Source organism: Archocentrus centrarchus, chromosome 4, assembly GCF_007364275.1.
Source record: "Archocentrus centrarchus isolate MPI-CPG fArcCen1 chromosome 4, fArcCen1, whole genome shotgun sequence".
In the NCBI taxonomy this organism is placed as follows: domain Eukaryota; kingdom Metazoa; phylum Chordata; class Actinopteri; order Cichliformes; family Cichlidae; genus Archocentrus; species Archocentrus centrarchus.
The window spans coordinates 19,994,962-20,101,329 of record NC_044349.1 but is presented as its reverse complement, the minus strand read 5'-3'; the positions used below and the strand labels follow the sequence as shown (position 1 = coordinate 20,101,329).

Below are 106,368 nucleotides of genomic sequence, written 5' to 3'. Positions count from 1 at the left end.
AATTAAATGCTGCTTAGGACACCAGAGGGGGTTTAAAGGAAAAGAGGAGGATAGCAGCAGAAAGGGATGAAGCAGGAATAGTAGGGGGGCACATAATTACGACCTTCAAGATCTGAGATCAGCAGCAGTTTGACAGAAACTATAAGCTGCCTAGCTACAAACAACAGCCTGCCTGTGGCTCGGCTCTCCCCAGCTTATTGTAACTGTCAGCAAATAGTGTCACGTTACATCCCAGTTGTTTTCTTGTTTTTATTTTCTACCACACATCCAACTTCCATTTGTTCCAATTACACGGAGACAGCTGCTATTTTCGGGTTTCTCATTTACATTCCAATTCTTGGCTGTCTGGATTAGATTTCTTGTGTCTGACAAGCTCAAAAAGGGAAAAAAAGCCTCCTAGGTGCCTTTTCACTCAACTGTGGCTGCATAGATGGGGTCCCTCCCTCACTGGCAGCATCCAAAATGAAAAGATGGCAGCAGAGCCACACAAAAGCCCTGACAAGTTTTCTGTCACTCAACAGTGAAACACTCAAAGCATCTGTCATTCTGTTAGTCGGCACAGCAATATACTCCTTCGGTAGTGCCCTGTTAAAATATGACTTCATTCGCTGACATATTTTACTATACAGGTACATGATGGGACCGAAAATAGAGTCAGAGGCTTGGTGTAATCTGCAGGCTAAGAAGATTCCTCTCTACATGTCAACAGACAGCTGTCAGCCTATAATGACCATTAGTCGGGATATAAAAAAAAAAAAAAAACAATAAAAAGTGGAAGTAATAGAGTGGCCACTATTGAGCCTTTAGAGCTTCTTACTGCACGCAGCCAAGTCTTGTTCTATTTAACAGCAGGAGATTGCATTTTTATTGCACCGAATTTCACTCTGACACAAATGGTTAATCATTCAACTTTATTTGCAGTGCATCGAACAAAAAGTAAATTAAAGTGCTGTAAAGATTGATTAAAAGTAAATATGACAGAAGCACAGAGACAAACACATACACTCACGAGTCAGTTTATTAGGTACACCTTGCTAGTACTGGGACCCTCTTTTGCTTTTAGAGCTGCTTTAATTCTTCACGGCACAGATTCAACAAGGTGCTGGAAACATTCCTCAGAGATTTTGGTCCATGTTGACATAATAGCATCACACAGTTGCTGCAGATTTGGTGGCTGCACATCCATGATGCAATGTCCAATTTCACCACATCCCAAAGGCGCTCTATTGGATTGAGATCTGATGATTGTGGAGGCCATTTGAGTACAGTGAACTCACTGTCACATTATCCTGCTGGAAGCAGCCATCAGAAGATGGGTACAGTGTGGTCATAAAGGGACCTTTGGAGCACTTCCTATTTTTTCTTATCAGCAACAATACAGCATATAACAATATGATGTTTTTTGTTAAAATTACACAACAACTTGGTATATAGTGGCCCAAAGTGTGCCAAGAAAATATGCTCTACAGTATTGCACCACCACTAGCAGCATGAACTACTGATACAAGGCAGAATGGATCCGTGCTTTCAGGTTGTTTACTCCAAAGTCTGTCCCTACCATCCAAGTGTTGCAGCAGAAATTGAGATTTATCAGACCAGGCAACAGTTGTCCAGTCTTGTATTGTCCATTGTGGTGAGCCCATGAGAATTGTAGCCTCAGTTTCCTGCTCTTATCTGGCAGGAGTATCACCCGGTGTGGTCTTCTGCAGCTGTAGCTCATCTGCTTCAAGGTTAGCTGTGTTGTGCATTCAGAGACACTTTTCTGCACACCTTGGTTGTAACAAGTGGTGGACATCAACAAGGCATTTTAACCCAGAGAACTGCTGCTCACTGGATATTTTCTCTGTTTTGAGACCTTTCTCTGTAAACCATAGAGATGACTGTGTGGTAAAATCCCAGCAGATCAGCAGTTTCTGAAATCCTCAGACCAGCCCGTCTGGCACCAACAACCATGGTGCATTTAAATTCACTTAAATCACTTCAATTCTTGACCATGTCTACATGTCTAAATGCACTGAGTTGCTGCCATGTTATTGGCTGATTAATGAGCAGTTGAACAGGTGTAACTAATGAAGTGGCGGGTGAGCGTACACATAAGAGGCTTGGTAAAAAAGTGTTGGGGATCAGTTCACAAAAGCAATTTGTCAGCGTTACTTGGGCACAGAGTTTAAATAATCCTAGATAATATTGTTGCATGGATCACAGATGTGTTGTATGATGACTTAAACGTGTTAACATGAACATGACAGAAAATGATTATGCTACAAGTTTCATGAAACAGCCTCAAATTATTATTATTTTTTTTTTATTAAAAGATACGTTTTTACTTTATGGGTTAAGAAGTTTTCGCAAGACAGTGACGAAGTGCAGAGCAGTCAGACTAAAAGAGAAGTTTACTATTGCACATTCAGTCCAATAAACTCTCCAAGTGTGCTTCTGTCTGCGCTAAAGACCTTGAATTCAGACCTCCTCAAGGTCTCAGTTTTACTCCAATCAGCCACCCACTTTGTGAGGTCCATAAATAACATGGCAGCCAAACACACAATCATTGCTCATTTTAAAGTCAATGTATAATAATAAGCAGCTGTCACAGTTCCTGTCCATTTAAGACTGTCTGGGCAGCCTCTTGAGTCTGGTTGCCTTTATTCCATCCATTATATTAATATGCTGAATATGTGTCTGAGTGATTGAAGGACAAAAACAAAAAGGGAACATTCTCCTTTTTAAACAGGCGGCCTTTTTGTGACTATCATACATCGGTTGGGAGCAGGGGGAAGAGAGACAGAGCATATGGTCTCCTTGTAACCTTGTCTTCTGCCTCCTGCAGCTCTCCCTCACTTATTTTGAGTCCTGTAACGGTCCGACTGCCCATTCAGCCGCATGCATGTGTGTTTGCTAAACTTTACTGCCACTGCACTACAGCAGTGTCCTGGTTGAATTTTTTTTTTTTTTTTTTTTTTTTGACACATGCACACACACACATAGACAGAGAGGAAAAGAGCACCGAGAAAACCTTACATAACTTGGTGGAAACGATGGATGTAAAAGCAGTTCTTTGAAAGTCAAAGGCCCCATGTCTGTCAAAATTTCCTGTGCAAAATGGCTTTTAGTCACAGTGTGAATGCCTCGAGGCACCTGGGAACTTTCTATAGCCACCTGGACAGCAGAAACGTGAAGTCTAGGGAGGATTAGACCTGTTCGCATGACTGTATTTGGCTCTGCATTCACACAAAGTGAAAATGAAAAGTTTCTCGAGAACACAATGTTCTTTTTTTTTTTTTTTTTTTTTTTTTTTTTTGCAGTATTAAATATGGAAGTGAGCAGATGCTGTCTTCCCTGAAGTGTCCAGTGTCGCACTGGTGATAATCCTGAGGGGTTCCTCGCAGAGTTATGCGTTTGTGTGCGCGCGCACGTGTGTGTGTCTTTAGCAGTGTCTTTCCCGTCCTCTCATGTATATTTTTGTGTTGTTTGCTTTTGGATTCCCCTCCACTGTGCTTTTCATCCTTGAACAACACGTCAGTCAGGTGCTCTCTGAGGACTAGAGCGAGAAAGGAAGAGATAGACGTGGGGACACCGAGAGAGGCAGAGAAAAGGGGAGGAAGGCACGGGGAACAAAAAAAAAAAAGGAGTTTTGAAAGACTTCTAACTTCCAAGCTGACTGTCATAGTTATGCTTGCCAGAGGGGAGAGCACCTTTAAGCATACTGGATGAGTAACGATGTGGAGGGACTACAAAAGCAAAGTAATACATAATAAGCAGCACTCACTCTGCTCTGCTCTGCCAGCTAACCTACATGAGATTGGTGCTGAGAAAAAATTGGAAGTGCTCAAAAGGTCAGCAAAGGCCTTGTGTAAAAGGGGGCTTCTCTTTTACCAGCGTGCACACACTGTAATAAGATTAAGAAAGTGTGAAAGCAGTTGTTACAGTCGGATGCAGGCCTTGAGATGGAAGGGAAAAAAAAAAAAAAAACTCCAACAGATAATGTAGTGCCCAAATCAAAACATGACAAAATATTTTATCTACTGTTTGTAACCTCAGTTATATTAACTCAACAATTCACTCATCACTGCTTCAGGCACCGGCTGCTGGGAGTATAAACTTGCTTCTACTTTAAGCATAAATCAGCAAATATATATTTCCTCAGCTGGTTTTCTTTAAAATCACACAATAAGGCTATCATCATAGAAATAGGCCATTGAGTCATTTTGCAGCTTTTTTCTTCATTGCCACTAATCCTTTGACTCCAGTCCAAGTCCCTTTCCTCACTCATTAGGCCTGAAAAGCATTTTTTTTTTCCTGGCATGGATGATAAAAGAAAATCTAAAAATATGGCTGTGTTGTTGTATGAGGGCAGACCATCGCCTGTTGTTTGAACACAATGCCCTTTGGTTTGTTTTGTTGCACCACCCACAACTCAAACATTAGGGTGTTTGTGCCCGTATTGACATGCAGCCAGCTTTTTGCAGTGTTGTGCCAAAACTAACTGCCTGTATCCTTGCAGGGATGGACCGTGAAAATGTTGTTCGCTTTGTCCTTCCTCACATTCGTACATGCACGCAGCCAAGCAAGGAAACCATCCCTTTTGTCATTTTTGATCCTAGAGAGAACTGTGATGCTACAGTTTCTCAGCACAGCTGTGTTTAGTTCAGGTTAGGGAGTCTATAGCACAAATCATAACTCAGTAATCTGTGCTCGAACACGAGTGGAAAGAGTAATGGTTCCTCTGTATGCCTCATCGTTTCAGCTCCCTTCTTAGGATGCAGGCCGGCTCCTTTGTAGTCACTTCATTATGTAAAAATGATAATTATGCCCCAATGGAAGCTAGCTTCACCAAAATGTATCAGAGCCCTCATTCACATCCGCTGATAATCATGTCGTGACTGTCATTTGGAAATTTTAATTTTCAGAAAGTGTTTAAGCGAGACACCCACACTGGAAATGGGAAAATAAGCAAACTTAAATTCCCGCACACCTCCTTCCCCCTGGAAATACTTTTAGCTCTCACCCAGCAACAGAGGATGGGTAGAAATTAATAATTTAAAGGGGCAGTTCACCCCAAATTCAAATTTACATATTTTTATTCTGGCCTGTAGTCCAACACATCCATCTAGACCATTTTGGTGTGAGTTGCCCAGGTTTTGAGATATCACTAGTAGAGACGCCTTTTCTTTAACATAATGTAACTGCATGGCACCTGCCTTGTCATGCTTAAAGCAACAAAATCTCATTTCGCAGAAATGTCTGATTTTGGGATGGCAAAATGTCTTAAAGTTTGTTTCTTTTTCTGACATTTAAACATAGACTTACCATAGATCTTCAGGAAATATTTAAAAGGAAGTCAAGTGATGTCATCATTGTGATGTTTTCTTTCAAAATAATAGACTTTTCTTACACTGTAACACCAGTGACAACTCCAGGGGACTGTCACTTTCTTTACACATATATTTTATCTGTCCATCCATCCATCCAATTTCTTATGCTTATCCAACTCAGGGCCACGAGGAGCTGGAGCCTATCCCAGCTGCCATGGGGCGAGAGGTGAGGTGCACCCTGAACAGGTCACCAGTCTGTCACAGGGCTAATGCAGAGAAACAGACAACCATTTACACTCACATTCACACCTGTGGGCAGTTTAGTATCACCAATTAACCTAACCCCACTTATTGCATGTCTTTAGGCTGTGGGAGGAAGCCGAAGTACCCGGAGAGAACGTGCAAACTCCACATGCTTCAACCAGATGGTTGATTTGAACCCAGGACCTTCTTCCTGTGAGGCAATAGTGCTAACCACCAGGCCACCATGCTGCCCTATATATTTTATAATATTTATTTTATATTTTGTTCTCTCATGTTTATTGTATTTTTTGAGAGTTGTATATGCACATTATTCCATTTCAAAAGCAAACATATAGACCTCAAAACACAGTGCTTTCCCACTATTCTTGACTGTGGGGACCAGCTCTTCTGTGGTGCTTAAACTTCTGTGTGACTGATTGAAAAATAAATATTGATGGCTCTAGAAGGTGTAATTCCTCAAATAACACCTTGTTTTATTTTACAAGATGTTATTTGTGTTTAGTTGTTACTTGAAATAAATTGCAAACCTACAATGTTTTTCAAGTTTAAGATTTCTGTAAAGGCTGGGGACTGAAAAACAGACATTTCCATACAGACAATATGAAAGATGGACCTAGCTCTAGATTTCAAATGATCCACAGAACTGTGTTGCAGTGATTTGAATCTTGTCTGATAGACTACAACTTGTTCATGTAAATGAATCTTCACCCACTAAGGTTAATTATGGAGTTCCTCAGGCTTCTGTGCTGGGACCATTTCTATTCTATTATATATACAGTATTATTATAATTAGACAGTATTATTAGAAAACATTGCATATATTTTCATTGCTATGCAGATGATACCCAGCTTTATTTATCCATGAAGCCAGATGGCACAAATAAATTACGTCCTCTTATTTCTTTCTTCTAAATTCAGACAAAACTGAGGTTATTGTACTCGGTCCTAGAAACCTTTCTAGGGACTAGTACATCTCAGAGTGACACTGAAAAACTAGTTCATGCATTTATTACTTGTAGGCTGGGCTATTGTAATTCATTGTTATCAGGTTCTAATTTTTTCCTCAAACAAGCCTCCAGCAAAATGCTGCAGCAAGAGCACTGACAGGGATTAGAAAGAGAGGGCATATTTCTCGCATATTAGCTTCACTTCTTTGGCTCCCTGTCAAGTCTAGAATTTAATTTAAAATCCTTCTCATATACAAGGGTTTGAAAAATTAGGCTCCATCATATCTTAAAGATATCTTAGTGACATATAGTCCCAACAGAGCACTTTGCTCTCAGACTGCTGGCTTGCTTGTGGTTCCTAGGATACTTAAGAGTAGAATGGGAGGCAGAGCCTTCAGCTTTCAGGCCCCTCTTCTGTGAAACCAGCTCCCAGTTTGGATTTGGGAGACAGACATTCTCTCTATTTTTAAGACTTTTTGATAGAGCTTATAGTTAGGGCTGGATAAGGTGACCCTAAACCCTCCATTAGTTACGCTGCAATAGTCTCAGGCTGCTGGGGTCTTCCCATGATGCACTGAGCATTTCTTTTTCCCTCACTTCTTTTAACTCTCCTTGTTTTCATACACTACTATTGCATTTAATTTTTTCTAATTACTAAACTCTGCCCCTCTCACCCCCAACCGGTCATGGCAGATGGCTATCCCCCCTGAGCCTGGTTACACTGAAGGTTAAAAGAGTTTTTTCTTCCCGCCATTGCCAAGTGTTTGTTCACAGGGGGGTCATCAAATTGCTGCTGTTTTTTTGTTTTTTTGCTTGTTTTTTGAAGCCAGAAGTTGCCTTATATGGATGAAAGGGGTGGATTTCCATACTGGCTAATTAGTGCCAAGTAATGGTCTAATAAAGTACCAAAACTGAAGCACATTGTCTGTACGATAGAGAAAGCCATAATATTAGTCAGATAATCCATTAAAAACACAGTTTAATGACTCAAAGTAGTGGATGAGGCTTAGTAGACCCTGCTGATCTTCAGTCAACTCAATCATCAATTGAGTCAATTATATATATAAAAATATAAATATATCTGAAAAAGGCAGTTAGTCCACAAACTTTGTTGTGAGTTTATGTAGGAACTCTTTTCTTTCCACTGAACTATATCCACTAACCATAGGAAGCATGCCGCTTGCTAACATTACAGCTCAGCTGAGGGGTGCATCATCAATGTTTACATCCTGTCAATCCCAAGGCTCTCAATCTCAAGCTGTCTGCTTGAGATTGACAGGTGTAGCTGAGTGGAAAGAAAACAGTTTGTACATTAAACTGCTCATGAGGGTTTTTTTGATTTATTTTTTATTTTTTGGAGTAATCAACAATGATTTCTGGAAAGAGACACTGCTACTGGGTTTTTCAAATGTATTTTTTGGCACTCTGAGCACTGCAAGGCGAGTTCCATCTAGTTTCATTATATTCAAGAGAGGCAAACATCACCAAAGCTGGGCGACTCACACCAAAAAAAAATCCAGATGAGTAAACAGCACTAGAAGCTGGAAGAAAAATATGTAAATAAGATTTTACTGTCTCTTTAACTTTAAAGATGTTTTTGCTTTACTCAATATCAAAGTTGCACCTTTTAGGAAAGGGAAGAAAATAAGATGCAACTGAGTTGGTCACATCTCTTTCTAGTCACATAGTGTTCTGAACTCGAGGGTGAATACACACACACACACACTCATGTTTAGATAATGACTGTATTAGAGGATAAATGGGCACTTGGTACCACACTAGCCTTTCAAGTGTGCTACAGGGAGGATCAGTAGATGTGCTGCTGGCCAAATTATCATTCCAAAGTCTGAGAAGCAGCAAAGTCAATGACAGATTAAACTCAAACTGAATCCAGAGTGCTACTCGTTGTACGCTTGAAATTAAGCAGCAGCTCAGTTGAATGTTTAAATTTCCTAGAACAGAAGCACAAAGTCCTTCTGGCTTACTCATTTCCTGTTCTACCTCTGACCGTGGCGTGGGCTCGTAGGAAGTGGAAAAAAATGACCCTAACTTGAATTGTTTGTCAGTCAGATGGACTTGTGTTTGCTTTCATGGTTTCCCAACAATGCTGGGAGCAGGGGGAAGGGATTTGACTGACTAAATCCAGGTCAGCAACAGTCAGATTACCCTCCTGACTTGGCCAGAAAATTCCAACATCCAACATACAGCTAGGAAGATACGTGATTAAGGCAAAAATGAATTTAAAAAAAAAAAAAAGAACAGCAAATGTTTCATTTTCAGAAAAGTTTATTTTAATTAAATTTGTTGTGTCTGGATACGATACAGATGCACAAAAACAATCCTATGTACACGCGTGAAAATAAAAACATTTCACAATTCACAAGAGTAAAAATGCAACAAGAAAAGTACATTTTATTTGAGGGATTTTAGTAAAATAAGTGCGGTCGTTCCAAGGGGTTTGTGGTGCTTTTGGTACGTCGTGTTTTTCAAACTAAGTGAGATTTAAACTCGCCCTGAGATGTGGAGGGATTGGGGAAAAAAATGGCATTTGAAGACAATTAATATCATCTGTTTCGCAGGGGGGGCAATGGATTTACTTCAAAGCGTTCCCAAAATGATGAAGTTGGAGTTAAATGAATCTAACAAATGAGAATATACTCAGGGAAGTCATCTAAGAATTAAAAGGCAATTTTTTTTAAAAGAACTAAAAATCACAACAGCCACCACCTCTGCCTTCATTATCACCATTAATGGGTTAGAATTATCAAGTGCATATTATCTTCTGAAGTGTTGTTCAGGAAAAAGACTGCATTTTAAGTAACACCAGTCCTTTTTCCCCCCTCCTTTGGCAGAGCTGCTGCAGAAGAAGTTAAAGTTTCAGCAATCCTATCTGGGAATGCACAGCGCTTATTACACGGCTCAATTTCCAATTCTCTCACAGGTATGCACACAAACACACACACGCGCGCACACACACACACACACACACACACAGAATACAAAATGAGGCCGCAGCACAAAAACAATCTCCCAGACAAGCTCAGTGATACAAAAACACATAGACAAAAAGGAAAGATGGCTATTAAGCAAGGTTGGAGAGGGGTAGTAGTAACTATTCATATACTCCTTTGTAAGGAAGAAACACAACATCATCTTTCAATCCATTAAAAGGACTTGCATCGCGCAAACAGAGATGTTATCTCCATCTCTTCACATGAGGCTGCTGTGCGGTGAAATGGAGTGGCTGCTCGACAGAGGCAAGCTCCCGGCCATTATGCCACCCCAGAGTGGGGAGCTATAATTGCAGTGGGAGAGCACAATCAGGTACTGTGTTTGTCTCTGCTCTAATCTCTGTGCTTTGCCCGGTGCTCTTCACAGACACGGAGCTGCAGTTTTCGCCCAGCCTTTCATCTGCCTGCTCATGGGGAGTCTTTTTAGTTTAGATCAGTCAGAATTTGAACTGGAGTTTTAGTGCTTTTAGGATAAACGTGAGGCTCTGCCGATAAGCCTGAAACACAGCTGACCCCAGACTCTGACATCCATTATGGCAAGCAGTTTGACCGAGTTCGTGCTTAATTCCCTTCTGACAGAATGCCGGCGCAATCTTTGCACCTGGCACCACATTGTGCCGCCACCATGCCGTGATTTTTCAGACCAGATGAGCGTCCAGGCAGCGAGACATCCGAGTCAGAGCAGAGACAATCAACAACATGCAGCGCATTCAAATTCCTTCAAGTTTATATTCCCACCATGACCCAAATACTTTGTCTTTGTTGTGGTGGCTATAAACCAGACGATTGGAAGCAAATGTGGGTATATAAGTGCCTCCAAAACAAAAAGCCAGGTTTCTCTACAGAGCGGAGCTCAGTGCATGATCGTGAGAGCCACAAAATGCAGGCTAAGCGGGATTACTCAACTGCAGTGCTTCACATGGTTTTACTACAACGGGAAAGTACAGTACAGCGCTTGTTCAGGACTGAGTGCAACACTACTTCTAGGGAAAACAAACAAACAGTAAAACTTTTTTTTGTCCTTGGAAATTCACTTTCTTCCTGGTCATGGTGCTCCTAGACCCACTTTTGTCCATTTAAGAGATACAGCTGTTGGCCCGTGCCTGGTTTCTTGCCTTTTAAACAAGCCGAGAGAGAGAAAGTAAGCCCTTGGAATGAAGATAAAATATGTTATTTAAGGCACAGTTGTCAAGGCTATAGAGATAAGAGCATGAAATTTTACATTCATTAAACAAAAAGGCTGGAAAAGAAATATACTTTGGACTAAGCAGCCAAGAGGACATCGGTGTTACAGTAAACGGAAACACAAAAAAAAACAAAAAAAACAAACAAAAAAAAAAAAAACCACAAATGTTCATGATTGTCATCTTAAAAAAAGAAATCCCACATTTGGGGGGTGGTGACTCGAGGTAAGCGTGCTTGATGCCGAGGCAGAGGTCAGAGGTTTCCGTCATCAAGCATCTTATTGATCCCATTACAGATCCTCTGCAGATGAGCGCGATAAACCTCAGAGGGCCCGTACAGAGCCGCCAGGAAGTCACAGTCGGCAAAGTGATTGAAGACGTGGTTGACTCGCGAGTGGCTCTTGGCTGTCAGGTGCCGTTTGATGGCCTGGTGCAGCAGGTCACGGCAATCGTTCAAAATAGCGCTCATGACGCGGCGGTCGAAGGTGAACTCGATCTGGTGGAAACTGATCGCCGTCATGGCCAGAGTGTGGACTTTCTTCCTGCGAGGAGACAAGAAAGAGGAGAGGCTGTCAGTTTCTAATTCTGACCAGAACAGCAGAAGTAAAAATAGAAAGTGCTGCCGCATGAATTTCTGCAGAAAAGTTTCACAACCCCCATATATTAGTTATAGTATTGTCCTTTGCACAGCTCACATCTCCATGCTAATATAATAACCATTCTCCACACTGAGTACTTAAGTCAGCTTTGCATCCATCCAAGCTCAGTTTTTATATATATATATATATATATATATATATATATATATATATATATATATATATATATATATATATATATACACACACATACACACACTGATGTAAATGTTAATTCCCTTAATTTTCTTCCATCAGCGCATGTACTTGAACTGCAGTTTTCCCCAGAATAACATCTTAAATGTTTCTCAAGGTTTCCAACCTCCTCACCGACAATATAACACTACTTAGATTTCACTCAGACACACTTAAGTCAAGTAAGTGATCATTTATTGCTATAATTTGAACTTCACCAGTGATGAAAAATCTGCTGTAAGAGCCAAATCTCTCCAATAAACGAAGAAGAAATCAAAGGAAAAATACAGCTCCCTCCTGTAAGTGTCACAATAACTAGCAGGAAGTTTTGACAGGATTGATAAACTACTCTTTTTGTAAAGATGCTATTCCAGCAAGTATGTTCCTTAAATACAGATTAACTAAGTGGCACATCCAAGGCTGATGAGCCTAGCGGCAGTGACAAAAACTGCATTCTCTCAAACGGCGTGTTAATAGCCCTAATGTTAGGCTACATCCACATGTACATTGGTATTTTTTTTTTTTTTTTTTTTAAACCAGAGCAGCATGGTGGTGCAGTGGTTAGTACTGTTGCCTCACAGTAAGAGGGTACTGGGTTCAAATGCACTGGCAACCTGTGACCTTTTTGTGGAGTCTGCATGTTCTCTCCTGCTTCCTCCCACAGTCCAAACACATGCATGTTAGGTTAACTGGTGACTAAATTGGACATGGGTGTGAATGTGTGTGAATGGTTGTCTGTCTTTTTGTTATTCCTGCAATAGACTGGCCACCTGTCCAGGGTGTACCCTGCTTTTTGCCCTGTGGCTCCAACACCATTCCCAACCACAATGAAGGTCCACACCTTTGACGCTGCAAAACATCATCTCAGTTTACATTGTCTGCATGTGAACGCAGAAACCAAGATTCTGAAAATCTTAACTCTGGAATGAGTTTTTTAAAGCTCAGGTTCAGTGACCTAAAATGCTGTGTCCTTGTGAACAAAAGGCCAAAAGGCCAAGAAAAAGCTAAGTTTATCAAATTACACGTATGTGTGTGTGGAAATGACATTAAACTACCAGCGGAATAAGAGAATTTTACTGGTAGGCGCCATTTCATCTTGTTCAGTTGTCCTCAAAAATACATTAAGTTGAGTGTGCTATCCAAAAAACTCAAGATGCCAACTGCTAAAATGGTTCACAACAGTGGTCCACAAGCAAAGTGGCAATGTAATGGTAGGTACATCCAACTTTATATATGCCTCTGTGTCCACAACAGAGTATGATCCCCATCTAAGGCCCAGTAATTGTCCTTTTAATCCCACAGACATCTGCAGACACTACAGATGAGTATTTATTCCAGTTATATGTCTTTAAAGTCCACTTGGAGGGTGCATACATAATTGATGGATCAACCAACCTCAGCCAAAGTGGACCCATGCATACGCACATACCAGGAAACTATAACATTCCTTTGAGAGATAAGCACCTAAATCCACCTCAGGCTAAGCTAAGGTAAACTACCTCATAGCTCTAGATCTGTACTTCATGCATAGACATGAGAGCAATAAATGAGCGCATTCCCCAGAATGTGCAGCAGATTCTTTAACAAATCTGTCCTGCCCACCTGAAGTTCTCCACTAGGATCAGCTCCTCACTGCTGAACTGACTGTTTCTGTAGAGCACTCCCAGTTTCACCATAATCTTGATTAAGTTCTTGATGATCTTCTGGGCCTCTTTGCGGTTGCGGGTGTACTCCTTGGTGACACGGTACAGCTCGTCCAGCACTTCACTGCTGGTGTCGTCGATGAAGAGGTTGGCCATGCTCTTTGTGGCCATCTTGCTCATCAGTTTCTTCTGCGCCTGCAGGGCTAGGCTCTTAGTGCTGAAGGAGTCCATGGTCAAGTCTAGGTGGAGAAGAGACAGAGGGAGAGAACATCCTATCAAGCGGTTATGCTTGACAGCAGATATAAGTTCTTTCAGTGGAGCCCTATCAAAATGATGTGTGAAAACATCTTTAAAGTGTCCTACATTTGACATAAATTTAGAAATGAACCAAGAACCTTTTCTTAAATATCCACTTTGACCTTCTCATATCAGAAGCAAAAACAGCCAAGAACATTACACTGGCAGCCTGCAATGCGTGAAGATACAGCATTTAACATCGACACTAATTCTGTTTAAACTGCGGGGCCAAGAGCTGTCCGCTTTATCAGATAATGAGCCATGGCAGCTGTCAAATTAGTCCCAGCAACCCTCTGGCTCAGAGCCTACAAGGTAGTTAGAGAAGAATGTGTCATTACGCGTGTAGGAGTAAAGTCAGTTACATCCCGACCACGCAAAGCAGAAAAAGTAATCTGAACGTCTCATCAGCTGAATGCATTGACGAAACAAGGTGAGTGTGTGTTAAAGTGAGCGGAGAGCAGACACAGCCCACTCACTCACTACACATGTGTGGATTTATTTATGTATGATGCTGCTTCCGAGTGTGTGTTTGTGTGCCAAGTGGAGTGACTCAGTGAAAGGCTGCGCCCATGATAGAGGCTCATAAGTAGTGAGGGGTCACCGGGTCTGCTGGCTTTCACAGCCGCGCTCTCCCTCCCTCGTGAGGGAGGGAGAGCGCGGCACGCCACATCATTTCAGCAGCCGTGTCTCAATGCCTTCTACGGGTCACTTCTTTAGGTTTGTACGTTCTCCTTTCAAAAATAAAATAAAAAATAAAGCAACATAAATCAATTTTCCCGAGCACTCCCTCTCCAACTTTCACAGATCTCCAAGGATAACCTCAGAGTGCACAATCATAAACAGGCAACACAGTTATTTTCCACGCCTGCCTTCTAATACCAGAGCAGAGGAATGAATTAAGGTGAAAGAAGGGGCAACTGTATTAGAAGTTTGATTCTGGCTGGACATGGACAACATTTTTAGAGGTTTACTTTTAGAAAAATATAGCAAAACTAAATGAAACTGAATACTGTGTTTCACATTGCTATAATACCAAATAGCTATATGTTTTGTAATCCAGGCTTCTCTTCTCTCTATATTTTCTCTATATTATCATGCCTGCATGCTGAGTGCATTTGAGCCTCTCTCTCTTTGAAACTGTTGGTCCTCATTGTGTTGATAAAGTGAGTATAAGTGATAGTGAGATGGCAAGAGTGCAGCGTAGAGTGTCCACTCAGTACCTCAAAAACCCAAAGAAGTATTTTATTCAAGATACTGACCTATTTCATGTGCACTAATTTAATTTCAGCTCAGCGTGAGAGTCTGCTGTGGTTTCTCCACTCTCCTCTGCTCGCTGTTTCACTACTCTGGGCTGCAGCATTAAACATGAGATGATGGTGGGCTCCACATCAGTTGGCCTAATGTACCATATTAACGTAATTCACAATGCAGCCATGGGCTAATGGCAGGACACCCCCCTCCCCCCTATTTTTGCTCAAAATTGAAAAGAAAAAAAAAAATTGTAACATTTATACAATAAAGAAAAAGCAGCAATTATGAGTAGCGAGGTAACGATAATGGTTTGACATTTTAAGCCCCAGCACTAGAGATGGTACGATTACTCAGTCCATCAGTTGTGGCATTTTCACACCAGATATGGCATTCGCTGTGCTCAGTGTTCGAGGGAGCACAATAATGGGCGGAGTTTTCAAAACTTCCAGCATGATGTCAGTGGGTTCTGTACTTCTTCCCTCAGAACTTAAAAGATTTAATACATCTTTAGAAGAACATAAGAAATTTAAGCTGTATTTACATACAGTGCCACCATGCAACAAGCTACCTGGCTGTTTAAATATGCGTCTGACATGTATTTGAATGGAAACCTGTTGCCAAGAAAGGGTTTTCCCCCCAAAAAAATTTCCAGATTTTTTTATCTAGCATTGTCATCAGGTCAAAGCAAATGTTGCATTATTTCCATCAACATGTAGCATTCCCATTATAAGCATGTAGCTAAACTATTAGTCTTGCTGTTTGATAATTGAGTCACACAACCATAAAAACTCTTTTTCTGCCTATTAAATATATAATGTTACTTAACTTTACAGGCACTGATTTATAGACTGACAAATTAAAGCAATAATCTGAACAGTCACCTATACAAGGACTGAAAAAGGATATGAAGTTGTTCAGAGTGACCACCTTTATCCTATGATAAAACATTTCTATCCTGACTGGAGTAGTGGTACAGCACAAGGGGTCACTGAATGGCTTGATGAGTATGAAAATGATGTTAATCATATGCTTGGCCTTTGCAGTCACTAGATGTCAACCCAATTGAACACCTTTGGACCAATGTGTGAGACGGCGGCGTGCATCACTGTCATCAAAAGACCAAATGAGGGGCGCCTGGGTGGCTTAGTGGTGAAGCCGGCGACCACATTCATATGCCACGTTGCGGTGCGGGCGGCGCGGGTTTGACGACAATTTGCCCGTGTGTCTTCCCCTGTATCTTTTCCCCATTTCCTGTCTCTTTCCACTGCCCACAAAATCCACTGTGGCCAAAAATGCAAAAAAAAAAAAAAGCAAAAAAAAAAAAAAAAAAAAAAAAAAAAAAAAAAAGACCAAATGAGGGAATAATTTTTAGGTCGGAAAGGAAAGGAAAAAGAGTTTGTCCTTCTCGTTTGAGAATAAATGCCACGGTGTAATGAAGCTGTTCAGGCAGCAGGTGGCCTGACACATTAATGACAGACTTTGTTCAGTTGTACTTAAATATCCATATAAGGAGACCGACAGGTCTTTAGGTAGGTTGTAACCACAAACCCTTACGAAACCCTAAGCTATTCTTGACATAGTTACACGCTGCATTGACACAGCCCACAATGACTGATTGGTTTCTTCCTAAATACCTCTGGCTACTACTACTACTACTACTACTACTACTGCAGCCATTTTCAAAATGCTCTGGGAGAGAATGGAGCAGCTCAAAGAGAAACCCCATCACCAGCTAGTGTAGCAACAAGTATAAACGCTGGCAATGGTGTTGGCCACTTGTGTAGGTTATGCTGTTGGTAATCCAAAGGCTCAATGCAGATATACAAGTTAAGCTCAATTTGTAGGGATGGATACTGAAACCTCATTACATTTTGCTACTGAAAAGTGTCCAAAAAAGATTGGTACTTCAATTCTCCAGTTTTAATCCCAACAGTTTGATCAGTTTAAAATTAAAATTTAGCCTTTTGAGGTTACATAAGATAAATGTGCCTCATTTTTGAACAATTGTCCTGCAGCTAAGAAATATTCTATAAAAGAAATTAAAGGGACACTTTTTAATCAGAGCATCAAGTCAGTGAAACTTCTGGGATATTGATCTGGTCAGTTAGTTTCAGCTGTTTTGGTGTTAATCAAATTACCAACCGGTGCACTAGAGGGGCAACAATGAAACAATCCCCAAAACAGGAATGGTTTTACAGGTGGAGGCCACTGACATTTTTTCTCTCCTCAGCTTTTCTGACTGTTTTTTCACTAGTTTTGTATTTGGCTAGGTCAGTGTCACTACTGGTAGTATGAGATTCCAGGAGACAGACAGCTACCGTATTTTTCGGACTATACGTCACCCCGGAGTATAGGTCGCACCAGCCAAAAAATGCATAATAAAGAAGAAAAAACATATATAGGTCGCACTGGACTATAAGTCGCACTTTTTTGGGGGGGGGGGTTGATAGAATCCGAGACCCAGAGCAGAAATTCCATCTTGAACGGCAATTTAAAATAATAATGGATTAAAGAACAGGACGAACACGGTTACACCTACGTTATGCTAACGTAGCACATTCAGCTACATGACGCACAACGAACACGTGTTCGGTATTGTAACGTTGTAAACACACTTCCAAAGTCGGCGATATTCACAACAAAGGTCGTCTTTATTAACAGAAAAACGGCTGCTGTAGGCCACAGCCACGCCAACCACAACTACAACAACGGAACAGCAACACACACACAGGCAAGCTCTCGGTCTTTTTCTCTCTCTCCATGCTGCCTTCACGAACCTCCCGAACAGTCCGAAATCCCACAACATCAACACGCTCTCTAACTAAGAGAATCGCTACAGTATGTTAACGTAACATTAAGTTATTCAGATAACCATAGCATAAAGAACATACTAACAAGTTAACCAAACCATCAATCCATTGAATTCTTCATCCTCGGTGTCACTTCTAAACAATTCCGTACACTCCGTAGACGAAGCGCCGCTTCCTCTTCTGTGTCGCGTTAGTCAGACTCGTCGTCAGCTGCAGTTCCAATTATTCCAGCCTTTCTGAATCCCAACAGGATGGTTTGTCACTGAAGCCCATGTTTTCTTGATCCATCCAATGACTTCCAGGAAAGTTGGGTGGCGCATTCTCCCAGTTGCCGTTAAGCTGTGCTCTCCATCCATCATCCACTGCGCCCACAGGTTACGCAAGACTGCCTTAAAGCTGCAGTTCACGGAGATGTCAAGTGGCTGGAGTATTTTGGTTCATGTGTTATAAATGTCACATATACGTCGCTCCGGAGTATAGGTCGCACCCCCAGCCAAACTATGAAAAAAAGTGCGACTTATACTCCGGAAAATACGGTACTCTAGAACAGGGGTCATCAACTACTTTTGTCCGAGGGCCGGAATGTAATATATTATCATTTGATATATGGCTGTTAGAAAAACACCGCCTTTGTGCGCAGTTGTTCTCATTATAGATATAATGAGCAGGGGAAACAGTAAAATATTAAATGAGAACGAGTTCATCTATGGATAATCTACTTTTCAGAAGGCATTTTGTTTTTGATTTTTTAAAATGAATATAGGAACATATGAAGAGTTCAGATGCAAAACCCTCTAAATCTGCCTGGACACTTTTCTTTTGCAAGAGCACTTATTTCAAAAATGTAAATATAGTAATTTACCTACTTTTTAATAAATAATATTTTGTTTTGTGGCAAAACCAGCAAAAATCTTAAGTCCGTCCTCTGCCCAGTGTGAATTAAGACAAAAGGCCCAACTATTAGACTATGATGAACGAAAATGGCACAAAATGGCAGCACATTTATTTTAACAATAACAGAATAGTACATACGAGGTTTGTAACAACCGAGTGATACATACTGAGCCAACTACCCACCCAGCTTGCATCGCCGTCCGGTCCCCCCGTGAGCAGACCGAGTGAGAGACCCTCACAACAAAGGAGACGGGAGACCCGCACAGGCCAGGGAGTAGGCTCAACAGACAGTAACAATCCTTCCGTAGGTTCACCGACAGAAATCTTGTTACGACTTTTACTTCCTTTAGTCAAGATTGATCGCCAAACATTTTTTCTACACAAAACCAGGCTAGACTCACCTTCAGCTGTGTTTACAACTGATCACTCCAATCTTGCATTCTGATTGGTTCTAGGTACATGGTGGGTTTTACGGGCACTGGGAAGTGGTGTTTTGAAGCTTTTGATAAGTCAGACTAGTCAGGGATGGGTATTTAACAGGTTATGAAGCGACATGATTGATTGGCGTATAGTACGTGTGGAAAGGATTCTGTAAATATCATCTCATTTTTGAAGGAGGTGGCATTTAGTGGCTTTTGCATCTGAACTCTTCATATTTTTTCCTCCTCACTTGGGTAGTCTTGATTTCAGTAATATTCCAGGGACCGGATGGAAAGCTCTAGCGGGCCGAATGCCGCGAGGCGCCAGTTGACGTTCGCTGACTCTAAGAGAACTGGACAGAGCAGAGAAGGTCCTTAACCCATCAGCAGGACCGGTATCTGCTCCTTTGTGCAAGGAGGACCAGGGTGAGCACTGCCAGAGCCCTACAAAATGACCTTCAGCAGGTCACTGGTGTGAATGTCTGTGACCAAACACTCAGAAACAGTCTTCAATAGAGTGGCTGAGGGTCCGACCTCCTCTAGTGGGCCCTGTGCTCAGAAGAAGCTGGGCCAATCAGCTAAATTTGAACAAAGTTCGTACCTGACCTCAGACAGGAACGTCTCTCTTTAATCAGAACCAGCTGATTAAAAATCTTCCATAACTTTTGACCTGCTGCTGTGTTCTTCAAGGGCCTGTAAAGTATGATGGTAAAAATTTTGCATGGCTTCATTAAATATACTGAAAATGAGCTGATTCTGAAAGACTTGTGTAGAAGGCATGGGAGACTGGCTGTTGTAAAATAAATCAAAGGTTCATTTTCTGTTGACTGCCCAATCAGCTAATAAACATATTTTCGTCTAAAGGCACAACATGATTGTCTAAGCTGATCGGACAGAGTATTGGAACTAAAGCTGAATCCAGGTCCGGTGCTGAAAATTTTTTTTTTTTTTTTTTTTTTAACTATGGCTGGTCCAAGTGTAAAGGTTAGTGAAAAAAATACACAGAAATGAGGCAAATATTTTTCTCAAGGAAAATGATAAAGTGGATTCAAGAGTCTCTTTTATAAAGAGTTCCTTTCCTTTATAAAATGTCTAAAGTGCTAAATGTTGCCTAACGGGTGGCTGCTGCACCAAAACCCAATTATTTTTAGCTCTAAGTCTCCCATTCACATCACGATAACTGATTAATCTTTATGCAATAAGTCCCCACATTACAGAGGATTAACTGTAAACATAAATACATGAATGGCAAATTGCCTATCCATAATAATCCGGATAATAAACACACAAAGCGTGAGAGGTGCAATTAGTGCAGCAGACACGGAGCAGCGACACATCCCTGCTGAGTGACTTGTGACGTTTGCTGTTGTCGGTACTCGAAGGTAGTGCATCTGCTGCCTGCTACAGTGTGTGACTTTCATTCCTCCCTTTCTTTCTCTCTCTCCCTGCAATGCCTCTCTAAGAATATCAATAAGACTCCTCGGAGAGAGTGTCAGCAGGATGCTTCCCAGAGAGGAGACACACGAGGAGAGGGTGAGCAGAGGCAGAAAGATGGAGAGAGAAGAAAGGTGGAGGTGCGTTATACATCAATCCTGAAACATGAAAGAAATGTAGGTGTTGGAATGAGAGGTCATTTATATACCGTCTCATGTTCAATCTAGTTTTCACACTGTCTTGTTGCAGGTGCTGGACATTTCATCGGGCCTCTCACTGTGCTGATCAAGGATCACTGGCAGATCCCTATCGACCATTTCACCACGGTTGTAACTCTAAACTTGCCATGCTACGCTTGTTACAGAAAATCCTGCTCTGATGCAACGCGTGTGAAATGGATAACCATGAGAAAGACACTAATGATCAGAGTGAGGAAAAAAAAAAACAGAGCTTGAAATCTTTATTTCTATGCAATTGACAACTGCAAAAAAGTCCCTTAGTCCTTGTGACATTCTTTAATCACAGAGGACAGCCTCAAAAAGGAGACGCACTTATCACAACACTTAAAGGAAGTCAGCATTAGCCTCCATCCTCGGTCTCCCTTTGCTGATAGATGTATGAGAGTTTAGAAAAGTGCAAATGGATAATAGATAGATGCTGTTTTCAGATTCAAGGGTGATTTCATAGCGCTCATTAAATTACACTTTTGCTGCAGCTCTAAGCTGTCATAGCTCTCTCTCTCTGCAGCCTGCCAATGAGCTACAGAAAAAGAGGAAGGCAAAAATGGGGAAAGGGTGGAGTGTTTGCCTGTCATACCCATGTATACAAACAGTTCAAATGGCTGGCTCTCAGCATTGTCTTCTGTTGGTTTCACTCAAGGCTTGAGAGTGACAAAACAGACCCCTGACACTCTTATCTTAAGGATGGAAGGATATCCTCACCCCGGCTCTCAGTTTCCCCCCTAAAGCTAAAGGTTTCGCGAAAACATGTTCTCAAGAGACAAAGTGATGAAAAGGCTTTCGATTCAAATCTTATTTTTCTTCTGTGACTCTGCAGCATGAAAGCGCTCAGTGCCAAATCTAAATGGCCTGTGAAGTGCGGCGTCCAGGGACAGCCCGCAAACCACGACACAGTGTCTCCGTAGTATTTAGAGGCAACATTTTAACGGATTTAAGGCAAAACAAGACATGACAGCAGCAAATCCTGCTGAGTATTGTGGCAAAGTATACAAGCCAGAGTCATCAGTGCAAGGAATACATCAGAAGAACAAACATCTGTTCGCTCACACCCGCACGCATACACATTGCTGATAGGCCTGGCTGACTGAGCAGCTGAACATGAAATGAAAACAAAGACAGACTGCAGCAGCCAAGAATTCAGCACTTATAATTGCAGCAGTTAGACAAGTTACAAACTCATATACTCACTCAAAATGAGCTGGCAAGCACACACTCATAAAGACATTGAGCGAAAAACTCAGCAAAGATGACTCATTGGAAAAGAAACCAGACCCCACACAGAGTGTCGGATTGATGTCTCAAGACAATAAGAGACTCTGGGTAATGAACCCAGGGGACTCTCTCTCCTGCCTGCAGGTGTAGACAGGCCTGTCAAGCCTGCGTGGCAGCCTGGCTGAAGGATCACGTTATAAAGAAGCTGTGATGACTAAAAAAAAAATGACCTTACCATCCCCTCCTCTAGTCCTCAGAGGATTATTAAAGCTGGATAACATGGAGCTGGATAGGCACTTTTATTATCCAGATTTAATTTGCTTCGTTTGAGTTTCAGGGCAGGTGAAGCCACTGTCTGCAATGGGGATACTTCAGCTAAAAGCTTCTTCAGTTCATATGGGAAAAGAGGAATAAGTGGGATGACAACTCCTACTGGCTGTCACTTTCATTTAGTGTTTCTGTAATGTGGCCACTGTGACCTTTTAGACTGATACAGATAAAGGGCTGCAAAGACAGCAACAAGATCTTGATGCAGTTGCCACAGCCTTGATGCACTAAGTAACCAATTAAATGCCACAATTTAAGTTATACTTTTATATTCACCATGTGGAGTTGACTGTATGATAATGAGAACTAATTAATAAAATATGACAGATTTGAAAGGTGAGAACATTAATACCACTCTGACAGAGTGCTTACGTGTCAAAAGCTTAAGAGGTCAAAAGCCACAAGGAATTTAAAAGAAAAAAGAAAAAAAAGGTGTTAATCATAATTTCAACTAGAGCCTGATTATCGGCCGATGGTGCCTTTTGACAGATGTATTGGTATCACAGACGGTATGAAAGTGGTCATAGCCAGTAATGTGCAATAATGTGCAGCACATGCAGCAGAGTAAGCTGACAAGACAGCTGTGTGGTGTTTTACCAGTATGTGGGTAACTAATCACTTAACTACCACTAACTTTGTGAAAGTGTTCATTAATAAACAATGAACCTATCATTTGTCATTAAAAAAAAAACAAAAAAAAAAAACTATAGTAGCAGATATATTGATATTGCAGAATTTATAACCATGCAATTTCCAGATATATAAATCAAAAACAATCCCAAAATCCTCACACTGGAAATAATGAACATTGCTGCTGAATGTGTTCTTCATCAATAGCAAAACCTGAGGTCAGAGTCATTATCAATGGTACCCTAACCCTAAAACTATCGCAATATGTGATTAGTTAATAAGTTCTTTCAAAAAATTTCCATACAGGGCAAAGATTATATAACCAACTGTTTCCATCCAACACAAATCAGAAACTATTTAAAATCCCCCCCACCCCAATTTTTTTTTAAGGGTTAGACCTGACCTTATTAAAATCAGTGAAATTAAATCAGTGATTTCAGCATTACTTGATATTTCTGTAAGACATGCAACGCATGTCTTACACGTGCTACTTGACACAAACATGTTTTTGCCTTCTGACTGCTCATTTTTAGGATAAAACCAACACGGTATGAGCATGGCATTGGTTTTCCAAAGGGGAGTATTGTTCACGATCCAGGTTGCAGCCTCAGCATCCGCTATACTCACCTGTCAGTCAAACTAAAGCTGAGATGTGACAGGTGAGAAAGGGTTGGAAATTGGATACACCTGTAGCTACCGCCCACTCTAACCCATGGCATCATGCCTCATGAGGAAGAGGAGGTCACAGCTACCAAAAATACCACCACTTTAATACCTACTGCCAATCTAGACAGCTTGTTGGATGCTGATAAGAGCCAGCATAAAGAGAAAACCAGTGAAGGATGTGTTTCTACACTGCTTGGCCACCAAAAGTTGCTAAAAAAAGCTTTGGCAGAGACTGTAGAACTTTCCTTGACACTTCATCCTCAGAGTGATTGGTTGATGGCAGCAGAAAATGTCACGACTTTCATGCTCTTCAGGGATCACTAGTCACATGGATTGGGGCACTGTGACCCTGAAAGAGACAACTCCATCAGCAGAGAAAAATCTTCACCACTTCTGGATGCAGGCGATTACTGAACAGACATAAATCATACTGAATTGTGCACTGCACAACAAAAAAAACAGCCCCATTATCTGCTCTCCACTGCATCACGTGTGTCGATAATTACCCCTGGCATTTCTCACCAACTATTTTCATCTGCTGCAAACACAAAATATTGTGTCCAGGTGTATTAAAACACAAGAAGACTCTTTCCTGGTTTTAGTCCTCACCTTTCCAAAAGCAAACCTTGGTAAGCCCGGCAAGTGACCTTTACCATATCCTCTACCACTCCACATTTCTCCTCTCCTGTCCTGTCATTTCCTGCTGCTGTTGTCCCGTAAAATAGCAGATACCAGAAAAAGATCAAAGATGCTAGAACTGCAAACAGGCGCAATTATTTCCATTTTTTAAATTTTTTGCTCAAATAAATGAAGATTTATTCTGATAAGCGTGTTAGAAAAACACTCTACCTGATTTTACTTGCTTTGTTTATAGCAAATATTAACATGTGAAGAGTAGAAACCCTGGCATTTTGCCTAAAATAATCAACTACCAGAATAATTGGAGATTATTTTTGTTGCTGACCAACTAACTGATTAATGAATTCAGCTCTAAATAAATTTCAGTGCACACTTTGAACACAGTAACAGCCTTTTACGTGCAAAAGCTGTGCAATCAAAAGCACCATTGTGGAGCTGACAATGTTCAATTTTCTGAGGCACTGTGACTTTTGAATTCAGGTATTCTGGTAATTTCCAGTAATCACCAGATAATTGTAATATTAGAGCAAACCTCCAAAGTTAACGGCGTCCCTGTATTTGTGGTGCTTTTGCAGTATAACTGAGCTGTAACATAAAGAGTGGAATCAAGACATTTCCAGCACAGTGGCAACAAGAAATCTGTCATGATAAGCGTCACAAAGCCGATATTTATTGCACGGCTGCCTAACTGGATTGGAGGATGACCTACTGTGTGCACACTTGGGTGTATTATATTTGCTTTCCTGCCTTTGGTTAAACTTCCACAAGTTATTAAAGTTTATGGGCGCACTGTCCTACCTTTCCCAATCCTTATTCTTATTTTTAAAAGCCTCACAAACTGCAGAGCTCAAAAAAAAAACAAACAAAAAAAACCCCCAAAGTGTCAAGAAAACAAAACAAAGTTTGGGCGAATAAAATAAAAGTGACCAAAAACATTAAAGATACCATTAGTATGAATTCTTCATGGGAAATCTTGAATGAGAAAAAAATAAATAAAAACTTCCTTCTCTACACATTCTCCCCAGCTGTATGATATAATCTGTCTCCACTCTGAGATACAATAGACAATCCAGTGTTGTTATATAAGGTACATCCGTGCTTTGTGTTATGAGAGCAACCACTCAAATGAGCTGCACTACCGGAGCCACTCAACTGTTTGGGGGGAATCAACAGCAGGATTTCAGGACAAGTGAACGGCGCAATTTCATCTTTCATCAAGTTTTGTAGTGTTTGTCTCTCTCTTCTCTTGTGTTGCATAACAGAGGAGGTGCTGACTGCTAATAGGCGAGCCAGAGCTGAAAACATCGTACGTGCTAACAGCTGTATGTCTGCGTAATGATGATCTCCTTTGCACACAATCATCCACCTCAGCGCTGCCAACATGAGAGCCAGGATTGCACGCGGAACGCACCCGATGGGCCACGTACTACATGCGTGCTTTGAACGCACAGGATCTTTGAATGGTGAACCCTATAGCTTCCCACACAATCACCATCTGTGAAGACTTGTGCAGATATGCTGAGAAAGGAAGCTATCAATGCCTTTTGCTCACAAACTATGCCCCAGCCCACGCCCCCCCCCCCCCCCTTTTTTTTTAAAACACTTTCCTCAGATCTGCCAGAGCCTGCTGAACAATTAATAATTAACACATCGGCACATAATGGATCGGGAATTAATAATTCAGTCTGCCGATATGAACTAAAATAGACTAAAGGCTAAGAACAGTCTGCTATGGAGCAACAGGTTCAGGCAGAGATGTGGGATATGGATAAAGGGTGGGCCATCAGCACATACAGTAAGAGACAGCAACTGCGAGCTGCTGGCCATAATTTAGGAACATCAGTCAGTGTTGCGCATGTGTAATAAGGCTGGGAATACAGTCGCTGCCGAGCTGCCTGGGGGCCAGCACAGCACTCACTGACAACATTTGTTCTTGCATTAAAATGCATAAGTGGGTAGTTGTTTTAACTTAGAGCCGAGTTAATTTGGACCAATGTGCAAAGAGAAAGGCGAGCAACAAATCGAGAAGAAAAACAGCCTGCTTGTGACTTCACTTTAACTAGCACGTCTCAGTTTTAATAATGTATTATTTATCACCTTAACAGTGCTGCAAATAATGCAGGACATAATCAAGGTGCTGGAGCGATGAATGATGTCCGGGGCCTGTGACATTTTAATTAAGGCCACCGTATGAGTACGACACATTATGACTAATTTGCCTTACCTCAAGCCCAAAGAGCATAATTTGCTAACTCGGTGTCTAATAGAGGAGCAAAACACAGCGCACCTGGCAGGAAGAACAGCAGGGTTGAGGATTAGTGAAAAACACAGGGTCGTCGGCACGAGAGGACATGATTGTGACATAAGTCGAGCGGGCTATCGGTGGACACCATCCCTCACTGCTTTTATCTCAAGCAACTTCACGATATCTGCCGGTCACACAGCTCTCTTCTTTCGGGCAAAGTCACGTGCTCTGAGTTTTGGGTTTCCAGAGGCCACTTGCGTGCTCAGCTGAACTTCACAGCCCAGTAAAAGAAAGGTCAAACACCTCTCTTGTCTTGTTAATGAGTTACCATGGCTTCTCCTCAGCAGGAACAACAGCGTCTGTGGGATTACTGCCGCAATTTCATACGCTGCCCTTAATAACATCGCATGGGGAATGGTGAGCAACGTGACTGCATTGTCCTGCTCCACAAGACACGCAAAGGCGGGGATGTGCGCAGATAGAGTTACATGGAAATACAAACAGATGAGGCTTACCAGCCTCTGCTTAATCCTGCTGGGAAAGCATTATATATTATTGATTGTCTTTCAAAAACCACACAGTACCAAAACAATGAACATAAAGCCGCAAATAATGAAAAATATTTATATTTATTAAAACCTGTCTTATATTAAAACTATATAAACTGGCTTTAATTATGCTTGTATGTATTCTAGCTGCTGTCCAGGGTCATAGTTGACAATGTGATTACTTTACAGCTATAACTAACGATCATTTTCGTTACTGATTGTTATACTGATTAACCCATTAATCTTGTATACAACAAAACCTCAGAAAACAATGATCCCAGTTCTCAGGTACTCAAGGCGGTTTCGCTTTGTATGACCAATGAACTTGCTGCATGCACTTTAATCTAGAAAAATGAAGGCATTGTTTAAGTGATTTAGGGAAAGAAGAAACTGTTAACAGAAAATAAAGCAAAAAATAAATAAATAAACATACCCATTATATCCGCTACAGAGTTTGAGCTGATAAATATAGCCGGTTAAATATGCAGTTTAGAAGGCCAACACAGCCTACATCTGTATCGGGTGTTTAAATGTAGTCCTGCTAATATTCATTCTTCCTCAGCTCACTTGTTGCCACCAACAACGAAGCCACAAAGGAAGCCCTGGAAACTAAAAGAGAGCTGGTCGAAAAACGCCAGATCATTTTGCCACTTGCGCAGCGCGTGCAAGGACAGATGGACCTCCAAGTCCTAATCCAAAGCCATATTTCATTTAACATGTCTGCTGAGGCTGAGCATGATAATGTGTGCCGCTACCTGCCAGAGCCACGGCTGCACAGTGCAGCTATTCATCCACCCTCTGGCCTTGTCAGGGAGAAAAGCTTTACAATGTAAACACAGCAGTGTGTTAAAAAACATGTCAGTGTTTGCAAAACATATGTCTTAGAGGGGTTTTCTTTTCCCAGTCTTGGTTTTGATACACCGAGGATTAGCTTGTAAGGCCTAATCCGCTGTGTATAAAGGACATGCAAAGGACTAAAAGTGGTTCTTCTACATTTCCTCTAGCTCCTTGTGAGATGGTGAAAGATCAGCTCAACACAAGTCTCGATTGGTCATACAAGATGGTATAGTATGACTCATATAGTTTTATCTATGAGACACCCCCCATTTATTTATATTTTGAGTATGAAAACATACATGGAAATACGGAATATAAGGTAAAAAACAGAGTTTGTACAATTCTCACACAGCCTTAACTCTCTTGGGCAAGGTTTCTTTTAATTTCTGTAAGTAGTCTTCAGGAAGAGTTCTCCAGGTTTGTAGGACATCCCAAAGTTCTTTTGTTCTGTTCCCTGTTAAGATGATCCCAAACTGCTTCAGTAATGCTGAGGTTCGGGCTCTGGGGAGGCCAATCCATGACCGAGAGTGTTACACTGTGTGCTTTCCTGTGCAGGTATGCTTTTGCTGCACTGGCAGTGTGCTTGGGATCATTGTCATGCTAAAAATGAAGCCTCTGTTAATCACACTCTTTCCAGAAGGATGGTACTTTTCTGTATTCATAATTCCATCAATTTTGACAAGATCACCAACACCACTGGCTGAAATGCAGCTCCAAACCAGTGATTTTCAGTCCAGTTATTGTGTAATTGCCTTCTTTAAAGCCATCCTTCCACTGAGACCATTTCTGATAAGGTTTCAGGGAACAGCAGCTGGATGAACTGAAGGACCAGATGCACTTCAGATCCTGTGTCAGGTCTTTGCTGGATTCCCCCTATTTCTTAAAGACTTGAGACACTGTTCATCTGCTCTAGGTAGTTTTTCCCCCCTTTCTTTTTTTAAGGCCTGGCACTTCTTTTGACCTCCACTTGTCCAGTTTCCTCAAACTTTTTAAGGACAAACTGCACACCGTGCCAAGTTAATAGCTCTCATTGGTGCAAAAAAAAAAAAATAATACTATTTTAGGCCTGCCAAACTATGTTTAGCAAATTATGTGTTTTTGCAACAGGCTGTTAGCAGCAAAGTACCCAAGTTGTCTGTTATCTGTAGACACGACGCTCCTTTTTTGGGCCCGAATGATTCATAGGTCAGTGTTAAGTGGTTCAACAAACCAAAAACATTCCCCTGAAAATGGTCAGGTACTGGCCGGACTGGACTGAAAATGAGTGAAACAGTCAATGTTTGAAGAAAAACTTTGAAATACCTTTAGAAAGCCTGGAGAACTATTTCTCAAAACCACTTTTAAAAAAAATTACAAGGCCTGGTTCCTTGGAAGCAAAATATAAATACATGAGGGGTAGATCAAGACTTTTGCACAGTACTGTAAACATTCCCACCAAAGTATGTGCAATATGGTTACTAATAAATGTTTAAAAAAATGTTTTCCTATTAAATCCAACAAACATGGTCTAAAGCCCTACAAACGTCTGAAACATGGAAGAGTGGTATAACACACCACCCCCACAGTGGGTGCTTCAGGAGTGCTTTTCATCGCCAATCAGTGACTAATAAACCAGACGCACAATCCTTATTGTCATCCAGATGGTGAAGCGCAAACTCGGTTTGTCTTTCATTTCTCATACTGTACCCACATCTTATTAAACCAACAACCCATGCAACTCAATTTCATTTTGGAAGCAGCCCGTTAGTCGCCAAATCTCTTATCAAATGCTATTTAAAGTATTTGAATCACGTCCAAACTGATTGGCCGTTACTTCCGCTGAGCCCGAACCAAACATGGAGGCTGTCAAACACATAAAGAAACCGAGCAAACAAAAACAGCTCTCATTAACCCCGAGTTTGCCCGAGAGAGGGGGGAAAAAAAGCAGTTTAGGAAACATTTATCGGCCCAATTTTGTAACTCTGGAGTGAGTTGACCACAGGCCTCTGATAACACACCGTTAAACAAGCGCTAACCGTTGGGATGTTTCATTAAAAAACTGGTCGACCGTTGAGATGGACTCACCTTACTCTCAGCTTCAGTGGGACACAGGAGCGGTCAGCCAGACAGATGACAAGTTACTAAATCTGAGCGAAATTTCTCAAGTCTTCATCCTGGCAGAGCCAATAAAGTCACTTCACAGCATACTTTTCCCACCCCTTCCACTTGTTTTGTTGGATGTCGGTTGTAAAACGTCCTGTACTCGCTGTTGTTTTATTTATTTGTCTCTTCTGTAACCGCGTACTCGCCACAGATGTGTAAATTATTGAAAGCGCGTTTTCTTTCCCTCGGCTGCTGCTGCGCGATCAGTTACCAGAGTTTGCTGGAACCCGATTCCTCCTACTCGTTTAAAAGAAAAAAAAAAAGTTTCAAACTTGAGGGGGACTTGGAAATCAACAGACTGATGTGGGTTTGGGCCAATGGAGGAGCGACGAGGGGGAGTGGACCGAGCCCAATCAGGCCGAAAGAAAAGGCCCTTTACAGCCAGCGAAGTCCCTGCCCCTGTTAGTGTTTCCAGTAATTATCCTTGTCCAGTTCCCAGTCCCAAGGCTGAAAATTTCCCAGAGGAAATGGTGTTAAGGGAACAATGAGCAGGAGCAGTGGGGACCAACTTTTCTGTCAAGGTCAAAATAATATATAGCCTATAATGTTTTTTTTTACATAAACATAGCTTACTTTGGTGCTTCTGGTTACATTTTTGCAGACAAAATGTCCTAATAGTCCTGATGGGGAGAGGGGGAAAACTTTATCAGCGGATGTTTTAAGGACAGGGCAAGTGTTTTCCCATCTGTCTAATGAGGACAGAGGTCATATCCTTTTTGCATTGTTTTAACACCAAGTTCATTTTTCTAAATGATGTCGGCCTAATACTCTTCCACTTGCAGTGCTATCTTCAGGACACAGCATTTTTCTTCTTCTTTTTTTTTTTTTTACACTCTCCTGTGATTGGTGAAGTGTTGTCCTACTGAGCAACATGGACATTTCTGTATATTTTATTTAATTGTGAGATTTGCCTTTTCCTTGGGATAAGTCTGTGTCACGATAGGGAAATATAAGACAGCTGTGGTGAAACTGATCTGGAGCGTCCTCTTGTGGTATAATGTGATTATTGGGGGGCGGGGATAGTCTATGCACTTAAGACTGTTGCAGAAGTATGAAATGCACAAAAGTAAAGCATGTGCTGTTTTTCTTCCATTATTAGTAAGTGGTGCAGAGGGTGGTCAGAATGATCCATATGATGGATGGATCTTTAAAAGTGTTCAGGTTGCAGCCAGTCACTAACCAGTTCATGCAGTTCTGATGCTGCTCCCCCAGCAGACAACAGCAAAGTACAGTAAATCTCCATCATTTTGCTGCGCACATTGTAGGATCCTGCCTTCCTTACACAATAGAACCTGTTCATATCCTTTTTGTGCGCAGCCTCTGTGTTGGTCTTCCAGTTCAGCCAGCGTGGATGCCCAGGTGCTTGTACTCCTCCACCATATCAACATCCTGTCCCAGGATATTCACGGGTCATGAAGTCAGTCATCATCTCTCTGGTCATATTTACACTCAGAAGCAGATGATTCCTCCCAGACAACTCCACAAAATCATCCACTAGTGCTCTGTACTCCTCCTCCTGCCCATCGCTACAATAAAATACATCCAACCACTGCAAGAATCAGAGTATTTCTTTAGGTAGTGTAACCTGGAGTTGTACTGAAAGTCTGAGCTGTACAAGGTGAACAGGAATGGAAAAAGCACAATCTCCTGTGGAGCTCCTCTATTGCACATTACCAAATCAGACAGAGCCATCCGTTTTCTTCCACTTATCCAATTCAGGGTCATGGAGGGGTGCTGGAGCCCATCCCTGCTGCCATAGGGTGAGAGGCATCGTACACCCTGGACAGGTTGCCAGTCTAACACAGAGATGAAAAAAACAACATTCAAACTCACATTCACAACTATGGGCAATTTAGAATCACACATTGACCTAACCTCACTAACTGCATGTCTTTGGAGTGGGAAGGAAGTCAGAGTACCCAGAGAGAACCCACGCAGACACGGGGAGAACATGCAAACTCCACACAATATATATGTAAAAAGAACTGGGCCAAAGATGAATCAGCGCCCCTGCACACTGATGAGTTGTTCTGAAATGCCAAAGATGCCACATCAGTTCTGTTATCTGTCAAAGGAAGAAAGGCCTGATCCGTGCTGTCAAAGGCTGCAGACAAGTTAAGCAGAACTAGAGCTGAATATTCGCCTTCATCTAAATGAGTATCATTAGTAATTTTCAGTAATGCTGTTTTGGTGCTATTATTTATTTTGATTAGAATTTTAACATGGATAGCATTAAAATACATAGAGATATATAAACAGTTACTATTTGTACGTAACTGGGACTATTGTAATTTTTTATTTTTTTATTTATTTTTTTAAAGGATGTAACACATGGCAATCTCTAACCATAAATCTGTACCGTCCGCCTAACAGATTTCGTTCTTGAACTCCACCTCCCACAATTCTGGGCAAAACGTAAGAAGGTGACGTATGTGTGCTACGTGTCCAGGAAGTTTTATAGTCAACATGGCGGCGCAGCAGGGAGATGTTGATGAGCTTTTCGATGTGAAAAATGCATATTACATTGGCAGCTATCAGCAGTGTATCAATGAGGCGCAGAAAGTGAAGGTAGGTAGCATAATTTAACATCTGAGTGTGCTTAAAGGAAACTGTTCTGTGCCTCCGTGGCTTATGGGAGCTAGCGTTGCGTTTGCCAGCAACTGTGCTAAATATATTAGCTCATATTTATCTTACTGAATTGAATTCATAGCTGAAATGCAACATGTGTTTTGTCTTTAAAGCCGTCGTCACCGGAAAAGGAGACTGAAAGGGACATGTTTTTGTATAGAGCCTACATCGCCCAGGTGAGTGTCGCCTTCTCCAGCAGAAGTATGTTACTGTGCATCTATGGCTGTCACAGTTATTTGACGAGATGACAAAGAGTGTAGCTAACACTTCTCCTCTTACTTTGTGTTACTGCAGAGGAAGTATGCTGTTGTCCTGGATGACATCAAGGCCAACTCTCCCCCCGAGCTGCAGGCCGTGAAGATGTTTGCTGAGTATTTGTCGAGTGAAAACAAAAGGTATCAACATCCATTTTACATTAGTACACCGTGGACGGGTCATGGGACATAGCAATGTTGATAAAACATATTTTTATGTAATAGTTCACAGTTGTCTTGCAATCTGCAACAATAGTAGGCTAAAGTTCACACAAGTATTTAGATATGCAGTCATCTTTGTGGAGCTACAGAAAGCATATTATAGGGGCTCAGAGAGGAACTGTGGTACTGTATGAGGATATCAGGAGTGGCAGAGTTTATGTGAGGGTGGTGTATGGGGACAGTGAGACATTGGTGAGGTGCGCGGTGAGAGTGACAGATGGGTTTGGAATTACATCAGGGATCGGCTCTGAGACCTTTCTTTTTTGGAATGGTGATGGACAGGTTGACAGATGAGGTCAGGCAAGAGTCTTTGTGGGCTATGATGTTCACAGATGACATTGTGATCTGTAGTGAGAATAGACAGCAGGAAGAAGAGAGCCTGGAGAGGTGGAGGTATGGAGAAAAGAGGAATTAAAATCAATAGAAACAAGACAGAATACATGCATGTGAATGAGCGGGAGGCAGGTGTAAGAATGAAGATGCAAGGAGTAGAGATAGTGAAGGTGTATGAGTTTAAATCCCTGAGGAAGCCATCTAAAGCAGGGGTCTCAAACTCCAGGCCTCGTGGGCTGGTGTCCTGCAGATTTTAGATGTGTCCCTGATCCAACACACCTGAATCAAATGGCTGAATTACCTCCTCAGTATGCAGTCAAGTTCTCCAGAGTCCTGCTAATGACTTCTATATTTGACTCGGGTGTGTTGAAGCAGAGACACATCTAAAACCTGCAGGACACCAGCCCTCGAGGCCTGGAGTTTGAGACCCCTGATCTAAAGCAATGGGCAGTGCACAAGAGAGGTGAAGAAGTGAGTGCAGGCAGGGTGGATACAAGTGACAGAAGGATAGCAGCAAAGCTTAAAGGGAAGAGTTACAAAATGGTAGTAAGACCTAGTATGATGTATGGTTTGGAGACGGAGGGGCTGGACGCAGAGTGAAGATTCTAAGTTGGGAGTGACCAGGATGGACAAGATTAGAGCTGAGTAAATCAGAGGGATAGCTCAGGTCGAGCAGTTTGGAGACAAAGTTGGAGAAGCAAAGTGGAAATAGTGAGCAATAGTGAATATATTGGACAAAGGATGTTGAAGATTAGGTAGGAAGGAAAAGAGGAAGACCGGATGTAGTGAAGGGGGACATGCAGAGGACAGAAGAGGACAGAGTGAGATGAAGGCAGATGATCCACTGTGGCGACCCCTAAAGGGAGCAGCCGAAAGAAGAATTATTAGACATGCAATGTGCATATCAGAGGTTTGGGTTTGGCAGAGACGTATGTGTTTGAGGGTCTCAGATATTCATCAGTTCTTGTCCTGATGAACATAGGAGATAGGAGTGTTGATAGGAGTGTTGCCATATACCAGTACAAGCAACACTGTAAGTATTATTAATTGGTGATGATGATATTAATAGAAACTTTTCAAAAGCAGAATTAAAAACAGGGTGTTTGAGAGTAAGACCAAATGCATAAAAAGAAAAGAAAGAAAATAGATGCAAAATTTAAGTATTAATTGGGCTCTGGGGCTTGAAAAAGGGCGACTGGACCTGTTTTTGTTTGTTGAAGACATTTCACCTGTTATCCGAGAGGCTTCTCCGAAACTGAAGACGCTTTTCGGATCCAGAGACTACCGAGACCTGGATGACTGAGAACCTACGCAGACATATTAACAATTGTGAATAAAAGAAAACTTGAATAATAAAAATAAAAGACAATAAAGAAACCATAAAAAAGTAAAGTATAACATTTAACAAGTAATTCAAAAGCAGTCAGTATTTCTGCAAGTCTTATATATGTAGGGACATTGCTCCAAAGCCAAGGGGTTCAATAATTCCCAGTGCTTCCCAAAGGGGAGAAATAAGTGTTGTGTTAATAATACACACACGATAATACTGTAAATAATTCAGGGATGGTACTAATGTAGTGAACAGATTATACTGATAACAGATGTTAGGTCTTGTAGATCTTTTGCATATTAGTTCATCTGGTTGTCTTTTCACGGTTTCCAGTAGTTGTTTATGTAAGTTCTCATACAGTCAGGGTTACAGACTGTATTTCCTGTTCTCTCCACGTGTGTTTTGAATGTTATTTATTTGTCAAAAAGTGGCAGTTATTCAGAATTCTTTTGACCACAGTAATCATGCAGTGAAAACTGGATGTTTTGGCAGCGCTTTTACCAAAGTAGTCCCCCATCCCCCACTCACCCACCCACCACCACCACGTTTTCATGTTTCACTGCTTAACAAGCTTGACAGAATTCAATTAGGTTTCCATACATTTTTAAATAGTAGTACAAAAAGGAGACTGAGTATATTTTAAACATCTTTTATCCCTCAGATTGTGGTTTGTTTTTTTTTGCCTGTTATCTTCACAGGTTTTGATTGTGTTTTGTTTTCACTCAGAGATGCTATCGTTGCCGATTTGGACAAAAAGATGGCAAAGAGCGTGGATGCTGCCAACACCACCTTCCTCCTCATGGCTGCCTCCATCTATTACCATGAGATGAACACTGATGCTGCCCTCAGGACTCTGCACCAAGGAGAAAGCCTGGAGTGGTAAGTTTTATTCATAATCCAATCCAAACATATTTCATCATATTACTACTTTTACTACTGCTGAATGTAATTACCACAAAAGCAAGAACTGTACAAATTTTAACTTTAGTTTTTATTCATAACCAACATTTGATGGAGATACTCAGTCATCTGAGCTCATGTTTGCATGATTATTGCTTCTGGATTCACTGTGCTGCTTTCTCAAATATGCACAAGCACCTACACGGCTAATATGTGGGACTGTGTGAGAGGGAGATTAACTATAATTCTGCATGTAAAATTCATCAATCGTGTTTGGCATTTTTAGAAATATCACAGATAATTTGTGAATAAACCTGGTTGTTTACGAACAGTGAATTCCATAACTTGGAGTCCTTTTATTTTGATTTGGGAAATGAATTGCGGTGTTGAAATGTGTTCCACATCACTCTGTGTTGTGTGATCTTGGTTTGCTTGCATTTTAAAGATGTCTGCATGAAACTGATCAAACTTGACCTTGTTCTCTTTTTCTTTTCATCAGTATGGCCATGACCATTCAGGTGCTTCTGAGTTTGGATCGTGTTGACCTTGCGAGGTATGAAGTTAGTTAATGTTATCATGCAAGAAAAGAAGAGCATGATGGTAGAGGATTTGCACTTGAATTGGTGGATGAACTTTGGGAAACATGTATCTACAGTTCTGTGCAAAAGTCTTGAATCACCCCTCTTAAAAAAAAAAAAAAAAAAAAAAAAATTTCCCTCCAAGCAGCCAGACTTTCTTGTGATATTTTGGTCTTGAGCAATAGTTCTCCAGGCTTTCAAAGTTTTTCTTTGGACAGTGGCTGCTGTTTCTCATTTTCAGTTAAGTCTGTACACCTGACCATTTTTGGGATTTAAATATAACAGACAACTTGGCAAAGAAGATGATTGCCAAAGAGCTGTTTGTGGAAAACCTGGCATGGTGAGCAGCTTGTCCCTAAAAAAAAAAAAAATTGAGAAAACTGGACAAGTGGGGGGCAGATAAGTGGCAGCAGGCCTCAAAACTGTAGCAGATGAACAGTATGTGAAAGTAATGTTCTTAAGAAACAGGAAAAAATGCAGCAAAGACCTGATACAAGATCTGAGAGATGCATCTGGTCCTTCAGTTGATCCATCTACTGTTCACTGAAGCCTCATCAGAAATGGTCTCAGTGGAAGGATGGCTGTTAAGAAGCCATTTTTTAAGTAAAGGAAACAGGGAGAAAAGGCTGAAGTATGCTGCATCACACAAGAACTGGAATGGAAATCAGTGGCAACAGGTCTGATGGAGTGATGAATCTAAATTTGAAATTTTCTAAATTATCATCAATAAAGGAGAAAGGAGGTACAACAGTGCATGTCTGCTGCCGTCTGTAATACAGTGGAGGCTCTGTCATGCGGCTGCATTTCAGCCAGTGGTGTCGGGGATGTTTTTAAAATTGACGGAATTATGAATGTAGAAAAGTATCATCAGCCACTATGCACCTCAACATTATTGAAGCAGTGTGGAATCAAAAACAAAAGGCAAACACCATCTAAAGAAGAGCTTTGAATGTCCTTCAAGAAGCCTGGAGAACTATTCCTGAAGGCTGCTTAAAGAAATGACAAGATTGTGAGAGAAGACACACACCCAGCCTCAGGGGGTCACAAGCTAGTGTACTTCTAGTGCTGGTCCCAAGCCTGGATAAAATGGGAGGGTGGCGTCCTGTGTAAAATCTGTGCTAAATCAACATGCGGATACATCCACTGTGGTGACCCCTTGGGGAAATAAGAGAACAGCCAAAAGTACCTACTACTTTCCATAAATGTATACATGTTTCAATTATAAAAGCCAAAAAAAAAAAAAAACAGAAATGAGGGGTGGCTCAAAACTTGTGCACAGTACTGTATCTAACAGTTTAAACTCAACAAACCTACTATATGTATTGCTTGTTCTTGTTCTGTATCCCTCATAGAAACATTTGCACTGACAAAAGCATAGACTCACAATGATTTATTTATTTTTTCCCACAGGAAAGAGCTGAAGAAGATGCAGGAGCAGGATGAAGATGCTACTCTGACCCAGCTAGCAACAGCCTGGGTTAACATTGCTGTGGTGAGGAGAGAAGCATTTATTCATTTTCCTAACATCACTAAGATATGCAGTTGATTTAGAATAAATCATGAGAAATTTTGAAACCCTCGGTACATAATACAGTAGTTCCTTTAGTTGTGTATCAGGTCAGTACTGATATTGACTAAAGCTGCAGGCAGGGTTTTATGTAGGAAATATTGGTGCAGTGTAAGGCTAACCTAGCGGGAGTGTGACAGGTGGTAAATGGACTGTGTTCTGTTTATTAAATGGCTCGTATCTACAGGAGCTCTGCACCCTCATCCTCATTAGAAAAACAATATGATGCATATCAAGCAGCTGGGGGCTGACTTTTCAGAATCATCACTGACTCACAGTCTGCTTGTTATTCCAGGGTGGAGATAAGCTGCAGGATGCCTACTACATTTTCCAGGAGATGTCTGACAAGTACTCTTCTACACTGTTGCTCCTCAATGGCCAGGCGGCCTGCTACATGGCTCAAAACAAGTGGGAGGAAGCTGAGGGAGTGCTACAGGAGGCTCTTGATAAGGTTAGAGGACAATAGGTGTTTTGTTTTTGTCTTTTCCTCTGACTCATTAATCAATATACTGAACACACTGTGGACTGCATTTATGCACAGTTAATTAACTTAAATCCTTAATTAACTTGTTTTTGAGGCAGCTTTTAGAGCCATAACCTGCATAATGAAATCCTTGGAGCAGGAGAGTAGTGCCACTTTTTACATAATTGATAAACTTCCATGTTAAGAAACCAGTTAGATCTTCCCCTTAGTATGAAGTCATAAGATCAGCCAATATGTGTGGTAGTTAATCGGATGCTTCTATTACATTAACAGCATCCAGAAAAGCTGATTTTTGAGGTCCAGAGTCTTTGTTTTACCATCTGTTCATGCCTTGTGTCTGCACCACTCTGGAGTTGAAGGACTGTTTTAGTTTGAAAACTTGGGAACTGCTTCGTAGTGACACCCACGTTTGCTGCCTGACTGCATCTCTCGCTTCCTGATTCTAATTATGACCCTTTTCTGTAAGAAAACAAAACAAAAAGACATCAGTCCTGAGCACCAGTTAATGGGTCAACTCAGATAGGAAGTTACAGTTGTTGCTGACCTGTTTGTCTGTGATAGCAGCTGTTAAATTCTGCATTTTATCCTACCTATATGCACATGTACATGAATGGTCAGCTGGATGGAGATTGCTTTCATTTTAAAATTAAACAAGCATTAGTCCCAACATAGCCTGGGTGTTAACTATGTAACTGCTGAAACCAGACCACCTTAAGATTTAAAAAAAAAAAAAAAAAAAAAGTCACTAGTTTAGTAAAGTATATATAACTCTGTGAAGAAAATATGTAAATGATCTGAGTAATGGAAGTGTAACAGCAGATGGCAGCAGATCCAAGTTTCTTGCACTTCATCTCTTAACAGGATTAGGTTGGACTGTACCTACTGTCACTACATATAACAAATGTGGGGTGTTTCATTGTAATTTATCCATTTTCATTCTTCACACTGTTGAATATGCTCTGTTGTTGTAAATAATAAATACGGCTTACAGTTTACATCAATGTTTCTTCAGTTTGAATGTTATCCATCAATGTGGATAACTTTGATAATCCTGCTCCCCAGATTTGTGATGCCTGCTGATCAGCTTTTCTATTTATTTATTTATTTATTTATAACAGAGCAGTGGTTATCCATTCATGTTGCTGCTCATTAAACAGACAAAATGTAACAGGAATGTAATGCGACTTTCAGTTAGCTTGTTCTAAACCACACAAGTGTTTTGATGGTGATTCATTTGAACCAGTGTAGCATTAAACTGGATCACTGCTACCTGCAAAACCTTGTGGGCTTCTGTAGTTACAGCAGGTCAAACTGAAGTCTTTCAGTAAGAAACATGCTAAACAGGAGGTACGAGAATAAAGCATCTCACTATCTTTCCTTCTGTCTCTCTTTCTTGTCCCTATCAGGACAGCAGTCATCCTGAGACACTGATCAACCTGATAGTGCTGACTCAGCACTTGGGCAAAGCTCCTGAGGTGAGACTTTGAACCTCTAAAACAGATCGTGAGGGCACTGTTTTAACCATAGGTTTAACAATATCCCACAGGAAAACTCATCCTCGGTCAGAGGATTTGAAACAGTTTTGCCTCCTACCCCTTCATGCTTGTGTCAAGGATTAATAAACATGCTGCACTTCTCATATTAGGACTGTTTGTTTGTTGCTTTCCAGCAAGCAGCATCTTCTGCGCCGAAAGAGTTACACAATCTGAAGCTCAGAGTTCATGCGATAAACACTCATTTATCTTCCTACATTTTAAGGACTTGATAGCACACCGATAGCAGTACACTGCTGACATGAAGCCACAAGCCATCATTAGAAAGTTTCCACCTGCAAAAACTGCTGATTACCACATCTCACTCAAGGTTTTCCTTGGTTATGTGGAAATTTCTTTGCACATTATAGCTGAGTGGATTATCATCTGGTAGGAAGTACACATTTAAAGGACCTTTGGTATCTAATTGTTTTTCTATATAAGTCAAACAGCTGTATATTTTAAATATGCATGACTAATTTGGCAAAACCTATAGGAAAAGTATGTTACTGTCAATTACAAGTTTGATACATGACACTTTAGCTGTGTGTTTTGATCCTAAAAACAGACAGGCTTACCCACAAAAAAAAACTAACAAACTATGTCACCTTTACTCTGTAAACCTGCTTTTCATGGACTTTTAACTTTGTCCAGGAGGTTTTGTTTTTGTTTTTGTTTTGTTTTGTTTGTTTATCATTAACTATTTTTCTTTCTTACTGATGGTCTGATGTGTTTATGGTGTCCCCAGGTAACCAATCGCTACCTGTCCCAGCTAAAAGATGCACACAGAGCCCACCCATTCCTCAAAGACTATTTAGCCAAGGTAACTTTCTTGTTTATCAATCTGAGGAGTATAATGTACTTAAATCTGTTACAGTTTAATTACATGGCTTGGTTGTTATGAAAGTTTTGGTGGCAGGTGACCTTTGGAGCAAGGTCACTGTGGATCTTTACACACACTGTTTTCTAATTGCACAAGAATGCAGATGTACATAAACATGCTGACAGTGGGTTAGAATGTTAGGAGCAGGAGTTTCTGTGGTCAGATTTGTTTGTCACTGGTGCTTTAATGGCTTCCTCTGCTCTTTGTTCTCTTGCAGGAGAATGAGTTTGACAGGCTATCAATGCAGTACGCTCCCACAGCTACAGCGTAGAGCATCTGCTTTTACCGAGGAGGCAGCCTAACAATGGACGGACTTTAGTTTAACACCACAGAATCAGCTTCTCTCTCCCCTCTCTCACTTTGATATTTGTTTTATTTTTACTTGGAAATTTTGGCTGTATTATTTAAACCACACTAGATGTCACAATTTCCCGTGGGGTCAGACCAAACGTGTCTTTGCTTTGGTATCAGTTCTTTAGAAATTTACAACACATCTGTGTGTAACGCAAGCATTCATTTGAGATGAAAATAATAAACGTGTATTGCCTGAGCTGCGTGATGTGTGGATTACCTGCATGTATTGGAGTAAATAAAATTCAGTCATGAACATGCGCTCTGAACTATAGGTGTGATGCAAATTGTGTGCATGGTGCAGTGTGTGTGTGTGTGTGCGAGAGAGAGAGTGATCTGTCTCTTTAAGCCAGCCTGTCTAATCCGCGGTGGTATAATCGGAGGGTTCAAACTGAAAGATAGCGTCCTAATTAAGTCACGCCCCCTCTGCTTTTTGTTGTTTTTGTTTTTCCACCCCGTTTCTTTTAAACGCAGCTGAGCTGTTTGCCCCTCTTTGAACGCACCAGTTGAGCGCGCCTTGTTAAACCTTTGGACACGCTGAGCAGCCAGACGACGGAGAGGAGGAGGAGAAGAGGCGACGGGCCGCCTCTTCGCGGGATGATATCCTCATTTACTCATTTCCTTTCAATGGAATAATTTGTGTTCCCGTAAGAGTTGCCGGTTTGTCAGGGATCTGCTGTTTAAACTCATGAGACGTTATATAAGGCGAATAACGGACCTCGATGAGAGCGTGTGTGACAGCGCAGCGGCACAATAATCTGGCAGGGTTTGGCACCGGAGAGGCGACAGAAGCGTTGGACCCTTTGATTTTTTTTTTAATTTATTTATTTATTTTTTAATGTATGTGCGTTCAAACGCGTTAAATACTGATTTATCCACGTCGCTAGCTAGCTTGTAACCCGCTGCCGGTGCTGGTCCATTCACTGCCGTGTGTGTCCGATTTAATTTAGCTAGGCGGCTAACCAAGACGCGTCGCTGCCGCAGATGAGCTGTGTGCGTAGCGGAATGATTACCAGAAGAAGAAGCCTCCACCGGGCTGGCGCTGGTGGCTCAAATTAATTGTAGAAACTTGTTTAGTAATTTTTCTGCCTGATTGTCAAATCCAGCTGCGTAGTCCGTGTGTCTGGTCATACCTGGCGGGGCCCTGTTATTCAAAAAAACTGACCTGGACGCAAAAGAATGGGCCCCGGTCTTAATTTGGAAAACAAAGAATTAGGCTACTAAGCTGGTTAAGACAGGCTTCTTCTTTTTTTTTTTTTTTTTCTTTAGGACAACTAGCAAGCTGGTTGATCAGTCAGTCGCTCAGTCTGGACTGTACTGCTCCTTGGTGTGTTTCTCTGCCCCTTAGCTGGAGTATTTTCTCCTATTTTTACTGTGTTGTTTCTGCGCTTCACCATAATGGGTAGTCATGCCGGGAGCGCCGGGCCGGTGGAAGTGGAGCCCATGCCGGGGTACATAGAGTTCATCACCAGATCCACCATTGTCATGCTGGACGCATGGCGAGACTGTAGCAGCTGCGGTCTGGAGCTCAGCAAACGGACTTTCCTGGATCACGCATACATTACCTGGACCGAAATCGCCCTGTTTGTCTTTTGCGCCTATTTGTGGACGCAGGTCAGGAGGGGACTGACAGAAAGTCTGTTTAAGGTGGGTAACATACAATGACAGCATTGCCTAATTTATTTACATCCTCGAGTAAGCGTCTTAGGGATTCATTATTCTAACTGGAACGGCAGAAGTGTGGCCTCTCGTCTTACAGTAGTTAAGAGGAGGCATATGATGCTCTGTGCGTGCCGGAGGCAGGGCAGGCGGCAACGACTACAGCACATGAGAAGTATTGGAACCTGTTGCGGGTTTAATATAAAGGAACAAGTCAAAGTGGGAGAACACGTTAAATCCTGCCCACATAGCGTAACCACAATGTCAGAAAATATGAACCTGATTCTCAGGCTACCACAAACACAGCTGCTGCTGCGCACACAACTTCCCGTAGGTTCTCATTTTAGTCAAAATGGTGGCAGGTTCAAGTAGCGTAAGAGACTGTCCATATGCTCTTACAGATGCATATGGTAGCTGCTGCACGCTTCACATCACATGCTCTGAGTTTGCACGCTGTGTGCAGAGGAGGGCAGGAAGACTGGGGACTACAGTCGGTAGCCTTATTTACACGTGCTGAGCCAACAGAGTGATCAGGTGCAAGGAATGCAAGTTATTAAATTATTTTATATTTAGTTTTTGGTATTGTTTTCTCGCACTCTTTCTTTCTGCGAGATTCCTTCATCTTGAAGAATCTTTCTGTTAATCTGGTTATAATATCTGGTTGTAATATTTTAATCCCATTCTACTAGCAAGTGATGCGTATTTCCTCCCTGTGCCTCCCCTCTCTGTCTCTTTCTCTATCACACACAAATATGACACTGAAACCAGTCAATATTACAAATTTGTGGTGGCCAATGAGGCTAAAATTCTGTAATTCTGTTTCCATGTTTTTGTGCAACATCACCTTATATATAAATACTGCTAGTTTTACTGGAACATAAATGAAGAAATTGTTGATGTTGCCAGAAAGGGCTGCTTGTTTATAATAAAACCTAATTCCAAAATCAGATGGCCAGTCCATCCTTCCATTTCCTTCTGCTTATCCAATTCAGCATTGCAGGGGAGCCTATGACCTATGGCAGCTGGGATAGGCTCCATCCCAGCTGCCATAGGTCAAGAGGCAGGGTGCACTCTAGACAGGTCACCAGTCTAAGGCCTGATTTAGACTTCTGCATTGGGTCTTTGCGGGCCTGTGTAACCAGAAATCCCCTCTAAACTCTACACAGTAACCTACAACATAACCTGATGTGCAAAAATGTTTCTTGAGAAATGGAACTACACATTGATACAGCCTGCAAGGATTGTGATTACCATGTACGGTTGAGAGAAGATGTCTGGTTATGTACGTAGGCTCCGCAAAGACCCAACACTGAAGCATCATTCAGCCATAACACAGAGAGACTGACAACCATACACACCCACATCTAGGGGCAATTTAGAATCACCAGTTAACCAAACTCCACTAACTGCATGTCTTTGAACTGTGAGAGGAAGCCAGAGAGAACTTGCTGACTCTACAGAGAAAGGCTCCAGCCAGATATTGGATTTGAACCCAGGACCTTCTTACTGTGAGGCAGCAGTGCTACCCTCCATATTCATGTCATAAAGTAGCAAATGGTGTTATGTTTTTATGTATCTAACCATGTGCACACAGTGTCTCTAAAAGCAGCCCAACAGCATCTTCCTTCAATTTCAGAGGTCAGATATTCAGACTATGCTTTCACTCATTTCAGTCCTGAGTACTTCCATCCAGTTAGTGTTGCCAGGGAGGGGCCCTCTAACCACAGGCAGTCTGCATGTGGCCTCTGGCTAGTTAATCTGCCATTATCCCAGATGGTGGGGGTGGAGTGTCTACATACGGTAGATGCTATGATGATAATGATACTAGAGTAGTACACAGTAGCTGAAAACCCCATGTGCAAAGCCAGATGTTGCCTGTGAATGCAAAGAATGAGGCCTTAATTCCCTTTTTGCATTACATGTGTGCGTCAGTGTATTTCTGTTTGACATATATGGAACATCATGGGGCTAACCTCCTTTGAGGCATAGATGCTATAAGAGCTGTAGATTTTGAATCAAACCTCAGTGCATATGTAATACAACTTTTACTGTGCTTACATTAGGGATGAAGAGGATGGGTTCAGTGTTAGTTTAGCAACGTGATGGTAGTGCAACACAAGTATTGCTGTTACTCATCACAAAAACTCTGGTGGCAGAGGAGTCCGATATCCTTGTGTGATGTCCTATCTTAGCAGAATGGGAATAAAACAGGATAGCTTCACTCTCCTAAAGTTGGAATTGGACTAAAGCACAGTGCATTTAATGACCTGTCAGCAATGACTGAATATATGGTTTTCATAGAGTTAAAGTTCTCTTGCTTTGGAGGAAAGTAGCTAATTTATTATAAGCACAATAAATTACATCTCAATCATGAGTTCAATTCAATTCAATTTTATTTATATAGCACCAAATCACAACAAACAGTTGCCTCAAGGCGCTTTGTATTGTGGGTAAAGACCCTACAATAATACAAAGAAAGCCCAACAGTCAAAACGACCCCCTATGAGCAAGCACTTGGCGACAGTGGGAAGGAAAAACTCCCTTTTAACAGGAAGAAACCTCCAGCAGAACCAGGCTCAGGGAGGGGCAGTCATCTGCCGCGACCGGTTGGGGCTGAGAGGATGTATGTGAGTCCGCATACATACTACAATTTCAGAGCTGGTGAGATTCTACATACATCAGATGCTAGATCAGACATCAGTGGGAGAAACACTCTTATTCTGGTGTAACCTGAAGACTACAGTAATTTGGTTTCTCACATTAACAGTGACAGCATGGTGGTGTGGTGGTTAGCACTGTTGCCTCACAGTTAGAAGGTCTGGGTTCGAGTCCATCTTGGCCCAGGTGTGGAGTTTGTATGTTCTCTTGCGTTGTGTGTATATACTAGGTATTATGGTAAGAGAAACTGAGACCTGATTTCAAAGTAAAACTCATCTTTAAGTGAATGTGATTTCAACACTGACCAACACATCTAGTCCATCATTAATGATATAACAAATAATGAAATACATAACTAGACAGAAATTGATGTGAAAAATATCAAATTGCCCATTACATAAATATTGAAATATAAACTTACTAAAAAAACCACATTTAAAAATTACAATTTCAAATGACACATGCAGCCATTAAAAATAAACTTGTGCCTTCCACTAATTTCACTCTAGATCAATTGTAATCAATAGTATAGGCCCTCACAGTGTTACACAGTCAATATCAAGTCAGTCAGATTTTGGATTTCAAAATAATTGCTCTTTGAAATTGTATACCAGATTTCAAATGCTCCATTTCAAATAGCTATTATTTTGAAATCCAAAAAACAGACTGACTTGATATTGACCATTGTGAGGGTGTATACTGTTGATTGAGAGTGCAATTAGTCTGTGTAAACAGCAAGTTTCTGTACAACAGGATTCTGAAGTGAGACAAAATCATTTTGAGTGGGTAATACTTTGAAGGTGTATACTGTTGATCTAGAGTGAAGTGAGTCTGGAAACAGGAGGTTCTCATATAATGGCTTTCTGAAATCATATGAAAACAAGCTCATATAAGCAATTTCAGAGGGCTGTTATTTTGAAATCCAGAATTAGGCTCACTTGATATTGAGTAACACTATGAGGACTGTGGATCTAAATTGAAATTAGTTTGTAGAAACAACAAGTTTACTTGTAATGACTGTAGATGACTTTTGAAATCTTAATCCTTAAATGTGGTTCTTGGTAAAAAAAATAATAATAATAATATTTATTCATTCTATTTAAATATGAAATGCAGTGCTTTTGTGTTTTTAGTACTGGATTAAATGTGGGGGTTAATATTGAAATCACTTGAAGATTGCTTTTATTTTAAAATCAGGTCGTAGTTTCTCTTACCATAATACGGCAGAAGACTAAATCGGGTCTCCCACCTGTCAGCTAAGAACAGGAAACTGAGACTACAGTTCACGCGTGCTCACCAAAATTGAACAGTAGAAAATCAGAAAAATGAGTCTCAATTTCTGCTGCAACATTCAGATGCTGGGGTGACAATTTATTGTAAACAGCATGAGCATGGATCCATGTGTCCATGTTTCAGGCTGCTGGTGGTGGTAGTGTAATGGTGTTGGGGATGTTTTCTTGGCATACTTTGATTATTTATATTTGCTACAAAATACCCGAGTAATGTTGCTGACCATGTCCTTCCCTTTATGACCACAGTGTACCCATCTTCTGATGGCAGGATAATGTGCCACGTAACAAAACTCAAATCATCTTAAACTGGTTTCTTGAACATGGTAATGATTTCACTGTACTCAAATGGCTTCCACAGTTACTAGATCTTAATCCAAAAGTGCACCTTTGGAATGTGGTTGAACGGGAACGGGAGATTCACATCATGGATGTGTATCATGTCAATATGGATCAAACTCTGAGGAATGTTTCCAGGAACTTCTGGAATCTGTGCCACAAATAAGTAAGACAGTTCTGAAGGCAAAAAATAGTGCAGCCCACTAGTAGCAAGATGTGCCTAATAAAGTGTCCAGTCTGTATATTTGCATTATTATGGCTGTCACCTATAGAGCTGGGCATTTCAGTTTTCTTATATTCTACGTTAGGCATAGTTTTGATCTGAATTGCATCTTTTCTAGTTGCTGCTATTGTTGCGTTTACATTGTATGAAATTATCTTTGTGGATTTAAACTTTTGCTGAGACATTCGATGACATCACCTTGTACTCAAGGAAATTTGAATGGCAGTTTTGCCCTGCTTTCCTCCCTAACATCAGTACCTGCAGAAAACGTTTTTGTGGTTTTTAGATGTCGGCTGTTGGATAAACATAATTAGTTTCCTGTTTTGTTACTTACAGCACTCCCAGACCCGTTTGAAGAATGAAAGTTGACCCACTTTAAAATCTACAGTTACCGTGGTCTGCATCTTTCTCTTTCTGCTCTGCTTATAAAAGCACAGCAGAATACTTCATTTTGATTTCTGTTTGGTCAGCTTGCCTTACTCAGTTGCACTGCAGTAACCAGCAGACAAACCGTGTTCCACATGAATAACTGATAGGTGGAGATACTGAATCCTTTGTTCTGGTAGGCTTTATATTCACCACCTAGCAATCTGGTCACATTTAATGCCAGCGAGTATTCAGACTACTCAGGCACAGTGGTGGATATAAGACAGGTGGATATAAGGCAGGTAGACAAACACCGATTTTTATGGTGCATGAACTTTGTACATGTAAAAGTGTGCCCCAAACGAGGTCAAGGTTGCAAACCTGGCAGCAGTCCTAAACTGGTGTGTTCTGTGTTTATGTGAACCAAGAGGATACCAAACCAGTCCCCTCACACACTCACTGCTATCATTTCATGTCACCGAGCATGCTCTTGGGTAGGGTGAAGCGAGTGTGTTGCGGGTGGGGTTGGCATCAGAACATGTGTGTGACTGAGTGTTTTTCAGTATGTTTCACGTTGGGTTTGGTGTACTAGGTCCAGCAGCACCTTTTCAGGTTAAATAAAACTTGTTTATGAGGTGCTTGAGTTCCGCTGTTACATAAGATGCTGCGGCGCATCATCATGTTCTGCCTCCATTTGCACCATGAGACTGACACTTCAACATCTGAATAAAGGCATGCGCGTCCTGTAAGTGTGAAGAAAATGGACCCTGTAACTGTAAATGTCACACAAAACCTACACACTACAGCTTCCTCTTTCTTTTCTTTTTAGCTTTAGTTTGCACAAACATGTTTGTGTCTCTGTATCATTGAAACAGGTGTACGCCTGCTTGTTGTTTTAAATTGCACATTGGGGGGAAAGGGGGGGGGGGGGGGGTGCTTGTTAAGATTTCCAAAACATTTGTTTGTGTTTGCATGCATTTTGTCTGTCATTAAGTCCCAGTTTTTAAAGAGGCCACTCCCGACTTCAACATCAAGGAATTGTACTGGGTGACGGCAGTTGTATGAAATCGGTGGCAAGAGGAAGGAAGGACGATAAGTGGAGTGAGGAAACGAGAGAAGGGCTGATTAGAGGGAATAACAATAATCAAGAAATTAATGAAGAAGGAGCTAGAGGAAGGAAGGATTGGAGAGGGGGAAGTGGGTTGAGGGGTGGCATAGCTGGAGCCAACCCTGCTGTCTCAGCAGGCAGTGACCAATCATTAACACAAATGCGCGCGTGCCCCCACACATGCATGTGATTGTAAATGCATGTATGGCTTCTTACATGCACATGCGCCTTCTGTTCATGATCTAAATGTTGCATTAGGCAGCGTTGTTCGTGTATTTTAAAATACTAACCGTGGTCACACCCTCTCAGCAGCAGCAGTTTATAGCTGCTTTCATAAATTTCCGTTACAACACACACACACACACACACACAAAAGCAGTAATTCAAAGAGGAGGGCAGCAGGGAGTTTGCCAGCTTCAGCCTTGTTGCAGAGCTTATCTCCCTTCACTGAGCTGAAAAGCTCCTCATCCTCTGCTCTTGTTCTAAATGTGAAAGCAGCCTGAAGTTTGACAAGGTTCCCAACCACAGATCCCAGATCATTTTCTACTAAGCTTCTGCTCATTGTTTTGCATTAGAGCCACAGCGAGAAACCTGAAACTGGATTTGCGGCTCAGGGGAAGTGATATCTGCTCAGCCAAAAGTGCCCACTTGGGTGAAACTTGTAGAAAGCTTGTAATTTTGACACTGATTGCAAGCAATCGTTATTTGTTGGGAAATTTTGCTATTGTTACTCATCCTCTCCTCTCCTTTCATGACTCAGCTATCTCATTTATCATCACACTGCATTTAGACAGGCAGCACCCATCACCTGCCACACAACCTTTCTCTCCTGTGTGCTTCAGTGTGTCACACATCAGAAATGCATAGCATTTAGGGGTTTATTAAACTACACTGTTTTGCCGCCTCAGAACATGGCTGCAGTCAATCATTTGTCACTGCGATAGGCTCTCAATACTGACATGCACATGCAGTTGTATATCTAGATTCTAGTATGAATAATACAAGTGCGACATGTTCCTGACGGTGTTTATAAGCAGTTGGATGTCTGCTCATGGCTCTCTGTGCTGATAATGGGCTCTGTGCACTTGGAGACCCGGCTGCCTGCAGGTCTGTTGCAGCCTGTTATGCACTCAGCGACATGCTGACTAACTCAGATTTTCTACTCCCATATTTTATAGCTTGCTTTGTGTTTTCTCCTGCTCCTTTTTATATATGTGCTTAAAGCTGAAAAATACCCAATAAGGTTAGATACACAACCACGATCTGCATGAGCTAATTTATGTTTTCTTTTTTTGTCAAGATAGTGAAAACCCCCCAAACATTAGTAATATTTGTACAGTTTGCAGTATAATAGACTCCCACACAGCTCCCACACACCTCCTATCCATCAATGCACTGCTAATATAATTTAATTTAATTTGACTTCAGGTCAAGTGAAACCAACACAAACCACTCAGTTTACCACTTCTCGTTAATATTTTCTACCTTTAGTCTGTTTTAAATCATTGTGAGCAACTGAAGGCATCACTTTAGTATCTGATGTTAAGGTAGACTGGCTCATCACACGTTTGAAATTTCATAGATTGAATTATTGACTAATAATTTATATTTATTGAATCTGTCTTGAATCACAGCCCTGACTCGCTGTGATTCAAGACAGAAAAGCACAGCAGATCATTAATCTGATTTACAAATAAAACTGGGGTTTGTTTGCTGCCTTTAACAGTATGCACCAGCAGCTACAAAGCAGGGTCATCAGTCAGCTCTGTTTGGTTGTCACAGAGTCTCCTCTGGTCGGCTAGAATGTGCCGTGAGCGCCACAGAGTTGCCACCGGCCAGACTCCAATCTTTTTTCTCTTCCTCTGTCTTTCTCTCCCATTTGTTTTCCTCCAGACTGATACAATGGACAGACTGTCACTGTGCAATAACACGCTGTCACTCGAGGCTTCACACTTGACAGCTGTCCTTCCTCTAACAAGGACACTTTACAGCAGCATTTGAGAACTCAGTAGTCACAGGAAACCAGAGTTCATTTGGTCTGCTTGACACTTTTCACACATCATATTGCCCAGACTTTAAGCCATCTTTGCGGCACTCGTGCGGTTCATTTGTTAACTGTAGTTAAGGGTAAAATTATCGGGAGTATTTTTGGGATACAATTAGATCAGTTTCTTTATCCCAGTCTCACGTCCTCTGTGGGAAACACACTTAGACAGATCCCTGTGCTAAATGTGTGCTCTTTGTCATCCTCTCTTCCAATATCCCTCCTTCATCTCACCTTTCCTTCCTTCTGTTGCACTCACCCTTGCTTGTCTTCTTCTCTGTCTCTCCCCACCCACCATGTAGTGCTGGATTTTATAGCTGCACATAGCTAGTTAGTGCAAAGCTGGGGCTTTAGAGCTGGACCTTTTATAGGTTCTCACTGACACCTGGCAGTGATTATAGAGGTTGTTCTTACATGACTAGCCAAAGTGAGTGAGTCAGAGACACTGCAGACATCAGCTTGTCACTTTTCAAAATCCTCTCCAAGACAATTAAAATTTGTTAAATGTTGGTTTAGTAGCATCATAAATGAACAACAAAAAAACCCCATTAATATGTCATTAAAATTTGTTTTTTGAAGTGGACCCATCATGTTAATAACAGACTCCATATCTTTATTCTTGGAGCATATGTCCTGCGTGTCCAAAACACATCACCGATTTAAGATGCTGTTGCTGCCAGACGCTCCCTCATCTCCATTTCAACTTTTGTCGAAAGTGCGGAGGTAAAAGTGTTTGGTTTTTAAATTTTTCTAATAGGCCAAGTAAAACCAGAATTATAATAAATAATTACACTATGTTTTCCTGAATATTGTCGTCACATTTGATGTGTGTTTTGGTGCAGGAAGAAGCAGTAAAAATGGGATATTCAGTAGCAGAAAGTGCTTGCGAGCAAAAATCCCACACATCCCTTTTCTTATGAGTGTAAAAATGCACCACATCCACCAATCAAAAACTGGGCCTTGATCAAATCAGCAAACATGCACAAAACACCAACACAAGTCAGACACCAACTACGGAAAGAGAATGACAAATGGAACAACACTCTGTGAAACTCAGGAGAAGGACCTTCTTTCGAGGATGCCAATGTTCACATTTGGACTGGGAATACAGATGGTTTGAAAGAGGAGTAAGAGAGGCCATTTACATCCACAGTAAACAACCATCATTGAACAGAGGCGGTGGCTTGCAACAACAGCTGTCAGCCACCTAAAATGCACCCCCCCCCCGCTCACACCTTCAGGTGACCTCAATAGGTCTCATGATAGAGTGGAGCAAGGTGTCACAGTGGTTTTACCCCAAATCCCTGGTGGTAATAACCCACCCCTTTTTTCACACTTTGGCATAATGACACACATGATAGTGGGTCAACGACCAGGGGACAACACTACGGTTTAAATACCTGGGACTCTCCACCTTTTGGTTTTAGAGGTGAAACATCTTCAAAAAAAAAATTAAAGAAGTCCAATTTTCTTTTTTTTTTTTTTTCCAAGTTCTTGAGAATACCGTGACCTGGATGGCAGTGAAAGAGAGACAGCGTTCTGGAATTTGAGAGATCTGTGACGTTTTGCGTGTTTGAAGTGTATAGTTAGTGTGTGTATTGTGTTGTTGTAGATGCTGATTAATGGAAAACACTTAATTAATTACTGAAGCAGCTGAAAGCTAAAATTGGTGCATGATTACATTCTTTGTTAACAGAAGTCTGGGTGTAGCCACAGCACAGAGTATCCACTGCAATCTATACCCAAACCAATAAGTCAGCCATAGTCATTATTTAACTTCAGCTCCACTGTTTATGTAATGAGGTCTCTGCAGTAGCTATAAAAGTTAATAGTATTACATGTTATGGTGCTTCTTTGAAATACTTTCTCTAAAAGTGTTATTTTAATTCAGTTTTTATGATTTCTGTTAACTTTTAATAACTCGTGGCCTGTGTGCAAAAGCAGTTGGATACTGTATTCACAGAGAATATGGTTGTAGCACATGCATAAACAGTGTATTCTGAATTCTTGAATGAATAGGATGGAGTTTACAGTGAGATTCCCACAGTATGCTGGCCAGATCCTTCCTTTGCAGTCAGCTTCACCTGGTTTTGAACCACTTATGCACTTTTGCTGGTTACGTGGTTGCAGAATGTGGCTTGCAAACAGCTCTTTTCATTAAATCCTGGATAAATTATAGCACTTAAATGAGGCATTAACACTTGAGCTGGGCTAAACATTAGCAGCTGAGGCTTTGCCTGGGTATCTTCATACTCTGTTTGTTTTCACTGCAAATCTATAGACAAGTGGAGGCGGCATCGTTTTACACATGTTGAACATGACAACAGCCATTGATGTTTCCATTCTAGCAATCAGCTTTCCTCTCTATGTGTCTATGCTTGTTTAAAGATGGCTTTAGACCACCTCTTGGTAAATGACTAAAGTGTGTAAAAGACTTGGAGCATATATATCTACTGATGAGGTAAAACATGATGAACCCTGACTAAGATGTGCACTTGCCGCTAGAACCTACTGAGGCATGGACTCTGCAAGACCTCTGGCACTGCAGGAGAGCCTTTAAGTCCTGTCTTTCTAGTTGCAGTTTGCAGAGCATCAAACTTGCTCCACTACATGGTCAGAGAACCATTTGCTAGGTGTTTGAGGTGTGCCCCTCCTTTGGTAGATGCTCACCTTTGGTCAGTGGTGGCCTTTCTGTTTAAGAAAGGCTCCAAATCAGTGTCCTGTCAGTACCAAGCAGGTTTATGTCAGAGTGGCTCACATCTTGCCCATACCTCCTGCATCCAATATGTTCACAACCAAAGCAGAATGGGTTAAAGGTGGTCCCATAGAAAGCAGTCTCCAGTTCCTGATTACTTTATGGTCTTGACCATTAGTTTCAGATAATATTTAATAGAACATGAAGTCTGTTTTGTAAATGATGATCATTCTAAAAGTCAGAAAGGAGTCTTGTCTGGGGTACGCTCATTTGCTAACTACTTGGCCATCAGTCGTGCAGTGCAGCTTCATATTCAGATCCACCCGTCGCTGATTACATTCAGTTTTAAAACACCAGGACAGTGTGGGCAAAAATGCTCAGCTTGAGGACTCGTAATTGGGCTTCACTCGGAAATGGTTGGCTACACCCATCTTTTACACTGTCTGTGTTCACAGCAAGAACCAACCGTTTGCTTACCATCTAATATATCAAACTCGCCATTGTGTGCTGTTGACAGGTAATCGATGTCGCTCACTTAATCTCTGAGTGGTCATAATGCTTTGGCTGATCAGTGCAAATGATCCTTTTGAAGACACAGACACATGCACTCGCATGCATTAGTAATCTGGTCCTTGTGCTGTCACTGTTGCCAATAGTAATACTGCATTATAAATGAAAGCCATATGTCTTCTAGCGGTCAGCTTGACTGAGTGTCTCAACTCTTTGCCGTGCCTATACATGTTGCTTTAACAGAAATAAGAGGATTTAAGTATGTATGTTATTATTTTTTGGTCCTTCTGCAGAGTATAAATGTACTGTATTATTGATAAAGACAAAGAGTAGGGGTTTCACAACTTTGCCTGCTTCCAAAGGAGTGCATAGAGGTCAAAACTCTAGTTTATAGAACTAGAATGTTATTGCTACACCAATTCATTTTCATTTGTGGGTTTAATTACTGTTACCATAAATCAAGATATAAATAAAGAGACAGAGACATGGTATAGTACAATACTATGGCATCTTCAGTCATAAGATACAAATTAAAAATGGGCTATGCATCACAGGCTTTATGTTAATATTGCTCGGAAATGAAGAAAGTAGACTGCATGATACTCACTGTATTTGCTACAATGTCTCTGAGCTGCTGTTGAGTATTTCTGGGTATCCGTGTTACATTTTGTTTCTGGTGATTGGACAAACGTTCAGCGTTTTGTCATTTTTACCAGTTGTAAAGGAGCTGGACAGAAAAAACAACTTTGCTACAGTCCTGTTTTGGTCTTTGCACTTCCGTATTAGTTTACAAACTTTGCTGCGGCCTGCTTAAATACTTTGTTCCTTTCACATTGATTTCAGATTGGAAACAGTAAAGTGAAACTTGAACCAGCTATATCTTACATCACCATTGAGGTACTCAAATGTGAAAAGCTGCAGAAGTGGTTATGTAATTGTGTACTTGTTATTAGGAACCAGATAGATGAGATTCAGTGTTATGCAGGAGGTAAACACTCCACATGTCCTGCTTTGTTTTCCTGAGGCAGGTGTAAAAATGCACTTCAGAGGACTAATGGATGAGTAAAACAAAGGTCACATTTCTTTTAAAAACATGATTATATAAACATAACAGTAACAGTATAATATAAAAAGAAGCCGTATAATCCTCTTCCAGATAAAAGTTAGGACTAGTATTTGCTTTGATGCTTTAAGAGTTAATCTGAGAAACAAGTGTGGACTCGGTGCCTCCACTGGGATCCAATAACATGCTGGACTTCCTCCTGCCTTTTCTCTCCCCCTCTCATGTTAATTTGGACACATACATTATGTGCGTTCTCATACCGCTGCTTTAACCACGTCTTATATTAATTTGAATGATGATTTCACTCAGGAGGAAGTGAAACCACAGGTTTTATTTTTGACTCAGAAGTTTTTGGTAGAGTATGCTGAACAGATTCAGAGTTCTCTCTGTTTTACAGTGCCTTTTATTGTATGTATGTTATGCAAACCTTTGTTTAAATAACCAAATCAAGTTTGTAATCAGTCAAGTTCTGTTGACAGACACCCTAAAGCTGTTTACATTTTTCCATGGTTTGTTTGCTTTAAAACAACAATCATGATTGTAGTGTACTAAAGTCAGCAGAGTCAAATCTTTCAGAAATTTGATTTACATGATGCTTCTGCTGCCTTTTTTCACTCAGATGACGATGGGTCATCAGTGCTCATCCAGTCACATCCTGACATGCAAATTAGTTGTTTCACTGGACAGAGACTTGTCTAATAATGTGTTTTTAATCAAATCAAGTTAAAACGTCCAGCAAGCCTGCTGTTCAGCGTCAGTAGGTCAGCTGTGTTGGACCAAACGTGTCGAGCAATGAGTGAGTTTTTCTGATGTGCCTGCAGTCTATTAACATCCATATGGAAAGTCAACTGAGCCTGCATTAGGCTTGCTTCCTCTAGATGTACTTTAGAAATTCAGTGCACCTAATGGCCCTGTTGTTTTCCCTGAAATAGGAAATGCTGCTGGTGTCCCTCAAAGCCCACGAGATAAAGCTCGTTTCTGTCTTTTCTGCACATTTGAACCTTCATTTACTTATTGGGCAGATAAGGACAAACTGACTGAATTAAGCAGTTGCCTTCAGGTACCTCTCGGAGAAAATTCTAACCTGAGCAAAAGATAACAATTATTTGGTGGGGACTGCAGGGATTTTCTGTGACTCAAACCTTGACTTAAAGATATGTATTGCACAGTATGTACACAGCTGTTAAATCTTTTTTTGCCGTAGGCTGAGGTCTAGGTGTAAAAAAACAATCTGTAAATGCTTGTCTCTTTCTTTTCACTCTGGATTTTCTTTGTGCCAAAGGAGATCAGCACAAATGTTTAAGTACCAAACTCCATCGCATAAATTAAATAACTGCTGCTATATAGATACATAAAATATATTTAAATAAAAAAAAGGTTTTAAAACATCTGGTTTCCCCACTTCTGGCTGCCACATCAGGAGTACTGTAGTGTAAATTGTTTCTGTGTGCATGAAGCCACACTCGTTCCTTCCCTTTGTGATTAATCATCCAGTTTTTCTCCATAAAATCATTCATATTCCTCTAGAGTCATGGTGAGCTGATTCATGATTCATGATGTTCTTAGAGAACTGAAGTCCATGTTTTTCTGTTTAGTCACATACAAATTAACAGCTGACTCATTTCCCATGGTTTGCCATTAGCCCGGGTTGACCTTTGAGTAGGCAGGATATGCATGCATACCTACAACGTAGAAGCTGGAAAGATTAGAAGAAAGAGAGATGGAGACTTTCTCTGTCCAAACGGGCACAGAAACTGCAGGGAGAGAAGGAAGAAAGTGTGACATGTAAGAACAGTACCATGCTGGAAGCAAATCAGTGACGTCAGTGGTATGTGCCTTATCTACTGACTGTTCCACAACATTTCATCACATCTTTGATGTGACTTCACTCCTACATTACTGACATTTTCTTTGTTGCTGCTTCACGTTAAAAGCCATCCACTAGTGAAATAACTACCAGAAGGCTTTTGATGAGAGGCCCATTGACTGCTAATAATACAAGCTGGTTCCATACATGTAACTCTTTTCTTTGATTGAGTAGGTGTCTATTTAGAACTAGTAGGTGTGATAAAGAGAGACTGTTCTCCCCCAGAAAACAACTCTTCATGCTGTCAGTACAACCGAGTGTTATGTTTTAAAGTTAAGGAGTACGTGATTTATGTTAGACCTCAGTGCAGCATGCGATAACATTCATCATAATATTTTACTACAGAGATTAGAATACATTGTTGATATTAAAGGAAATGTGCTGCAGTGGTTTGAATCATATCTATTTGATAGACTCCAATTTGTTCTTGTAAATGGGGAGTCTTCTTCACACCTGGAGTCATGGAGTTCCACACAGTTCTGCTCTGGGATCAATGCTTTTTACATTCTACATGAGTGTGCATGGTTGTCTTGTCTCTCTGTGTTAGCCCTGCGACAGGCTGGTGTATCATGCCTCTCGCCCTATGGCAGCTGGGATAGGCTCCAGCCCCCCTGTGACCCTGAAAAGGATAAGTGGAAGAGGATGGATGGATGGATGCTTCCCTTAGGCATTATTATTAGAAAACACACTGCTATATTTTCATTGCTACGCTAATGATATGTAGCTATACGAAGCCAGATGATTCAAATCGATTAGTTAAGCTCCAGGCAGTCTGAAAGACAGCAACAACTTAAATTTTGCATATTATCATATTAGGATTATACCAAAATGGATTATCATCCATTAAATAAGCTCCAAAAAGTTTAAACATCACACAGAATTAAGAAGCAGTGGATGAGGTCTAGCTGACTGTGATCAGCTTCACCTGCCTGTGTAGGAATATCTGTCAGTCAACTTGGCCATTATTTAAAAAAAAAACCCTACTAAGAGTTTTTGAGAAGGGGGAAATGATCCCAAGAGGATCATTTTTTTTTTGTATCAGCCTGTAAACATGGTTTTTAATGCTGTAGTTTTAACCTGGGAATCCCCTTTGGAGCCAGTAAAGAACTGAAGTCATCTCTAGGACAACTTTTAAAGATCTCTCTTTAAAAGTTGTCCTAGAGATGTCCTGAACTCCAGTCTTCTAGTTGACAGGTTGACAGATGGATGTGTTTACAGCATCTCAATCCAGTTGAGGTGCTGTCCTAACAGAACTGGTTGTTGTGTTTTAAGTGGAAGCACTCCTACGTGAGTGTTTAGTTCAAGGTCTTGTTGTGTGAAGAATGGGGCTGTCATATCTCCTGTATAATTTGTAGCCTGCTAACCTTTCCACATCCATGAAAAATAGCATAAAATTAAAGAGTCTAAGATCAACTCACAATAAATATTAAGGCAAGGAACAGTAAGTATAAGCATGCATAGTGGACGTAATCAGACAATGGCTTATGAACCTAATACCTAACACAGTTGGAAAGCCAACCAATGACAGAGGTCTGGCTTTCTGAATAGTAGAAGAAGGGGAGTATTTTCTAGGTCCTTCTCTGGGGAATAATCTTTATCCCCACTGACAGCTGTCTGCTCTTCACTTGGTTAGGAACTGGAAATGAGACGGACGGTTTGAGGAAGATGATTTTGTCTTTAGAAAGGCAGATAATCTGAATTGGTTGAGGAAGTGAAATAGAAGTGTAATGAAAAGGATGTTTGGTAAGCAGAGATAATTTCACATTAAGGTCAAGCTAGATTCTAACCTACTTAACAGCACCAGAAACTTCTACAAGACTCTTCAGATGGGGTTGCGTAAATTGTTAATCACAGATAAATAGGCTATATTTACTCGCATATATTTATATATAGTCTAAAACTCTGGCCATCCTTTGGATTAGCCTTTGCAAATCCTATTTGCCCTCAGTGTAGGAAAAAAAGATGTAAAGAGAACAGAGGCAGTGTGTTACAGAATTCAGTTTAAAGGTGACACTGATACGGACACAGTGACGTCAGACTCACTGAGAGGAATCGAAGCTAGACAGAAGCAAAGGAATGAAAGAGGTTTAGAGAGAGAGTGCAAACCTCATTGAACAGAGCCACATATGAGCCAGCATCCTGACTCACTGGCCCAGTTTATCTCCTTATGCAACAGGCCACAGTCCATTCACCCTCTCTCATCACTTGCTTCCAGGAAGTGAGGGAGGTGGGGGGTGGTGAGGAGAATAAGGGGGTCCTGCTATATATAAGCTGGGAAAGAAAGAGGAAAGTGGGGAGAAAATAGATAAGGAAGTGGAAGTATAAAGGAGAGAGTTTTTTAGCCACACTGCAGGGCTTTGCCAGCATCACTGCATGGTTGCTAAGGGCACCAGCCATTTGTCGTCAAGTCTCTCTCACACTTCCATACAGGCTCAGTCTCTGTCATTTCTCTTCGGTATTTCTTCCATTTCCTTTTCTCCTTCTGTTTTAAAGCCCAGCCTCTTTCTTTAGCAGGGAGAAAAGGGACATAAAGAAAGTGAGATGAAAGCCAGTGATGCCTCGAGCTAGAGAGCGAGTTCAGCCAGAATCTGTCTGTCAGAGCGAGAGAGGAAGAGAGGGGGGGAGTTGTTGAATGGTCGTAGGTCCCAGCTGAGTGTAATTCAAGGCCCTGTCATTTATCCGATAGAGGACGAGTGGATTATCTCAGTGTCCTTGACCCACTAAACCACCGCTCTGTAGGCTGGCAAAGAAAACTGAAGGGCAGATGATAGAGTGGGTGGATAGGACCCAAAGAGATGGTGGGTTGGTGGCACACAGCGAGACAAGAATGGAAGCATTGGCAGACTGTTATATAATCTCAGAATCTGCATTTGAAAAAAAGATTTTTTTTTTCTGTGTGGTTTTGGTTGCTTAAAGGCCTTGACCAGAATATAGAGAGCCCACCTCTCCCAGAACTAGTCAGGAATGAAAACCATTGCATTGATTGGTATCCCCCCCCCCCAAAAAAAAACAGGAACTCAAGCTTTGTTGTAAATCTGTTAACAGCCAGTAAATGCTTCTGGGTCATGTCATTTTGTTGAGAGCGGCATCATCATGTGGCGCTAATAAATAGCCAGCGCAGAGGACTGCCTTGCTGTTTGCATGTTGCAACAAGTACTGAAATCTAAAACAACCCAGAAAGGCCAAAGTAATAGATCCATGACTTGAAGCATGTCTACAAAAACGCAGCTGTTTTATGGTTGTCACTGTAATCTTGTAGTGAACTGAACAATTCACGGGTAGGAATATCCCAGGAATATATACACTTGTTCATAGCTGATTGGCCAGCTTAGTTTACTGGATGATGTACCCACTGTTCTTCCTGAACAAAGCCATGTTTTGGCGTCCCAGTGAAAGGAGTCAGTGGGCAGCTTTCTTCCACATATTGTAACACACACACACACATACACTACCAGTCAAAAGTTTGGACACACACATTCATATGAATGGGAAGGCGTGTCCAAACTGTTGACTGGTGCTGTATAGGTGCTGGTCATAAAATTAGAATATCGTGAAAAAGTTGATTTATTTCAGTATTTCCATTCAAAAAGTGAAACTTGTATATTATATTCATTCATTACACACAGACTGATATATTTCAAATATTCATTTCTTTTAATTTTGATAATTATAACTGACAACTAATGAAAACCCCAAATTCAGTATCTCAGAAAATTAGAATATTACTAAAGACCAATACAAAAAAGGATTTTTAGAAATGTTGGCCAACCGAAAACTATGAACATGAAAAGTATGAGCATGTTCAGCACTTTTGCCTGCATTACTGCAGCAATGCGGCGTGGCATGGAGTCTGTGGCACTGCTCAGGTGTTATGAGAGCCCAGGTTGCTCTGATAGTGGCCTTCAGCTCTTCTGAATTGTTGGGTCTGGCGTATCGCATCTTCCTCTTCACAATAGCCCATAGATTTTCTATGGAGTTAAGGTCAGGCGAGTTTGCTGACCAATTAAGAACAGGTATGGTGTGCAGGTGCCAAGTCTTGTTGGAAAATTTAATGTGTCTTGACACAAGGACTGCGACAGCTGAAACCCATGTCTGCACACGTCTGTGCGTGGTGGTTCTTGAAGCACTGACTCCAGCTGCAGTCCACTCTTTGTGAATCTCCCCCACATTTTTGAATGGCTTTTGTTTGACAATCCTCTCCAGGGTGCAGTTATCACTATTGCTTGGACACTTTTTTCTACCATATCTTTTCCTTCCCTTCGCTTCTCTGTTAATGTGCTTGGACACAGAGCTCTGTGAACAGCCAGCCTCTTTAGCAATGACCTTTTGTGTCTTGCCCTCCTTGTGCAAGGTGTCAGAGGTCGTCTTTTGGACAACTGTCAAGTCAGCAGTCTTCCCCATGATTGTGTAGCCTACAGAACTAGACTTAGAGACCATTTAAAGGCCTTTGCAGGTGTTTGGAGTGTGATTAGAGTGTGGCACCAGGTTTTCACAATATTCTAATTTTCTGAGATACTGAATTTGGGGTTTTCATTAGTTGTCAGTTATAATCATCAAAATTAAAAGAAATAAACATTTGAAATATATCAGTCTGTGTGTAATGAATGAATATAATATACAAGTTTCACTTTCTGAATGGAAATACTGAAATAAATCAACTTTTTCGTGATATTCTAATTTTATGACCAGCACCTGTATATATAAATATGTAACTTACTCTGGAGACACTGATTGACTATGTACCACCCTGTGCTTTAGTTGTGATGTGTACTCTGTTATTTGTGGTAATCGCACTTGAGTGTGGACCAAAACAACTGCGCTGAGACCCATTGGAGGAGGTGGTCTCGATCCAAACGAACTCTTCATTCACTTCATTTACTGTGAGAATATGAAACGATCTCAAACCAACTCCGCTACCAGAGCACCAAAGATGTGCAGAGTACACAAACTGTAGTAACTAGCTGTAAAATGAACTGCGAACTTATTTTATTGCACAAAGAAACCAAACCACTGAGAAAAGGAACAAGCTTAAAAACCTTTAACTGATTTGGAGCAGAGTAAACAAGCTTCAGGAGTCAAAAGGCACGTATTTTAAAAGCATTTGGGTCTTCTTTTGGACTTCTTCTGTATATAGTCTTAGCTACTGTCAGTATTTTGAAGCACTACATTTGTCTTCTCTTCTCAGCCCAAACAAGGCGATTGTCACAGAATAGCAGAAGTAAAGAAAAGGACTTAAGTCCATAGACTGTATACAACCAATGGACTTAAGCAAAGACTGGTTAGTGTCCTGTAGTGAAGGCTCAGTCTGAGTGTGGCGCAGTTATGACTGTGAAACAGAGGGACACTGCACAGCCATTGGGTAGCTACTTGTCAATTACACGGTAATGAATTTTTGACTCTAGTTGTGACCAAAATTAATAAAATGACCATGAAATTATATTTAATGAAAATTAAAAGGACAGAGTTAACCCAAAAACTCATAATGAAAATGATTACTAAATCACTGGGACCTTGTGTGGGAGCACTTCCACACAAGGTCTACTTTTCAGACCCAAAAGCTGGGTCTGTCTTCTATATACAGTCTATGCTCATGTTACACACCGATGTAACCTATGGCAACTTGTTCTGTACAGCAGAACTACCTCATATTTCCTGTCACCACGTACTTGGCTGTGGCAAACCACTTTGGTTGTATGAACTTGTTGTCGTATAAACATAGCGACAGAAATACTGCGGATGACTCAAAAAAGATGTCATGGATGTGGTGTGTCTATAGTGTAGTGAGAGCAAAACAGCCAGCAGAGCATTACAGAGGTAAATATAACAGATAGGATGCAGATTTTCTTTTTTTTTTCAGCTTTATTTGGACATGGACCAGGAATACGGGTGATTAACAAGTGAGATATAAGCTGCAGAGGCAGTGCTGGTATTTGCTGCAATCTGTAGTAACCTCTACTGTATTTCAGCCATTGTGACTGTGCGTAGGCTTATTATTATTATTTTTTGAGTGCATTGAGGGGGGTGATGTGTCATAAGACTGGGGGGTATGCTGTGTGCTGACAGCTGGCTTCTATAAATAAATGTCGCAGGCAGGGGGGAGACCAGGGTAGTGAGAGAGAGCTGGAAAGAGCAAGAAATAAAGAGGACTGAAGGGGAGAGGGCGGGGGGGTTTGAAGGGAGGTAACGGATGGGAGGGCTGATGGAGAGGGGCTGATAGAGTACTGAGAGACTTGAAAGTATGCGGATAGTGTCATGACTTACTGAACATGCACCACGTCACCTCTATCTCACCCAGTCAGCAGCTGGCTGAGCTGGGGATTACCCCCCCCCCCCCCCCCCCCCACGTGCTGCCTGTTTTTCTCTACGTGTGTCACGACTGCATACCACAAAGTCTGCTGCTGCCTTATTTTATCTCACATCTCTGTTGCCCCGTCAGCTTCCTTCCCTGTCTTTTGACTCATGCGCATGATGCAGAGGGTAGCAAAACCAGAAAACAGAGAAAGACAAAAAGGAAAGACAGATGGCAGAGAATGAAAGGCAAAAATGCAAACCACAGGATTAAAACAAAAAAAAGGAGTGAAATGTTGGGTCAGAAACAGCAGGTAAAAAGACAGGATACAGCTCCAGTGTCACATTTTTGGAACTGAAGCTGTTTCTAATCCGTAGCAACGCTCACTCCATTAATTTGTCATGCATGTAAAGGGATCACTGAGTCCTGTCGGATCATATCCTGTAGGATATGATCCGACTAGCAGCTTGGGAGCAACTGATTGAGATGCACTGTATCGCTGACACAGGGAACGTTCACTTTGCTGCCTCCTGTTACCGTTTCATTGCTTTCCAGTGAGTGTGCATGTCATTTTGTATACGCGGCGCTGAGCTGGCTTTGGTTTCCTGTCTTGGCGCAGCTATGCAACACTGAACACCTGCCTGTCTTGTTGCATGTCTAGTTAATGTACCTGTTGCACTACTTTACCTAGGTGCTCTGCCTCTGTACGCATCTCTGTATATTGGATCACAGTGCCACAAATTACTGCCTTTATAAAAAAGTGAATGCTTAAAAATAATTTGTAACAAAGAGACCACATGAAGTAAAACAGAGGCAAGTGGTGGTAGTTAGATTAGGGGAGGGCAAGGAAGAAGATAACACAGGTCCACAAGTGAGTGGGTGGGTGGAGTTATGTTATCCGCCTACATGGCTTTGTCTGATAATGAGCCTACTCATCGACTTCCTCTATTTCAGCTTGAATAACAAACCATGAGCAGACTTGTGAAAGAGGCATTTCTGTAGGCAGACGGTCATATGCCGCTGTGGTACTGCAGTTTGCTGACACTGTTGTGGGTGCACACGGGTGTCATGGTAGCACCAACACACAGATATAAAGGGACTGAGCGCGTCTGTTTATGAGTTAAATCTTTTCAGGTGTAGGTAAACATTGCTGCCTAAAAAGGACATTTTGGATTTCTGCAATCTGACATCTGAACGTCAGACTGACGCTGTCAGTAAGACTGGCAGCTGACCAACGGTGAATCACTGAACATTTTATATCAGCATCTCCATATAAACCACTATATAAATGAACAGAGGCTGTTCTGAAGCTCAGATGTGCTTTATAGAGCGGAGGATGCTGTTCTACAAACTGTTGGACCTGTTTTATTGAATGAAAAACATTTTGAGCTTTGCGCATGTTAGTGTCAAAGTTTTTGTTTATTTTTTTAGTGTTTGTTCAGTTGTTTGTACCTTGGGTCAATTCCCAAATCGCTGCACTCAGTTGCCAAAATATTAGGAACAAATAACTGAGTATATGATTCAACAGCCCTGCTATAAATTGTCTTTATTAAAGATTACAATATTGAGTTTTGAGTGTAAATAAACCAAAAACTACCATTCTAAACTTCATGATTGTGTGTGAGGCTGGCTGCTTTAGTTTTGGCTGGCTAATAAACTGAAACTCGGGAAAAGAAGTGATTCATTAAAAAGAAGCAAAGACAACTAAATGACTTCATCAGCTCTGCAGCCTCTGAGTGTATCAACAGACTGAACAATGCGTATAGTCAGTTGTTTGCTTTAGCAAACTTATTGCATATACAACATAAAAAAAAAAAGCCATTTAAGTGAATCAGTTGTTTCCAAAGAACTCAACAGCAGCCTAGAAACAGCTAATTTAATTCTTCCTCTTCTCTGTCTGACTGCGTGTTTTTTCTCTCTCTGCTCTGTTTCTGCAGCCTCTAGGTCAGTGGTGTAGGCTGCTCCCCAAAGATGCTGCCAAGATGCCAGAGAGCGCGTGGAAGCTGGTCTTCTATACCATGTCCTGGTCCTACAGCACCTACCTGCTCTTCTTCACCTCCTACTCCTATTTCCATGACCCGCCTTCTGTCTTTTACAGTACGAAACACAACAGTGAACACACAATGCTGTGCACACGTACCACTTCTTCTGCAGTATGCGTTAACCGAATCCTCAACTCATCATCACTAAAGATGTTGCAAAAGCTGATGTGATCTTCAAATAGCATATTGTATAAATGCTGTCCTTTCAGTACTTTAACTTACCCAGATTCATACCTAACCTGTCTGGGTAGCTAAGAAGCTGAAGCCATTTTAATCTAATGAAACAGCAGGAAGCACAGCCTAATCCTGTGGAGACACTGCAGGGGGTAAAATGCCACCTTGAGTCCTCAAATAGGCGGCTATTTATAGCCGCGCATGCAGGATGTCGAGCCTGCTGGTTCATTCTGGTATATTCTTAGCGTTTAATTAATCATTGTTTCAGGTTCTTTATGACTTTATGTAGTTTTTTTTTATGCAAAAAAAACCCCCAAAAACATTTTTATTCACTCAGTTCAGTCCAGTATTAGTAGAAAAAGCAGGAGGTTGTGTCATTGGTTAATATTTTATTTATATTTTCTGAGTTCTGCCCCACCATTTACAATGAATCATCTGCAGAACTGTACTTCGTGGAGAACAGTTTCGTGGTAGGGAACTCGTGCGATGCTTATCACTGCATTGCTAATAGAGGATAGATGCACACTGGGGATTTCATATATATCCAGTGGTGCCTTTCATAATGTCTCAGCCTCTTCCGTCAGACACAGAGTTGTCAAGGCTCCTGCGTGGAGCTCACAAAGGCTAGTTGACAGCGCCAGGTTCCTGTTTAATCGCTGCTTCACCTTTAATAGCTGTCAGCCTAAGATGTGTGCAGAAGCTTTATTCCACTGTAAGGGTGGACTGTTAGTGATGGAGGGAGGAAGGGAAGGAGAGATGCAGCTACTGGGAGAATTTAGGAAATTAGTTGAAATCAAAGTGCAGTGACGGGACCGAAGAGAGGGGGGGGGGGGGGGGGGGGGGGGTATCAGTGTCCTGACGAAAAGAGATGAGAAAAGCTTTGGTCTCCAGTAGAGACAAAAAAAAAAAAGCGGCTCCAGTTCCCATGCCTCCCCCTTGGCAGCTTTTCTGTTGCGATCCATCTAGCAGCCCTCCTCTCAATGTTTAATGATGGAAGGTCCAATCAATAAACATTACACAAGGACCTAACGTAACCCCATCTCACTGGAGACAAACCTTACTCAAACACTGGAGGAGAAAGTTTCCATCCAACATCTGATAGGTTTCAGCGAAATGAGCCAGGCTACATGCATTTAGCCCATTTCTCACAGTGCTTTAAAAAAACCCTCTTTAATGCTCTTGAGAATAAACCTGATCGCTCCAGCTTCCTCTCCCCAACTACCCCAGCTGACCCTTCTGGTATCCCCCTGGAAGTTACTGTCTGTGGTTCACTATCTGGTGATCATTTGTACAAATATTAATGTTCATTAAGTGGGCATCCACGTCATTCACCTTAAAAATAATAAATGAGCTCCTATTAACAAAAGCCCGCACAGTTATCTTTTCTATGAAATTTGCTACATAGTGTTTCACTGGCTGAGTCATTCTTCATTTACCGGTTTTTAAATGTATCTCAGCTCTAGATCTCACAGCAAAAACTGATCTGACAGATACTGTCTGCCTGTCCTTGGCTAAAAACGGGTAACAGAGCATTAAATCACATTTTGGCAGAGACAAACAAGTGCCTCCATCACTCGAGCCCGCACTGATAAGCTGTGAGCCTGAAGTAGAAGGGGCTGCTGGCATGCCTCTCTCCCACCCCAGTGATCATCATAATGCAGTCGCCTCTTTACTTTTTATCTTGTGAGAAATTGTGCAAGACCTTCAATTGAAAACAAGAAACTGGGTTTGTGAGAAGAAAGATACGTATTGATATCATCTTCCATATGAGAAAGCTTGAGGTATTGATGTATGAATGTGAACGTGTGGTTTGCAATCTAAAGCACTTAGTGTTCAGTAAGACTAGAAAAACCACTATTTATTGATTGTCCAGTGTGTCATGTTGCTGCCCCCTATAGACATAATGTCTTTATTATTTTTGGATGTTTTGTTAAATAAGCCATGGGTGCAACAAACTTTAAATTGCCTTCTTATACACGTTGCAAAAGAAATCCTATCTTTCCCTGCAGACTGGAAGAGTGGTATGTCAGTGCCTACAGACATCGCCATAGCCTACCTGATCCAGGGCAGCTTTTATGGCCACTCCATTTATGCTACAATCTACATGGATGCATGGAGGAAGGACTCTGCTGTCATGGTGGTGCACCACATCATCACGCTGGCGCTCATTAGCTTCTCCTACGCCTTCAGGTACTGTTTTTTTTTTGTTGTCTGGTTTTAATCTGCGCTTCCCAGTGCGTGCTTGTCACATAAAGAAACACATATAAGCTTATTTCTTAACACATGAGCGTGAAATCTTAATACAGGGATTATTGTATTGTTTTGGTTTGTTGATTGAAACACGAGTATTTTTAAGTTTTGTTTTTTTTTTGCCTGGAAAGCAAAGGATGTTGGCTGTGTTTGGCAAGAGTTTAGCAAAAACTGGAGCAGATACAGTGGTCCACTTCCTTTCCTTTAATTAAGTGAAATGCAGATTAATAGAAAAAAGACTGCATACTCAGGTGCTGAGACAGAACAGTACCTTTGTAATAAATGTTTATAATTTGTCATTGTATTGACTTCAATATCTATCAGGCTCCACATACTGTAGTCTGTGCTCCCTTCCATTCAGATACCACAACATAGGGATTCTGGTGTTATTCCTGCATGACATCAGTGACATCCAGCTGGAGTTCACCAAGCTCAACGTGTACCTGAAGTCCAGAGGAGGAGGCTATTACCTACTAAACGACGTGCTGTCCAACTTGAGCTCCGTCAGCTTCAGCATAACTTGGTGAGAGATTTAACAGACACTCTGCTCAGCATTTGGCTCATTTTCCTGTCTCTCCTCAGCTCCATTTGTTCTCCGTCACAGTCAAGTGCTTTGTAGTCTTGACGGCTTTATAATTATTCTGTCTCGAAGACGCTGAAGATGAGCAGATATGTAAAAAATCGTGTTCCCGTCTTCGTCTCCCCCAGGTTCTGGTTCCGTCTTTACTGGTTCCCCCTCAAAGTCATGTATGCCACATGTGTGTCCAGCCTCCAGTCTGTCCCCAGCATCCCCTTCTACTTCTTCTTCAATGCGCTTCTCTTCGCACTGCTTCTCATGAACATCTACTGGTTCTTGGTGAGGATGTACAGTTTTTCATTTTAATATTTTTATTCAAACGCTGAAAGATTATGTCTTTCATTTCCATACACCCCCATCTGATTTTTATTCATCTTTTTTTTTTTAAATATTTCCTGTTTTCCTCCTCCCCTGTCTTGTGCAGTTCATTGTGATTTTTGTAGTGAAGTTGCTGAAAGTAAAGGAGGTGAACGATGTTAGAGAGTACGAGGACGAGGACAGCAGTAAGGATCCTCGGGCAGAAAACAGCGATGATGATGGTGGACATTACAACTCTGCCCAGGGGTGAGCAGAACCTTCAGCTTGTTTACTTTGACAACACAGGTCACTGTGGAAAAACTAAACCGGTCGACCGAATGCAGCTCTTATTTTAGCAATGGCCAGTTTGGCAGGAAACCAGAGCAGCTGTGCTGATGTTCAGTTGTAGAATTTCCACATTAATAATAAATGATTACATCTAAAACATTAGATTGTTAACTGGCCTGTTTCAGTGCAAGAGTTTTAAATTGTCTCTGCCTAAGGCTACAAGAAAGACATCCAGGCTTTACCAAAATACACATTTAATGAAGAAACACATTTATTTAGCCGTGGATTATGTTCATGTTGAGTATACCAAACAAACAAAACCAACAGTCTAAAGCTCTTTGAGTCTGTACTTTGTGCTTTGAGCTAAATGCTTCATCTGTGAGAGACTGAATCATCAATGACAGCATGAGTAGGATACAGACAGCAGAGGGAGAAAGCTCTACAACATCTACCCACCGGGCAAACCTGGCAATAAGAGTGAACATGCCTCAGAAAGATGAGCTCATATTCACAAAGCTAAGGCCTGGACACTGCAGACTAGTGAGTGGATTGGTGCTTGTGGTGAAGCTCAGTGGATTCCTGGAACCTGTACAGCATTTCCTGTGGGTTCCCAGCACTATGGAAGGAGAATTTGGCAAACTGGACATTTAACAGATTTCCCTTTAAAATGCTGCGTGATGGGAAACTACAAACACTGAACACTACCTGCTTGCAGCACTGATACACAACACCAGTGGGAGGCAGCAACATGAGCATTTTGGCTGTTGACAGAGAAACTGAGGGCACGGCATCCTCAAACAGTAGTGACTTGTCATTCCCAAGGTAGCCATGCCCTAAAGCATTCCCGGCTATTCTACTTAAGTAAGAACAAAAAATAATTTTATTCTAAATAAGACTTAAAACTAAAGACTGAGACTACAAACTCAACAGAAAAGTGTTTACAAAGGTCATAAATTATGTAGAACGTAGGATTTTTGCAGGTCGGGGGGGGGGGGTTGCTCCCTGCTGGCCATTAGAAAGATTGCCATATTGGCTTTACTTTGCACACCTGAAAGCTACGTCCATCTTATATATACAGTCATGTGAAAAAGAAAACACTAATTACACCCTTACTGCTTCCATAGGAATTAAGAAGGTAAGTAGCAGCCAGGTGCTGCTAATTAAATGCACTTGATTAATTAATCATCAGCAGGTGTGAGCACCTCTATAAAAAACCCCAAGAGCTCCATGTCAGACTCCACAGACCCCATTTAACACGTTAAATGTTAAAGTTCATGGCAGGTATGGGTTGTTTGGAAGGGTTTCCAGGAGAAAGCGTCTTCTCCCTAAAAAGAACATGGCAGTGCAACTTTGATTTGCAAAGTTGCATCTGATCAAACCACAAGACTTGTGGAACAGTGTGCTGTCGACAGATGAGACCAAGTATTCTAGAGTTAAATGCGAGGCCGTCTTACTGTCTGCTGAAGCTCAGCTGAAACTGGGTTATGCAACAGGCCAATGATCCCAAGCACAGCAGCAAATCCAAGCAGAGTGTCTGAAAAAGAAAAGAATCAATGTGCTGCCCAATGATGTGAGAGACTCAAAGTCATACAGAGAATGATTAATTCAAAAGCTAATTCTGTGAGCTACTGAATCATAGGATGTGCAGTACTTAGGTTTTCACAGTCATGTGACTAGTTAGTCTTTTAGTTAGTCTGTGACTAAGACAATTTAGTGCACTTTCACAACTTCCGCTAGCAAAGAAAGTGAATCAAATAATATGGAGATTCACACGTTGTTTCTCTGTTGATCTTGTGTGTTTTGTAATACACTAATCTCTATTTGCAAGAGTGAGCTTTAAACAAGAAAATGCTGACAAAAAGCAAAATGCATCTCTGCACTTTTACCTGGGTTTACAGAGTCCTGTCTTTATCTGAGGGGCTGCCTTTAGCCTCAGCCATGTGCATACCTGCCGTCTGCTGCCGTTTATCATGGCAGCCTTTGACCACTGCGGCTCTGAAACTGACCTAGTTGTGATGTGACCCACAGATCTGATAACGCAGGTAGGCTGAGTTATCAGATCTTTGCTCCTGTCCTGAGTTTGTGTAAGGCAGGTGGGATAGAAACTACACAGAGATGCTGTTTTGTCCTTATCTGCCTGGCCTTGAACACTTCTGATATCCTCTGTGCCTGCTGATCACCTCAGCTGACAAGCCTTTTCACTGCTTTGCTTGAAACTCTTTCTCTCTCTCTCTCTCTCCTATCTCCCTTCCTTTGCAGGAAACATGTGCAGAACGGGATCAAGAAGGAGAAGCATTTATAACAGGCTCTCCGTCGCCACCACCTGGCACTAGACTGCGAGTAGAAGACACAGACGCCCTCCTTCAAAATCTAGTATGTCCTCAAGGAAGAGCATCGTTAAAAGAAAGGGAAGGGAAATATCAAATTAGGGTCTGATGACTTTTTATTCTCTGTATTTGTTTTTAGAATATTTCAAATCATCGCTTTCATTCGATTTCCAGTTTTGTTTAATTGGAGCACTGTGAATGTTATTTCAGCTGACTTTTTGTCGTACTCATGTTAACTTTACATTTGATAGATTCAGTAGAAACAAACAGTTTGAATGCGAGCTGGACTGCGATTGTCATGTACAGTTGCATAGGATGTTCGGCTCTTTATGTCACCCTGAACAGCATCGCAGCACCCAGGCAAGGAAAGGTTTAGGCCTGTAATGGCTCTGCAGACATTTAGATCTTTAGTAATTCCTAATTAATCTTTTCCTCCTTTTCACACCTCCGTCCATCCTCTCTGGCTTAAGATATGAGGAGAAAAGGGGGGAAAAAAACAAACATGACCTGGTGGTGTAGGAAAGCTTGCCTGGCATATTGTGGCTGCTTCAACACATGTATTGATTTTCATATCGTGGCACAAGTCAGTGGCTGCAACCAGACATTTCTAGCCTCCTGCTTTCAGTTAGCTTTAATTAAAAAGCCAGGCTGTGTTTGTTTCTCTTGTATTGACCATCAGCAGGCATTAGGAATATCCTCATGTCATTCCTGTATGGAAAGTTGTTTTTTTGTTTTTTGCCTCAGTATGTGTCACAAAGCATCTGTCGCTGCACTGACATGAAGGCATGCAAGCTGATTGCTGGTTTAATGACAGCAAATAGCAAGAATTGATTGACTGGGTTTCAGTATCAAAAGATGTGGATTTGATTTTAATTCATAACCAATTTACAGGTGGTGGCGGCCGATTGTGCAAAAAAAAAAAAAAAAAAAAAGAAACCCCAACAAAAACAAAGAGATGGAACGATAGCTGCAAACTTGCGTAAAGATAAAAATCAGAATGACTAAAAAAACCCCATTATGTATGCGCATATTAATGCATTCAGGAATGCATGGCACTGGAATGAGTTTGGAAATGCTATGAAATTATCAAAACTGCTATAGCTATGTAATCATGAAATCTTTACTAAATCATCCTAAAATGGATCTTTTTTTGAAGCGGCAGTGACCACCGAACACAAAAAAAATAACAAAAAGATCCAAAAATGTTTCCACATGTGAAACCAGTGTAAGGGAAGATTTTTAAAAGAAATTTTTTTTTTTTTAATCTAATTTGTAAATTGAGTGTGCTAACTTGAACTCGAGTGAAAGGGAGCCATTTCATCAGTTTTTCCCTCGACCTTCCCGATTTACTTTACAGTGTGTTTTGATGGAAGCTGCTATAGAAAATAAGGGATATTTCTGTTCTACCTTCTCGATCAAATTCGAGCTCTTGTTTCGATGAACAGCATGCTTGCGCTGCTGGAGCAGGCCGCGGATGTCGTCTGCTTTGTCTGTCTTCCACACTCCCCGGATCATGTTTAGGGGGTGTTAAAGCTTTTTTTTTTTTTTAAACCTGTTAGTGCAGTAGTTCAGATTATCTATGTTGATTTATATTAAATTGCTGCTGTTATTTTCCTGAGAGCACTGTTTGAATTCCAGATGTGTCGTTGTTTTTCTGATGTGTATGAGTCTGTGATAGCCTGCCCAGATGAGATATTTTCAGGGACCAGGGTGGAAGTTGTTTTTGTCCGCCTACATGGCAAACGTCTGGATCCGACCTCTTCTATTCAATCTGAATGCTGACTCGCACTCATTTTACTGTAGTCATTAAACATCTGTACTGTAAGTGACATGGTTTATCCAACATGTTGCTGCCCCATCCTGTTTCAGGTGTGAGGCTAGATAATCGATATTCTGCTGATGGTTTGTTATATGGATGGAACATCTGACCTCAGAATGAACTCTGCAGTAAACCCACAAAGACCCGTGACCTGGATCAGGTGTGACTCATCCCCTAAAGTCTGACAAACTACTCTCAACAGGTCCCTCCCACCGTGCTGTACAACAAAGTGGTGCAATGTCTGGCTGAGTAACTAACTACACCTGGGGTGGGCAATATGATTATGCACAACACTAGACAGTATGCGTATGCTAAACTGCTCCCATCTTGGTTACTGTCATTCAAAATCTCTGTGAATATTCTGCTTTTATGGGCATGTAAAATTTCATGTAAAATAAAAGTTTGAACACCATGAGTTCACTTAATCTTCAGAAAATAATGACATATAAATTATCTGTACCACAACGGGAGATTTCACCCATATTGCCCACCCCCGATTGTTCACGCAGAGTTGACTAAACCATCCTGTCTACATTTTTATAGATTTGGCTGATTTTTACCTGTTGGGATACAACAGTGGCTTACAACTTAGGCCATCTTTGGTTGAAGTCGTCTGAAACGTGCTGCTCACGAAGCCCAGTTCAGTCAGACTTCCCTTTACAAAATGATCTGAATGTACAAAATTGACCTCGTCACTCTCCATCAGCGTAGACTAAGAAAATCAGGGAGTGATGCTAGAAAAGTGTTTATAAATGCACCAGTAAACCAGCACAACCAACAGGACCATGATATTACAAGTAGTCTGCTGGAGGCTCTCACCTCATTACTCCCCATTCCCATATATTTAAAGATATATATATATTTTTAAAGAAAGGCAGCGATAATAAATTAATTAAAGCGAGCACTGACAGGATCACTTGTTGCAAAAGCTGGAAAGGGTTTGTTGGACTGAAAAGAGGAGGTTCCTGTATGCATATACCAGCTAAATCAGCACAGAAAGCATTGGGGAGGAGCATCATAACTGACAGGGCTGCCCTACTGATGAGGCTGCAGTGGGTTTGTTGTTCAGGTAAGTTGGAGTGTCATTTTCTGCAGACTCATCAGTATAAGAGCATCTTTGAAAAGGGCACCTTATTGCAAAGGCTGCAGTAGACTATTATATATTGATGTTGGCACCTCAGCTTAGTCCTCTCCCACTACAGAAGAATTTTTGAAAAATTTAATATTTATAAACAAAGAATGTGACATTCATTCAATTTCGGGTTACCTCAAAATTTTGACTTATTTGACTTATTGACTTATTGATGGGAATAAATCAATCAATCAGTGGAAACATTTTCATTAAATGTGCCAAAATGTCCACCCAAACTGATGAGGCGAGTGTTTGTGGGAGCTGGTTCTGAGTGAAGAGAGCTGACAGTGTGAGAAGGCCAAAAGAAGCCCTGCAGGTATTTCTTCTTGCACTGTAATTTATTAGTATTATTTTTATTGAAGGATGAGTAACTAAATCTCTTAATTTAAAATGTGTTTTTTGGACCATTGATGCATAATGTAAGATGTACAAATTACCCCGTGTTTTTCAACTGAACTAAATCTGACTGCTTTCTAAAACACAACTACTTGACAAAAACCTCATACTTGCTCTTTTGTAATACAATTTTAATACCATTCAGCCAACGTTACCGTTTCTTTTTTTTCTCATAAAATAAAATGTGTCGGTGAAGAAAGAGATTTTTTTTTTTTTTCCTTTTTGTGTGTATTACTTTTAATCACAACCGTTTTCATTGAGAAAATCAAGTGTTGCAGATGCAGTGAAGCAGAGGAGAGTTCAGTGCACAAATAAAAACAAACTGATTCAATAAATTAAAAATCTGTATGCACCACAGAGTCATTTCCCCTCAATGGGGCTGGTGATTGTTACAATGGCATTTTGGGAAGGAGGGGTCACAGGTCATGTGGTAACATGGAAAATATATTAAAAAGAAGAAGAAAAAAAAAAAAACACTTTTCATTCATTAGCAAGAAGAGGGCAAGGATTTAAAAACTGATTCGGTCAATCACATTTTTGCAAGTCAGCAAAAAGTCCTGCCTACTGATTAGGAAGAGGGTAAAGGGGAGGAGGGGCTTATGTGACAAAAAAAAAACAAAAAACTCATTAGCTCATGCCACCAGCATGATGGTTTTTCTAAATCAGTTTGGGGATAAAAAAAAAAAGCAAATTAGACACACCACAGCACCAGGAAAACACAAAGAGGTGGCACAAAAAGCAAGACCACACCAAAGCAAAAACTTCTATCACTAAACTACATTTAATGGTGTGATGGGGATTTTTTTTTATTATTCATTTATTATTTAGGAAAGGTTTTCCCATCATTCTGCACTTAATTTCTTCCACCAGAATCAATTTAAAAAAAACGATCTAAAGGCTTCACATTTTCATTCAGGCAGATCATTTCCGTAAACAGTACTTGTGTTTGAGGGTTTCACTGAGGATTTAAAGGAAAAGTTCACCTGGTCTCAACACAATAATCACATGCACATCTGTACTCAAAGAGTCCACCCGCTAGCTTCCTTTCCAACTCGACCAAATGTACGTTTAAAAAAAAAAAGCTATGGATTCTTATATTCACCTCAAGGTGAAATGATGATTCACTTACACAGGTTACCAAAATTAATTTTCTAATGAGTTTTTTAAGGATAGAAAAGCAACACACGGCAGCACTGAACAATCAGTAACTCTTCTGAAGTGCATATGATCATGTGAGTGTTACATTAAGTGAGACTTGAAAACGTGAACCTATTCTGGTGAGCAAACCTCCTGACAGAAGAAGTTCTGGGGTAAACTGTGTGGTCAGCTTCTCCCTCTAGCTGCCTGAGACAACACATGACGTCACGACGTTTGGCTCAAAGTACGCTGAGAAGACGGATGAAGAGTGATCGGTGAAATCTCAACCAATCTTATGTGGCCCTGTGAGGTTAACGACCATCGTGAGGGTTAAAAAAATTAAATATATACACAACATAAGAGAGCATGTTAAAAGAATGACAAAGAAATCCGTGGAAACCGAAATGATTCCTGATTATTCTGGTCCATGAGACCAAACGGATTAAAGTTGGCAGCAAGACAGGATCTGACATCATTGTTTGTGCATTAGGGATGAAGGAAATGGAAGTGATTCTGCTGGTTTGAAAACCATCGTGAGAACAGCAGCTCGGTCCAGCCTCAGCGTCTTACTGGCTAGAGTTTATTGATTTGAGGAAAAGGGTAAAGTAGGGTCCGGGGAAATAAAAGCTGCTGTATGCCTTAGTGGGCCTTGGCCTTGGGTTGAGTGAGTCTACGGACGACGCCATACAGGACTCCAAAGTTCTGGAAAGAGACAAAAGAGACGGCGTTAGTCTCGGCACACTCACAAGCCCAAAATAATCTTTTAGTAAGAGCAATGAGGACTTTCAGACTTTACTGATGCTATTGTGCTGACCTCCCTTCCTTTTAAATGGTTACTTATTGATTAAAAGAGAGCAGCAGGGTGTGGGGTGTAAACATTTTTTTTACCTTTTGAAGTGCCACAAAAAAAAAAAATCTGAACCACTGATCTAAAAACTGGAATGCAAATACTGTATAAGTTGTATTACACTGTTCAGAGAGGTGTTTGTTAATCTGCTGCACCTTTATTCATATAAATGAACAGCATCACAAACTGCATCCTCTAAAAATGACCAGAAATGAGTAAACAAGGGTTGATGGATTAATGGCAGCAGGATTTACTGCAGGATCTCAGTTGCAGTGGATGCACCTGACGAACTGACCACTGAATTTAGGTGTCAGTTACATAAAGATTAGTTTGGCTTTATTTAAACCTTCAGACTGTTACAGTTACAAGAGAAGTCAAAATGTTTTCAAGATGTTTATCACCTGCAACATCATCCGGTATGACTGGTTTTGCAGTCAGCCGGTGATAGTCTGGGAAGGCATCTGCTTGGAGGGCTGCACAGGCCATGTGCTGACTGCTGTTACATACAGGACGAAATTCTCAGACCAACTCTCGGACCTCATGCTGGTACAGTGGCAGTTCCTGAATGATGAAGGCACTGATGCCACTGACTGGCACACGTGTTCTCTTTGGGACGTTATGCATCGGTGCGTTCAAAGCTGCCAAACAGAACCACAGGATACCCAGAAGCTCACTGATGCCCATATCTGGGAGGATATCCCACAGGTCGCATTCACTGTCTCATCAGGAGCATGCCCAGATGGTGTCAGGAGTGCATACAGCACATGGGAGCCATCAACATTACTGATGCAAGGTGGATCAGCCTGTAAATTTTTAACTTTGATTTCTGATGTGATTTTGAATCCAGCCCTCAAAGGGTTGATGATTTTAGTCTTCACTGACCAGTGTTACATTATTTTCAATTTGAATATTTTGTTCCTTGGGATCTGATGTGTGATTTAAATGTTCCCTTAATTTTTCTGAACAACCTAGACCTGAGCCAATAATAAAGTGACATGATAAGAACAGACTCCGGCAACAACAAGAGACTTACCTGGATAGCCAAATACACCATCCCTAAGTAGGCTGCAATGCAGACAGCTAACAGCAGGTCAAAAATAGCTGGCTTCACTCTGAGTGAGGGGAAAAAAAGTCACCAATGTAAACACAGAAGAGGCAAAGAGAAGAATTTAAAATAGGAAAAATAGCACATCGCAATCTTTGGCATACTACGTTATCTGAAGTCTGTTTTAATTTCTGAATTTCATCTTATATGCAAAAAAGTTTTAAAATAACTTAATTTAGGGTGAAGTGAAAGCCTACAGGCAGCATTTAACTGGAGAGGTGTGAGCAGCATCAAAGCACCTCAGTGGAAAGGAAATGAGCTCATTAAAGCCATACCTGTAAGCATTCATAGTCTGCTTCAGCTGGTCGTAGAATACAAACTCTGGATCCCTGAAGGGGAGAAAAGGAAAACCTGACATTTTGACGAGGAAACCGATCGGAACTACAGAACATTCCATTCCTGCAACTACGGTAGGAAATTTGAAACGTTGTGACAGTATATTTCTGGGTCTCCAATTTATTTGGCAGCAGCAGATCCTGTTATTTCTGTTTCAAGGTCAGAGTAGAAGATGTTCACATAGAAAACATCATTGCAGTCAAGTGTTTTATCTTTTTTTTTTTTTTTATCTCACAGTAGCAGGTGTGGGTCAATGATTTCTGCCCATCTTCACCCTTTTCTTTACCTCTTGTCAGCTTTGACGTAGTGTCTTTTGACGTCCTTGAGGTAGTGTCCTAGGTGATACTCCAGGGTGGACACCACGGCGCTGTCTTTGTCCACCAGCTGGGCAGCTCTGGGCTGCGCTGTGAGCCAGTCCACCACTGCTGACAGCTGCTCCTCCTGCACCTGCTGATATGAAACACGAACCGTATCACAAAAGAGACGTACGAGTTAAACGCCTTATTATTACAGAAGATGTGAAGAATCCTGATTCAGAACTAAAAATGTTTGTCACAAATATTGTATCGTGTGTATGACGATCGGGTTACAGGAAGGCATACAGGAAGCACATTTATGAGTCAGATTTACTGCATGTGCTTTCATTTTATGTCATGTAAACGACCACTGTTTATTCTCAAAATCCAGTTCCTTACTGCCAGTTCATTCAGATAATTTAAGTTACTGATGATTTAACTTGTGTCACTCAGTTGGCACAGCTGAGTGGAAAGATGGGTGAGCTGAGTGACGCACCATTTGTTCAGTGAAAATCTGCAGGTCCCCAGGTGCTCCCTTTGCAACAAAAAACAAACAGGTCACATTAGGTGCTTTATAGTGCATATCGATTCTGTGTATACTTTTTTTTGTTTTTCTTTTCTACCTTTTCTGTGAGGTTGTAGATGACCCTGGCCAGAGCCTCTGCTACCACCTTGGTGTTCCTGCTGAGCTTCTTCACATCTACATGAGGCCTGTAAGACACAAACACGAGTTTGCAGACAGTTAGAGGACAGGAAACCGTCTGAGACGTACAGAAACCAGGGGGAGAAGTGAGACTGATCACAGAGTGTCCGTTTTCACGCAGACAGGCTGAAAGGCAGGAAGTTAGAGAAGATTCTCACTCACAGAGAAAAGGTAAATGAATGGCTACAGGACAAAATAACAAAAGAGGTGAGGCTGCGACTCTAAAGACTCTTTATAAACTCGGAGAGATTAAACATTACAGACATTATTAAAAATTATGGAAAAGTTCTGCTTTTCTATGGAAGTATGTATGACATGAAAGACCATGGTTGCAGTTGGCTAGTTATAAAAAAAAAAAATCCATCCTATGACTTTCCTAAAAACTCTTCCTTAATCTTGATGAAAAATGTCATAAAACGAGGAAAAGATGTGAAGCAGACACCCACACTCACACTGATCTGCTTCATTAAGTGAGACGATGGTAGACACTGCTGACATTTGTCTGCTGTGGTGTAATGATGGACTAAAAAAAGCCCATCTTTTCAAATCCTTAAAACATCTCAGATCTTAGATACTTCACCTCCTAAGCTTTACTGCACAGCTCTACGCAGGATACATAAACATGAGCGGCCTGATGAAAAACATTACTTCACTACCAAGGCTGGAATTAAAATTTTAAAAAAGGAATATGAGTCACAAACATTAAATGAAATGTTTGTCAGATTGAGAATGGTGGCTCAACTACATTTGAATGACTTATAAAATAAGTTACAAATTTATGCAAAACAGGGACATCACCTTCTCACATTATACAAGAAGGCCTGGTGCATCAATGTTAACGGAAATTAAAAAGGAAGCACCTTTTCTTAGCATTTAAGGAATCTGACCAGCTCTCATCAGAGAGACCACTTGATTTACTTCACATAGTCAAAAACACTTCTAAGCAAAAACAACAACACAAGCCTATTCTACCACAACTCATGACTGGCAGCTAAAATGGAAACACTATCTTTTCGGTGATTTAAGAAACTTGCAGTAATTAACCCACCCAGCAGGGGGCTCTCCCGCTCCGTGGCGAGAGGAGGGGGACACTGACCGCACGTCCATGATGCTGGAGCGCTGAGCCAAGCGGTGCGAGGGAAGATGGGACAGAGTGAAGGCGGGCAGTCGGCGAATCCCAAAGCGTTCGTGCTCCCACGCAAGCATGTCGTCAGCCAGGTTGATTTTCTTGTGGACCATGGAGAACTTGACCTCAGGATACTGACTTGTAACCACCTGGGAGGAAAAGATGGGACATAAATGTAATCTGTGAGAGCTCTGCTCTGGATTTAACAATAAAAATTAACCTTATAATTCAAGATAATTGTAGAAAAACAGACCGATCTTCTACATGCATTTTTTTTTTTTATTTTGTTTAACGTGCTCTAATGAAATGACTATGCCATAATCAACTCTGTGGGTTCTTACCATTTCCAGCTCTTTCAGCAGAGAATGCTGAGGGGTTCCCTCTTTAGGAGGTTTGGACACATGGAGGTGCAGAGAGTCTCCATTCCCCAGAGTGTCCAGACACAACACAAAGGCTACGTTATCCTGCAGAAGACTGGAGTCTGATGAGGAAGACAGGAAGAAAGGGTCAAGTTACAAATTTAAGAAGCCAGGTTAAGAAAAGCCAACAAACTTAATCAGCTTTTAAAACACATTAATACTAAAATACTACAAATTATATAAATGCAACAAATACTAAATTTTTTTTTTATATGTATATATTTATTTGACTTGGCTGAATATATCTCTTAATCTGATGTTGAAAACTGGATTACAACTAAATGCATGAATACTTCAGGGTTTGTGTGAGACTACTGAACAGTACCTGTGTGGTCTAAATTGTCTTCCAGCCAGCGTTTGGTGCCCTGGTAGTTAAACTTTCCTCCACCAGATAAAAAGAACAGCAGGTTGTACCTGAACACACAACATGATTCATACATGAGAACTCTACAAGAGAATAAAGTGAACAAACCTGTTGATGGTTTTTTTTTTTTGGTGACATTAGGATTTACACTCACTGGTCACACAGCTGTTCAACTGATTGTTAGTGCAAATATCTAATCATCCAATCACATGGCAGCAACTCAGTGTGTTCAGGGATGTAAACATGGTCAAGACACCTGGCTGAAGTCAAAACTGTACATCAAAATGGAGAAGAAAAGTGATTTAAGTGACTGAATGTGACATGGTGCCAGATGGGCCGGTCTGAGTATTTCAGAAACTGCTGAATGACCATCTCTAGGGTGTACACACAAAAGAGAAAATATGCAGTGTGCAGCAGTTCTCTGGGCGAGAATGCCCTGCTGATGTCAGAGGAGAGACTGGCCAGACTGTTTCAAGCTTATAGGAAGGCAACAGTAACTTAATCCAACCAAGGTATGCAGAAGAGCATCTCTGAACACATCAAAGCTTGAAAAACAGCAGCAGAAGACCACACGAGGCGCGGCTCCTGTCAGCTAAGAACAGGAAACTGAGGCTGCAGTTCATACAGGTTCACCAAAATTGGACAACAGAAGATTGAAAAAACTTCCTCTGATCTTATGAGTCTCTAGTTCTGCTGAGACGTTTGAACATGGCAAGACTGTTGATGCTAGACAAGCTGGTCTGAGTATTTTGAGAAACTGTTGATCTACTGGGATTTTCCCACACAACCCTCTGTAGGGTTTACAGATGATGAGTCCAAAAGGAGAAAATATCCTCTGGGTGAAAATGCCTTGTTAATGCCAGAGCTCAGAGGAGAACGGCCAGACTGAAATAACTGGCTCCAAAATGTCTTTTGTGAGTAGACTGCTACTCAAAAGCCTTGAAATTGACTTCTGAAATATTAAAATGACCATGTTATCTACGTTTCCTGATCAGTGTGCTTATGGTAATTCACCAAATAATCAAAACAACAGGAAAATTCATAGATTTTCAATCAAACAACATGCCTTCACCAGGACATACTTACTGTTGTGTCACCCTCACAAAGGCCTGCTCTTTTCCATAATTAACAAAAACAAAAAATGAGACCTCAAAAAGACCTGTGTTTGAGGGCATGCCTAGCTGGACTGACATGTCTGGAGTAACTGATGTAACTAGCTGTTTGGGCGACTGTCAGGAGGATCATTAACTGGTGAATTTGGGCACATTTGATCTAAAAAAAAAAAACAACAAAAAAAAACAGTGTTGTGTTTGACTATGGTTTCTGGACCGAACTACTTCTGGACCGATTTTGCAACGTTTTGTTGAACTAAATGCAGCGCTACATTCGCAGGCATGTTTTGATTTAGTTGCTGTATAAAGACCCATCTTTCCATATTTGATAGGTCTTGGCTCCAGCTGGGGAAAAAAAAAAAAGACGATGTAGCCAATCTCCAGGCTTCAATTCAGCTCCAATTATAAACCACTGAAGGATGCCATCACTCGCTACTTTCATCTTATATAAGGCCTGCGGTAGTGCTGACGAAGCACTTACGGTAAAGTCCACTTTCAGGGTCTCTAACAAGTGATTCCTTTCACTTCCTCTACTGTTAAGTACTTTTAGACATACCATATCAGGACATTACTGACCACTCTGAGTGTTTAACACAGTCAGATGTGGTTGTTATCTCAGTGTAGTGCACAGCTAATTCAATATAGTTCTCAAAAAGCCTTCAGCTCAGCACCCTAACCATAACAAATGAGACAAACATAACAAATAGACTTTGGCTTATGTTCACATGAACCACTGAGGTCAGCAATCAATGTTACTACTGTTTCCTCTCATATATACATAAAATGAGTGTGCAGCACAGACCGTCAGTGAGGAATCTAGCTTAAAGACATCTCGGCGTGGTGCTGCCCAAGACACAAATGATCAGAAACCAGCTTAATATGATCGTCGTTACTCACGCAGCATGTGTCCTCTTGTAGGTGTAGAGTTTGGAGAAGAGACGAGCCAGTTCCAGTAGCATGGACACTCCACTGCCGTTTGAGTCTGCTCCGTATGACAGCCACTGGACGCAACAACACAGTCTGATTACTTTGCTGGCTTGTTTGATCTTTTCTTTATTATTATTATTTTTTTAGTCTTACTGGGAGTTACGTTGCTGTGTTATTTATAACAGTGTAAAAGTTGAGTCCTCCACAAAAATAAGCTCTCCTACTAAAGCAAATCCTTCAGATATTTGCTGACAGAATATTACTGCTGCCAGATCTCCTGAATATCTTCAGGTTGTCAGTGAGAAGCAGCGAGCATACCGGAGCAACACCAAAGGAGTCATAATGAGCCACCACCACGATAGTGGGCAGGTCCTCTCCTCCGACTCCAGCCAGACGACCCTGGTGAGCAAACAGATTCAACCATTACATTACACTGAAAATAAGGGAAAGAACAGAGAACATTATCATTGTGTTCAGTTAATTCCACTCTCCTCGAATCTGCTGATCCTCTACAGTCTGACTAAAGCACTTTTTTCCTCCTGTTTTAAACACAAAGCTCAATATAGCTGTTTTTAGTCAGGTAACAAGGAGAAACCGGCACACAGAGCAGGACAGCATTTATAGATGTACAACTGGAAAGGGAGTGTGTGGGGTGTGGTTCCACCCCTGAAATTCAGAAATGATCTCCAATTAGAGTAAAGGAGTTTGGGGTTTAGAGCGGAGCATCCCCTGTTGAAATTTAATTAAATATCAGTACACACTAACTGCGGTCCACAGACTATCAGAGTCCGGTGACCATATTTTGGCCATTTATGTTTGTTTCACAAAGTACTGAGAATTACAGTCATATCCAAGATGAATTAATCTAGTTTCACTAAAATCTGACCAATACTCTCAGAGGAGGAGCGATTGTTGTGAATTATGTAGGGACAGATGGATGATGAACGCCTCGCCATCACATTAGCTCATCCTTCAGACAGATGAGCTTAAAAACAGCTCCCAAACAAATAATTAGAGTTAGAAAAAGTAACATTAGAAATAAAATCTAACATAATGTTACTCATGAAGTCTTATAATTATAAATAAGTTTGTATCAATAATCATTAAAACACATGTTGCCCTAATAAAACTGTGTTTTTATTAGAACTGGCAAACTATCAGATTTTTACTTTAAATCCATGTAAACATCACTTCTGATAATTTTTTGGGGCAATTTAAGTTGGTGAGAGACTTTGTAACCACAACTATAAAAAGATATGATCATGTGTGTATTACTGACACAGTACTGATACTTATTTTTTTAATACAACAGTAATTGTCAATATAAAGTCATCATGACCCCCCTATTTTGCACATGAATGAGCACTTAAACATTGAAATTTATGGTAATAACTAAACTGCAGAACTGAATCCCGTCAAAGTCCAAAGTAATCCCTTCTGAGTAAATGCACAGCTTTTCGTGAGCTCAACTGTTTTTCTTCTGGTTTTTTTTGTTCAGGATTTTAAGCCCACCCACATGCTCAGAAAACACAGGTTGCACACAGCACACAAAATGCTAAACCAACAGTCAGAGCTTCAGGCACCAGCAGGACTGATTGGTGAAGCAAAAGATCCTTTGTGAATAGCTTTTTGTTTTGTATTAGAGTGTGTTTAGCCTAAAGGCTTTTTTAAATACTGCTCCCAATTAACATTACTTGCCTTGGCAACATTTAAGAGACCATATGCTACGCAGTGAAGTGAAGCAAGTACTATATCCCTAATGAGTAAATTAAATAGTGTTTCATTTCACTCAGTTGATCTCATTCTGTTCACTGTAGGAGGAAAACGCCTTCAAAAGCTCTCAGAGAAAGGATCAAAAGTTTAAATCGTGACCCTTCGTTCTGTAAAAACGTTATAACCACCCAACCGTTCTGCCCGTAGCGGTTTGTAAAAATAAATAAATAAATTCTTTAAAAAAAACCAAACTGTAATATTCTGCATATATGAAACTACTTTCAGCTGCTCCCTTAATCACAAAGAGGTGCCACAGCAGGTAGCTCCACATTTGATTGGGCAGATTTTTACACCAGAGGACATTTCTGACACAACCACAGAAGGATCTGTGTCTCCTCCAAGGATCAAACCGGGGATCTTTGGCTTGTTAGGCACATATGTCGACCACTACACTATGGAGCCACTTAATATTCTACACCCACATATACCTGGGATTGGGGTGGGGGTGGGGGGGGCATAATTTTCAGTTGAAAACAGGTGATAAATCACAATATATGCTATTGGAATACTCAGCATATGGCAAAAATCACAATAATAGCACAATAATAATCATACAGTGAGGATCGAGCAACCAAAACGTGGAATGTAATACCAGTCAATATACGTAATATGGTCAGATTTCCTTCATTTAAAAAAAAGTCTGTGGAATTGGTTGTTTGAAAATCAAACCTGTAATCATTTTATTGATTAAAATTAGGGCAATGAAATATTTATTTATCTATTTATTCTATGATGAAATGTGGATGAACTTTTGTTTTGTTTTTTGGTATGTAATGATGCTGAAATATGTCCTTTTTAATGATGATGTAATGATGATGACATTTTTTTATTATTTTTTTTATTATTATTTTTTTTTAAGCATGTATGTATATTTTAAATGAGGTGATATTAGTTTTATTAGGAGGACTACGGATGGAAATTAGCCTTAAGCCTATAATCTGGCATATTTTACATTGTTACAGATGTTTGTTAATATGTGTTGTCCTTCTTAAACAAATAAAGAAAGAAAAGAAAAAGAAAAGAAAAAAAAAAGTATTGTGATAACATCATATTGTAGGGTATCTGGTGATTTCCACCTCTAGTAAATATGGCAACATATGGCAGTAAAAAGGGAGCATTCTCCTCTGCCACAGTAAAGTATCAAACAACAAGGATGGGTTACAAATGAATGTGGTTGTCATCACCATCATCAGCTACAAATAGTCTCTTTTTATGCCCATCCTGTGTGTGCTCTCAGTGTAGACAGTTATTGTAACATGAAAATTAAAATTAAAATGCATTAGCTGCAGCTGTCTTCAGATTATAGTTCAGTCTCTCACCTCCAAACTGGTGATGGCCCAGTCACTGATGGCTTTGCTCTGAGATCCACTGGTCACCATCTGAAAGCCATTGGCTGTGGCCGTATGCACCAGAACTACAGAAAACACAAGCAATAACTGATCACACATTTAAAAATCTAAAACATGACCTTTAAAAATCATACACGTTACATTTTGTTGTGTACAGTGTAGACCACCAGCAGCTTCTCTACCTTCTGCTGCTGATAAGGAGCCCTGTGAGGATGAAGAGGTCAGGGTCTGTGTGTAGATAGACAGCAGCTCATCATCCTCCATGGCGAAGTAAACGGGGACGATGGTCTCTGTAGCCAACATCTCAGGCTCCAGCTCCATAAACTGCTACAGAGAGTCACAGCAGAGAACAGCGGAGTTAATGAGAGGAGGAAAAATCTGATGCAACTGCTTCATCTCTGTAAGTTCTGGTGTTCTGAGAGCAGTGCAAGTGACGGGAGGAGGCAGCAAGAGACAAACTGCTTTACACATTAACAGAGCTTTTCTGGAAGTGTAACAAAAAGTCTGTTCCAATAATTCACCAGAAAAGTTAATTAGTTTTGCAACAGAATGAGTAACCCATCAAATACCTACTACTACTACTACTCCTTCCTTTTTCAGAAGATTCCCACACATGAAGTGGGAGGTTTAATTAGTCACAACATGCTTTACTGAGATAACATTCAGTCTGTAAGGCATCAGAAACGCTGCAAATTCTCAGGCTTTGAAATATTCTGATTTGAGCTTTCAGTGGCAAGAAACTTCAAAAACCGATCAGAAGAGGTGGTGCTGTCAGATAACCGACTGGCTTTCTGTTCCCAACACACCTGAGATGCCCTTGAGCACTCCACGTATTACTATGCATATCACAGCTAATGCAAAATGATGCTTAAGTTTTACCTGTGTGCAGACAGTTGCACTTTATCTGTAGGTCATGCGCCCTAAAACGTCTACAACCATCAAGCGTACGTTTTTCTCTTGAGAACGAATGCAACACTTGAAACTCCCTTTTCAAGATGGAAAGAAAAGGCTAAATAATTAATTCCTAAAGCACAATTTGCACTTGGACACAGTAAAGGGTTTAATATTTTTCCCGAAAATTACACACTTTAAATCCCAAGAACTGAAGCCAGTTATCCTGGGAATCCCGAAATCCCAGGAAATAAACACATTTCATATTAATAATAACTTGGCGGCAGCACTGCACACAACATGGAGAAACATTCAAGATGTGCTCACAATGTGACCTATTTGTGTATTATTCTGATCATTATTAAGGCAAAAAACACAATTTATGTTCATCAACATCAGCATGAATATAAGCTACGTTCACATCCAGCATGCTAGAAAGTGTTAGAGCGGCTCTGCTGGTGTCAAGCTGTGAAGCCTACCTGCTGTAATAACAAAGCAACCGATTATAGCCTACACTAGTAAAATCAACGATCACTCACTTGATGTTAGCAGAGCCTTTATTAGGACAGGGTAGGCTTAAATATTTCTCTTTGCTTTATAATAGAGTAGTGAATTTTAATCATAAAAATGGCCCAAAAATCATACAATAATGTACAACAAAGTTACCAAATATGCCTATAATATACAAATCAACTGCCCTAATAAAAACCACTTTGGCCAGCAATATTGGCTTAATGCATATTTACTAAATCAGAAAGAATGATGAGCCAAAAGGTGTTACAGTACAAACGCAACCCCACAAAGTCAGACGCGGAAGTCAGAACATGCTTGTGCTACTTACCCACAAGGCTTTGTATTCATTAATAAGATTACAGTTTTTGTTTAATGTATTCCACCCAAGTTAGCCTTTGTATTCTTGTAATAAACATTTACAAACCCTAAAAACTAAAGCAAAACAAGCCAACTCACTCTGAAAATGGAGAAATAACACTGAACTGAACATTAAAAGCACCTGACAGTGATTCGTGGCATTAGAATGTGTTGCTACCTGCACTATGTCTTGCGGCATAGCAGACATGTTCCTCGGCAGGATGATGACCACGGCCCCCGCTGACTGGCGCAGGGCTTTCTGGTACTTGTCATAGGAGAAGTCCGCCAGTCGCATAATAACACAGCGACGACTTAGCACCTCTGCCTCCACAGTACGAGCCTCCGTGTTCAGGATGGCATTTCTTGTGCCTGAGGACACAAAGCACAAGGTTTGATTCAGCACTGAGTGACAAGTATTTGTCCTAGAAAATGAAACCTGAAACAAACCTTTCAGAGGGATGCTGAGGGTGGAATAAAGTGAAGGACACTGAGCTGTGTGGCACAGACCTTGGAGTGGTGAACGATAACGCTCAAAAAAAATGATACATTTTTTTAAATCAGAGTATAGCATCAAGTCAGTTAAACTTCTAGGATACAGATTCTTTCAGTTAAGTAGCAGAGGGGGTTGTTAATCAGTTTCAGCTGCTTTGGTGTTAATGAAATTAACAAAAGGTACACAAGAGGGGCAACAAGACACTTGCCGTAGAAAACCATATGTGACAGGTCCACCACTGGTGCCCTGCGCTTTTCACAGATAAGAGCAGATTCACTCTGAGCACATGTGATAGATGTGAAAGGTTCTGGACAAGCTGTGGAGAACATTATGCTGCCTGTAACATTGCTCAGCATGACCAGTTTGGTGGTTGCTCAATGATGGTCTGGACAGGCATATCCATGGAGTGACACACACACCTCTACAGGCTAGGCAACGGCACCCTGACTGCCATTAGGTATCGGGATAAAATCCTTGGACCCACTGTCAGATCCTACGCTGGTGCAATGGATCCTGGGTTCCTCCTGGTGCATGACAATGTCTGGCCTCATGTGGCAAGAGTATGCAGGCAATTCCTGGAGGACAACGGAATTGATACCACTGCCCGGCCCCCACACTCGCCTGACCTAAATCCAATAAAACATCCGACAACGCCAGATTGCACCTCAGACTGTCCAGGAGCTCAGTGATGCCCTGGTCCAGATCTGGGAGGAGATCCCCCAGGACACCATCCGGCATCTCATTAGGCCATGCTCAGTGTTGTCAGGCATGCATGCAAGCACACTGGGGGGCATACAAACTACTGAGTACCATTCTGAGTGGCTGCAATGAAATTTTGGCAAAACAGACTAGCCTGCTACATCATTTTTTCACTTTCAGCCCTCTGTAGGTTGATCATTTTCATTTCCATAAAACATAGTGGCATCCTTGTGTTCCTAACCCATTACCCAGTCTATATCAGTATAGACATGCAGCAAGATTTAAGATCTGATGTGTTTTCAAAGTGTTCAATCAATTGTTTTGAGCAGTGTATTAGTCAAAGCTGGCAACTGCTACTTATATCCATGTAAAACTGCCACAAATACTAGACAAAGGAATCTCTTTTTCCTAAACTGTGTGGATTATGCACGCAGTTTAATTTCCTCAGTCATTCTTCAGCGTATAAGTTTAACAGCCCCTACAGGTGATTCACTCCACCAGCTACTTAACCATTTACACAGTTGCTAGCATCATACCTGAGAAGGACTGGTCTATCAGAGTTTTGTGCCTCTCCCATTTAAGTTACATTTAATTAAAAAGCGCTAAACGGCATACCCTGACCCTGGCTGCATTATTTCAGCAGCGTCGATCCTGTTACGACCATAGGAAATGAGCTAGCTTAAGCTAAGCTACATTAGCAGCATGTTGTCATTGAAACGCAGCTTCAGGAAATTCAGCGCTTACTTGAAACGACAGCGAGGCTAACTGGTGTCGGATACTGAACCCAACTCTCCCCAACTTAACGCAGCAATATGTACCGTTATTTCCGAATGACAGGCTAAAGAAACAACCGCCTTACCGTACGGCTGTCCCTGTAGGTCGTACTGCTGCATGCGGTACACCGTGAACTCGTGTGCCGCCTCGGCCGGGAGCGGAGACACCAGGATCAGCACCGCCGGGATGAAGACTATGAATGTGAGGGGAAACGAAGATTTAAACATGTTATCGAACACCTCGCTGGCCTCCTCGAACATTGTGGCGACCGTATTGAGTGCGAAGCTAAAGATAAAAAACGAGCCGTTCAGCTGTCACCGCTCCCAGCTACTGACAGCCAACCAACCGCGACCTAGGCCACTTCTGATCAGGCAGCGCAGCTGGACGACCCTGAACTGGAACAACCACAAATCTGACTCCGCTGCTAGTTTTTTAAAATGATTACTGTCATTAAACTAATGTAATATAGTGTGTATTAAAAAGTACGAGATGTTTTTTTATTTAGAATATTCACACGATAATCAAATATTTCAAACTGAATTAAATTAGGGGGTCTTTCAGGGATCTTGTAGGACAACCATAATTAAAAAGCTGTATATCATTTACAGACACCAGATGGCGCTATGCATCACGGAAACCAGAGACCATGCACTAATACTTACAGGATTATGATTGTCTAATTATAATCACTATGCATCATAATTTATTTATATATGTTGTTTTACATTTTAATTCTTTTAGTATTATGTTAATATAAAAATAACTTTATAAGTTCTGTGCCAAACTAAAACAAAAGAACAGTATCTGAAAGTCATATCTTTAAAAAATGGGAAAAATATCCAGAAAAATATCTCAAGACCTGACACAGGACCTGAGAGATGCATCTGGCCCTTCATCCATCTATTGTTCAGAAATGGTAAATGGACTGGTACTAGTGCTCATCTGCTCCAACTGAGCACTCAAAGCACTTTTTACTACAGGCCTCATTCACCCAGTCACACAGACATTCACGCAAACTCTTTTATCTATACCTACGCACCTTGTCTAACATTTGCACACACACATTCCAATGGATGCATCAGGGGAAACTCTGGGTTATAATTTATTTATGTATGCTATATTAAAATGATTTCCCTTTCTTAAGAGTGACTTTAGTATCTTACCCAAGGATACTTTGACATGCAGACTGGAGAAGAGAACCACTGACCTTCCAGTTAGTAGATGACCCACGCTACTTCCTGAGTCAGTCACCCACAGTTGGTCTCAGTAGAAGGGTGGCTGTCAAGAAGCCATTCTCAATGACGGGAAAACAGGGAGAAAAGGCTGAGGTATGCCAAATTACATAAGAACTGAACTGAAAATGTGATAAATCCAAATTCACATCTCAACATTACTGAAGCAGTGTGGTATCATCTTGACAGAGAACAAAAGGTGGTCATAACAAATATAATTTTATTAGTATTGTACAATCTCTGTTTTTGCCTTATATACTGTATTTCCATTTGCAGTTTTCAATAATTTGCTGCTTTTGTTTCCCATTTTCCTAGTGAAACTAAAGAAATGAGGGGCTGCTTCTGTCCAAGGGACCATTTATATTAAAGTTAATTTACTTATTGCTTCAAAACATGATCAAGCCGGCAAACAATCTCTGATGTGTATAATTTTAGTGAGGCCTGCATTATGAGTTTTTGTCCAGTTTTAGAGAGTACATTCTGAACCAGAAGGCTTACTCTGAGAATGCATGCCTTTCTACCTGTTAGAATAAATTATGCACATATAAACAAAGTCATCCAGTTAAATGAGATTGCCTATTTTGATTAAAGCTTTTTAAAGAGAGATTCCGAAGTCTCGTCGTGCTGGGAAATGAGTACTAAATCAGTGCCGTTCGTGTCTGGGTGCAGAAAACACAAAAAAACATTTTAACTGAAGTTTTATGTCATTAAAAAAACACAGTAATAAAAATTAAAGGCCTGAGTCCAATAAGGATGAGCTATATTCTCTCTCTTGTCTCCCCTCCATCGCTCTGTCTCTCCTGGGGCTGCTCTGCTAAGTGGGAGATTAATGCTGATATGATGTCCTGCCATCCCACTTAATGGACCTTGGCGTCATTATTTCCTGTTGTATGAGTAATCCATGCCCAGGCTGGTGAGAGGGCAGGCAGCAAACAAAGCACAAAACCAATTTAGTGTGGATGTTGAAACTCTCATTGTAATGATTTCGCATTATTGAGAAATGATCATCTGGAGATCCGCTAACATGAACCGACCATCTGCTTGAAGGAAAACAAACTGCTGCAGACAAAAGTTGAAAAGAAGAATTGTTCGGAGAGGAAAGTAATGTTCTTGTGCGGTGGTAGGGTGAGTGGCACGGCAGCAGCCACATCACATGAATCCAGTTCCTCAAAATGTTATCACGCGGTCACCCGACACAGAGGCACAGAAAAATGTATGTGGTCACATTTTTCATTTGATGTCACCTTGCCAAAAACATTTTTTTTTTTCTCCCCGCTTTACAGTGAAGACTGAGTGATACAACAACAGTCCAACACACTGTGCATGAGATGTTCAGTGTCCTAATTTCCTTCCAGTGCTCCTGGGAATGTCCTGAATCAGTCTGGCCCCTGCTCCGGACCCCGAGCCACAGAGAAACAGTTTCTCTGTGAAACCACACAAAAGATGCAGTCAGCGTGTGCACGTCGGGGTAAGTACGGTGGATTAATGAAAGATTATCTACCGATCTGTAAGTAAGCAGTTTCTGTGTAGCATGCCTGTGTATGTAGCCCCCCGCCCCCTCCCCTTGGTTTACTGCCCCTTCCCATTCTCAGAGGATGCTGTCATTTTCTCACCACATGGACAGGCTGCTCAAACACTGGTCACACTGAAGTGCTTCAACGACAAGGTCAGCATTACAGCATACCAAAGATACACTGGAAGGGGGAGCGCTCTCCGGAGTTCCCCACACAGACACTACTATTACCGCACAATGGTGGTCTGTCTGACTAAACCCTCGGAGCAGCTCATCTGAGTACATTCACCCTTTAAAACACTACCGGCTGTAATCCCCTTGTTAATGGGCAGAAGCCTGGAAAACAACACGATCCTGTGCGATGGATAAGAGTGAGAATTAGTGCATACGACAGCACGTTTTGAGCCTCACAGCTCTTTAAGACTAACTAAAGTCCACCTTCTTATATTAGGAACTCATATGTGCAGTCACACTCAACCTTATTCCAGTATATAATCAGATATACTTTCTTTATTCCCTATTCATACCCTAAGAGGATACTTAATTGAATGAGTATAATCCTACAAATATTTGGGATGACAGGCTTAACTTTAGTGAAAAGCTGAAGGTTAGACTGGATTTTTATTATCAAACTATAGCCGGTTTTAATTTAGCACCATGGAAAAATACTTGTAGAGGCTATGTTCTTAAATGTTCCTGATTCTAGTGACATTATTTACATGCAAGCTGCCTCTTCTACACTTCATTGTCTGACTCTGAGTCTAGTACACATCACTGTGTACTTTACAATCTGCTTTCTTGGCTGTCATTAAGCCTAAGGAGACACCCTTCTTAGCTCCGTAAACTCTTGACACTTAAAAACAGCTGCTAAGATTTGCCCTTCTCTTGAAGGCTCCTGTTTAGAGGTGAGTGACTGCTTGATTACCTGCTTTATTTTGAACTTATAAATAAAAATGAAATAAAAATAATCATTCTAAGTGCAATTTAAACAGGCAAACAAAGAAAAACGTCAACAAAACTATCCCACTCAATTTACATGCAATGAAAAGGACATGCAGGAGTAGAGCGTGCATTATTAACTCAACATCTGTCTATATGTATACACATATAGGTACATGTACATAAGCATACACAGTCTATACACACATGCATACATAATGAAATACACAATTCACAAACCAAAATAACCTAACTGGACACCCTGAGCCCCTCTAGGTCCCTTTACCTGGTTAAAATAATATATGTTTTATATGTTGTTTGGGCATTGCTTTAATTCCACACTTAGTCTATTCGGTTTAATAGAAAAGGTATTGCTAATTTTGTGCCAGTGGAGTTTTTTTTTTAATTTTGTGTTTGTTTGTTTTTCAGTGGAAGTTTAATGTGTGGTTAAAAAATACAGAAAAGCAGCAGTAAAACATGAATATGGAAAATTCCTTTGTTTTAAAAACCGCACATTGGAATGTACTTTTTAATATTTTTTTAAAAATTTTATTATTATTATTTTTTTATAGTGTACTGTGTATCTTTAAATTTAATGTCACCCTCAAATCGTAGCCGCTACAACATCGAAGAATTTTTATACCTGCGATTATTTGTTTTGTTATATTACCAAATACTATGATTTTTGTCTTATTCAAATTTAATGATAACTTATTTTTATCATACAATTTTTTAAAAAACTGACTAATTTCTTGGATGATTAAGTTTAAAAGTTGTTGTAAATTCTCACCTGAATCCAAGACATTTGTACCGTCAGCAAATAAGACAAAGTTCAATAAGTCAGATACTTTACATAAATCATTAATGTACTGTACATAATAAATAATTCTGGCCCCAACACTGACCTCTGGGGGACGCCACACACAATGTCTAAACATTTAGATTCCTATTTTCCCTGTCTTCACAAATTGTTACCTATTTGTTCATTAATTTCTGATCGATCCCCCTTATCCTAAATATTTAATTTTTTCAATAATATTTCATTAATAATTGTAACAAAACTGATCGTGGAATAATCTTCAGAACAAATGAAAGCTGAGTGTTTTTGTCTCCCTGAAACAGTTCGGAGCTCTAACAAAGATGTGTGTAACTGAAATGTGCAACTGCTGTTCATAAGCTGGACTTCGCATTTTGTATTATGTTATGTGTTGACTCTGACTCACTTTATTCTTATTGGTATTTATGTCATAACTAATTTTCTTTTTCAGGTCCCACTTGAAACTGAGATTTTAATTGCAAAAGACTGCCTTGTTAAATAAAGACTAAAATAAAAAAATCTTTTTAAATAGTCAGGAAATTACTTTGTTACATCTAAAACAAAATAGGTTTAATAAGATACAATAGCTCAATAAAATAAATACAGTATCACACAACCAAATAGCTCAATAAGGTAAAATTACACAAGAGGGAAAACAATTAAATAGAAAATAGAAAAAAATGAAGTAGTTTACAATAGTTCAATGAATAAATATGTAAATGAGGAGCTTAATAAGAAAAATTCTAAACCAAATAAGTAGAGGCACTACATTGACTTGAAAACAGATCAATAAAAACATCAGTAAAATAAAATCTTACAAATAGAAAAGGAATGAGATAGAATAAATCCCAGGAGCACCTAAAACTATAACAAAACACTGCAGATATGAAGATAAATAATAACCACCAGTGCTGCCTGTAATAAGCCAGATTTAAAAAAAAATATAGGTCCTTAGTTTGCTTTTAAAAACATTTTCTTGAACAGGGAAGGACTGAATGTATGACTTTAGGGATGTTTGGGAAAATAAAATGGAAGAAATTCTTAGACACAGGATCATTAAAAAGGCTTTCAGATTCTGGTCCCATTATGCTGTGTTTATTGTGACATAATATATTTGACTTTTCCCAGTGAAAAAACAGAACAGTCATTCTCTTCTCTTGATCGCTGAAAAACTAATTGCTCTACCTCCTACACCTAATAGATCTGCTACATGCCTCTCAGCACAAAACAGGCCGTCCTACTCCTTTCCCCTCCTGCTGATTTGCAGTGATTTGTGGCCTGGTGGATGCAATATTACCCTGATTTCTTTATGTACCGGGCAACTGATTATTAGTCATTTTCATTAGGACCAGTGCAAATTAGAGAGAGGAAAAGGAGAACATGGTGTATGACAGCTGAGTTGCAGCCAGTGAGACCCTGAGCCTCTTTGGTTGCACAGGGCAACAGTCAGATAATGGATGACGAGGTCTCTTGGAGCCAGCCGTTCCATTAGGTTTTGTTAATGCAGTCAGAGGAGGTTGGCGTGGCTCATCCGCCTTCATATCCACTTTCAGAGACGCTCACTCATGCTGGCCAGTGGCTTCGACCATCCTCTCTTTTTCTCTCCCTGTTGTCTTCTTTTCTACAGTTCACTTCCTCTTTAGTCTTTCAGCAAATCAGAATGTTTGCTTTCTCCCTTTTCTCCCTTACTTTCTGGCTTTTTTTTTTTTTTTTTCTGCCTTTCTTTTCTTTTCCTGTGCTTAGGCGATTACGGGTATTGCTGTTTTAGATTAGCTGATCTTGCAGCATCATCACACTCATTGCACAAGAGTCAAGGGTACAAATTGTCTCTGATTTACTACGCTGAGGGATTTGTGGCAGATTCACACTTTTGTAATCCACTTTCTTAGAATATTATTTTTAGATCAGTGTGCTTCCCTAAATACTATACAAGCATGTCAATGCAACATGCATGTGTGGCAAAGTGGGAACTCCAGACTTGAGCAAGAGGTTAATGTGTCGTGAACTACTATCTGTACAGTGTGAACTGTACATTTGGTGGGTGGAACAGAGAGGAATTCATGAATGGAGGCATGGGCGTGTGTTTTTGCATATGCTGCATGTAGCAATCACCTTCTGTGTAATACTGGAAATATACATTATGATGAAAAATCTGTCTTTCTGTCTATCTGCTCTATTTTGGTCTCCTCCAACAATTGCTGGAAATATCTGGCTCTTTAATGCTGAACTATAGCTATTTTCATATGTGAACTCTGGACAATCACAGTTCAGGACATTGTTCTCACAGCAGGAAATAATTAAGTTTGCATCAGCCAAACTCTCACTATCAGAATTACTTTGTTTGGTTTAACTGCATGCAGCAAGCAGGACACAGGAAGACCACTTGCTAGCTTTGAATTGAGATTATTACCAGCTCTATTCACACATTCGCCCAAATTAGTGCAAAGAAAAAGGACATTACATAGACTCTGTACTAGGAAGCTAGCAGGTAAAAAAAAAAAAAAATCACCACATATCCTGCCTGTTGTTTGGTGCGGGGTTTTTTTTTAGAGCTTCTTTCTATTGAAAACTACTGCCCGCTGTTGCAAACAAGGCCGCTAATGGCTCTGACAGTTAAGTAAATCCGTAAAGCTGAGAGGCTGTAAAGCTAAAACAGTATGCTAAAACATAATAGGTTAAAGGAACACAGCGAGACTGCTTCGAGCTGATAGGAATGCAATGATAATTCAAATAACCACTTGGTGCAACTAAGGTATGCAGAAGAGCATCTCTAAATGCACAACACTTTGGACCTTGAAGCAGCAGCAGAAGACCACACAGGGTACCACTCGCCTTTCAGCTAAGAACAGGAAACTAAGGCTACAGTTCACACAGGCTCACCAAAATTGGACAATAAAAGACTGGAAAAAGGTTGCCTGGTCTGATGAGTTTTGATTTCTGCTGCGACATTCAGATGGTAGGGTCAGAATTTGACATAAACAACATGAAAGCATGAATCCATCCCGCATTGTATACACAGTTCAGGCTGGAGGTGGTGGTGTAATGGTGTGGGGGATGTTTTCTTGGCACATTTTGCCCCTCTTAGTACCAAACTGAGCATTGTATAAACACTACAGCCTGCCTGCCCATCCCTTTATGACCACAGTGCACCCATATTCTGATGACTGCTTCTAGCAGAATAATGCACCATGTCACAAAGCTCAGATCATCTCACACTGTTTTCTTGAATATGATAGTGAGTTCACTACTCAAATGGCCTCTTCAGACACCAGATCTCAATCTAATAGAGCACCTTTGGGATGTGGTGGAACGGGAGAGTCGCAACAGACAAATCTGCATTAACTGCGTGATGTTTTAATGTCAATATGGACCAAACTCTCAGAGGAATGTTTGCAGCATCTTGATGAATCTGTGCCACAAAGAACTGAAGCAGTTCTGAAAGCAATCGGGAGCCGACCCAGTAATGACAAGGTGTACCTGATCAAGTGTCTTATGAGTGGATGTTTTCTTTGGTAAAGTCTGGTGAAGCTGCAGAGTTAGATCAAACTTTCCTTTAAGTTTATCATTTCAAGCCATCCCATTAATATTATGCTGCATATAATCAGGTTATTTATTGGCAATAATCATTGTGGAACTGAAGTCATTAATTCAAATCACAAAAATAATTCTGTGGCCATTAAGACATTAAAAAATATTACAATTATGATAAAAGTTTTCTCTCTTGTGTTTACCTGCTTATACTGTTGACAATTTATTCAGAAAGTGTCCTCCATCCCTCCTAAAACTGATGTTTACACTTGGAGTCAGTGCTGCCTCTGACCTTCCCCTCATCGTTCCTTCCCTGCTTCGTGCTTTCGCATCTCGAACAGAGCGACCCCGATCTCTTCCTCGTCTGTGCATCTCTGTCATGTTTTCATCTGCCCGGCTGGTGCATCACAATGGATGCCTGTGCCTGCCGAGCTCCCTCTGACCTTCTCCCTCACCCAGCCACAATCTCTCTGTCTCCCCCAGCTGAGCGGGAAGCTGCCTTTCTGCCAGCCTAATAAATACAAAAACAAATTGCAGCAGGTTGAAAGTATGCAGCGTGGGTCGGAGCTGTTAATGTAATGAACTTGGTTTCATGGAAAATACGAGGCAATTAAACTCCCACGGTGCCTCCCTCTGGCCCAGACAGACAGACTGAAGGGTGGGGTGGGGGGTGGGTTGGGGGTTAGAGACCCTCGAGGGAGAGAGAGAAAGGTAGAGAGCAGGAAGATTGGTAGTTGGTAGAAGTTGGTAGAGAGAATAGAGCCATTTAGAAGGCCCACAGGAGTGGGAAGTGTGCTGGCTGTGATTGATCTTAAACACCAATTAGTCATGAGGCCGCCTCATCCAGAGGTCACATCAGGCCTATGGGAGCACCGTCTGACCATCGGTCACTCTCCTGCTGTTTGTTTTGGTTGTTTGCCGGCTTGATTGGCCTGATTGCCGTCTGATTGCCGGCAAGGTTTCGGTTGTTTAGATGGCGAGAGAAAAACAGGAATCAGAACTGGGATCAGAGTAGCGTGTGCTCATGTTTTTAGAGCTCAGTGTCTAGTCATACGTTATCATTACAGTGGGCTGTTGCTTCTTCCAGCAAACACACTGTCATGTGAAGCAGTGTGTCAAGGAAAACACTTATTATACCTCTATTACTATAATTAGATGTTTGTTTGTTTTTTTGGAAAGGGGAGGTAATTTGAGTCATGTAGGATGTCACACAGTAAACTACAGGCTTGGACAAACAAGTTAAAGGAAATGTGTATATAAGGTGAGGAATCAGCGTATATACATGTGGGAGGATTTCAACACAGTCATCTCAAACAGTTGGGCAAGACACTAAAGCATTTCACAGTCCAAACATCTGACATGGACACACTATTTTCTTCCCAAATAAGAGAATAAATCAACAGGAATTGTTGCTGCAAAGAGTTAAATGATGAAGTTTGGTGGCACTCACCAGGCAGCTTGATATTTATGGTTCTCTGTAAAACAAAAAGAAGCTGTCTTAAATCTGTCACATTATGGTGTTGAACATATAGCTATATTGTACCTCATATAGGCTGAAGTGCACCTTCTCAGAAATTATATGTTAAGGCAACAAAGCCCTCAGTAAGTGAAAAAGGTGTGTTTGGTGAGTTTAAATGTGCAGTTTAAACTCAGTGTATTGATTAGCACAAGGATAATAAAATGTAATTCACTGTATCTGTCATGTCCTGGGCCGTTGGCCCAGCGTTTTGTGTTTATAGTTTATTTCCTGAGTTTGTCCTCCCTGTATGTTTGTCATGTTCCCAGTGTTGTGACTTGTCTGCGTGTTCCTTGGTTTATCACTTCCTGTTTTATTTTGCCAATGTGATTTCCTTGTGCTTTGTGTTTAGCTTTGCTTCCCCTGTGTAATTAGTTTCATTTGCCTCACCTGTTGTTCCCTGCTGTTTCCTCTTGCCCTGATTACCCATTGTGTATTTAAGCCCTCAGTTTTCATTTGTTCTCTGTCGCGTCGTTGATGTTGTGTGCCCGTGTGTTCCCTGTGTTTGCCCTTCGTCTCCCTTCCAAGATTTTTGTATTTGTTTTTCCCCCTGCTTAAATAAATCCCTTTTAAGTTACGCTGACTTCTGGAGTCCTTCGTGTCAGCCATTCCTCGCCTGTTTCCTCCCCGGCCATGACAGAACGACGCGACCATTACAAAACCCCCTCCGGCTCCAATTTTTTCGACGGCACTCGTCTAGCGCTGGGGGGCCCGGCGTCTTTGAACAGTCCCCGTCATCGTCACTCACCTGCCTCCCCTTTCGCTGATCCCTCCCTTCCTCGGCAGCCGCGGAGGAGAGGGAGTTCCCGGCAGCAACGGCGGAAGGCACCCCGAGACCCGAGCGGTATAACGCCGCGGACCGCTTCACCATTTCACACCCAATCCTCCGTTTCCGTGAGTAACACTGGCTTCAACGCTACTATGCCTACGGACAATTATTCCCGTCACCCCCCTGCCTTTCCCCTCCCTGAGGTGGCAAAGCAGACCATTATCTGTTGGGTGGATTCACTGGTTATGGACCTTCTGGCTGGCCCATGTGAGCAGGAACAGCAACAGCTCACGGCCCAGCTGCAAGGGCTAGTCGATGATTACCCTTGGTTATTTGGCTCTCTGCATGGGTTAGTGCAGGATTTCTTAACCTCCACCCTTCACCTACAGCAGTCCCCAGTGTCAGCTCATTCTCAGTCCCCAGTGTCAGCTCATTCTCAGTCCCCAGTGTCAGCGCATTCTCAGTGCCCGGTGTCAGCTGTGTCTCAGTCTCCCCAGTCAGCTGTGCCTCAGGCTGCTTCCACGCAGTCAGTCTCCTCGCAGTCAGTCTCCTCGCAGTCAGTCTCCTCGCAGTCAGTCTCCTCGCAGTCAGTCTCCTCGCAGTCAGTCTCCTCGCAGTCAGTCTCCTCGCAGTCAGTCTCCTCGCAGTCAGTCTCCTCGCAGTTAGCTCTAACGCCCTTAGCTCCTGCTCTCTCTAGCTCGCAGTCTGCGCTCTCTAGCTCGCAGTCTGCTCTTTCTGTCTCCCGGCCTGCTTCCACGCGGCCAGTTTTGACGTACTCAGGCCCCTCTAGCCTTCAGTCGGTTTCCCTAATGTCTGTTCACCCTAGCACTCTGTCAGTTCCTCCAGTGTCAGTTCCTCCAGTGTCAGTTCCTCCAGTGTCAGTTCCTCCAGTGTCAGTTCCTCCAGTGTCAGTTCCTCCTTAGTCGCAGTGTTCCCAGTCAGCTGTAGCTCCAGCTCCTCCTCAGTCGCAGTGTTCCCAGTCAGCTGTAGCTCCAGCTCCTCCTCAGTCGCAGTGTTCCCAGTCAGCTGTAGCTCCAGCTCCTCCTCAGTCGCACTGTTCCCAGTCAGCTGTAGCTCCAGCTCCTCCTCAGTCGCAGTGTTCCCAGTCAGCTGTAGCTCCAGCTCCTCCTCAGTCGCAGTCTCAGACCCCTCAGTTAGCTCCAGCTCCCTCTGCTCACCCTGCTCCCGCTCCCTTGGCTCCAGCTCCCCCTGCACCCGTACCTGTTCCGCGGGTGGGGGCAGCCACGGACGGGCTGACCTCTGCACCCGTACCTGTTCCGCGGGTGGGGGCAGCCACGGACGGGCTGACCTCTGCACCCGTACCTGTTCCGCGGGTGGGGGCAGCCACGGACGGGCTGACCTCTGCACCCGTACCTGTTCCGCGGGTGGGGGCAGCCACGGACGGGCTGACCTCTGCACCCGTACCTGTTCCGCGGGTGGGGGCAGCCACGGACGGGCTGACCTCTGCACCCGTACCTGTTCCGCGGGTGGGGGCAGCCACGGACGGGCTGACCTCTGCACCCGTTCCTGTTCCGCGGGTGGGGGCAGCCACGGACGGGCTGACCTCTGCACCCGTTCCTGTTCCGCGGGTGGGGGCAGCCACGGACGGGCTGACCTCTGCACCCGTTCCTGTTCCGCGGGTGGGGGCAACCAGGTCCAAGCCTTCGCATCGGTTTTCTGTGTTAGCTGCAGCAGCAGGGTCTCAGTCAGCTCTAGCTCCAGTCGCTCTCCCTCGCCTTCAGTCAGCTCCAGTAACTCTTCCTCGGTCCCCAGTGTCAGCTGTTTCAGTGCCCTCTCAGTCAGTTCCCTCAGCCCCTGTCTTAGTTCCTTCGGTTTTGGTCCCAGTTCCCTCAGCTCCTGCTCCTTCTGTAGCTCCAGTAGTGTCAGCTCCCTCTCAGGCCCCAGTGTCAGCGAGCTCTCGGTCTGTCTCCACGCAGCCAGATCTCCCTAGCTCTCGGTCTGTTTCCACGCAGCCAGATCTCCCTAGCTCTCGGTCTGTTTCCACGCAGCCAGATCTCCCTAGCTCTCGGTCTGTTTCCACGCAGCCAGATCTCCCTAGCTCTCGGTCTGTTTCCACGCAGCCAGATCTCCCTAGCTCTCGGTCTGTTTCCACGCAGCCAGATCTCCCTAGCTCTCGGTCTGCTTCCACGCAGTCTGCTCTCTCTCGCTCGCAGTCTGTTTCCACGCAGCCAGATCTCCCTAGCTCACAGCCCGCTCTCTCTGGCTCCCGGCCTGCTTCCACGCAGCCAGTCGTCTCCCGGCCTGCTTCCACGCAGCCAGTCGTCTCCCGGCCTGCTTCCACGCAGCCAGTCGTCTCCCGGCCTGCTTCCACGCAGCCAGTCGTCTCCCGGCCTGCTTCCACGCAGCCAGTCGTCTCCCGGCCTGCTTCCACGCAGCCAGTCGTCTCCCGGCCTGCTTCCACGCAGCCAGTCGTCTCCCGGCCTGCTTCCACGCAGCCAGTCGTCTCCCGGCCTGCTTCCACGCAGCCAGTCGTCTCCCGGCCTGCTTCCACGCAGCCAGTCGTCTCCCGGCCTGCTTCCACGCAGCCAGTCGTCTCCCGGCCTGCTTCCACGCAGCCAGTCGTCTCCCGGCCTGCTTCCACGCAGCCAGTCGTCTCCCGGCCTGCTTCCACGCAGCCAGTCGTCTCCCGGCCTGCTTCCACGCAGCCAGTCGTCTCCCGGCCTGCTTCCACGCAGCCAGTCGTCTCCCGGCCTGCTTCCACGCAGCCAGTCGTCTCCCGGCCTGCTTCCACGCAGCCAGTCGTCTCCCGGCCTGCTTCCACGCAGCCAGTCGTCTCCCGGCCTGCTTCCACGCAGCCAGTCGTCTCCCGGCCTGCTTCCACGCAGCCAGTCGTCTCCCGGCCTGCTTCCACGCAGCCAGTCGTCTCCCGGCCTGCTTCCACGCAGCCAGTCGTCTCCCGGCCTGCTTCCACGCAGCCAGTCGTCTCCCGGCCTGCTTCCACGCAGCCAGTCGTCTCCCGGCCTGCTTCCACGCAGCCAGTCGTCTCCCGGCCTGCTTCCACGCAGCCAGTCGTCTCCCGGCCTGCTTCCACGCAGTCCCCTGCACCTCGGCTATTCCTCGAGCAGCCCCTGCTGCTCAATAAAGCAGCAGTGTGCCCTGTTCCGCGGTCCCAGCCTACGCATCCGGTGCCTCACTATGTAGGCCCCGTTCAGCCCATGGGCTCAGCTCACTCCAAGCCGATGGGGGTCTCCGCTCATTCCGAGCCGATGGGGGTCTCCGCTCAGTCCGAGCACTCCGTGCCAGAGGGCCCCGCTCAGTCCGAGCCGATGGGGGTCTCCGCTCAGTCCGAGCCGATGGGGGTCTCCGCTCAGTCCGAGCGCTCCGCGCCAGAGGGTCCCGCTCAGTCCGAGCGCTCCGCGCCAGAGGGTCCCGCTCAGTCCGAGCCGATGGGGGTCTCCGCTCAGTCCGAGCGCTCCGCGCCAGAGGGTCCCGCTCAGTCCGAGCCGATGGGGGTCTCCGCTCAGTCCGAGCCAGGGGGTCCCGCTCAGTCCGAGCACTCCGCGCCAGAGGGTCCCGCTCAGTCCGAGCCGATGGGGGTCTCCGCTCAGTCCGAGCGCTCCGCGCACGAGGGTCCCGCTCAGTCCGAGCCGATGGGGGTCTCCGCTCAGTCCGAGCGCTCCGAGCCAGGGGGGTCCCGCTCAGTCCGAGCCGGTGGGGGTCTCTGCTCAGTCCGAGCGCTCCATGTCACCCGAGGGTTCCCCACCAGAGCCCGGGGTCGCCCTTCTCCGCCGCCGCATGCCCCGCGGTCGGCCTCCAGTGTCTGCTCCCCGTCGCCGCCGCCGCACGCCCCGCGGTCGGCCTCCAGTGACCCTCCTCGTCGCCGCCGCCGCCGCTGGGAGCACGGCCGGCCTCCAGTGACTCCTCCTCGTCGTCGCCGCCGCCGCTGGGAGCGCGGTCGGCCTCCAGTGACTCCTCCTCGTCGTCGCCGCCGCCGCTGGGAGCGCGGTCGGCCTCCAGTGATTCCTTCTCGTCCTCGTCGCCGCCGCCGCTGGGAGCGCGGTCGGCCTCCCTCGTTGGGATTTTGCTTTGTGGCCCCTTGGCCTCTGCGGCCTCCTGAACTGTGTTTTTTGTTTTTGGATTTCCCACTGACTCCCCTGAACTGTGGACTGTTTTTTCCCCTGCTGTTTTTTGTTTTGTCATAGCTCCTGGACTGTTCCTTGTTTCGGCCCCCTGTTTTGGACATTGGAGCTCTCCGGCCTTGTGCCGTCGCTTTTTGTTTCATCCGGTTGTTTTTTTTGCTTCTCGTCCCCGTGTTTTGTTCTTGTTTGGACTGTGTTGCCTCTGCTCTGCCTCATTTTGATGCCCCCTGTTGGACTGTCTCCGGCCTTGTGCCGTCGCCTTTTGTTCTGGTCCTGTGTTTTTGTTTTCTTCCTGTCCGGGTTTGATTTGTTTTGTTCACGCCCTGTGGTTTCTGTTTTGCTCCCTGTCTTTGTTTTTGTTTCGGGCCCTCCCTCCTGGTCCCCCGCCTCCCGCCCTTGTCTGGTTTTGTTTCTGGTTTTGGCCGTCGGGAGCCGGCCTTTAAGGGGGGGGTACTGTCATGTCCTGGGCCGTTGGCCCAGCGTTTTGTGTTTATAGTTTATTTCCTGAGTTTGTCCTCCCTGTATGTTTGTCATGTTCCCAGTGTTGTGACTTGTCTGCGTGTTCCTTGGTTTATCACTTCCTGTTTTATTTTGCCAATGTGATTTCCTTGTGCTTTGTGTTTAGCTTTGCTTCCCCTGTGTAATTAGTTTCATTTGCCTCACCTGTTGTTCCCTGCTGTTTCCTCTTGCCCTGATTACCCATTGTGTATTTAAGCCCTCAGTTTTCATTTGTTCTCTGTCGCGTCGTTGATGTTGTGTGCCCGTGTGTTCCCTGTGTTTGCCCGTCGTCTCCCTTCCAAGATTTTTGTATTTGTTTTTCCCCCTGCTTAAATAAATCCCTTTTAAGTTACGCTGACTTCTGGAGTCCTTCGTGTCAGCCATTCCTCGCCTGTTTCCTCCCCGGCCATGACAGTATCTACTGAGTGTTAGCATTATGGCAACAGTTTGCAAATGGCCCGTATATTGACTGGGCTGCAATACCAGCAAACAAAGCCAGAGTAGTTATTTTTATGCCAACCAAGACAAAAGTCACCTGGTTGTATCGTTATATTTAGCATCCAGTTACACTGTATAAACAAAAGTACCGGGCCACCTTCACATTACAAGTCCAGGAATGCCACACCACGAAGCTCCCAGGGCACAGTTTTTCTGCTGATGTTAATGCTTTGGTGACTTTCACACACTTTTTAATAAATGCAAATGCTTTCTCTTTGCAATAATTCCTCTGACAAGTGTTTGTAAAGGCAGACTGCATGGCTAAGTGCTGGATTTATACCACCTTAATTCGAGGATTAAAAGGTCTAGTACAATACTTTTGTCCATATAACGTATAATAGTGGTAACAATCTTCTCATTAAACTCTAGAAGTATGTCTCAAAATGCAGAAATATTCCTGTAGGATGTTTTTACATAAGAACACCAATGTAATAGGCAGGGGCAGCTCAAGCAATGCTCAAACCCACAGAGGAGCTGTGCCAGTACTCACAGAACAGGAGTTACATACAGTAACTACAATTTTTCTAGCAGAACAATTGTAACTCTCTTAAAATGTAATTAACTTCTGGGCTTGAACGGAAAAAGAGTTACAAAAAAAATTTTTATATATGAGTCCTCGCAGTGTAATTATACATAGCTCTCGTATCAAAAAATATTTACAATATGGCCTACAGCCATTTGCTATGCATGGTGTTTCTGCTATCCTAATGTAAGTAATGGTTTCAGCCTGGCCATCTCTATAAAAATTGCCTGCCTGCACCACTCAAGAGAGGGTGACACCCCTCTCCGATAGGCCTCAGATCATCTAAGCAGAACTTCAATCAAAAGCTTGAATCAAACGTGAGACGTTAATTTGCTCCAATCAGGAAGGCCTGATCCCTGGGCTTTTGCTCCATCTGGTTTGTAATTGGGCGTGCTGCTCTAAGGATGATGCAGAGGGCTGAGTGGACTGCTGGAGGCTTTGTTGTCTTCTCTTCAGCTTGCCAGTGGAGGTTTATGAGGTTTATAAGTCCAATATCTGCCAGCAGCCCATCACAGCATGGCTGTTACAGCGTGGTATCTGCTTCCTGAACCACAGTGCCTGAGTTATTCTGTATCATTTTCTCTTTTGCTTTTTTGGAGTCATTGTTTGTTATGAATATAAATACTGGCTGGCGTTTGACAGATGCAGGAGTGTGAGGGAGGAAGGCAGAGGGGAGACATGATTGAAATTCTAGTGAACCTTCAGGAAGTAATCTGGACTGGGGCATGCAGGAGAGAGCGAATGGTTTCCGTCTGCTTTTGTTTGCATTTTCACTGAGTTTTGTGCGAAATGAGACTTTTCCCCCCATACTCCATCTCTCTCAGTGGATATCTCAGCACTGACCTGCAGATTATCGATCTAGCTGCTTACACGATATCAGCACGGGGCGCTAACCTGATCTCCCCACACAAACACAAAACATCTGTGCCGCTGACTCTCATAAAGCCAGCTGACCA

At 42.0% G+C, this 106,368-nt stretch overlaps 4 protein-coding genes across 8 annotated transcripts; 2 read left to right on the top strand and 2 right to left on the bottom strand.

Moving 5' to 3' along the window:
• Positions 1-8,791: 8,791 nt before the first annotated feature.
• Positions 8,792-30,105, bottom strand: tnfaip8l1 (tumor necrosis factor, alpha-induced protein 8-like 1). Its single transcript, XM_030727346.1, has 3 exons — positions 29,707-30,105; positions 13,154-13,433; positions 8,792-11,260 (listed from the first exon to the last, which is right to left on the bottom strand). The coding sequence occupies exons 2-3, from the start codon at positions 13,423-13,425 to the stop codon at positions 10,972-10,974; spliced, it is 561 nt and encodes a 186-aa protein (XP_030583206.1). The 5' UTR covers positions 13,426-13,433; positions 29,707-30,105; the 3' UTR covers positions 8,792-10,971.
• Positions 30,106-32,193: 2,088 nt separating this feature from the next.
• Positions 32,194-41,046, top strand: cope (COPI coat complex subunit epsilon). The gene is made up of 10 exons (XM_030727344.1): positions 32,194-32,352; positions 32,526-32,588; positions 32,707-32,807; positions 35,278-35,430; positions 35,951-36,004; positions 37,440-37,521; positions 37,892-38,047; positions 39,487-39,555; positions 40,361-40,435; positions 40,713-41,046. The coding sequence occupies exons 1-10, from the start codon at positions 32,215-32,217 to the stop codon at positions 40,764-40,766; spliced, it is 945 nt and encodes a 314-aa protein (XP_030583204.1). The 5' UTR covers positions 32,194-32,214; the 3' UTR covers positions 40,767-41,046.
• A 218-nt stretch (positions 41,047-41,264) lies between these two features.
• Positions 41,265-73,596, top strand: cers1 (ceramide synthase 1). Its single transcript, XM_030728036.1, has 7 exons — positions 41,265-42,493; positions 64,894-65,053; positions 67,182-67,362; positions 67,784-67,945; positions 68,131-68,278; positions 68,424-68,563; positions 70,844-73,596. Exons 1-7 carry the CDS (start codon positions 42,245-42,247, stop codon positions 70,884-70,886), a joined length of 1,083 nt encoding a protein of 360 aa, XP_030583896.1. The 5' UTR covers positions 41,265-42,244; the 3' UTR covers positions 70,887-73,596.
• Positions 73,597-74,530: 934 nt separating this feature from the next.
• Positions 74,531-89,832, bottom strand: ncln (nicalin). 5 transcript variants are annotated; one of them, XM_030728033.1, is made up of 15 exons: positions 89,565-89,832; positions 87,692-87,882; positions 85,935-86,076; positions 85,723-85,817; positions 82,949-83,029; positions 82,601-82,704; positions 80,553-80,641; positions 80,150-80,289; positions 79,731-79,957; positions 78,603-78,690; positions 78,476-78,514; positions 77,970-78,133; positions 77,623-77,676; positions 77,276-77,354; positions 74,531-76,097 (listed from the first exon to the last, which is right to left on the bottom strand). In XM_030728033.1, exons 1-15 carry the CDS (start codon positions 89,737-89,739, stop codon positions 76,035-76,037), a joined length of 1,731 nt encoding a protein of 576 aa, XP_030583893.1. In that variant the 5' UTR covers positions 89,740-89,832; the 3' UTR covers positions 74,531-76,034. The 5 variants fall into 5 exon arrangements, with proteins under 5 accessions (XP_030583893.1, XP_030583891.1, XP_030583892.1 ...); XM_030728031.1 differs by having other exon boundaries at positions 74,532-76,097; positions 85,935-86,079; XM_030728032.1 differs by having other exon boundaries at positions 74,532-76,097; positions 77,970-78,130; positions 85,935-86,079.
• Positions 89,833-106,368: the final 16,536 nt, after the last annotated feature.

Coding starts and splice junctions, on each gene's coding strand:
- cers1 (XM_030728036.1), top strand. CDS start 42,245: ATGGGTAGTCATGCCGGGAGCGCCGGGCCGGTGGAAGTGGAGCCCATG. Junction 65,054..67,181: donor CCCGCCTTCTGTCTTTTACA/GTACGAAACACA, acceptor CTTTCCCTGCAG/ACTGGAAGAGTGGTATGTCA. Junction 67,363..67,783: donor AGCTTCTCCTACGCCTTCAG/GTACTGTTTTTT, acceptor CCTTCCATTCAG/ATACCACAACATAGGGATTC.
- ncln (XM_030728031.1), bottom strand. CDS start 89,739: ATGTTCGAGGAGGCCAGCGAGGTGTTCGATAACATGTTTAAATCTTCG. Junction 87,883..89,564: donor CCTACAGGGACAGCCGTACG/GTAAGGCGGTTG, acceptor TTGTGTCCTCAG/GCACAAGAAATGCCATCCTG. Junction 86,080..87,691: donor TGCCGCAAGACATAGTGCAG/GTAGCAACACAT, acceptor GACTCTCTGTAG/CAGTTTATGGAGCTGGAGCC.
- tnfaip8l1 (XM_030727346.1), bottom strand. CDS start 13,425: ATGGACTCCTTCAGCACTAAGAGCCTAGCCCTGCAGGCGCAGAAGAAA. Junction 11,261..13,153: donor ATCCTAGTGGAGAACTTCAG/GTGGGCAGGACA, acceptor GTCTCCTCGCAG/GAAGAAAGTCCACACTCTGG.
- cope (XM_030727344.1), top strand. CDS start 32,215: ATGTGTGCTACGTGTCCAGGAAGTTTTATAGTCAACATGGCGGCGCAG. Junction 32,589..32,706: donor ATAGAGCCTACATCGCCCAG/GTGAGTGTCGCC, acceptor GTGTTACTGCAG/AGGAAGTATGCTGTTGTCCT. Junction 32,808..35,277: donor TTGTCGAGTGAAAACAAAAG/GTATCAACATCC, acceptor GTTTTCACTCAG/AGATGCTATCGTTGCCGATT.